The 143,196-nt window shown below is 44.2% G+C and overlaps 3 protein-coding genes across 4 annotated transcripts in view; 2 read left to right on the top strand and 1 right to left on the bottom strand.

Moving 5' to 3' along the window:
- The first annotated feature begins 24,977 nt into the window (after window positions 1-24,977).
- On the top strand, window positions 24,978-54,049 carry Slc25a30 (solute carrier family 25 member 30). Of its 2 annotated transcripts, none has more exons than XM_036199201.1 (10): window positions 24,978-25,094; window positions 34,609-34,739; window positions 36,513-36,660; window positions 41,072-41,166; window positions 42,700-42,785; window positions 45,262-45,357; window positions 45,959-46,083; window positions 48,502-48,640; window positions 51,313-51,393; window positions 52,293-54,049. In XM_036199201.1, exons 2-10 carry the CDS (start codon window positions 34,676-34,678, stop codon window positions 52,332-52,334), a joined length of 876 nt encoding a protein of 291 aa, XP_036055094.1. In that variant the 5' UTR covers window positions 24,978-25,094; window positions 34,609-34,675; the 3' UTR covers window positions 52,335-54,049. The 2 variants fall into 2 exon arrangements, with proteins under 2 accessions (XP_036055094.1, XP_036055095.1); XM_036199202.1 differs by having other exon boundaries at window positions 24,978-25,168.
- Window positions 54,050-58,689: 4,640 nt separating this feature from the next.
- Window positions 58,690-117,937, top strand: Cog3 (component of oligomeric golgi complex 3). The gene is made up of 23 exons (XM_036199069.1): window positions 58,690-58,977; window positions 65,137-65,283; window positions 70,103-70,164; window positions 71,248-71,413; window positions 72,088-72,162; window positions 73,181-73,273; window positions 74,179-74,304; window positions 75,277-75,357; window positions 79,402-79,445; window positions 80,395-80,521; window positions 81,903-81,994; window positions 83,711-83,850; window positions 85,200-85,360; window positions 87,315-87,420; window positions 91,176-91,300; window positions 94,047-94,136; window positions 96,650-96,770; window positions 99,162-99,250; window positions 99,359-99,493; window positions 106,913-106,988; window positions 111,143-111,270; window positions 112,012-112,110; window positions 116,200-117,937. Exons 1-23 carry the CDS (start codon window positions 58,804-58,806, stop codon window positions 116,227-116,229), a joined length of 2,487 nt encoding a protein of 828 aa, XP_036054962.1. The 5' UTR covers window positions 58,690-58,803; the 3' UTR covers window positions 116,230-117,937.
- Window positions 117,938-123,934: 5,997 nt separating this feature from the next.
- Window positions 123,935-143,196, bottom strand: part of Erich6b (glutamate rich 6B) — a 50,994-nt gene continuing 31,732 nt past the window's right edge. The window contains exons 7-14 of the mRNA XM_036198528.1: window positions 140,787-140,869; window positions 133,870-134,006; window positions 132,895-132,956; window positions 129,744-129,898; window positions 128,136-128,221; window positions 127,820-127,972; window positions 125,655-125,883; window positions 123,935-124,144 (exon numbers count right to left, since the gene is read on the bottom strand). Of these exons, the coding sequence (XP_036054421.1) occupies window positions 123,935-124,144; window positions 125,655-125,883; window positions 127,820-127,972; window positions 128,136-128,221; window positions 129,744-129,898; window positions 132,895-132,956; window positions 133,870-134,006; window positions 140,787-140,869 (1,115 nt within the window). The remainder of the gene's footprint in view (window positions 124,145-125,654; window positions 125,884-127,819; window positions 127,973-128,135; window positions 128,222-129,743; window positions 129,899-132,894; window positions 132,957-133,869; window positions 134,007-140,786; window positions 140,870-143,196) is intronic.

The following is a 143,196-nucleotide window of genomic DNA, read 5'->3' as shown; positions in this document are numbered from 1 at the left end:
TCTAAATTGTCCATGTGGAAGGTATATAATATTTTGTTGTTATGAGACAGAATCTCACTATATTACCCAGTCTTGAATTCACTATCATCCTGGCTCAGCCTCCCAAATGTTAGGATCATAGGTGTGTGTCACCACACAGCCTGGGTACAAGGTGTAATGATACCGTGCTCGAGAGGCCTTGGCGGGTTTGGGCCAAGGTGCCCTGCAGGGGGTGAGGCATGCCATGCAGATGAGGCGAGCGCCCCTGCCATGCAGATGAGGCGAGCGCTGGAGTGGCACGGTGGAAAGTCACTCATACCATGCAGACACACATCCGTGTGGAAAGTCTTATTGGGGGGAGGGGAGAGAGAATAGAGGGATGGAGAGAGAAAAGGAGAGAAAGGAAAGCAGAGGTGAGGTGCACACAGCCTCGTGAAGAGAGGGAAAGGGGAAGAACAAGGAGGGGAGGTTTTTTTTTTTTTTCCTTTTAAAGGGGGCTTTGTGTTAGGATGCAGGGTGTGTCCCCAAGGGGCAGGCCAGAATGCCAACACAAGGTACATGGATGTGTTTGGACAAAATGCATGTACCTAATGGATACATCATTGCTGCAGTGAAGGTAACAGGCCAGCTTCCCCACTGCTTCTCGGTCTTTTCGCTATAATTATTTTGTGTGTCTCCTGTTGTGTGTGAGTTAAGAACTCGGCTTCTGTGGGTTCTATCTTCTTAGCAAGATCTTTTCTCTTTTTCTTTTTTGTTTGTTGTTTTTTGAGACAGGCTCTTTGTGTAGCCCTGGCTGTCCTGGAACTCACTTTGTAGAACAGGCTGGCTTCGAACTCGGAGATCTGCCTGCCTCTGCCTCCCAAGTGCAGCAGGGATCAAAGGCATGCACCACCCCACCTGGCCTTAGCAAAATCTCAAGTGGACAACTGTAAACGGAGGCTTTTCTCTGTCTGGCCCCGTCCCATAGCCATTTCCAAATAATCCCTTAGGCAGAAAGTCCACAGATAGCTGATAAAGGAATTATTTATTAAGGAATTATGTGGAGGAGAACAACTCACTAGCACAGGATAAGGCAAATCGGTTGCTGAGTCCTGGAAGGCTGAGTGCGGGTCCCACGCTGCTTTCTGCTACCTGAGTCGGTCTCCACCGTCCAAGAACGTGAGAAAGCAAAGGGGTCCCCAGTACGTGCTCCTTAGGTTTTAAGCTAGCCAAGAGGCCACACCCTAGGGACTGGTATCCCAAGGTCATAGATGGAACAAGTGCCCACTTACAGACAACAGACTGTTTTGTTTTTGTTTGAGTCCGGGCCTCAGTAGTTCAGGCTAGCCTTGGACTCTGCAGCCCAGGCTGACCTGGACACCCAGTGCCGACCCAAGGGCTAGGATTTTAGGCAGACACCACCAGGCTGGATTTATGCAGTTCCAGACAGGGAACACAGGCCTGGTGCCCGCTAGCCAGGAACGCACTCTGCCCACTGAGCTAAATTTGCGGCTTCAGCCTTTGTTTGTTTTTGTTTTTGTTTATTTGAGATAAACTCTCAACATAACAGCCCAAGTTGGCTTAGGCTTTACTTTTTAGCCCTGGCTGGCCCTAGATTCATGGTAATCCCCGTTTCAGCTCCCCAAGCACTGAGAGGAGAGGCATTGTTATACAGCAGCACTCTAACTTTACATCTGATGAGCAGGCCCTCTCTGCCAGCCTCTGTCCTTGCTTTTGCAAGTTTGGTTAGTTTTGATGCCCCATGCAAGGCCTCATCCACTATTGGTCTTTGTGTACCTGATCATTTCATGTAGCATCGTGTCTCTCCCCGATCCACCTCTATGGCTGTAAACCATCCCTAACAATTCCATGTGGAATGTGTTGATTCTGTGACTGTTCATGCTCACACGAGCCGTGTTAAAGTATGAGTCACTGTGTGTGTGACTCAGGTCCTCACATTCTTACTGCGTGAGGTAGTGTACACCAGGCCATTTGAGTAGGAGAGGAGGTTCATTCCCATAGAAATCACTCCCTTTCAGCCCTGTCTCCCTAACTTGGGCGTTGACATGTGCAAAGGCAGGCCCACCTGGAGCTCCTTATCAAACTGAAAGTGATTTTCTAAAATGCAATTGTAGTCATTTATTTTTCTTTTTTGTTTATTTTTAGGATTGTAATTTAACTATAACATTTCTCCTTTTCCTTCCTCTAAGCCCTCCCATATGCCCCTCCCCACCCTCCTTCAAATTCACAGTTTTTTAAATTAATTGTTATTGCATGCATGTATGTATTTGAACAGACATATATATTCCTAAACATAACTTGATGAGTCTGTAGGTTACTTGTACGTATTCAGGGCTGAATGCTTGGCACTGGACCACCAATTGGTGTGTCCTTCCCCGGGGAAGAGGACTTCAGGTCCCCGTTTTCCTCAGTTGCCTGTAGCTCTTGGTGTAGGGCAGAGGCCTCATGGGCTTTTCTTCATCCAGTTTGGTGCGTCCATTGGTGCCATCTTTGTTCAGCTCACATTTGGGCAGTCATGTTGGTGAGACTTTGTGGCTGTAGCTTCTGGTGTTACTAGGAGACATAGTTTCCCTGATCCTCTGGCTCTCAAGGTCTTTCTGCCCCCCCTTCCTCAATGTTCCCTGAGCCTTAGGTGCAGGAGCGTTTTGTAGATGGATCCCGAGGGACTGGGCTCCACAACTCTGCATTTTGATTGGTTGTGGTGTTCTGTAGTGCTCTCTGAAGTCACATGACCCACTTCTGAAGTCATATGACCATGCTTGCACTATCAGCAGTCAGGCAAAATGCTTAGTCACTCCAGGGCCTTGTGTCCTACGTAATCCTGTGCAGCGTGGTGATGTGATCTATACGTAGGAGTGGCATAGCTATGTAAGACCATATATGCATGCACAAGGTGACCTATAAAGGCAGACTCCACCTGCTCCTTCTCTCCGCACGTTTCCCTCGGGTAGACCTACTCACGCCCATCTTTTCCCTTTTGTAATAAAACTCTTATGTGTGTGTGTGGGGGGGGGCAAAACACCTGGACCACACAGCTGCCGTGACAGGCTTAGAGGCCCAGACATAGCTTCTGGCAGACAACACCTGGACCCAGGAAGAACCATAAGCTGACCCTACCCAGTGGGGCCAGTATCGAAGAGGAAATACCTGACATTCCAAATATTCCCTATACCCCTAGCCAAATGTCAGCTAGTCAGGATCCTGAAACCTGGAAATCCCTTCACCCCAATCTCTGCTGTGATAAAAACCCTACCCTGCCTGGGTTCGGGATTCTCTGTTCTCACTGCTGCATTGGGCAGATAGAAAGACCAAGCCCAGAACTTGAAATTAAAGGATCTTTGCTTTTACATACAGGATTCGGTCTCCCTGGTGGTCTTTTGAGGGTCCCCTAGATCTGAGCATAACAGTACCTCATGTTTTCTCGAGCCCAGTAAATAACCTTGGTTAAATAAATAACACTCTGTCTGTTGCAAAGAGAAGTTTCCTTGATGAGGGATGAGGACTACACTTTATCTATGGGTATAAGGACATAAGTTTATAGACTGTTGTTAGGGATTATGCTGGTTTAGGAAATTAATGGTTATAGGTACTCATCCAATAACTATGACTTCACTAGCACTGAGCAGTTATCTAGGTTTCCAGTACCAGGCATGGTTTCTCTCTTATTGAGGGGAAAATTAAAAAAAAAAAAAAATTCAAGTGTGTAAGAAGTAGATGGAGTGGGCAGTGACTCCTGGGATGGAATAAATAGCATGAGCTTTGCTGCTGGTTATTCTTAGGGAAGTGATAAATTTGTGAGACTGTTTTATTAGCTTTACATCGATAGCATTATCAGTAGGGAAAGAGATACATTTACAAAGCCGGGTAGTAGAGGAGGCAACAGAGATATGCGCGTCCCTCCATTTGCTTTAGCATAGCGCTCAGCACACAGCAAATGAAGTTTTTCTGTAGCTTTTGAGAATCTTATTCCAGACTGTTTTGATCCATGGGTAGCTGACTCTGTGGAAATGGAAGCCAAGGTCATTGAAACCACAAATATTGAAGGCCGATTGTTGATGTAAACCCTTTCCCACACCCCCTCTTATGTCCCCAGTAGTATACTTTTGTATCACTTTGCAGAACGTCAGTCACACTCGGCAGCAGAGGGGCAGGGAGAGAGTTGGTTGTTGGTTCTCTAATGGAGACTGGCAGAGCAGAGGAAGGTTAGGAATAAACTGGTTTACCCATACATTTGAGGAGTCACCTCCAGTCAGGCCCAGGAAAGGAGCAAACAGCTAGTTAGTTATTTCCTGCTGTGGCATTTAAATGTAAAGTAGATGCTTCTGGCTAGGTAGTGGCAGCGGGCGGCAGCAGCACACACCTGTAATCCCATTACTCAGGATGCAGAGGCAGGTAGATCTCTGTGAGTTCGAGGCCAGCCTGGTCTACAAAGGGAGTTCTAGGAAAGGCGCAAAACTACACAGAGAAACCCTGTCTCGAAAAACAAACAACAACAACAAAAAGTAGATTCTTCTGGGTCTCCGGGGTTCCCCCTCAAATTATATCCACACACTAGGAAAGGCCAGTTTTTAAGGCTACAAAGTGAACCACAGGAGACAGTGCATTGTCTGGTCATCAGCCCTGCCGTACAAGATAGATGTTGGGCTGTTCCCTGGCACCATGCCATGACTCCAGTTACAGCTGAGGTGATTTTGTCCTGTTGCTGTTGACCAGCCCTTCTGGATCAGTCAACCACAGACCCCTGCTCTGGGGCCCCCACCATGGTGGTGACTCCGTGTTTGGCCTCCTGATCATTACTGCTTTTAGCAGAAATCTTTCTCTCCATGTCTTATATCAAATACCTAGAATTGTCTCTCGAGAGGTACTTCTCCCTGGCAGGGCCATCCTCAGCTCCCTATTAGTGGCTTCCTTGGTCACTTTAAGTGACTGCTCTGGTGGATCATGTCTGAACATTCTTGGTCACTAGTAGAGAGGACTTAGGATGACATAGGTTTTCCGAGGCTTTCCAGAGGAGGAAATGAAGCGCAGGTGAGTGAGCCTGGATGCCTGACTCTCAGCCATCTGTTGATCAGTGAGTTTTAGTTTAGCTGCTTCACTATTTACAAAGAATTATTCGGGGCTGGAAAGACCACTCAGCAGTTAAGAGCACTGGCTGCTCTTCTAGAGGACCGGGGTTCAATTCCCAGCACCCACATGGCAGCTCTCAACTGTCCATCAGTCCAGTTTCAGAGGATCCAATGCCCTCACACAGATATACATGCAGGCAAAACACCATAAAAGAAATAAAAATTAAAACACTGATTTAAAAAGGAGCTGTTCATCTTTCTAACTTTATGCCTTTGTATTAAAGTCCTCAGCTTTCCAGAGTGCCAGAAACCAGAACAAATGAAACCACCCAAATCCTCCACATTTTCATTGCTCTGACTGTATTCTAATGATTTTTGTTGATGTTAGCATTGTTTTTAAAAACTGAGCAGATTCCAAGCATGGTGGCACATGCCTGTAACCCCAGCCTTCAGAAAGCTGAGGTAGGAGCGTTGCCATAAGTTTGAGGTCTGCCTACACTACAGAATGAGACTATGCCACAATAAATAAATATTAATTTAAAAATAAAAATTGAAGTGAAATTTGTATTCAATAAAATTAACTGAGATTTTTACTTATTGTGTGTTTTTCCTGCATGTGCGTCTGTACACCATGTGCACGCTTGATGTCTGCAGAGGTCAGAAGGGGGTGTTGGACCCCCCTGTGGCTGGAGTTACAGATGGTTATGAGCTGTCATGTGGGTGCTGGAAATCAAACCCAGGTCCTCTGGAAGAGTAGCTAGTGTTCTTAACTGCTGAGGCATCTCTCCAGCCCCTTAAAAGTAACTTTTTTTTTCTTGTGAGATAAGATCTTGATTTTTAGCTGAGATTGGCCTCAGTTACTGTACCCAGAGTCCCCCAAAGATCTCCAAGAGACGGAATCCAACGCAAAAGCAAAGAGTCTTTTTACTATTACGAGTTAACTCGGGACTCTCCATCCGTCTGATGCAGCAGCAGAGCAGGAGAGACCCCAGTAGCAATGGGGCAGGGTTTTTAAAGCAAGCGGGGCTTGGGGTCTACAGACTACACAGGAACAGACTCAGGATTGTTTATGCGAGTGGAAATCGCGTTAGTTGATTGGCTAGGGTTAGTTGGGGGTTACAGTTACCATTTTTGGGCAGGCCTAGGCAAGTCCCAGGCTTTGACCTTGAGCTGCCACGGAGGCTGGCTGGCCTAGCACATATTGACTGTGGGGGCTGACTCATTGGCCCAGGCTCTGTCCTTGACCCATGCATATAGCTCTAAGTTGGTGAGGGGTCCCAGACAGTGAACAATTAACTGAACCTTGAGTGGTCAGAGTATGTGCAGAAAGGGAGCTACTGCAAGGACTAGGTCTTTGGTTCACGGCCCTCCTGGAAACTGCTCACTCAAGTCTCAGGACACTGAAACTGAGGCCTGATCTCCGAGAGAAGACTGAGCAGCCTGTCATCGTGTCTGCTTGGTCCTTTCATAAACCTTCTGCCTCAGGTCCCCAGTGCTCAGACTACAGATTTCTACACCATGCCTGGCTAAAACTTTAGCCATTTGGAAACACACACTTTGGTGGCATTGAGTGCATTCCTACAGTGCAGCCAGCATCTCTCACTGGGCAAATGCCAGAGAACCATGGGGATTACCTTGTTTCCCAGTGGAAAAGAGTATGTGCCAGACTGATTCCTGGAGCCAGGGGTTTGTCGAACTGACCTTCTTTATGGATTTAAGAGAAGCATACCTTTCTGAGTAACTGGGCCTCTCCCCAGGTCTCAGAACCTTCTCACACCCCTGAGCTTGCAGTGGGACAGTTGGAGTCTTTTGTTTTGTTTTGTTTTTGTTTTCCATTCTTCCTCCTCTATTATCCTGGATCTATGTAGCCCAGACTGGATTCATCCAGAGTGCTGGAGCCAAGCTGTAGCTTTCATTGTTTAACCATTTTATGGGTGCTCAGACAACAGTTACACTCACCAAAAAGCAAACCAGAGTCAGCCCAGGTCACGGATGATTGGGACCGTCATGACCATAGATACACTCTGGTCACCAATTGGCGAAGGAATTTTCCAGTTACAGCTCTTGGATCACTGTGATTCAACTGTGATAACATGTTCTCTCTTTCTGTTTTCTCCTTTTTAAAACTTTTGAGATTATAATATTACAATATTTCTCCTTTCCCTCCCCTCCCTCCAAACCCTCCCCAAAACCTCTCCCTACCCTCCTTCAAATTCATGGCTTTTTCCTCCAACAATTGTTATTGCATGCATATATATATATATATATTCCTAAATGTAACCTGTTGAGTCTGTATACTGCTACTTGTATGCATGTTTTTAGGACTGACCATTTGGCTCTGGACAACCATTTGGTGTGCTCTTCCTTGGGGAAGACCACTTCTCCGGCTCCCAGTTTTCCTCAGCTGCCTATAACTTTTGGTGTAGGGTATAGGCCTCGTGGGTTTTTCTTCATTCAGTTTGGCATGTCCTTGTTCAGCTCACATTTGGGCAGTCATGTTGGTGAGACTTTGTGGCTGTAGCTTCTGGTGTTACTAGGAGACATAGTCTCTCAGCAAACTCCCTGATCCTCTGGCTCTCACAGTCTTTCTGCCCCCTCTTCCTCAATGTTCCCTGAGCCTTAGATGTAGGAGCGTTTTGTAGATGGATCTCAAGGGACTGGGCTCCACAACTCTGCAATTTGATTGGTTGTGGTGTTCTGTGGTGGTCTCTATCTGTTGCAAAGAGAAATTTCTTTGATGAGGGTTAAAGACTACACTTAGCAGGCTAAAGACTCTGAAGGAAGATGTGGGAAGTCTATGTGAAGTGGGGTGGTGGAGGCTTTGCAAAACTTTTTTTTTAAAGACAGGCTATAGCCAAGTGTAGTGTCACATATATTTAATCTGAATATTTGGAGAAGCAGAGGCAGACAGACTTCTGTGAGTTTGAGGCCAGTCTAGTCTACATAGAGAGTTCTAGGACAGCCAGAACTACATAGAGATACCCTGTCTCAAACAAAACAAAACAAAACAAAACAAAAACAACAACAAAAAACAAACAAACAAAAAACCGCAGAAACCAAACCAACCAACCAAAAACAAGACAGGATATACCTAGCTCAGGTTGGCTTGGAGTTCACAACCCTACCTCAGCTCTCTCAGTGCCATGGTTACAGGTATGCACTGCCATACCCCGCTTCTTAGCAACTTTTATTTGCAAAGTTCTGTACTTTTCCTTGGTACCTTTGTGGAGTCATCCCAGTGGGTACCAACAGCAGTCTCATGAAGCAGGCAGGCAGGTATTGCTATTTTATGAGAAACAGGCTCTGGAAGCCTTGGCCTGACAGCTGCCACTCCCCCCCCCTTGCCCCCCACCCTGTAACCCCCCCCCCCCCAGACAGGGTTTCTCTGTGTAGTTTTGATGCCTGTCCTGAAGCTCGCTCTGTAGACCAGGCTGGCCTCGAACTCACAGATCCGCCAGGCTCTGCCTCCTGAGTGCTGGGATTAAAGGCGTGTGGCACCAACTCCTGGCTTCCCTTCGGTAACTCTTTAGAGATGAGAAGGAGGGCTGCATTTCCTTCAGGAGAGCTGAGAAGAACTGTGCCTTTTCCTTTTTTCTTCAAAATTTAGGTGCTAGAGATTCCTCATAGAGCTTCAAACATCTTAAGCATAACACTCCCTACCACAGAGACATACACACACCCAGCCTAAGTACACTCCCTATCCCCCCAACACACAGCCTAAGCCCCCCCCCCCATGTGGCCTAATCACACTCCCTACCTCCCCTACACAGTCTAAACTCAACACCCCGCCCATATATATCACCTAAGCACACTCCCTACCACTGAGATACACACACCCTGCCACAAAAAAAGTATGGTTAAGTGGAACTTTTTTTTTTTTTTTGAGACAGGGTTTCTTTGTGTAGCTTTGCACCTTTCCTGGAACTCACTCTGTAGCCCGGGCTGGCCTCGAACTCACAGATAGGCCTGGCTCTGCCTCCCGAGTGCGAGTGCTGCGATTAAAGGCGTGCGCCACCACCACCTGGCTAAGTGGAACTTTTATAAACAAAAGTTTTCAAACTGGATTTTCATTTCATTGAGCTGTGAACAGTATGAACAGAAAAAATGAAACAAGATAATAAATGCAGTCACAATAAGAAACTCATCTGAAATTCTTGCCACTGTGTGTGTGTGTGTGTGTGTGTGTGTGTGTGTGTGTTTACAGTTTAACCAGCTTAAAACCAGGGACATAAATGGCTGATGCCCTATCCAAACAGCCTGCCTGCTGCCTCAGATAGCTCCCCCAAACCCTCACACAGTTCAGAATAGGAAAGCTATGGATGTGATGAACGTCCTCGGGCTAAGCTCATGCTCTTGTCTTTGGTTATCTTGTGGATTTTGTTACTAAATTTTTTCTAAATTTATTTTTATTTTTGTATTTTGTAATGATTATCATTTTTTTTCAGACAAGCCTCACTATGTAGCCAAGGCTGGCCTTGAACTCTCAATCTTCCCCTCTCATCCCTTCAAGGGCTGGGAGTACAAGCACTTATCACTACATTGGCTCCCTGATCACCACCAGAGGCAAAAACTGAAAATGCCTGTACTTCTTGTTTCGGGATATTTGTTTAACTATGTAAAGATGGGTTGCATTTGTTTAACTATGTAAAGTTGTGTTGCATTTATCTATGTAAAGATGTGTTGTGTTTGTTTAACTATGTAAAGATTGAGGAAAAAAAAATTAGAGATACATTTTACAATTGCAAATTGCTGACTTTGCTTCTGTAAACTTGCTTGCGTTAGACACTGACCCATCCTCTCCCTGGAAATAAATAAAAAGTTTCAGAGCCCAGCCGTCGGCCTTGGGACAAGGTCTGCAATTATAGATTAAAATAATAATAAGTCTCTGTTTAAAAATTCCTCAAAGGGGACCCAAGATAAGGACCATCTGGTGAGTCCAGCAAACTAGGTCAAATGTCAGCCAATCACAAGCCAATAACTATGCGAACTCCCCTCCAGAGTAACTGCTCCCCCTAGACCTCCCCTGAGCCAACCAGTTTATGAGGAATGTTACAAAATTTCCTGCGTAACAAAATGATTGCTGAAATATATGATGATTTTTAAATTGGGCCAAACCCGGGGCACCTGGTATCTTATGCTAATTTTGTAGTTTCTGCCTTTAAAAATGCTTGTAACCACTGCTCAGGGATCTCTGACTGACCAGGACAGAGAGCCCACTTGTGCCAGTGCTGAATACATTCCTCTTGCGTGTTGCATCTGCTGGTTTGGAATCTTGGTTTCTGGGGGAGCCCTCTTGCAGACGAAAGTATCCCAGGGGTCTGGGGTCTTTCAAAGATGTGTTGCATTTGCTTAACTATGTAAAATGTGTTGCTGTTTTACCTTGACTGCCCAAGACATCTGATTGGTCTAATAAAAAGTTGAATGACCAGTAGTGAGGGAAGAGGTATAGGCGAGTCTTCCATGCATGGGAGAGTAAGTAAGAGGAGGAATTTTAGGCTTGAGGGAGAGAAAGAAAAAGAGACACCAGGGACCAGACTTGAACATTGCAGGGAGTTTCTTCGAAGCCACAGTCCAGGATGCTGACCTCCCTTACCCGAGGGACCTAGGCTGCAGAAAACACCTGAGATTACCACCCAGAGCCATGGGCTTAGTTCAGTTCATGCTCCTGTCTCTCAGCAGCACAGTCTCTGATCACTTAAAGTTCCCCAGTTCTTTTTCATGGAAAAAGCCCTTTATCCCATTGGCTGGAGGCTGCAATTTACCTTTAAACTTTGTTCCAGATTGACAGATCCGATGATTTTGCTGCTGGCAGTACTTACACAAAAGCAACCTAGAAAATAGAGAAGAACAAATTCAGCCAAGTAATAGGCTTTAAAAAAAATTATGTGTATGTGTGTCTTACCTGCGTGGATGCTTGAGTACCATGTGCATGCAGTGCCTGTGGAAGCCAGAAGAGGGCGTTGGGTCTCCTGGAGCCCAAACTGGACTACAGTCCACAAAGGTAGAGAGACTGGCTGAATCTTCATCTAAATCATTCCCTCTCACTGATACAGTGAGGCCCTGTCTTCCAGGATCATGTACTCAAGCGAGGCCTTGGGACTAGTTCTTGCCAACAGACTGTGACCAGAGGTGGAGAAATATGAAGCAGGCTTCCTCCATTCTTTCCTGCCCACCCCTGTGGAATTCTTGGATACCGTGTAGGAAGATGCGCTGCAGAAAGATGCATCTTGGTGCCTGAGTGCCACGAGGGACATGGGCGCAGTCAACACCTCAGTGCCCTTCTTGATGGCACCTGGGATGTGGTCTGGGTGGTTTATGAGGGATCAGACAGGCCTGGGCCCAGTGAACCTCCTGACTGCATTTGAAACAGGGACCTGGAGTTTCTCAGGCTTTGGGAGGACATGGAGCCTGAGCAGTTGCTACGGCCAGTCAAAAGGCCTTTGCTAGCATCAGGTATTTTTGTTTGGGGGCTTTTCCATCTCTCCCATGGTACACCTTAAAGACCATTGCTAAGACTTCTGCCTGTGGAGTTAGGGGTCCTTTCTCTAGATGCTTAAGTGTGGCCCTAACATCAGGGAAACTTAGGAAGAAGCAGGTCATAGGGAGTTGTTTTCTATCTGGGGTCTCTGGATCCAGATTGGTATATCGTAAGAGGGCCTTTGTGAGGCAGTCTAGGAATTGGGATGGATTATCATGTTTGTCCTGGATGACCTCTTGGATTTTTCAATAATTTCCCTCTTTAAGGGTGGCCAGTGAGAAGGCAAGTTACAAACTGATCCCAAGCAAGGATGCCCCCTGGGGTATTGCAATTTCATTCAGGGTCCTGGTCAGGGTTGGCAGCCTGTCTCAGGGAAGGGAGAAAAAGAGTCTGGAGAAGAAAAGAAGGGACTGTGGGTTGAGGTTCATTAGTGTGATAAAAAAAGACAGTGGAAGAATCATCTGTTTGGGCCTCACAGCTAGGAGTTGTTTTACCGTGGTTGGCTTGTGTCATGTGGTCACTTTATCAAGATGGGATTGAGGTCACATGGCCAAGTCCATCCTTTCCAACACTAGCAAAGATGGCTGTCAGCCCCGTGGCTACCTCCATCTCAGTGGGGGGTCAGCAGCTAAGGTGGCAGCAAGCCCCATGTTTCCTTTAAGTTTACCTATGTTATAGACTTATAACTATACTTCCTAGTGTTATGAGTTTTAAATTAACCCTTTTGTTACAGATTTTACAGGGCATTTACACAGTGTGTGTGTGGGGAGGGGGGACCAGATAAAAACAGGGCTTGGAGCAGAGAAATAGGGAATGGGGAAATCTATTTCTATTTCCCTGATTGCTCACAGTATTTGTAAAGGTCTCAAATAATATTAGGATCTAAGGTGCCATTAGGTGGCCCTTTGGGTTGATTATCTAAGGGGTATTGAAGCCAAATTTGATTGCAAAAGTGAATGAATTTAGTGCTCTTCAGGTTGGATGTCAGTCAGGTGGAGAGGCTGGAGGTTTTCTAAGAGGCATCCCAAGAGGGAATGAGAGGAAGTGGGAGACAGGTTCCCATGGATGAGAGAAAAGGAAAATGTTACTGCATCCTGTAGTCACGGCATCCCCAGGACTCAGGGAGGACAGAACAAGGACCAAGCTGTTCAGTGGGTCATTACCACACTCAACGGGGGTCAGGGGCTTAGCCAGCAGAGAGATCCGCGCCTGGAACCAGGGCTTCCATAGAGGTGAGAAGACAAGAGAAAACCTGAGCTCTAAGGGCAGGGTCTCATCATAGGGGAATGGGGTCACAAAAGACATGAGGGCCTAAAGCAGCTGTAAGATTATGGGCAGCTCCAGGGGGAAGATGAGAGAAGAGGGCAGGAAGGGGCACAATAGCCTGGTTTGAACTAAGGGAATTGCAGAATTGCAGCTCCAGGTGTCGGGGCATGGGGTCAGGTGAAGAGGGACAGCCTTAAAGACCTAAAGATCGTGGCTGGGGGTACCTCTGCCTCCAAGAGTATCAGAGGGGTGCCGACACTCAACCGTCACTTCCTCAGATATTTACACTGACCAAAGAGGAAACTCACCTAATTGCTGCTGGTGGATGGGGTGCTGAGCGATCGGTGAGCCAGAAGGTGAGTCTGGACTGGAGATGAGTGCAGCTTAGACCATGAGGGGAAATGCAGGCACTAGGAGAGTCTCTCTGAGTCGCGGCACCAAATGTTAGCATTGCAGCTTGGATGGAAAGGTATCCCGGCAGCTGGAAGTCAAGAAATACCACAAAGTCATACTGCACAACAAACCTCACACAGGAGATTTATTGGGAGGGCAAAAACCAGGAGGGTGGCTGCCTCTGCTCAAGCAAGAAACAGCAGCACACTGAACGGGATACAGGGCTTATATAGAGCTTCTTGGGAAGGGGGTGGAACTTTTTAGGGTGGAGTTTTCCAGGGTAGAGATTAGTGGGATTTCATGTCCAGAGACTGGGCTTTTTACTCAGTAGGATGGGGGCAGGGTCAGGCAGTTAGGGCAATTAGAGTGTTCTGTGGGTGGAAGCTGGCAGTTAGAGGTCCTGGGGGAGGGGCCTGGCCACATGTGGCTCCAGGGGCTTACATAAGGGGAGAAAGGATACCCAGGGATGAAGGCATTGGAATCATCCTCCAAGCTACAGGCTTAGACCCTAGGTTCTCCCCTGCTGCGTCAGGTCCAGCTCTGCTATAGAAAGGGCACACACCATTGTGTCTACCATGTCCTGTCCAATTGGCACATCTCTGGAGGGCAACCATCTCATCTATGTCCCATTTCCCCAACCATCCAATTACTCAGTTGATCTCAGCTGGCAACCCTGTTGTTAGTTATGTAATTGTATAATCCCAGAAAGGTTTAGAATTAAATATAGAGATGGTGAGCTAAGTTAAATTCATAACTAATATTTTTAGTATTAGCCATCCAATGTAAGCTAATCTGCATGGGCTTGTGATTCATGTGACATACAGTGGCAAAGACAGAAATTATGCTCTCTAAAGAATATAATTAAAGAAACTGATAAGTTAATATTTGAAATGTGTAATTGATTTTAGATGGAAATATACACAGAATTTAAATGTATTAACTGCACTGATGTTATGAAGAGAATCATGTTACTGGCCTATCCTGTAAGGCTGCCAGGAGCCTTCCTGGAGTCTCATGATACTTAGCTTGTCACCACTGGCTGTCACAAGACTGTGTTATTCCCTTAATTTATTGTGCCTCAATGGGCTAAGAAGGCCACAGCCAATGAGGAGCAGAGAGCAGACAGGAACTCTTGAGAGGGAAGTTTGTTGAAGGCTGAGTCAGAGACCTGCAAATGTTTGCAGTGAAGGAACACATTGCAAATACTGTATTCTTTGAGGCCAGGAGGCAAATGCAGACTATTACGTAGACACTTCCAATCTAAAAACTATTCTTAGTTGTGGGGATAGACAATAACAAGTAGCTGCATTTGGCCCGTGAATTGTGGTGTGCTAACCCCTGGCATAAAATTAAGATTTTAAATTATAGCTTGGTGTGATGGCATACACCTTTAATCCCAACATTTGGGAGGCAGAGGCAGGTGGATCTCTGTGAGTTCAAGGGCAGCCTGGTCTACATAGTGAGTTCTAGGACAGCCAGAGCTACATAATAGAGAGACCCTATCTCAAACAAACAAACAAACAAACAAACAAATTATAAGCTGGGCAGTCTGGCACATGTCTTTAATCCCAGCACTCAGGAGGCAGAGAGAGGCAGATGTGTGTGAGTTGGAGGACAGCCTGGTCTACAAAAATGAGTTCAAGGGCAGGCTCCAAAGCTACCCAGAGAAACCCTGTCTCAAAAAACCAAGCCAAACAAGATTATAATAATGGTTTGGGTCAGGCTTGAGTGTATTAAAGCATAATCCTCATCCTGAGGAGAGGATGGGAACTGACTATGAGATTTAGTAGTGGGTATTTTGAATATGATTAAAAATATTGATAAAAATGATTAAAAATGAATATTAGATTAAAAAAAGGACACATGAGATTGTTTACTTTGAAACAATGTGGCACTGGGCCGAGGACATGGGATATACTCTGCTTGTGTCCTTTTTCTATAGAGGAATTCTATCTGATACATCAGCAGGGACCTTATGTTCTAGATAAGGTCATGGGGATGAGCTAGACAATCAGATCCTGGTGGCATTATAAGACAAGGGAGGAAGAACAAAAGACTCCCCCACTCCCTGTCTCTTGTCACGTGGTAACCTGCACAGCCTCAAGGCTCTGTCAGCAAGGAGTCCATGGAAAGCACAGCTCACACTTCAAAGAGAAAGGGGCTAGTGTTTCTTTGGAGACAAATATAAGTAACCATTGTTAGTTATTTAAGCGGCGCTAGGAACACGTCCCGAACACGACAAAACCACAGAAGAGTTTTATTAAAGAGGATAGAGGTGACAGGCCTGCGTGAAACACACGTGGGTGAGGAGATAAGGGGGCTCATGCAAGATGGCACCGGCTTTTTAAAGGTTGGGCCGAGCATGCCTACAGGGACTCCTGTGCGTACTCCACGCATGTGCGTAGATTACATGGCTGCGCGCGCGCTTTACGCAACCACGTAAGGCCACAGAGTCCCGGTCCCGAGAGATGTCTGACCCGGAAATGGCTATTCTGAACCGGAAATAGTTAGGCGGTCCGCCAGGCAAGCCCAACTGTGTGGACATGTAATCTCTATCAACCATGGCCTGGGAACACAGATTCAGGTTATTCTAAATACAAAGTTCCAACAGGCTAACAGTTCCACTGTTCAGGGCTGGGAGGTATTTCGGACAAGTGTTTGTTGGCTTTGGAATCTTGAGAACTGAGTTCACTCTCCAGAACTCATGTTACAAATATCAGTCACAGTGGCACTTGCTTATAATGCCTGCAGCAAGGAGGCAGAGACTGGAGGGTCCACTTGACCTACTTTCATCAGTGAGCCTCAGCCAGTGAGAGACCTTGTCTCCAAGGACATGGGCAGCCTTCCCAAGAATGACATCCGAGGATGTCTCAAGCCTCCACACATGTTCACACACATAAGTTCATAAGCATGCATGAGTACGCACATGGACTCACATGCATAAAAAATTAAAACACATTGTTTGGTAGAAATATCAGGCAGGCACTTTTTACAGCAAAGTGTGGAGATCTGTGTTGTAGGCCTCAGGGGCTGAGGACAACTCTTGGGTTGGTGGAGGCTGGGGGTTCATTTGCACATTCCAGAAGGATTTACTTCTTAGTCACGAGGAGGAATGTTAGGTCAAACACAGAGGTGGGTGGGTACTGAATGGCTATTTAAAGGTATCTCAAGATAATTAAACTTTGGATCTGCAACATTCCAGTCCTCACAGAAATTCCAACCGGTCCACCAGCTGTGTGGAATCTGTAACACGGGTGCAGCTTTTGTTTTCTGGGAACTTCACTGAGGCCATCACAAGGTGTGGCCCTTCAAGCTTACATCTCCAGAACCATACACCGAAAGAAACTTCTTCCTTTCTGGTAACTTCCTCGGTCTGTGGCATTGTGTTACTGGCAACGATAAGCAACAAATACATGCAGATAGTAACAAACATTAAGTAGACTAGATTTCCAGGTTCAGCTCATGAGACTTCGCACGAGAACCCCTGGTGCTATGGCGCTACACTTCTGCTCTATTAGAATATGCTGGAGCGAGCAGGTGTACTTTGAACAGGACTCACATGACATGTGGTGATGTCACTGGGGAAAGAATGGATCGCTTGAAAAAGCCTGCATCCAGGCCTTCTCTTTTCCTGGGATGGACCTTTCCAGAATGATTATGTTTACTAGGTGCAGACCACAACAGATGCTCCACTGAGTCCTTACCCCATGGAGCTTACTGTGTAGTAGGAAGATGAAACTATTCCCTCTGCTGAGATGCAGTGTCTGATGGCAGCTTGGATCCAGTCTTCTGCCTCACCCTGTTTCAGGGATTAGGAGAGTCTTCCTAGAGGAGGAAAGCCCAAACTGAGGCCTGAAGACTGAGAAGGAATTAGCAAGAGGGAGAGAACTCACAAGTCCAGCGACAGTTTACAGAGCAGGCAAATAACGTTGGAATGTTCTAGGAGCTGTGTAGTGGGATAGCCATCCCAGCATTGGCCTGGAAGTTCCAACCCTCCTCTTGATCCTCGGTCTTCCGCTCCCTCCTCTGCCCCGCCTTGTGGGCGTGATCATTACTGAAGCCTCAATGGGGGTTGGAACTTCCAGGCCAATGCTGGGATGGCTATCCACTACAGAGCTGCAAATGTTTTGTACAACCTGCATTAGTCAGCTTTGTAGTTCTGTGATAAACTCCACAACCAAAAGCAACATGGGGAAGTGTTAGTACTTAAGAGGTGCTAGGAACACGTCCCGAACACAACAAGACCACAGAAGAGTTTTATTAAAGAGGATAGAGGTGACAGGCCTGCGTGAAACACACGTGGGTGAGGAGATAAGGGGGCTCATGCAAGATGGCACCGGCTTTTTAAAGGTTGGGCCGCACATGCGTACAGGGACTCCTGTGGGTACTCCACACATACGTGCCCGCTTTACGCAACCACGTAAAGCCACAGAGTCCCAGTCCCACGAGATGTCTGACCTGGAGATGGCTATTCTGAACCGGAAATAGTTAGGCAGTCCGCCTGGCAAGCCCAACCGGGTGGACATGTAATTATCTATCAGGAAGAGAGGGGTTATTTCAGCTGACAGTTTACAGACCATCACAAAGGGAAGGCAGGGCAGGAGCTTGGAGGCAGGAACCGAAGCAGAGACTGTGGAGGAATGCTGCTTACTAGCTTTCTTCTCCATGGCTCGCTTGCTTTATTATACAACCCAGGATCATTTACCAACAGTGGCACTGCCCACAATGGCCTGGGACCTCCGCTTCAATCATTAATCAAGAAAATGCCCTGCATACAAGCCCACGACAAATCCAAAGGAGGCATTTTCTCAATGGGGATCCCCTCTTCCAGGTGACTCTAGTTTGTGCCCAGTTAACAAAAAACGAACCAGCACACAGCCACACACTGGCTCTCACAAAAGCTGTGTTCTCAACAGAGCACCCGAAATCCAGAAACTCATGTCGAAAGCAATGTTCCTACACTTGGGATTTCTTGTACCTCTGCCCTGTTGCCATTTTGGGCATTATTTGTTGTAGGAGGCCATTCTGGGCATCATGGGATGTTTAGCAGCAACTCTAGAGGCCTGTAACAAGCAGTCAGCTGTAACAAAGTGTCCAGACATTACCAAATGACTCTTGGGGAGCTGAATCTCCTGATGGAGAGCTACTGCTATGGGATGTGATGACAAAGAGTCCTTCCTAGGGCACAGCTGGCGATACTTGGCTATGTAGGTGTTCTTAGATATAGCTGCTTATTACTCCATTTTGCTGTTGCAGTAGCGCCCGCACTACCTGATAGAGATTACATGTCCACACGGTTGGGCTTGCCCGGCGGACCGCCTAACTATTTCCGGTTCAGAATAGTCATCTCCAGGTCAGACATCTCTCGGGACCGGGACTCTGTGGCTTTACGTGGTTGCGTAAAGCGCGCGCGCGTGCGTGCGCGCAGCCATGTAATCTACGCGCATGCGTGTAGTACCCACAGGAGTCCCTGTAGGCATGCTCGGCCCAACCTTTAAAATGCCGGTGCCATCTTGCATGAGCCCCCTTATCTCCTCACCCATGTGTGTGTTTCACGCAGGCCTGTCACCTCTGTCCTCTTTAATAAAACTCTCCCGTGGTCTTGTCGTGTTCGGTACGTGTTCCTAGCGCCGCTTAACTACTAACACTACCACCACCCGTTTACCATGTCTGAGCGAGGGGCTGTGGATCGAAAAACAGAGACAAGACAGCTGGTCATTCGTGCCAGGGGATGCTGAATGCTGTTTATTGAAGAAGGGAGGGAACCTTAAATACAGTCTTACAGCACAATGGAGGAACCCCCGGAGGGCAGAAGTTCCTTGCATCTAAGCTGTTTACACTAAATGCAGGAAACACAAACAAGGACCTTCCCTTAAGCATTCTGGAGGGTGGAGACCGGCAGGGAATCAGCATAGGGAGGACATCAAGGTCAAGGTCAGGCAAGCAGGGCTGCAGTCACCCAAATTGGGAGTTCCAGGGCCCTACACTTTGCCTAGCAAAGAAGGTGACCAGATGTTTCAGGAGGATACAACCTCCTCCCTCTAACAGTCACTTGAGGCTGTCCTTAAATGTGGCTTTATAAGAGTGTCTGTCCCTCTGTGTGACAGCAAACATCCAGAGAAGCCCAAGATAATTTTTTGATGTAGGAACATCAGTTTCATATCAGCTTCATTCCTGTAGTCCAATGTGGTGAATACACATTTTAGTAAATTCTTATTCTAAAGCATTTCTTATCTACCAGTATTCCACAGCACTAACGCAATTGCCAACCGCTAAGTAGGTGAGGAAGAGTTCTTTTGCTCAATTCTTCAAGAGTATGGCCATTGTCTACCTCGGGGTCATACATTTATCCCAAAGATTCAAGGAGAAAAACCACTGACCCAAATCCTCATGACCAAATTAATAAAAGCAAGCCATTCATTAAAGCAAGCCTTTTTATTTATGTACAAGGGCTGCCTCCCCCTAAGGCAGGGTTCAAGAGGCCACCATTGGATGTGAGGAAGACAAAGTTTTTATAGCTCAGGAGTAGGAGATTTCCAAATGGGGAATTTGATGGGCCAAGTAGGCAAGGTTATAAGAGCAGAGCATAAGCATGACAATTTAGTCATAACAACCTCCTGAAATAAAGACATGATTGCAAGGTGGTCATAACAAGGTACTCATAAAAACCTTTTGAAACCAAGGTATGGTTGCAAGATGATCATAATAGCTTTCTGAAACAAAGACATGGTTGCCATTTCCTGGCACGGCAGTACAGAACCATTTGGTAGCTAAGGTTACAGGTGGGGCATAGCCCAGTCCTTGAGAAACAGGAATAAGCTTAGTTTGTCTTTACTATAAAGTAGCTTTTAAGCCTAAGAGGAAGGCAGTCTGGCTCATCACATAGTGCTGGCTTGCAATCCTATGGACCTTACCATACCAAACAGTGGCCTGGACAGCATGCTAATACAAGGCCTAAGTGCAAATGAGTTACCTGAGAAAATGGGTCTCTGAATGGAGGGCTGAGAGGCAGGTGAGTGGGGAGGAGGATGAGCAACTGAGTCTCTGTGGCTGGACCCATAGGGTCAGGGCTCTTCTTAGCCACCTTAACCTTAACCCTGAGCACTGTAGGCAAAGAGTGAAGGACTTGAAGCTGGCAAAGGATGTAGCCAGATGAACTCAGAATGTCTTTCTGCAGCACTCACGTTTGCACAACATGCTTTTGTTCACTTGTTTTGTTGGGATCTGGAATGCCCCTCAAAGGCCCATGTGTTAGAGCCTTGGTCCCCAGGTTTGTGTTATTAGGAAGTGGAAGAAGGTTTAAGAGGTGAATCTTACATGGGGTTTTTAGGTCATTGGGAGGGGGTCTGGCCTTTTTTTCTTCTTCTTCTCTTTCCCTTCCCTGTCAGGAATGGAGCTCTTTCATTCCACAACGTGTTCCTGCTTCAATATTTCACTCCACCACTGGAGACCTGAAAGCAACACATTTGCTTCATCAGGACCAGAACTGCCAAAATGGTAATCCCAAATCACCCTCTCTCTTTACAAGCTGATTCCCCATGGTATTTGTAATAGAGATGGAAAACCTGGGCACACATCAATCACCTCATTTGACATCCTGTAGGGTAAATATTGTTTCCATTGTGCAACTGAAGACTTTCATTAATGGAGACAGTTAGCCAAGGACAGAGAGCTGTGGACAGGATTGGGTAGAAACAAAGTCTTTGTTTTGCCACCTGGATATGTTTACTATAGTTACACACACACACACACACACACACACACACACACACACACACACGAATTAGCAGAGGGAGAACTCAGAAGGTGCAATGCAGCACATGCCACATTGCAGAGCTCAGTGGGAGACTGGCATATCTGGGGAGCTGCAGGCATGAATACAATCGCTCCATGGTTCACACCATCAAAGGTGTGTCAGATCCTTCTCATGACTGGGATTTCTGATTCCCCTTTTGTGATTACCCAGAGAAAATTCTTGACTTTCCTAAGGCTTCCATGACAAGGTAAGGCCCTCCTGTGGTTCTATCTGCTTTTCTCCAAATATTCAGTCCTGAAAGCATGGGCTGAGCTCAGTGTGATGATCTAAGGTGGTAGAAACTTCCTGATGGGGCCTAACGGAGGGCAGTTAGGTCCCAGGAGCTCCATGCCCATGAAGGGATTCTATCTCAGGAATGACAAGTTCAGGAGACTGTGATAAAGTTTTCCTTCCTCCCAGACATATGAGCTCTCATGAGTTGCAGCTTATTCTTCCCAATATGCTGTGACATCTGAAGACCAATGTGAAGATCTGGGGGCCTCACCAGATGATATGAAGTTTGGACTTTCCAGCTACCAGAAATGAATGAAGTGAGTCTCTTTTCTTTATAAATTAACTTAGTATCTGGTATTATAGTATAGCAATGAAAAAAATTGTTCTGATTGATAATGCATTATCAGCTTGACAAAACCCAGACATGTGGAAAGAGTGAATCTCAAGAGGAGTGACTCAAACAGACTGAACTTCAACCATGTCTTTGAGGAATTATCTTGATTGATGATGAATGTGGGGCTCTGCCCACTGTGGGTGACACTATCCCTAGGAAGGTAGGCCTAGGCTGTATAGCAAAGCTAGCAGAATGCAAGACACAGAGAGATGTAGCCAATAAGCTGCACTCCTCTATAGTTTCTGCTTTAGTTCCTGAATGAGCTCTTGCCCGATTTCCCTCAATGACAGACGTGTGACCGAAGTGGAATAAAGTGTGTTACCTCTCACATACTAAGAGGAAGCACACAGTATGCGTGTTGTGGTATGCCTTCCTGAAGATGGCACCTGAGAAGGCTTCCTCACTGGTGTTTGAGCTTGTGTTCAGCCCTTCCCCCTGGAATGAGGGGTAGATTTATCATTTGCTTCTGCAAAACAATGCAGCAGCAGAGAGAATGGGATGTCACTTTTGTTGTTGTTGTTTTGTTTTGTTTTGTTTTGTTTTTTTCGAGACACGGTTTCTCTGTGTAGTTTTGTGCCTTTCCTGGAACTCACTTGGTAGCCCAAGCTGGCCTCGAACTCACAGAGATCCGCCTGGCTCTGCCTTCCAGTGCTGGGATTAAAGGTGTGTACCACCACCACCTGGCTGGGATGTCACTTTTGTATTAGCACACAAAAGACTGAGGCTTCTGCCCTGGACCCTCCCCTCTCAAGTGGAGCAGGGTGCAATGTCACAAACAGTTTTACAGGGAGGTCTGTGATGCAAGAAACTGGCATCTTCAGCTGTTGTGGGTTAGACTAAGCTTCCAACACATGGGCCTTGGGCGGGCATCCTACACATTCTAAAGCACAACACTAGGTTAGAGTGAGTCCTAACCTTGTGACTGTTATATTTTTATTTATTTATTTTATTTTTTATTTTTGTGTATCTGAGGATCGAACCCAGAGCCTTGTGCTTGCTAGGCAATCGCTCTACTGCTGAGCTAAATCCCAACCCTGACTGTTACATTTTTAAGAGAGAAATTTAGGAGCAGAGACACAAAGGAGGAATATCATTCAAAGGCCCCAGCAGAGGTCAAAATGAGGAAGCTACCTGAGAAAGGCCTGAGATCACCAGGCTGTGCCCTAGAGCATCATCAGGCTGTGCCTAGAGCCTCCATAGAGATTATCACTCTATTTCTGTCTTGTTTTTGAACCAGGAGAAAACTAATCCTCTCCATGGTACTTTGTTAGGAAGCCCCGGGAAATGACTCCATCAGTCAGTGGCCAGCCTGGATATGAAGTCTGCCAACAGGCAAGAGTGAACCTGAAAGAGGGTCTTCTAGGGTCTGCCAGCAGCCAGCTGTGTGAACTTGTAAGTATTCCATCTTTGCCCTGGGGACAAGCCTTGAGATGACCATATCTCTAAGTGACCCCTAACTGCAGACTTGTCTTGTAAGCCATCTGGAGCTGAGGTATCAATCTAAGTGATCCTGTCTCTTCTGATTCCCAGCATCATCAAGTGTGGTTAGAAGGCATAGTGTTTGTGAGGTTAACACTGATTGTCAGTTTGACAGACCTAGAATCCAGCCTCCTGGGACACCTGTGAGGAAATCTTTAGGCTAACCGCTAGGCGCACCTGTGAGGGATGTTTTTGGGCTGGGAAACCGAAGTGGGAAGACGTCCCCTGAATGTGGGCAACACCTTTCAGCAGCAGCTAGATACAAGGAGCCCCAAGGGAAAAGCATTTTGCCTGCTTGCCTTAGCCTTTTGCAGGTGAGTGCTTCTGCTACTGCTTCTAAACTCCTTTGCTGGCACCAGAACCTGGACTGAAGACCAATGGCTCTACATGCATCTTCCAGGCCCTTGGTGTTAGACTGCTGAGGCAATCAGGCTGGTCCCAGCCTTCCTGTAGTTCAGACAACCTTCTTTGGACTACCCAGACCCTATCATGTAAGGTGGTTGGATAGATTCTCTTCTTAATATATATTCATTATGTTGGTTCTATTCCTAAAGAGAACCCAACAGTGTTCTGTTTTATGTTACGTGATACACCATAAAAGGAAAAGTGCAAAAGGACTTTATAACATTACACTCTCCACGTGCAATAGGAAGAAAGATGTTTTGAGAACTGTACTAGGGAGCAGGAAGTCCTGGAAAATAAAACATCCCCAGGATACAGGAGCAATGTAGGGGCTCCCGTGGCCAGAGCCGGGCAATCCGAGTACCAGAATTGTACTGGTATCAGGTTTTAGCAGTTGAATTCAGAACAAACCCAGACCACACACAGCATTACTCAAAGCACAGAGGAGGACAATTGAGAAAGGAAGGATATGAAGAGGCAGAGCCAGATACTCTTTCTAGACATGATTACCAGTTGGAAAATACAAAAAAAAGCGGTATTGATAGACTTGTAAGTAATATAATTACTACTATTGTAATAAATGATCATCAATGTGTGCTCTATTCAGTAGGTAAGGTATTACTGGGGACAAAATATCCACCAGGTTTCAGTTTATCCTGGGAGATATTTATCTTCACTGGCTTTGTTGAGGAGACAGGTGCCTTGAGCAAGTGATGGCTCTTTGCATCTTGGCCTGGTGGATAATGATGTCAAGCTGGCAGTGCGCATGTCCAGAAGTGCAAGATGTGATGTGAGTACCCGCCATTGTTCTAAATGTTTCTGATTCTAATTATGCGAAAAACAATCCCGTGAATCCTGAACATGACAACTGGTATGGGCTGCAAATATGCCAAAACTAAGAAGAATTTAGAAAAGTTAGAATACAGCTCTAGATTAAGAAGTTTACTAGAGGTGAATCAAATGCACTGGGTTAATTTCCAGTAGCTCCTGAACTTAATGTGTGCATGTGTCTACGACCTTTTGAGACAGCAAAGGAGATATAATTATGACAGTGTAGGGGAAATGATTGAAAATGTGTTCAATTTCATATATGTGATGAGTGGTAGTTTTTCAAGAGTTTGGTGTGGGAGCAATATACAGCCAGAAAGAACGCAAGTGTTGCGAAATGCTAGCGTTTGGTGACTGGTTAGAGGATTCTCAGTTCTCAGTTCACGCCTCAAATCGGAGGCTCCAGGACACACAGAGAAGACCCTCTGGAGAAGAATCTTTGGCTCTCTGGCTTCCCAACTTCCCCTTCACAGACCGAAAGCCGCGAGGTAGGAGCCGCGGTCCCGAGTAGCCAGAGCCTGGGACCCTGTCTAGCTGCTACCGAGGCTGGCTCCTCCTGGGAGAAACCGGCCGTGGACGGGGGCGGGGCTTGGAAGGGCCGGTGCCGGCAGTGACCAATGAGAACGAGCTGTGGGCGTGCCTTCCCGAGATGTGGGCGGAGCCGTAGCCGGGCTGGGGCCGCGCCCGCAGCTCGGCGGCCTTTTCTTCCGCTCCCACCCAGTGGTGCTCCCAGGCGGCTGCACCGGCTCGGAGGAGGAGGAGGAGGAGCTCCGCCGCTGGGTGAGTTCCCGTCCGCGTTGCCGCCTTGAGGACACGGCCAGAGGACCCCTGCAGCGGCTTTGCTCGGAGCTGAAGTGCGTTGGGGTTCGCGGTCTGCGCTCGGTGGGCATGAGGCTCCCGGGCCCGGGCTCGCTCCCGGGTTCGGATGGCTCCGGGGGAGCCGCGTGGGATGGCCGAGGGGGGCGTCCGGGAGGCTCAGCGGTTGCACCCTTTGCTGCGGCACTTCTTCCTCCTACTGGTGTGCGCCCCTCCCATCCGTGGGCTGAGACCGTGCAGCCTCAGCACCCGCGAGTTCAGTACCGGGAAAAGGCTCACTAGCCATTGAATTGCTGCTGGAGGGCTAGGGATGGAACCCAGTGGTCGAGCTCTTTCGCAGATACAGGGTGTCGGGTGCAAGCTTCGGCGTTGTTAAATAGACGGGATAATGAACAGTTCCATCTCCTTTAAGGCGCGCACACACAATTGCTTGTGGAACAAAACAGGGTTGCTTCTCGCGTTCGTGTTGAACCTGTCAAATGAATTGCTCGAGAAGTTAATGAGTTTTAAAGTCTTTTTGGGTGTAATTTCAGGCAAAACGCTCGCAGTCAGCATTGTTCTTGCCTAAGAATAGCAAAAACAATGCTGGAACGTCCTTGCAGATTCTACATTCGGAGATGCGTAGTGTAAAAGTTGAAAGGCATGAGTTTTGATCTTGGCATTGGCGCTGCCAACTTTTGTAACATGGGACCGACCAGTGAACTCAAGTGAAATGGTACCGATTTCTGGAATGTCCTTAAAACCCCATATTTCATAAGTCTGTGATGAATTTATTTTTCTCTGTGCGCTTTTTTTTTTTGTTAAAAAGACTTATTCATTTTTATTTATGTGTCTGTGAGTGAGTTTATGTGCACCACATGTGTGCAGGAAGCCAGAGGGCACCAGGTGCGAGCCGCTTGATGTGGATGCTGGGTATCAATCCCTAGTCCTCTGGAAGAGCATCCAGTATTCTTAACTGCTGAGCCATCTCTCAGCCCCTCACTATGTGCTTTAAGAAAGAATAGGGAATAGGAAACGTTTATGAAAAGACAGTGTAACAGGGGAGAGATTTATGAGAACACGAAAGGGAGAGTATGTGATTACATTTTAAGACTGTAGACTGAAAGAACACACTAAAATGAAAATGATTCATTAATTATGTAAGAGAAACTTGGAAAGCTCTTAGACGTACTTGCAGCAAATACCAATTTTTTAAAAATGAGCATATAAAGCAATGAGTTTCTCGATGACGTCATTGCCCTCATTCATTACCCTACCCAACGGCCCCCAGCTCCCTCCATCTGACTCCCCTTTTTCCCCAGCTAGAGCCCTTCTGCTTTCTTATTTCCCACACTCCCATCACCATTTCCTCTCTCCCTAAGGTCTCTTCCTCCCCTCTCATGATCATCTTTCTAGTACCATGATCTGTGTGTACACACACACACACACACACACACACACACACACACACACACACGGCCTTACATGCATGAGAGAGCCTACAGCGCAGGCGCAGAATCAGAACAACTTTTAGATTCAGGTTTTCTGTAGGTCTCCAGGACAGGGCTCTTACCTGCCGAGCCCTCCTGCTGCTCTCATGATGGCAGCCATTCTGTCTGGAGCTGGAACCTCTGAGATGAAACCTCAAAGCAGTCCTGGAACTATGTAGCCCAGGCTGGCCTCGAACTCACAGAGATCCACCTGCCTCTGCCTCTAGAGTGCTGGGATTAAAGAGACCCCAGCTCAGAGCAGTGTTAATTTGCATCTACGTGGTGAGTAAGGACGTTGAATGCTTGTTCAAGTGTTTCTTGGCCAGTTGTCTTTTGAACCCTCTATCCAGTTTAGTAGCTCATTTATTGATTGGATTTAATTTTTGCAGTTCCTCCTGCATTCTGCATATCAGTCCCTTGTCTCATATGTAGTTGGCAAAGATTTTCCCCTCTGCTTCTGTAGGTTCTTCCCACTCTGATAATCTTCTCTGTGAAAAGAAGTCTGGTATGGTCCTGTTTGTTTTATTTCCCATGCTGCTTCAGTCCTTTCCCAAGGACTGCCTTCTGGTGGCCTCTCTTACAGTTACGCAAAGAAAGTCAGGTGGAAATAAATGTTAATTAACATATAAAAGATGATATAGTAGAATGGGTAACAGTGTATATCTTAAGTGTAGGGAGAATCTTTGAGGTTCTTTGTAGACATATTTTCATTCAGAGAATACATTTTAAAATAAGGGATTTTTACCTCTTGTCCCCCATAAATTGTATAGCTATCACTCTGCTCATCTGTCTGTCTCTGTTTGTCTGTTTGTTTGGTGTTGCTAGAGATTGGACCCTGAACCTTCGACATGTTAGACAAGTGCTCTGTCACCAAGATACACCCCTCAGTCTTCATAAATACACACACAACATATATGCACATGTATTTAACAGCCCTGGAAGATACTGTTTGACTGCAAAGTAGTATGAAGAGGAAAGGGCAGACAGTCCTTCAGAGAGACACTAGCCTGGTGCCCCATTGCGAATGAAGAGTTGCTTTGCCTTTCTGAGCCTTGTTGCTTTAGTTGTGAATTTTTTTTTCACAGTTGTGAGGATTGAATTGAGTCCTTTGTGTGGAAAGCGTATAGCAATGCCTGACATCAGATATTCCGTAATAATAGCTGATAACGGTGTTGTGTTTGTGATACAGCAAAGAGAACTGCTGTAGTTCTGACTTGGAGAGTACGACCAAACACAAGGGCATGATGGGAGGTGTTCTACAGCCACCACTTGACTCTGGCTGTCTGCCAAGTTGTAATCTCTTTGCTAGTTCCTAAGTTGAGGCGCTCACCAGATACATCCATCTCCATCTTGGCCTTCACCATAGAGAATTGGGGTTCTCTGAAGAATCACTCCTCACAGGAAGGTAAAGAATGTGCAGGCTGGAGAGATGGCTCAGAGGTTAAGAGCACTGGCTGCTCTTCCAGAGGTCCTGAGTTCAATTCTCAGCACCCACATGGTGGCTCCCAACCCCTTGTAATGAGATCTGGCGCCCTCTTCTGGCCTGCAGGCATACATGCAGGCAGAACACTGTATGTGTAATAAATAAACAAGCATGTGCCTGGGGAGAGCCCTTCCAAGAGAGCTCAGACAAAGCGGTTAGTTTACTGAACATAGGTTACAGCCCAAGATAACCGAACCTCTGGCCGTGAGCCATGGTCAGCACAGCCTGGAACACACCTGTTGGCAGATACCAGCCTCCAGCTGGGCCTATTTTATTTGAATGCTTGTCCATCTTCCTGAGGCTTTCTGGTTCTTTGTGAATTCTTTGTAAGCCAGCTTATTCTTTAAAGTACTACGGTCTTTAAAAAAAGAAAAAAAAATCGTTAACACTTTTTAAAAGTTCATTATCTCTTTAAAAGTTCAAAGTCTCCTAACTGTAAGCACCTGTAAAACCAAAACTAAGTTATTTACTTTCTTATTCTGAGAGAACTGGGGCCTAGTTACAGTCAGATCAAGGCAAACCCAAAATCCAGATTCTTTAGCTCAGTGTCCAGTATCTGGCGTTCATGCGTGATCCTCTGTTCCCAAAAGCTTGGGCAGCCCCCCTTCTCCAGCTCTGCCTTCTGCAGCACGCATAGCTTGCCTTGGAGGCTCAGGCTGGCTTAACTCCACATCTGCCATTGCCCTTGGCAGACATCCCACAGGTCTGACATCTCCAGGATCCCAGAGTTTCCACTGAGATTGAGACTAGACCTTCCTCAGTGGCCTTTCCTGAATGTTGCTTAGCCTCAGCTGCTCTCTATGACCCCTTCAATCTCGCCTCTCATGCTTTCAAAACCAATACCCGTGTGGGTGACCCTTAGATATTACCAGATTCCAACAAGCAGCTTGAGACACAGCCTTGGTTCTCTCGGACCGAAGCTTGTGTGTTGACCCTAAATAAGTAATTCCCAGAATATTCCTTATCAGTGAGGCTGATCTCTTATTAGGAACAGCTGATTCTTCAGCCCCAGATGACCAGCATCTGTTGTCCCAGAAAAGCACGAAAGGTTTCGCTTGAGTGGGGCTGGTCTCTTGTTAATCAAGCTGCTGCTTTAGGGTCAGCTAAAGGTCAGCAGCCAGATTCCTAATCCAGAATATCACATGAGTGACCCTAACAGAGTCTTTGCTTCCCTCTACAAATGTCCTGAGCCAGGCCTCCCTTGTCTGTGTTATCTTCAAAAGCTCCCACAACAACCACTCATTAAAATCTGAGTACTCGGGGCTGGAGAGAGGGCTCAGAGGTTAAGAGTACTGCTTGCTCTTAACCCAGTTCAATTCCCAGCAACCACATGGTGGCTCACTGCCATCTGTAATGAGATCTGGCGCCCCCTTTTGGCCTGCAGGGATATGTGCAGACATAGCACTGTATACATAATTATAAATAAATCAATCTTTAAAATCTGAGTACTCAACAGTCTGAGTTCCAAATACTTTTATAGTCTTCCCCTGCTCCCCTCTCCCCAACGAACCCCAAGAAACCATGGTAGGTTAATCACAGTGACACCCTCCTCCTGGTACCAATTTCTATGCTATTTTCTGTTGCTGTGAGAGAAACACTGCCCATAGCAGCTTGGGAAGGAAAGGGTTTATTTTATCTGATAGGTTACAGTCCATGCTCAAGGGAAGTAAAGGTAGACATCAGAGGAACACTGTTCCGGGCTCACACTCAGCTAGCTACCTGTCTTACACAGTTCAGGGTACTTCTCACAGTAGGCTGGGCCTTCCAGCATCTATTATTAATCAAGAAAGTGCTCCACAGACATACCCAAAGGCCAATTTTTTGATAGAGGTTACCTCTTCCTAGGTGGGTGAAGATGACAGCCAAGATTAGCCATCACACCTACCATGCACGAACCTGAGTTTGATCCTCAGCACTGTGTGAAACCAGGTGTAGTGATGCATGCTTTTACTTCCAGGAAGCAGGAAGAGCAGAAGTTCAGCGCCATCTTTGTCTACAGAGTAAGTTCCAGGTCTGCCTGGCATAGGAGACTGCCTCCAAAACAAAACAAGCCAAAGCTAAAACCAAGGGAAGAAAAGATACTTTACTATTGAAACTTATAGAACTAATGATCACTCAAAAATAGCAACAGAAAGCTAGAAAGTTAATTAGTGACATAGCGTGAGGGTATGATGGTAGTATAGTTAAAAAAAGTTAACGCAAACAATATTAGGTCCAGCTTATATTGTTTGCTCCCAGGGTCTGTGGAAGAGTAACAATCAGCTGAGGATTCTAATCTGAGGGATATCAAATGAATCGAAGCACACTGAGTTCTTTAGTCCATTCACTTTATTCTTCTATGGCGATTCTATCTACAGTTTCTTTTCTGCTCTCTTATCTCTTCCCGGTCCCCCCTGCTCCCGGTCCCCCCTGCTCCCGGCCCCCCCTGCTCCCGGTCCCCCCTGCTCCCGGCCCCCCCCTGCTCCCGGCCCCCCCTGCTCCCGGCCCCCCCTGCTCCCGGTCCCCCCTGCTCCCGGTCCCCCCTGCTCCCGGTCCCTCCTGTTCCCGGTCCCTCCTGTTCCCGGTCCCTCCTGCTGTTCTCTCATCATTCTACCTAGTTCTTTCCATCTCCGTCCTCGTCTTTGTTCTTCTCCATCAATCCTCTTCTCCCAGTGCTCTCAGAGAACCAGTCTATATACACATGCAGTAATTCTTTGGTAAAGCAATGCGAGGCTTGAAGTTTTCAGGGTCGCAGAGAGAGGTGATAAGGACCCACACTTAAAGCAGTAATTGTCAGCTTCCAATTACAACCCCAAAGGGGAGTGACTAAAGGGGAGTTCTCTGGTAGGGTCAACTAAAGGCTAAGATCAATTAGGAAATTTATATGCTCAAACAATGATCTAGAAATGCTAGGTGGAACGTTAGGGGTCAGTAAGTCACAAGAAAGTGAACTGTCCCGGCTGCAGCTGCTTTCTGATAGGGAGGAGACATGTTAGGTGGCTAAGCAACCTATGTCAGAGCGTGTAGATTTGGTTAGTAAGAGCACTTTCACTCAGAGTAATTGCTGAGGAGAAAATCTAGGAGTAGCACCTGGCTGTGGAGGAATAAAAACTTCATTTGCACAAGGAAGAAGCTTGGCACCTATTGCCTGTCTGGCCTTGTAGGCAATCTCCTTTGGTCAGTGGGAAGTAACTGCCTTAACTCAGTGTCTAGCAAGTGGCTAAAACATCATCCCAGGAATGTGAGCAGTAAATCTCTTAACTTAGGGTCTTGTGTAAATAACCCGGGGTGAAGGTAAGGGGTTGAGGATTTAATTGTTAGTGGTTCTTTTCTCTGTCTGTGGGTGAGATGAGCTAATGTTGATCTATGTGCAGTTTTGTCCTTGGAAAAAGGAATCTTTGCTGAAATACTTTTGTCTGGAGAATGGCCCTGGCCAGATAATATGTTAATGAAAAGTAAACACAGCTGGGGACAGTTGTCCATTTACCCCAAATGTATAGGGAAAGTTGTGCCCATAAGATTGAGATGCAGTCGTGAGATTACATGGACACATAATATGGAAATGCACGGTAAATGGGGAGAATCATAGCTGTTACTGCACAAGAAGTTTACAACAAGAGACAGCCAGTTCATTCAACAGGCAGTAATTCCATAACGCCTTGCATGATGGTTTCCTCTAACAGAACCCTTGGTTCTGATTAGGTTGACCTTCTGAACTCTAGTTGTCACTGCTGTATACTCTCACGGACTTTTGCTACTAGCGGCTCTCAATAAAAAGTCTTTTCTATAAACTTTTGCTGGCATTTTGGAGGCTATTGTGTATGCGTACGTGTTATATACAGATATGCCCATCTATATATATATCCATGTTTACATATTTAATTGTAGAAAAAGACTCTTAAATTAGATGCATGAAAAGAAGACACAACTGTAATGTCATATTGAAAAACAGCTGTTATAAGCAGAAATGTAAATCACAGGGTCCCCCGAGGCCATCTTTTCTTTCATTTACTAATTTACAGAAATGGCGGGCGCGGATGCTTGGTCTGCACCCAAGGCGGAACTGCTAAGGAAGCCCATGTTCCACACAGGTACCTGTGTAGCATCACACCCCTCAGAACCAGTCAGATAGGAGCTGAGCAGGGGTGGGAGCAGCCTTTTGGGATAATGCGAGTTTTGGAGGACTAGATAGAGTGGTGAATATAGAGCCTTCAGTTCATTTCAGAGATACTTGTTTGAGATACTTGTTTTATAGTGGGGGAGGGCTGGAGAGATAGCTGGTAAAATGCTTGCCAAGGATCTGAGTTTGATTCCCAGATCCATGTAAAAAGGCAGGTGTAGTGACAACATGCATGCAGTTCCAGTGCTGGGGAGTGGAGATAGGTGGATCCCTGGGACTTGATGGCCAGCCACCCTGGCTGAATCAGTAAGTTCTGGCCAGTGAGGAGGTGCGGAGGAATATCCCGTAACACTGCCATCCTGTAGCTGGAGACCTTCTCTCCAGCCCCCGCCAAGCCCTGTTAGTCCGACAGCCCACTTATAAAATAAACACACAGATGCTTATATTATTTAAACTGCTTGGCCATTAGCTCAGGCCTACCATTGTCTAGCTCTTACTCTTATATTCAGCCCATTTCTATTAATCTATACTTTGCCATGTGGCTTGTGGCTTACTGGTACCTTACATCTTCCTTGTCCTGGCGGCTGCTGCAGTGTCCCCTCCTGCCTTCCTGTTCTCCCAATTCTCCTCTCTCCTAGTCCTGCCTATACTTCCTGCCTGGCTACTGACCAATCAGTGTTTTATTTACCAATCAATCATCCATAGCACCATCCAGATATGATATTGCTGTTGCAACCATGAACTTCCAGCCTTTATGGATACCTGCATTAGATTGGGTTCTCAACTTCCCATCATGCATAGAGGAGGAGATATTGAAGCCCCATCCCTTCCTGGGGAACTCGTGACTGTTAATGGTTGCTGGAGGAGGGGGTGTCATTTTCTCTTAATGGGAAACCACTGGTATAGCCACTGGGAAACCAGGTGGGAAGAATGGGTTCAGAGGGAACGGGGAAACAGGATAATGGGGGTGAATATAATCACGTGTGTATGTATGAAATGGTCCAAAAGTAAATATAAGTAAGTCTGTGCTCTGCTATTGGTTGGGCTGGCTGATCTGGTGATGGTGGTGTTGGTGCAGAAAATACTTAGCATAGGGGTCAACAGGAACCAAGTGTGTACTTCTGACCAAGCTCTGCCTCTGCTTTCCTTCACGCCGAGCGTCCTCCACGCTTGTAACATGGTCTGGAGGGAGTGAGTGGGCATTTACCAAGTACACACCCAAAGAGGATTTTGTTCATGTTAATGAATTTTCATTTGATCTAGGCTTATAGCGGTTTCCAATTTTAGTATTCCTGAGGGATGTATGATGTGTCCCTTAGGGACTCATTAAGACAGTGGCAAATGAATAGCAAATCTTCATTGCATGAGGAAATAGAAATCTAAGATAAAATAAGACCATCTAGAAAGCAGCTTCCTCTGCACTGTGCTGAAAGTGTACACACATGTCAGGGTGTCAGCCTGGCAGAGTGTAGGCTAAGGCCCCTGGAGAAGGAAGATTAGAGATTGCTCATTTGGGGCTTGTCTAAGTTAGGGTTTTATTGCTGTGATGAGACACCATGACCGCAGCTGCTCTATGAAGGAAAGCATTTAACTGGGGCTGGCTTACCTTTCAGAGGTTTAGTCCATTATCAGCATGGCGCACACACATGGTGGTGGCATGCAGGCAGACATGGTGCCGGAGGAGCACAGATTCTACATCTGGATGGTCAGGCAGCGGGAAGAGGGAGCTCCTGGGCCTGGCTGAGCATTTGAAATCTAGTCCCCACCCCTAGTGACTCACTTCCTCCAACAAGGCCACACCCACGTCAAGGCCACACCCACTTCAAGGCCACACCTCCTAATTGTGTCCCTCCCTATGAGCCTGGGGGAGGGGAGTGCCGTTTCATTCAAACCACTACAGGGCCAAGGACACGGGCTGTGCGTCATCACCTCAGTTGTTGATGGGGTTGTTTGGGGCACTCTCTGAATAGAATCCGTGGGTAGAGTTTGAAGCAGAAGCTGCCTGTGTGGGAATGTGTGGTGGTTTGAGTAAGAATGGCTTTCATAGGCTCCCATATTTGAATGCTTGGTCACCAGGGAGTGGAACTGTTTGATAGGATTAGAAGGATTAGGAGGTGTGGCTAATAGAAGGGTTGGAGGAAGTGTGTCACTGGGGGCGGGCTTTGAGGTTTCCAAAGCTCATGCCAGGCCCGGTCTCTATCTTAGCCTGTGTATCAGGATGTAGCTCTCAGCTATTGCTCCAGCACCATGCATGCCGCCGTGCTCCCCGCCATGATGATAACGGACGAAACCCTCCAAAACTGAATCAAGCCTCCAGTTAAATGTTTTGCTTTGTAAGAGTTGCTGTGGTCATGGTGTCTCTTCACAGCCATAGAATAGTGACTGAGATGTCATGGTTTTGAATCTTTGCTTCCCTTTTGTTTTCAGGGCAAACCTGGAGGCAAACCTGTGGGAGGCAATGTTTGAGTAACTCCAAGGAGACCAGACAGTAGTAATGTCAGCCCTCAACTGGAAGCCCTTTGTGTATGGAGGGCTGGCCTCCATCACAGCGGAATGCGGTAAGGAGCCCTGGGCGCCAAAGCTTTGCCTGGTGGGTGTGATGGCTGTCAAGTTTTGTGTTTGGTGTGCATGGTGTTCAACTGCAGAATGCAAGCTTGTGAACTTCCATATTCAGACGTGTGTTCTTTGGGTACGTTTTTAGGCGGACTAGTCACTTTGGCTACTTACTAGCAATGCTGGGTTTAAAGTGCAGTAGTGAGAAAGTTGACCCAACAATTTTAAGATTCCCGTTTGGGTGATTTGACCCCATTACCCCGCCCTCTTCTCCCCTTTGCCACTATTAACCCATTTGGCTGCAAAGAAGTGTGGCAAGCTCCAGGGACTTCTGAACCCGAGTAGCCTGACTGTACTCCGTCACTTTCTGACTTTGTGCGTGGCCTGCATTCCGTTCTGACGGCATCCATTGGGTTCCGCATCTGACTGCCTTACTCCTGTGTTTATGCTCTCTTTTATCAAGCACTTGTTGACTGCTTGGCTTCTGAGTGTCTTGTGCTGGCTTGGACACTCCCCTGGCTCAGGTGACTTGTAAGGCTCATGATTACCCACTCTCTGTGAGCGAACTGAGGAGTTTGAAAGACTGGTTCCTCTCCCTGAATGAATTAGCCTGGACTTACTGAGCCAATGTTTGAGGATGGATTCTGTATGTTTGGGTAAATGGTCAGGTCTGATATTAAGGCTCCTTACCTGCCTCATCTAAGATTTCATTTTAGACTATAAACACTCCTTGCTCAGAGAAAATTCCTTAAACTTTTTAAAACCTCTGTTCAATTACTGAACCCAATCTTAGCCCTTTCTGACATAAAGAATATAGTTATTTGGGGTTTTAAGTGGGTTTCCTTTGTGTAAATGATTTTGTGTATCTGAGTTTTATAGTGATGTAGCCTCCTCAGCTTTATGTAAAAGATGGAGCATAAGTAAATGTTTAACTGAGTATGGTAAGCATGTACCTGTAACCCCAGCATTTTGGGAGGTAGGGGCAAACAGATCAGGAGTTCAAAGTCAACTTCAGCTACATAGCAAGTTTGAGGCCAGGATAGGCAACATGAGAACTTGTCTCACAGAACAAAAACAGCAAACAATGTTAATTCATTTTGGAGGGTTGTTAATTATTTGGTTCCCCCACTTTTTTTTTTAAATATAAAAGACTAAGTAGTTTGTCTTGTCATGTTTGTTTGAGACAAGATGCTGTTGTGTAGCCTCATACTGATCTTCTCTCTGCTTCCTTGAGTTAGAATTACAGGTGTGTACACCACCGTGCCTGGCTGGCAGTGTTGTGTGTGCAAGTGCGTGTGCGTGTGTGCGTGTGTGTGTGTGTGTGTGTGTGTGTGTGTACACGTACGCACGCACCAGCAGGCAACCTTGGGAGTCATTCCCTGTCTACCTTTCTTTCTTTGTTCGTTCCTTCCTTCCTTCCTTCCTTCCTTCCTTCCTTTTTTTGTAATTTCTTTTTGAGGCAGATCTCTCACTGCCCTGGAACTTGCTTGGCCAGTAAGCAAGCCCCTGACTTCCCAGAGTGTTCACCATGCTCAGCTTTTCATATGGCATCTGGGAATCATATTCAGATTTTTATGCTTATAAGGAAAACACTTTCCCAAGTGATCTATTTCCCCAGCCCTGACATTTCTTAATGTTTCTTCTTTTCAGGGAGATATTTTTTTCCTTTTCTTTAACATCTCCCCCCACCCCCCAGAATTGAGGACCGAACATAGGGCTTTGTGATTGCTAGGCAAGCACACTACTACCAAGTTAAATCCCCAACCTCTTTTCTTTAGGCACATTTCCAATTGATTTAACTAAGACACGGCTCCAGATTCAAGGCCAGACAACTGATGCCAACTTCCGAGAAATCAGGTACCGAGGGATGTTGCACGCACTGATGAGGATAGGTCGAGAAGAAGGGCTGAAGGCGCTGTATTCTGGGTGAGTGTACTTGTGTGTGTTTGTGTTTAACTGCGGGCCCTTCCAAGTGGATACTTAAAACGGCATCTTCCTGGAGTAAAGTTGAACATTAGAGTGTATTTGGAGAGAGAAATTAGCATGGTAATTTTTTCCTTTTAAATTTAACACTTATCTAAATACATGTGTTATATAGCCAAGGTTTTTGGTAAAATTATTTTTATTAAAAAACAGACAACAATGTAATGTACACATGTTTAAAATGTTTCATTAAACAGTTTTTCAACAAAAAAAAAAAAAAAAAAAAAAAAAGAGTAGCTCCATGGGCTGGAGTGATGGCTCAGAGGTTAAGAGCACTGACTGCTCTTCCAGAGGTCCTGAGTTCAATTCCCAACAACCACATGGTGGCTCACAACCATCTGTAATGAGATCTGACGCCCTCTTTTGACCTGCAGGCATACATACTGTATACATAATACATAAATCTTAAAAAAAGAATAGCTCCTTCCCTTAGTTATTTTGAAGTATCAAAGTTTTTGCCATGGTAAAAATTTTATATTGTAAAAATAGAGAACAAAAACGAAGCAGAATTAAATTTTAATTTCAAAAAATAAAATAAAATTTCCTAGGTGGGGAAGATGAATATTTGATGTTCTCCAAATACACAAGTGTATGGACATGAGTTGGACTTCATATAGTCTTCATGTCAGTGTGAAAAACATCACATCCTGTTTTGTTCCATAGACTGAAGGGAAATCATACTTGATATGATAGTTATGATATATATGAAAAATCATACTCAATCTCTTTTTGTTTTGTTTTTCGAGACAGGATTTCTCTGTGTAGCTTTGGAGCCTGTTCTGGACTAGCTCTGTAGACCAGGCTGGCCTCGAACTCACAGAGATCTGCCTGCATCTGCCTCCTGAGTGCTGGGATTACAGGTGTGTGCCACCACTGCCCGGCTCATACTCAATCTCATTTATGCTTCAAAATCTCTTAGAGCCGGGTGGTGGTGGTGGCGGCGGTGGTGCACGCCTGTAATCCCAGCACTTGGGAGGCAGAGCTAGGCGGATCTCTGAGTTCGAGGCCAGCCTGGGCTACCAAGGGCGTTCCAGGAAAGGCGCAAAGCTACACAGAGAAACCCGGTCTCAAACTACCAAAAAAAAAAAAAAAAAATCTCTTAAAGATGGCTCAAGCTAAAATCCTTCATATTATTTTCCATTCAATTAAAATACTGTTCTCTCCAAATATATAATATATAATTATAATATATAAATATATAATTATAAAAGCATAATATATTATCTTGTGGTTAAGGCTTGGAAGTGCTTTTAAATTCGTTGAGTGATCGACAGGAAAGTTAACAAGACAAGGCCTGGCCAATAGATCAGTGAGGTTTCTGCAGGGAACACAACACCCTTTGATGATTTAAATGGGACTAGTCAATCTTAAGGGACTAGTCAAGGCTTAAGTGAACACATGAAGGGTGGATACTGAGGTACCTAGAAACTGGCAAAGTGACCCTAGGCTAAACAGCCAGTCATGGTGAAGCTTTGTGGGAGAAGACTGTTATCAGTGGATGCTTAGGTACCGCCTGCCCCCAGGGGTCACTTGGGGGGTGCCTTGCTGCTCCCACTGGCTGTACTCCTGGAAGTCAGCGGGAAGGGTGTCTGTCTGTGAGATGTGGTCTGTAAGGATCAGCCTCTCAGAGCACAGAGAATGGTGAGCGTGGATGTGGAGGATAGCTGAGGATCGGAGCGTCACACAGTCCCCAGTGAACTGGCATTGGTGGGGGCTGCAGATGTGGAAATGGGATTACAGCGGTGTCTGGTGTGCATCCCACACTGTCGAGGGCAGAGAGTGGGGCTTTTCAGGAAAGACACTCCACTTACTGAGGAGGCACACAGTCAGACTTTGAAGGCTTCGGAGTTAGGTAGGCAGAGTGAGGGGAGGAGTATCCTGCAGAGCTGGGCAGCATCATAGTCCCGCAATAGCATGTATTTCAGAATACACATGTTGGGAGTTGGTGAATACAATAGATGAAGCTAGAGTGTTATTAGAGTGTCAGGACATCGACAGCCTTACACCATATCAAGTGTCTGCCCCACACTGGTTGCCCTAAGACCCTCCATGGACTAATCCCCAGAGGTCTTTGTTTTTAACTTTTTTTTTTTTTTGGGTTTTTTTGAGACAGGGTTTCTCTGTGTAGCTTTGGAGCCTTTCCTGGAACTCGCCTTGTAGACCAGGCTGGCCTTGAACTCATAGAGATCCACCTGCCTCTGCCTCCCGAGTGCTGGGATAAAAGGCGTGCGCCACCACCGCCTGGCTAGGTCTTTGTTTTTAAATGGAGCCAAGACATTTTATTTATATTCATTCATTCATCCATCTATTCATTCATAGAGAGGTCTTGTGTTGCCTAGGCTGCCTTGACCTTCTGGCTCAAATGATTCTCCTGCCTCAGCCTTCTGATTATAGGCATGTGCCACCATGCTCAGCGAAGTCGCTATTTAAAAATGAGAAATTGTAGGTAAAAACACGAGAAAGGAGAAGAGCAACACCAGGCTTGGATTCAATCACTACCACAGCCGTAGGTTCGATTGGGGGTGTTTTCTCTGACTTAATGTAATGTAAATGCCTGGTGCGCGCTTGTGTGTGTGTGTGTGTGTGTGTGTGTGTGTGTGTGCGCGCGCGTGTGTGTGTATGCGTGTGTGTGTGTGTGTGTGTGTGTGTGTGTATGTGTGTGCGTGTGTGCGTGTGTATGTGCACACACGTGGGACTGGGGCTGCTCTCTCTTCCCCAGCATCCTCCGCTTGCCTGTCAACACTTGGCGTTTGCTATGCCTGTGGTAGACAAGAGCTGCTGGGGACTTTTTGTAGAAAGACTGACGTGAGAGGGTCTCCATTATGAAAGTCACGTGGCTGCCAGAGGAGGAAGAATTTAAAGAAGACTCCTGAGAAACAGGTGTCATGGTGGGAGCCGAGACTGTGAGGATGTTAGCTGAGATTTCAGTCTTGAGGATGGAGGGAGAGGCAGGCCAGAAAAGTGTTTAGGCTGCAGGATCAGCAGCACTGTGGGACTTCCTCATGAGGGTCCCATGTAGGAAAGGTAGTGGCAAGGAGGAAGCAAAGGCTAAGGTCTGGACTTGTGGGTTTAACCAGGGCGTAGCCAAACTTCCCACCCCGAACCCATAGGAAACAGAAGAGAGGGGCTAGTGCTTAGAGAAGGAGGGAGTGAATTCAGTGCAGGACATCTGATAGGGACTTCCGTGGGGTGTCTAAATTGAGGAACTGGGAGCAGCTGGAAACTCTTCAGAACTGTGTTGGAAGGTAGATTTAGGAATCATCTGTAAGGATGAGCATGAAGCTGTGGGAATGAATGACGTCTCAGGGAGTGTGTGGAGGCAGAGGGGAGGATCTGGACAAGCTCCCAGAGGGTGTACGTGGAATCCTGTGGTGTGGAGAACCGTAGTGGGCGGAGTGATAGGAAAGATGGTCGGAGAGGTGACAGGGTGACCGGGAGCAAATGCTGCAAAGGTTCCATGAGCTGTGGAAACTGCTGTGTAATCCATCCGGCTGGTCACCTTGGGGAGAGGGGTCTCAGGTTGTAATTATAGGAGGAGATAGGACATGTAGGAAGAGCTGGGGAAAGGGGTGTGGACATAACACAGCTGGTTGCCCGGAGGATGGGAGGGTGAGATCTAGGATGGAGACATTTGGCTTGTGTTTGCTGATTCTGGCCTTGAACTTGATGTTGTGTCGGAAAAACTTTGAGGAAAAACCTGACCAAGTGGCCCAGGGGTTAGGTACCTGCCTTCCTGGGTTCTCTATACTCAGAAAGGAATGCCTGTGCATTTTAATGGGAATGGGCAAATTAACTCCATATTTGCATTTTCATCAAAGGTAAGTATGGGGTCTCAAGCTTCCATTCAGGGACCTAAAAATTTCCTCTGATTTCAAGGCCCATTTGTGTTTTTTGTTACATTTTTAATGTTAAATCCATTTTAAGGTGGATGTGGTGGCGCATAACTTTAATCCCAACACTAGGTAGGCAGAGGTAGGTGAGTTTGAAGCCAGCCTTGTCTACACATCGAGCTCTGGGACAGAAAGACTATATAGAGACACCTTGTTTCAAATATCCAAAAGAAAAAAAAATACATTTTAGCTGTAGATTGAGTATGTCTGTCTTTCTTTCTTTTTTTTTTTTTTAAGTTTTTTGAGACAGGGTTTCTCTGTGTAGCCCTGGCTGTCCTGGAACTCACCCTGTAGACCAGGTTGGCCCCGAACTCACAAAGATCCACCGACTCTGCCTTCTGAGTGCTGGAGTTAAAGGTGCGCGCCACCCACCGCCCAGTAGGAGTATGTCTTTGTACTTGAGCCTTTCTGAGATTTTCTGATGCGTAGGTTGGCTTTTGTCTGCCTGCCTTTCCATGTAACAGGATCGCCCCTGCGATGCTGCGCCAGGCTTCCTATGGAACCATCAAGATTGGCACTTACCAGAGCTTGAAGCGATTAGCTGTGGATCGCCCAGAAGGTGAGTGGCAACCTGTTTTCCTGGGGACAGTCAGTGGTTGCTCCATTCCAGACATTTTAGAATGGGTTTTTAATGACTTGGTTAATTTTCGACCACTAGGGAAAAGACTGGGTACAAAGAGTAAACAAACCGTGCTCACTACTGAGCTGAGAGAAAGAACCTTTGTACAGATATTTTGTTCATTTGTATTTTTAAATATACTCCTCTCAGACCCACCCCCACCTCCGCACCCACATCATGTTCATTTCTGTATGACCCAGAGACTCCTTTGTGCTGCCATGTACTCGTGGGGGTGGGACATCCACTGGAGTGTGTGGTTGACCTACCAAAGGCGGTATTCTCTCTCCCTTTTTTTTTTTTTTTGGTGTTTTTTGAGACAGGGTTTCTCTGTGTAGCTTTGTGCCTTTCCTGGAACTCACTCAGTAGACCAGGCTGGCCTTGAACTCACAGAGATCCACCTGGCTCTGCCTCCCGAGTGCTGTGATTAAAGGTGTGCGCCACCACTGCCCGGTTTTTTGTTTTTTGTTTTTTTTTAAACTAACTTTCTTTCTTTCTTTCTTTTTTTCTTTTTTCTTTTCTTTTCTTTTCTTTCTCTTCTTTCTTTCTCTTCTTTCTCTCTTTCTCTCTTTCTTTCTCTCTTCCTCCCTCCCTCCCTCCCTCCCTCCTTCCTCTCTCTCTTTCTCTTTCTCTCTCTTTCTTTCTTCTTTTAATTTTTTTTATTATTTATTATGTATACAGTATTCTGTCTGTATGTATGCTTGCAGGCCAGAAGAGGGCACCAGATCTCACTACAGATGGTTGTGAGCCACCATGTGGTTGCTGGGAATTGAACTCAGGATCTCTGGAAGAGCAGTCAGTGCTCTTAATTTCTGAGCCCGCCCTCTAGCCTGTATGTTCTCTCTCTCTCTCTCTCTCTTTTGGTTTTTCAAGACAGGGTTTCTCTGTGTAGTTTTGTGCCTTTTCTGGAACTCGCTTTGTAGACCAGGCTGGCCTCGAACTCACAGAGATCCACCTGGCTCTGCCTCCCGAGTGCTGGGATTTTAAAGGCATGTGCCACCGCCACCCAGCCCCGTATGTTCTCTTAAAGGACAGTAGCTCTCCCTACCCCAGAAGTCATTAGTTGTCAGTAGCTCCTCAGCTAGGGGTGGGAACAGTCACTTGTCTCTATGTTCAAAATGCTTAGCTACATGCTGTGCAGTTTCTGCCTGTCAACTGAAAGTTTTCTAAAAATTGAGTGAATTATCACCCATCTTTGGGAAGGTACTAAATGAATACGTGTCTTACTATTAAGCTCTGCTAGCAGCATGAATCTGTGGGATAAACATGAATATTCACAAGGTAGTTGGACTACATGTCCACTTGGAAAAACAAAGATGAGTAGTAGGTAATTATTTTAACATTAATTGCTTGATTCACAGAGCATACATTTATCTTCGGGTGAACAGGTAGAGTATATGATTGCATTATTTATATTGCAGTCATTTACAGGAAAAACTCTGTACAAAAAGCCAACCACTATGTCTTTGTTTATAGATGAAACCCTGCTGATCAATGTTGTGTGTGGAATTCTGTCTGGAGTCATATCCTCAGCTATTGCTAATCCAACCGATGTTTTGAAAGTAAGTGCTGGCTGCACCATAGAGACACATTCCCACTTTATTATTATTATTGTTGTTGTTGTTAAACTAGAGACAGCATTCAGAAAATGAGAATTTGCAAATGTAACAGGGTGTGTATCTTAGGTAGGGTTTCTATTTTTGTGAAGAGACACCATGACCATGGCAACACTTCCAAAGGAAAACATTTAATTGGGGCTGGCTTACAGTTTCAGAAGTTTAGTCCATTCATCATGACAGGAAGCATGGTGGCATGCAGGCAGCAGACATGGTGCTGGAGAAGGAGCTGAGAGTCCTACATCTGGATCCGCAGGCAGCAGGAAGAAACTGAGAGAGACACTAGGTCTGGTTTGAGCTTCTGAGAACTCAAAACCTGCCCCAGTGACACACTTCCTCCAGCAAAGCCACACCTCCTAATAGTGCCGCTCCTTGGGAGTCTATAGGGACCATTTTCTTTCTTCAGACCGCCACACTGCATCTGAATTTCAGACTTTTAAATAGTCACTAAGAGGATTTCCCACCAATAAAGGTGAGCTGGATATTGCATACAGTTCATTTGGAAGATAAAAATTTTAGTGATTAAGCAGTAAAAAACCTTTTGTTTATATATGTTGGATTTTATTTTTCATAGAAAATCTCCTCTATTTTGTTGGTTCATTAAAAATGCAGGGGCTACACAAAATGACATAAATCTAGGCTTCTTGTTAATTTTTTTTTTAAGTATTTTTTTATTTATTATTTTACTTGTATGGGTGTTTCCCTCGTGTATGACTGTGCACCATGTGTGTGCAGTGGCTGCAGAGGCCAGAAGAGGGCGTCAGATCCTCTAGAGTTTCAGATGGTTGTTAGCCATCATGTAGGTGTTGGGGACTGAACCCAGGTCCTCTGCAAAAGCAACAAGTGCTCTTAACCATTGAGCTGTCTCTCCAGCCCCCTCATTCATATGTCTGAACATGTTTTCTTTCCTACTACTTTTATGTCGGGAAATACAAATGAAAATATGTCACTTTTAACAGTTAGAAGCAACTCATTGATGAACTGTTGTGGACACAATAGATAGACACTAATCCATTTTGGATTAAGACAAAGGAATGATGAGTAATTAAAAAAAAATCTCATATGAATGCCTTCTGAAGCTTCCCTTTCCATTCCCATTACTTTACAAGATCCTATGCCTTGGACTGTGTGCTAGCATGCCGATGAGTACAGGGAGGAAGGACCCTGCCCTCTGAAAGCCTTCACTCTGACAAATATCAAGACTGTAACATCGGCAAGATATGACACATCTATCCATACTCATTAATTTCTTCCTTTCTTATTTTTGAGACAGGGTTTCTCTGTGTAACCCTGGCTGTAGGCCTGCCTCTGCCTCCTGAGTGCTGGGATTAAAGGCGTGCGCCACTACCACCCAGCTCTCCTATTAATGTCTTAAGTAGAGAAGGTGGTGTCTGTATTTTGGTTAGTTTCCCAAGTTAGTAAGGCGGTAACAGTTCCTTTTGAAGTTAGTGGCAATATATTTGCTCCCTCAACAAATGTAAGATACTGATTTTTTTTTTTTTTTAAGTGAAAAGTCCTTCATTCTGTTTTCCCCTCTGATTTGTTTAATGTGTATGGATGTTTTGTTTGCATACCACTTGCATGCCTGGGGTCCATCCCTGGGACTCTAGTTACAGACAGTTGAATTATCATATGAGTGCTGGGAATTGAACCTGGGTCCTCTGGAAGAGCAGTCAGTGCTCTTAACCTCTGAGCCACCTCCCCAGCCCACCTCTTCACTCTAAGACAAAGGGTTACATTAAACATTCCATTTAACTGTGGAGTCTCAGTCATGTGGCTCTCCTGGGCTTTGTGAACTGTGGAAGTTCAAGGGTAAGGAAGTGTAACAGCATCCTGGCAAAAGCTTATTTGCATACCTTTGACAAGTTGGAAATAATTATGGCTTGGAGCAATTTAAGAGCTAGGCTTGCCAACAAGCGCACTGGGTAACTCTCACTGGTTATAGTAAGCCTTTAATATTAGCATCACTTTCTCTAACTGGGTATGGTGGCACATGCCTTTAATCCCACCAGTGGATCTCTGAGTTCGAAGCCAGCCCCAGGACCACAGCCAGGACTCCACAGATTAACACTGTCTCGGAAAAAAAAAAAAATCCTCTCTCTTTTTCATTCTTATTAAATCATAGAGAGAAATAAGCTATACCTGACCTTCCCATGAGAACAAAAAAGAAAAAAAAAAACTCAAGACTTAACAACAACAAAAGACTCTGGGACGCTGCTTAGTCCTTTAAACTCTGGAGTTGCTAAGGGCCGCCCTGTGCTTTGGTCTGCCCAGGGTATTTGGAGGTAGCATCCCAGTCATTTTCTGCTGGTTTCCCCACGCACCATTAAGCACTTGCTGGGTGGTTTTCGTGCCTCTTTGGTGGTGAGGGGGTGGAGAGTAGGCCAGTTTCCTTCTCATGCTGTTCTTTGATGATCTGTAGATCCGAATGCAAGCACAGAACAGCGCTGTTCAAGGTGGAATGATCGGTAACTTCATCAACATATACCAGCAGGAAGGGACCAGAGGACTGTGGAAGGTGAGCCTGTGGAGCAGACTCCACACACGCTGGCTTTTCCCTACCCCCTCCTTCACACTGTCTCTTAATCCCACAGCACCTTCCTCCTTAATTTATCTTTCAAATGGAACATGAGGAATGTGCTGTGGGTTTCAGGTGCCTTTCAGATCATGAATGCACTTAAGGGACTTTGGGAAAGCTGAGCACTTTCATTTATTTGATGGTTGCTTTTTGTTGTTTCGGGTTCTTAGAATGTCCCTGGGTCCCCGTCCCACTGGGTGATTGACCTATACAGTTTCCTGGCTTAGGTGAGGTCTGTGGTCAGGCAAGAGCTGATGTAGATGACTCCTGACTCATTGGTTCACAGATTAGACCCTAACTATCACCTGGTGTCATCCCTCAGGGTGACAGAAACTGGCGGCTTTGAGGATGGTTTGTCCTAGCCACGATCTGGCCACAGTCAGAATTGACATCAGAGCTTTTGAGTTCTTTCGTGATGGTCCTTTTCTGCTCTGTTACTCCACACCTCTGACAGAGCTAGTCATGGGTGGGGTAGAGCTCTGTACCCTGGCGTTTTCTGGAGGGATGTGAAAATCATTTTCCCATTTATGTTTTTACCCAGGGCGTGTCCCTCACAGCTCAGAGGGCTGCCATTGTTGTCGGCGTGGAGCTGCCAGTGTATGACATCACCAAGAAGCACCTGATACTCTCGGGCCTGATGGGAGACACTGTCTTCACACATTTTCTGTATGTTTATGGATTTTTTTTTTTTTTTTTTTTTTGTGGTTTTTCGATACAGGGTTTCTCTGTAGCTTTGGAGCCTGTCCTGGAATTCGCTTTAAACCAGGCTGGCCTCGAACTCACAGAGATCCACCTGCCTCTGCCTCCTGAGTGCTGGGATTACAGGCGTGCGCCACCACTGCCCAGCATATGTTTATGGATTTTAAAAATTAATATTAGAGCTGGACGGTGGTGGTGCATGCCTTTAATCTCAGCACTAGGGAAGCAGAGGCAGGTGGATCTCTGAGTTCGAGGCTAGCCTGGTCTACAAAGTGAGCTCCAGGACAGCCAGGGCTACAAAGAGAAATTCTGTCTTGAAAAACAAACAAACAAATAAAATCTAATGTTTTAGGTATGCATTAAGTTAGGGTGAAATTTTTGTGTAAATTTATGTAAGTTTTAGAGAAAGTATTGTGATAGTATTATACTTTCTTATTTGAAAGATTATAATACAGAAGTCAAACAGGACAAGGTAAAAGTCTATACCTTTACATAGGTAGCTGTTGTTAACAGATATGTACCTGTATGCAGGTAAACAGTATGTTTACAAACAGACATCACATGTCATTTATAAACAAGTAAGGTAATGTTTGGATTATCGTGCTCTTAAAGAAGTGACATCAGGGCTGGAGAGATGCCTCAGAGGTTACGAGCACTGGCCTGCTCTTCCAGAGGTCCTGAGTTGAATTCCCAGCAACCACATGGTGGCTCACAACCATCTGTACTTAAGTTAGATCTGATGCCCTCTTCTGGCCTGCCTGCCTGCATGCAGGTATAACACTTGTATACATAATAAATAAATCTTAAACACACACACACACACACACACACACACACACACACACACACACACACACACACAGAGTTCCCTGGGTTGCGGGGAAGAAGTGACAACTTGGCTGGGCTGGTTTTCCATAGCGTGGTGGTAGTGCACTCCTTTAATCCTGGCACCCGGGAGGGAGGCAGAGGCAGGTTACACAGAGAAAAAGCAAAAAAGTGACACCACATCCCAGATATATTCCCATGTCTGTCTTACAACTCAAGTTCTTTTTGGTTATTTATGTATGTGTTTGTGTGTGTGCCCATGGTACAAATGCCTGCAGAGGTCAGAGGATGTCAGAGTCCCAGAGCTGGAGTTACAGGCAGTTGCGAACATCTGACATGAGTGCTGGGAATCTAACTTGGGTTCTATAAGGATGATATATCCTCTTAACTGCTGAGCCATCTCTCTGCCCTTCTCTGTTTTTATTAACCGGAGGTTATCACGTTTATATGAACACTCACAGCTCATTTAACCCATTCTGGACAAGTATGGCAAGTGTGCTGATTTTCACCACTAGGGGGAGCACTATACAACTAGTGGTCAGAGCTTGTATGCTGCAAATATGAACAAACCGCAGTGTGAACAAAACAACCTCCACAACAAAGAACGTTTAATTCAACATGTGAGGAATGTTGAGCTGGGGAAACCTCTGAGCTGATTGAAACTGATAAACACTGCAGTGAAGTCAAATTCAGCAGTGTTTAATTCGAAGAGAAGAAATGTTCAGAAGCCAGGCATGATGGCACACGCCTTTAATCCCAGCGCTTGGGAGGCAGAGGCAGGTGGATCTCTGTGAGTTCCAGGACAGCCAGGGCTGTTAGACAGAGAAACCCTGTCTCCAAAAGCCAAGAAGAAAAAGAAATGTTCAGGAACAGAGTAGTACTCACTGAACAGTGGTTCAGAGAGCTGCATCTGCAGTGTGTGCAGGAATTTATGGCCAGAGAAATGGAAATGACCTAAACAGGATCTCCATGAAGTGTTTGTTCAGCAAGGAAGTGAAAGTCTAACTGCTCCATTTTATGCAAGTTAAATAAATTAGGTTACAGTTACTTATGTACACAGGCAGCTTTAGGCTACATACAACTCAGGTTAGCAATGATTCTCAGTGTGGCCTATAGTAGTCTAGTGACAATCTACTAGAAGCCAAGACCCCGTTGGGAATACTCTGTGAGGCCATCTTGTGCTTTATTTATTTTTTACATGTATGAGTGTTTTACCTGTGTGTGTGTGTGTGTGTGTGTGTGTGTGTGTGTGTGTGTGTGTTTTCACTGTGTATATGCCTGGTCCCTACAGAGATCAGGGCATCAGATCCCCTGGAACTGAAGTTATGGATGGTTCTGAGCCACCATGTGGGTCCCGGGATGTGAACTCGGGTCCTCTGTTAGAACAAATGCTCTTAACTGCTGAGCCAGCTCTAGCCCCATGGGCCTCATTCTTGGTGCAGCTCAGGGAGCTCCACATTTACTTCCAGGTAATTTTGGGAGGGAGCTGTCTTGTCTCCCACCTTTGTAGTTGTAGCTGAGGGGGAGTTCTCGTCTTTTCCAATACTGTTTTCTCCATAGCTCAAGCTTCACCTGCGGTCTGGTGGGGGCTTTGGCCTCAAACCCTGTCGATGTTGTGAGAACCCGTATGATGAATCAGAGAGTCCTTCCAGACGGCAGGTGCTCTGGCTACAAGGGTACCTTGGATTGCCTATTGCAGGTGAGAATATGTGTCTGTGCAGGATTGTGAGTTTATCACACACACACACTCTCTCTCTCTCTGAAGTAACTAAGCTGTGACAAGTATTAAAACTAAGAGGAGTGAGGCTATAGAGCCTTTGGGGATACATATAACATATTATTATTATTATTTCAATTTTTAAGACAGTCTTAGTTATGCAGCTCTGGCTGGCATGGAATTTGTTGTGTAGAGAGAGTTCCACCTGCCTTTGCTGAGAAAAAATGGCATGACTACCATTTTTGCCACACTGAGGGGTTGAAAGTCCAAGATCTAGGTGAAATTTTATAAATTAAAGTTCATTTTCCACATACTTCTCCCTTGCTAGGAAGGTTGCTAAAATAATAATATTTTCTGTGGTCACAAAGCTGTCCCTTTCCAAAGTGGATCTTTTCCTTCTTGAGTCAAATTAGAATAAGTATCCCTGTCCAGATGTGCCTTGCAGGAGTACATCAATCCCACCATAGTTCCCAGTTTAGAGAACTGGTTTTAGCAAAGCGGTCAGCTTCCCTACTAGGTCGGTCACCAGCGGCCAGAGCTTAGGGGTACTTGCTCCAGGTCTCTGCATGATGCTAATGCTGCTTAGTCTTCAAAGATTCCTTTACATTTTTTTAAATAGCTTTTTTAGGATTTATTGTGTGTGTGTGTGTGTGTGTGTGTGTGTGTGTGTGTGTGTGTGTATGTATGTATAATATGTGTATATTATGTGCTCTATCTGCATGTATACCTGCCTGCCAGAAGAGGGCACCAGATCTCATTGTAGATGGTTGTGAGCCACCACATGGGAATTGAACTCAGGCCCTCTGGAAGAGCTGCCCTGCTAGTGCTCTTAACTGCTGAGCCATCTCTCCAGCCCCCTGCTTTACGTTTTGAAAATTACATTTGTTTATTTTGTATTGGCCGGGGCGTGAGTGGTGATGGCGCTAACCATGCATACATTCTGTACCATGGCATGAACTCAGGTCAGAATCAGTTTTCTCCTTCCAGCCTATGGATTCTGATGCTTGGACTCAGGTCACCATGTTTGACAGCAGGCAGCTTTACCTGATGAGCAATCCTGCCAGCTTTTTCTTCTTTTTTTGAGGCAGGATTTTAGATAATCTAACTGGTCCCAAACATGGTAGGTGGCTGGGTATGACCATGAACTTCTGACCTGCCTGCCTCTGCCTCCCAAGGGCTGAGGTTACAGGCCTGAGCCACTGTAGTGGGTTTTATGTGTGCTTGGAACTGAACCAGCTGTGTACTTGCTGGGCAAAGACTCCAGCACCCGAGCCCCACCCCACTCCTCTACTATTGCTTTTAATGAAGCAAAGATAGAAAACTTGGGAAGCAGAAGTGCTCTGAAAGGTATCTTTATCAAAAGTGTTTGTTTATTCCTGGCTTGTTTTTAAGAGCCCAAGTGGCATGGAAGCTAATGGCCGACCCCAACTTCGAAATTTGTCTAATTTCTTGCTGGGCCGTGGTAGCACACGCCTTTAATCCCAGCACTTGGGAGGCAGAGCCAGGCGGATCTCTGTGAGTTCGAGGCCAGCCTGGTCTATAGAGCGAGATCTAGGAAAGGCACAAAGCTACACAGAGAGACCCTGTCTCAAAAAACCAAAAACCAAAACAAAACAAAACAAAAAACCCTGACTTCTTACTCACTGAGTTCTTGTTTACCTGCTTTATGTGGGGTTCATCCTCCCTGCCTGCAGTGGTTTACATGCAGAAGCCTTTAAGGATCAAAGAGGCCATGCAAAGATCTCTAATCAGTCCTTTTAAACAGACTTTTATTTTGAGTAAACATATAAAATGCATTTATATCTGTCATTTATTTCTATTCTTTGATTAAAGCTGAAAATAATCAGCAGTTCTCTGTAATATTATACATTTGAGTAGAGTTAATGAACAGCAAGAGCTCAGCCTTGTGCATAGCCCTGATGGTTTTCATGGGAAGAATATTGTAGCAGGCTACGGTAGTGCACACCTTTAATCCCAGCACTCGGGAGGCAGAGGCAGATGGAGCTCTGTGAGTTCAAGGCCAGCCTGGTCTACAGAGTGAGTTCCAGGACAACAGGGCTACACAGAGAAACCCTGTCTCGAAAAACAAACAAACAAAAAATTCTAGTCAGGAAATGGCATCACCCAAAGCCTGTTGAGTCCACTCAAGCATTTGCTTCCTCTCTATCCTTTGCGTCCTGATTGGAATAGGTCTCAGGAAATTTCAAAGACCCGCAGCTACATTTCCCCATCTTTTGAATCCCCTCCCTCCAGCAGCCAGTAGGTATTTCCGCTAGGAACTGCAGCTCCCATGGGTTACACATTACGGGTATAACACACAGACTGGCTATACATCGGCACTACCAACCGTAAGCACAATGAGCTGTGGTGGGTCAGGGCGGGGAGGTGGCCTGAGCAGCAGGGTGGGGACACTCTTTGCCACAACTGAAGGCAGTTGGAAAGACCACTTGGTAAGCCTGGGTTTCCTCAGGCTCAGTCAGAGATAAGTTGTAGGATTCAGGTCTCTACCATTTATTTAGGTCAGGGTTGGTGTGGCATCTTCCACTCTGGGATTTAATTTTGACTAAAAAGTATATCAATTTGGCACATTATTAATGCATTGGACATAATTGGAAAATGGGAAGCTAATGCTTTTTTTGTTTCCCTTTTAATAGACATGGAAGAATGAAGGGTTTTTTGCTCTCTATAAAGGTTTTTGGCCAAATTGGTTGCGCCTTGGTCCTTGGAATATCATTGTATCCTTTTCTGCTGTGGTCGATCTAAAAAGGGCTGTTACTAAAGAATATTGTTGGGTTGGGGATTTAGCTCAGTGGTAGAGCTCTTGCCTAGCAAGTGCAAGGCCCTGGGTTCGATCCTCAGCTCAAAAAAAAAAAAAAAAAAAAAGATTATTGTTTGTCTTTGCTTATAAATTAAAATGAAGAAGCAAGTTCTTCTTTTGAGTTCCTCTGATGCTAAGAAATGGCTATTCCATTTCTACTTTAGGAAATGTGAGGTCTCTTCATTCGACACACCAAGACTCTTAGTTGATTTTGTTGCTATTGAAAGGTATCGATTTTCATTAGCATCTGCTGGGGAGTTCAGGGTGTTCGTGATTCCAGAGTGATGTGATTGATGTCTGTCCTGCTCTCTGGGGGAGGATGTGGATGCCGTCAGTGTGTGAGCTTGCTTGCTGTAGGTTGCTTACTGAACATGGGCAGAACTTAGCTCTGGAAGTGGTTGGCATCTGCCTGGCAGGTAAGGAGGGGCAGGTCAGCAGACGTGGAAAGAAGTTAGAGGTAAGGGTGCCGGGTTTGGCACCCCCTTTCTTTGGTGATGGGGACATGCTGGAGAAGAACTTCCTGAGTCTGTGTTGTACTCTGCCCAGTGAGGTCTTTGCTGATGAGAATGCATAGCATTCCTGAAGAGCCCAAGACTGAGGGGTTTGTGGGTCTCAGCTCCGACCACTCTATTCTGAGCTGACCTGGGGCAACATCTGGGGAGATAGCCTGAGACTCTGCATGGAACTCAAGTGGAATGGTGTCCTTTAAAGCTGCCTGCAGGTATTGGCTAGCAGAGAAGCTAAGTTGTCTGTCTGCTCTGTGTGCCAGGCTTGGTAACATGACATTTTCTTGGCAGCCTTAACCCATAACCATAGTTCTTTTTGACATATGAGCAACTGAAGAAACTGGACTTGTGACCAGTCCATGCTACACAAGATACTCTTCTGAGAAGCCAACATCTGCAATGGTAGAACCTCCTGTGCTTCCGGCTGCTTCTCATTGCACAGCTCATCACAGCTTCTAGGATGGGAGCGGCGGGTGAAGATTGGATTCTTCAGATTGTCGTGTTGGCACTGGATGCTTTTCATCCGTGTTCAGAGATTAAACTATAGCATGTACTCACTAGTTATTGCCATGGAAGTGTCCTTTGACACCCAAGATAATGTGCAGGATACATGTTTCTTGCTGTAGAAAACTTGCAGAGAAATCAGAACCGTGTGCAGTTTTCCTCTGGGAGAGCAGCCTTGCTGCCTCTGGGCTTCCAGCTGTGAACATCAGCAGCTTTGAGAAGGCTCCTGGAGTGATGGAGGCCCAGGAGGCTGGTATTATTCTTGTTCTGAGAAGGCTCCGGAATGATTGAGCCCCTCCCTCTTGGCTGGTATTATTCCTAAGCTGTTGTTGAGAGCTTTAATTTTCTGTCAGCTGAAGAGATTTTACATTTGGACTTTTAAGCTCTAGACCTCGACAGTGCAGGAAGTAGATTTTTTAGAATATTGCACTGCTTTATAGTTCCTTTTGGGCACAATCTTTCACTTACAGTAAGTGAAGTTAAGCCTTCGAAGACTCGACCTTTGTGAGGTAACATTAGCATTTGCCCTATGATTTTTAGCAAAGTTTATTATTTCCATTTTGATCAAATGGGAATAATCATGCTGAGTGTGAAGTTAGTGTCAAATGAAGGGAAAACAGGCTGCCACGTGCAAGGTGAGTGTGTTCACACTCACAGTAAACAGTTGGGGTACCTCTGTTAACTAACGCTGCAGGTGAAGTTCTTTAGTTGCTAATGAACTGAAGAGAGGATGCCTCCAGACTTCCAGCCTTTACTTTAGCTCAAGGTGGGTTTGTTTAAAAACCTTTATCTGAGATTTCCTAGTTAATTTCCTTGAAATTAAAAAAATATCTACTTTTTTTCCTTTCCCTTTGATTTTTGTGATGTTGGGGAGAAAACTTGTGCATTCTAGGTATCTGCCTCACACTGAGCCTCACCCCAACCCAAAGTGATTGCTTTAGCGCCTCTGTTTATCTCCTTTCTGATACGAGGTATATAATGCCTCTACCTATTTTGTTTCTTCTGAGACTCTTAACTTGTTATACCTTTCAAAGCAAAAGATGTCTCTAAGAGCCACAAGCTTTCTATTTATAGAAAGGCGTTCAATCCCTTCAGGTATACCCTGTGAAAGTATCAGTGGTAACTGGGACTCTGAGCAGGGCGCAATGCCGGGTATATTCCTTATGGGTCCCACAGGCCTCTTCCTCTTTGAGGCAGAATCGTGCAGGTTTTCCTTTCCTTGAGGGCTGAGCACTTTTTCCTCTGGTAATTTTCACCTTGGCTTCTTTATTAATGTTTTCTTTGGAAACAGTTTGCGAAGCAGGGTGCGATTTCTAAAAGTAAAAGCTAAGACAGAATCGGCACATGAGAACAGATGACTTAAAGATGAACAAAGTCCCTTGCAAGCCACTAGGTGGCAGTACAGGACCCACGCTGCTGCTGACCTGTCTCCTCCACTGAGATGTTTTTCTTCTGACCTGAACATTCCCTTAAGTGATAGATTCCACAGAGGCTTTCTCTTGCGTTGAAAGGATTGCATTTTTTATTTTTTATTTTTGAGACTGGGTTTCTCTGTGTAACAGCCCTAGCTGTCCTGGAACTCTTTTTTTTTTTTTTTTAAAGACAGGACTGGCCTCGAAGCCTCTGCCTCCTGAGTTCTGGAATTAAAGGTGTGTACCACCACCAACTGGCCAAAAAAAGAAAGAAAGAAAGAAAGAAAAAACACTTTATTTTTTTTTAAAGTATAAGGTAATGTCTAAAGTAGAAACAGGTCCATTTTGAAGATCACGTGCAGAGCAGATGTCAGACAGTATTATCAGTTTATTAAATTATGTATGTGTCTGTACCTGGATGAAAAGAAAGTTAAACTTCACTGTAAAAATTCAGCACGTTTTAAGGCAAAATTGTAGTATTTTAAGACAAGGGTGGTGTGAACTTCCTAAGTGCCTTAGAGGACAGGCTCTTCACTTGCCTTTCCTCTCCCCAGGAGTTAATACAGTCGTTGGTTGATGTTCCTAACCCAGAGACAACTTGAAACGCTTGGTGGTATGGATGTGGCCGCAACACTTCCACTTGGCATTTTGCTTAAGTATTGTGAAAACTATTTCGAGTTTTGTAACTAAGTTGAAGGAAATTGTGTTGTTACTGATGTTCTGTGTTGATGACCTGTAATGTAAAAACTGGCTCCTGTTCTCTGTATTTATTCATGTGCTATAAATAGTATGTATTATGTAAAGAATATACATTTTCCACAAGCTTTTCTATTTCAAGCTCTTTATACATGATTGGACTATGTGGCATACGCCTTGTTTCATTATTTAATAAACAGAAATAATATATGATGATACAATGGCTCAGTTATTTCAGATACATAGACACATTGAGACAAAGGCAAACTCCAGAAGGCAGGAGGAACCGTGTAGGTGAAAGTGGTCATGGGTACTTCTCTCTGCATGGAGAAGTTATTGGGATCAACTCACTCTTTGCCTTGCCCTTGTGAGATGCCCCCTACCTCCGACCCATCATTTTGTGAAGTACTCTGTAGGTTAGTAGAGAGGAGTGAACTTGATTCTGAGGCTGGCTTGGCAAGGAAGGCTCAATGTTCACAACACCAGTCACGACCCCTCCATCCCACACTCTAGGTGCTGCTAGAATCGAGAGCTGGGATCCTTGGTTGGCTGGACCAGACAGGGATACTTGTTTCACAGAAAACAACAAAACTCAGTTTGGACTTGGTTGATCAACTCTTTGGTTACTTTAAAGGATTTTGCACATGTCCATTTTCTTAACATTTGAGTTACATATAATGGTTTGTTAAGGACTGGGTAAGAAAGGGAGGGCTTTGCTTATCAATATCGATTGCTGAGAGCATTTGGTTTCACAGGAAAATTCAGTGAAGGTAACACACTTTTACATCATGCTTCATCTGCATCCTGTACCAGAGAGGTGAGCTTACTACAACTGAAGAACCCGCATGGATACACCATGTTACCGCACCCACAGCTTATCTTAGGGTCCACTTGTGTTGTACAATGTACATCATACACACACACACACACACACACACACACACACACACACACATATACACATACATATATATATATATATACTTTATATCCATCCTTGTCACATGACAGACTAGAGGCAAGATAGATGAGTGGAAATAAGTGGATCCGGGGAGAGAAAGAGCCCTTCATCTTCCGTCTGGTTAGTGTTTCCTGCCAGTCGAGACTTCGGCACAACAGATAAAATCCAGCTTGTCTAGAGTGTTTCTTTTCTTAACAGCATCTCAAGATGCTAAACAATGAGCCTTCCTTGCTTAGGGCCAGAATGGTTGAGGTCTTGAGTTTAATTGAATTAGTACTACTCTCAACCTAAACCCAAAGTGTTCCAGAAAACCCTTTATAATTGCATTTATAATTTTTTACATTCGTTTATGTGTGTTTGTGTGTGAGAGGTGCTTGTGTGCCACACCATACATGAGATCAGAAGACAACTTGTGAAGGTCAGTTCTTTCGGTGTGGACTCTGGGGATTGAGGTCATATATTATCATTTTATTCACTCTGTTTTGTCCTGAAATTCCTTTCACTGTATAGTCAAGAATCTGACTTTACCGGAGTGGAGGTCATTAAGTAGGGGTACCCCACCCTGTGTTTCTTCAACACTTCTGACAGTGTCACTGCTCCATAAAAAGGGGCAGGGGCGAGGACATGCTCTTACACCGCTGATTTCTTGTGAAGGTCAGGGAGACAGAGGAATTCTCGCCTGGATGGTAGCACCTGTTAGACTTGCTTTGGCCTCATTAAACTGTCAGCGGGGGAATGAGACATTGGCCAACGATTTAGATCCTCTGGTGGAGGCACGTGCCAGGATGCATTCTTTCGATGACTTTACATATCTGCTCTCTCCTTTACAGCCTGTGACAAGAGAGAAAGCAAGAACAGTGCCTGTGTCTCAGGCCCTTGAGAACCGCCCCCTTCCCTCCACAGCTGTAATAGCATTCCGTGCAAAAGCATTCAATGCTTTGGAGGGTTTCCTTTCGTCAATAGGGTCATATGCGGTTTCATTTTTTCTTACTATGTTATAATCATTTTATTCAAGTAGAACCATATTTTATTCTATAGTTTAACCATTATCCCCTTTTCTGTTCTAGGAATCAATCTAATCAATCTAAGACACCACGTTTCACTGAGATGTTTTGGCTCCTTAGTCTCTAATATATAAGAACTCCTCAGCCATTCCTCGCTTTTTTTGCTTTTTTTTTTTTTCCTTTGGAACTCTTTTCAGATTTTCTTTTTATCTCAAAATTTATGTGTGTGTTTGTGTGTGCTCCGTGTATGTGGATACCTAGAGAATCGAGAAGAGGGGGTTGGGTCCCCTGGAACTGGAGGTGGAGGTGGCTGTGAGCTGTATAATGTGGGGGCTGAGGACTGAACTGGAGTCTTCAGAAAGAGCAGCAAGCACTCCTAGCCCCTGAGCCATCTATCTCTCCAGCCCTGAACTTGACACTTTTGGAGAACACTGCTCAGTGTTTTGTAGGATGTCTGTCCATTTGTGATGTGTTTTTGTTTTTTCCATGACTAGAATTTGTAGCAGGCTTTCTTTTGGGCCACCAACCAGCTCCCAAATCATGACAGTATGAATGCTCAGCCTTGTCTCATGCTTGTTCCACTAGCTCTCAAAACTTAGATTAACCTGTTTCTCCTTATCTATGTTTTGCCTTGGGGCTTTTTACCTTTCTTTCATTCTTTACGTCCTGCTCCATGTCTGTCTGGCAGCTGCCTGCCTGGCTAGCCCTGGCTGTCTCCCTCGTTCTCTCTCTCCTCTTTAGAGCCTAGCTTCCTCCTCCTCCTTATTCTGCCTGCCAGCCCCACCTATCCCTCTACTGCCCAGCTATTGGCTGTTCAGCTTTTAACTAGACCAATCAGGTGCCTTAGGCAGGCAAAGCAACACATCTTACATCATTAAAACAAGTGCAACATAAACAAATGTATCGCATCTTTACATAGTTAAAGTAATATTCCACAACAAGAATTAGGTTTGTCGGTCGGGGATGTGGGTGTGGGTGGGTGTGGGTGTGGGGTGGGGTGGTGTGATGGTAGTGGTGGCGTGCCCTTAATCCCAGCACTCGGGAGGCAGAGGCAGGCAGATCTCTGTGAGTTCAAGGCCAGCCTGGGCTACAGAGTGAGTTCTAGAAAAGTTGCAAAGCTACACAGAAAAACCCTGTCACAAAAAAAAAAAAAAGTTTTGTAATTTTGGTAAGAAGGCCACAGAAGAAGTATCATGCCCTCAACCCATCCATCTAGGAATTTCATGACAATGATGTTCAGTTAGATCACGTGGTAAAGATGGTGTCTGCTGCTGTAGGTCATTATTCTGAATCCCGCCCCCCCTCTTTGAGACAAGCTCTTGCTATTAGCCCATTGGTCTTGAACATATTGCAATCCTTATCTGTCCGTTTTCCAAGTACTGGGCATCAGGTGTGTATCACCATGCCTGACTTCCTCTTCTTAATTGGTAACTATCTTGGAGAGATTATCTGGAACTACTTTGCCAGCCCCTCTCAGTATCCACCCTTTTATCTTGCCTGGTACAATTATTACTGTGATGTCCTAATGATAACTTTCTATTTCATTTTTCTATTCAATTATGTAGGTTTGATCCAATAATATTATTTGTCTAGCTGTCCAAATGTGTATTATGATTTAAACGGCAGAATTTCCCCAGTTTCATCTTTGGATCCTCAGATCCAGTTCTTTTCAATGTTGGCCTTTGAGGTGTTTTTTCTTTTCAGTTGTGTGATACTATTAATGAAGCCTGATATGTGTGTCTTTGAATCTGTGTCTCCACAAACTAGTTTTCTAAAAGGAAAGTTGCATAATTGAAACATTTGTGCTCTTGGCTGCTCTGTCAACATGGAACTCACTCACTACCTATCTGACAGCAAAGAAGCGGTAGATCTTTGGAGTTCACTTCTATCTGTTGGGTGACTCACCTTACTTGGCAAGAAACTTCAACAACACATTACAATAAAGTTAAGGATGTTGAGGAAGAGGCTTCCGGTAGGGGCAAACCTATTTCCGCCCACGCCGCCTGCCTTTTACTGTCTAGCTTCGGGTACATCCCAACCGGAAATGTTTACACTCCGTCGAAAGCCACGTCTCTTCTGGCCTCGGTCCCGCCCCCATGCCGGGGAAGCGTTTCCGGGGTCAGGGCGCTCGGGCCCGCCCCGCCGCCGCTGCGGCGCTGGAAACCTCGGTCCTCCCGGAAGTTCCCGGCTCTGCCCGTCCGGGTCCGCTTCTGCGCTGCTGAGAAGGGGCCCAGCGCGGCGGGGATGGCGGAGGCGGCGCTGCTGCTGCTGCCAGAGTCGGCGGCCGAGCGGGACGCCCGAGAGAGGCTGTCTCTCTGGGATCGGAGACCCGACTCGATGGCGCCGCTGACAGACAGGCAGACGGACTCGGTGCTGGAGCTGAAGGCGGCGGTGGAGGACCCGCCGGTGCCCGCCGAGGTGAGGCGAGGGCGTGGGCAGCGCCCGTCCGCCCGTCCGCCCGCCCGCCCGTCCTCCAGAGCCACCGTGGCGGATCCGGCGGGAGGGGCCCGCGTGCGCCCTGATGTCCGGCCACCTCGCTGGCCCTGCCGGGTTGCGTGGACGTCCACGCGAGGGCATCGCCTTTCCCCCAGCGGCGTGGGACGGTTGGCCTGAGCCTTGCCCGAGCGTCTTGTTCCAGCTGTCCCAGTGTCAGGGGAACCCCGCTCCCCGTGAGCCCGAGGCGCTGTGCTCTGGAGTCCTGCTAGTCTGTAGTGCTGCGTCCGGGAGTCCTCTGGCTTGCTGGTTCCCGGGGACGCAGGGGCATCAGGGGATCAGAATCGGTCCCGAGTGACAGTTTCATTCATCACACACCAGGCCGTGAACTTTTGGTGTAGGTTATGGGAGAGGAGATTAATTTAACCTGTAGTAAAGCAATAAAAAATAAATAATTATTTTTGCAAGTTGACTCAGTCATTAAGTAGTGCTTTTGGGTTTTAGTGTTAACATTTTAATCCAGTTACCACAGGGGCAGTATGCATGGTACTGTTTGTGTGGATAGTTTTATGTGGGTAGTACCGTTTCCGTATAGTTATAATAGTAAGAGAACTTTTTTACCAATTGTTTAGATGTTTGACAGGCTCTTCTAGTTTCGAGGCCCATATTTTGGGTTATTTTATTAGCAGCGGTGGTTGTTTCTGATGCTGGAGGCATGCATTTCTATTCAGTTCGGAATTCTGTCCAAATGCTGATTGAATTTGGCGTTTTCACCTTTGCCCACACGCTTTATAGAGGTGTGATTAGAAACGTTCACTGCACCTTTGTGTGCAGTGCCAGAAAAATCGGTGTTCACAGGTGTGTTTTCCTGCCCACCTCCAGGATGTCTTACAGGAAATAGATCTGAGTAACCGAGGGAGCAAGTGAAAAGGTTTTATATTATAGGCAGGTGTGGTGTGTGCGTTGCTGGGGATTAAACTGAGGGCCTCGCCATTGCCGGCTAAGCACTCTACCACAGACAGTCATCCTCAGCCCAGAAACTGGCTTATGTATTTCCCAGTCAAATTTTCAGAATTTGTGTGCCCCATTATTGAAGCTGAGACATACACTACAAGAAACTTTATCGTTATTGCCATGGGGTATGAACTAAGTTTTCACCCTTTTCTAATATGGAGAGGGTTGGAAGTAAGTGGGAATCTTATTATTTTACAGCATTCTTTCTTATTTATGCAACAGTACTTATCATTATCTTATGTTGTTACTTAACTCATTTTGCCACATGCCTCCGCTGTGGTAGCGATTATGGGTAGAGAATAATTATAGCAATAATAATAATAATAGGAACAAATAATAGGAAAGATGGAATTTCCAGTTTTAGGGAGTTGACATAATTATGGAGATCACGAGCCCATAATAAAAAAAAAAAAATCAAACTAACAAACCAAGAAGGTCAGATGGTGATCCATCTAGTATATCCGAAAACTGAAATAGGATGGTGGGACCAGAATGGATGAGGGATGCCTTTTTATGGGAGGCCTAAAAGTAAGAGCAGATGTAAAAGTGGAAGGGAGGCCTTTTAAAGAAAATGACAGCCTGGTGTGAGAACTGACATGGAAACATGAAACCAGCCTGGGAAAGGCTAAGTCAGTAACCCTGTGGCTGGAAGAAAAAGCATAAGGCATTGGGTGGAGGGTGTACTTAACAAGTCCAGGTACTAGGAGGATCTCAGGACTAGAAAGAGCTTATTTACACCATCTTTGGGATCTCGGAGGGGCGTGTCCTCACTGCTTTCATTTCCCTGTATTAAAGTGTTCTATGCCTGATGGGATAATGTCACTGTTAAAAAAATAGAATGCGTCCATTTAAATTTGTCTAACCAATGTATGTCCACATACTTCTCTGTAGCATTTCAATAAATTATTTCCTGATCTATTGGAACTGGGCTGATTTAGTGGTCTAGCTGGTGTTCAGCCAATGCTCAGTAAACATCATAAAGGTGTTAATATCTTTAGAAAGCGGCTTTCCCAATTATAAAAAAAGCACTCCTGGGCCTGGAGAGATGGCCCAGCAGTTAAAAGCACTTGCTGCTCTTGCAGAGGATCCAGGTTCAATTCCTAGCCTTGACATGGTGGCTCACAACACATCCATAGCTCCAGTTCTCTCTTCTGACCTCTGGCACTAAACATGCATGTACAAATACATGGAGGCAAACACACATATAAAATGAAAAAATGTAATAAAAATTCCTTATGTTGGGAAGTTGCACCTTTTTTTCTTTTAAAGGAGTTATATATTTATATAGCATTAGATAAAAGAATAAAAGCAGTAGAGTGGTTTCTTGTAGTTAGGCAAATTTTCCTGTAACAGTGAATCTTTTTCTGCTAAGCAGTTCTTGTTGAAGTGCTAAATTAATTTGCTTTGAAATCTGTCTGTAATTTACTGCCATAGCTGTTGTTTTCTTGTAGGTGGGTGACCTTGGTCATGATAGTTAACTTCTGTATGCTTCTGTTTTCTTTGTTATAAAATAGAAGCTTATCTCATGGGGAGTTGTGAGAATTAAAGGCAGTCATGTGCATAAATGGTGCATGGGAAGCTTCTTGCTAATATTACATTATTCATGTGATCTCTTTCAAACAATGAATGTTTTAAAAGACTAGATTAGAATCTGGAGCTAGTTTAGGTGTCACTGAGACTGAAGATAAGGAAGAAAGCAAGTGTTTTGGTCCTTGGAAGGTTCTGAGGCTCCACCCTCAATGATAGGCTCTAAACAGAGAAAGTGCTGCCGGTTCAGTCGGGGAACAGACTGAGCAGGTTGATTCTAAAAGTCCTTTTCTCCAGTCCTGGATTGTCCAAGAACTAGGGCTTGTGAGAGGAAGGGCATCTGTCCTTTCCTGGATTGGCTCCGCTGGTGAGGAAGTACTTACTATGTGACTTATTGTGGTTATTATTTAGTGTGCTCCTGTCCATTTGTGTAGGCTGTACAGTAGCCTTCCAACACGGCCAGCCACGTCTGTGCTCTCGTCTGTCTCTGGTGTGTCTGCTCTGTCCTGAAGCCAGGGCAGTGCAGCCAGGGAGGCTTTGATCGGGTCACCTCTTCTCTGAAGTCAGAAGCAGCATGCTGGGGACACTGCCACACCCCCTTTGACTTGCCACTCTAGTTCTGCTATTTTGTGAAAAGAATTTAGTGGGATGTAAGTACCCAAAGGGGTAATTTTCTCTAATGCTGTTAAAAGCAAGATGTTAAAATTATTATTTAAAATTGTTTGTCTTCAAAGATTTCCTTAAGTATTCTTTAAAGTATTTCTCTTTAAAATTATTATTTCTTTAAAGTGGTTGTATTGTGGTTTCTACTTTCCTACTTAGTTTGAGAGAAAAAGTTTCTTATTAGTAAGAGTAAGGGTACCCTCCTGCTTCTTGTATTTAAAGTTTTTTATTTTTTAGATATTATTATTATTATTTGTCCTGAGACAGGTTTCTCTGTGTAGCCCTGGCTGTCCTGGAACTCACTCTGTAGACCATGCTGGCACTGAACTCACAGAGAGCCATCTGCCTCTGACTCCCAAGTGCTGGGATTAAGGCAGTGACCACCGCCATCGCTTGGCTGTATATTATATTTTAAATTATATAAATGCATGTGTGTCTGTGTGTGGGTTTGTGCATGAGAGTGAATGCCCCCGGCGTCTAGCAGAGGGTGTTGGAGTCCCTGGAGCTGGAGTTAATTTATTGATCTGAATCTCTATGCTTCTGGGGTGTATACCACCTGGCCTGGGTGCTGGGAACTGTTTTCTCCAGCCCCATAGTTCTTATGATTGAAAATTAATTAGTATTTGTGCTTGAAGTAATCAAATTAAATGCTTTTGGGTAAATATGCTCTTAGACTATCATATTTACTCGTAATTAGATTATAGACTGTGTCTGGAATATCTTGAGCAGCTTCTCATGGATCCAGAGTCTTTTCTGGTAAAATAATTTAGATTATAACTTTTTTTTTTTTTTTTTTAATAACCTTGTGGGTACTGGGAATTGAACCCAGGTCTTCTGTAAGAACAAGTGCTTGTAACCACTGAGCCATCTCTTCAGCCTTTTCCCCTGGGTTTATTTTGCATGGTTATCCTGCAGCCTGAGCTATGATGTATTTAAGAATACTTAACACTTGCTGGCAAGATGGCTTAGTGAGTAAACATCTTTGTGGGCAAGCTGATTGAACCTGAGTTCAATCTCTGGACCCACATGGTGGAAGGAGAGAACTGACTTGTTAAGTTGTCCTCTGACCTCCACAAAAGGTCACACACAAACGCTAAATAAATATAGTAAAAACTTAAAAAGAACACTTAGGCTTCTGTAAATTATTTAGCGTTTGCATGTTTGTGTTCAAGCAGCGTGCTTTTCGGTCTCTTCATCCAGGTGTAGGCCCCATGTTTACTGGGATGTTTGTCAAATCCGAGTTCGAGCATCACGTCTTGTCTTTACGTCTAGTTACCTTCTGCTACTTCCATTACTGCTTCCCCTTTACACCTTACCTACTGTGTGATCTCTTGTTACAGGCGCCACTACACACAGTACTGCAGACAGCTTAGCTACTATGCTGTTCTCAAGAAGCACGGTGGATTCAGAGCAATACATTGATTCTGTTGCTGCCCCTAAACAGGAGTAGTAAAGAACTATGATTGCTATTAATAGGAATAATAGAAAGTACTTCTAATGCCAATAGTTCAATTTTATTGAGTATTTACTATGTGGCAGGTCTTCTCAGTGTGTGTGTGTGTGTGTGTGTGTGTGAGCTCCTTGTTGGTTAATTGGATGCTTCAACAGTGCGGGTGTAGGGCTGTTTATCTCAGTTACAGTCTGTCTTCAGAACCCCTAATGGCGGCACACAGTTGCTGGTGACACCTTAGACTCAAGGTGGGTTTCACTGGGTTTGAGAACTTTAATTCTTGCTGGGCCACAGCACTTTTATATCTGGTTTATATCCATTGTGATGTCTGGATAAGACACTTGCCTTTGGCTAGGACCCTCCTGGCTCTTGAGTCTGAGTCATTTGTGTGCAAGGATCTTCCTGATCATGTCTGCAGCTGTTGGCTAGCACTCGGAGAAGCCAGTGCTTCCTTCTTGGCTCCTCCCAGTAGTTCTGGCATGGCTGCTGGATCTGTAAGTGAGAAGAGGAGAAATTGGGGGCGAGAGTCGTGACTTTCCCAACACCACCCAGCCTACACATAAGCAAGAGATCTTCAACCAGGCTTCACTTTAGTGTGTTTACCATGAAGTGTAGCCCTGTGTGAACACAGATGCAACCTCCCCATATTAAAGATTCTTGTTTCTAGATTAGTAGTGGGATATTTGTGGATCTAGCTTATTTGAGCTTTAAAGAAAAAGCCCTGTGTTCGGATGGAATGTCTGCATTTAGAGAGAAAGCAGTTTCCTAAGACCTGAGTCATGACTTTAACTGCCGTGAGCTGAGGCTGAAAAGTAGAATCGAACCTAACAGTAGGCCTTGTCACTTTCCCTGTCCCCGTCTCCAGTTCCTTCTAGGTCTGCAAACAGCTTGTCTGGTATGTGACTTCAGGAAAATTAATACCCAGGCTGCAGTACTGTTGGTAGTGGGGAGTGAGAGAGAGCCGCGTGGGTGTTGCAGGGAGGCCTTGTCCCTGGGCTCCTCTGAGATTCTCCCTGGTCTCTTCTCTGTCGTTGGATCTCACAGTAGGTCAGTGTAGGTGAGGAGTACCCTGGGTGGAGGTGGTAGGAGGAGACAGTTTGTTGTTTAATGTTGTGATTTGTTACTTCTGTTGGTTGGTCAGGCCTCTATGTTAGATCCTGTAGGGAACACACCACCTGAAACAGCACACAGGTTTCTCTGTCTAATGCTAGTTTACAGAGGTGCAAGTGGTTCTACACAGACTCATCCCATTGTTAGAAAGCTGCCTCAACAATCAGACCTTGCTTCTGAGCGACACTCGTGTCCCATTTACATCTTGAGAGTGGCATCTGTCCCAAAGAGGGCAAGTGGGGATTGTTACTACTGTGTGACAGTCCCTGATCTCAGAGGATTTAAAGGGGACATTCCTTTCTCTTTGAACACAGATAGAAACAATTGAGTTGATTTAAGAGAATTTTCAAGTTAAGTGTCTTATGGCTTTCTTTTTCAAGCTCCCAATTGAAGATGTCTGCAGCTTGGCATCCCAGGCACTACCCATTGAGCTGACTGCTGTGGTGCCTGAATCTACAGAAGACATCCTTTTGAAAGGCTTTGCTTCCTTAGGAATGGAAGAAGAGAGAATCGAGACTGCACAGCAGGTAAATGGTACCATCTTTTCTAGGGACATTGGATTACTCTAGGTGTCTCGGCACAGGCTGAAAAAAAGGGCAGTGTAGGCATGTCTGATTTGTACCATGTTTTCTAGGGTAGCTGTGAACATGGTCCAACACTTGCAGATGGCAACATGAAATCACAGTGTCAAAGGTTAGACACCCAGAAGGGCACCAGCATCAGGTCTTTGCAGAACAGTCTTGGTTTTTGTTAGTTTTGGGTATTAACTGTTTTAAGATACTTTGTTACCTATCTTAGTTAGGGTTTCTATTGCTGTGAAGAGACACTATGACTTCAACTCTTATAAAGGAAGACATTTAATTGGGGCTGGCTTACCTTTCAGAGGTTTAGTCCTTTATTGTCATGGTGGGAAGCAAGGCAGAGTGCAGGCAGACAGGGTGCTGGAGAAGGAGCTGAGGGTTCTACATTTGGATCAGCAGACAGCAGGAAGAGAGAAGAAACACTAGGCCTGGCTTGAACATCTGAAACCTCAAAGCCCGCCCCCTAGTGACACACTTCCTCCAGCAAAGCCATATCTGCTCCAGTGAAGCCACACCTCCCAATAGTGCCCCTCCCTGGTGACCAAACATTCAAGTCTATAAATCTCTGCGGGCCATTCTTATTCAAACCTTGCCCAGTTGTATTGGCAATATAGATAAAAATATGATAAGATAATAGAATAACCTAACAGGGCTAGAGCAATGGCTGATTTGGTTAAAAGTACTGACGACTTTTCAGGGGATCTAGGTTTGATACCTAGCACCCACATTGGATTGCTAAGAGCTGTTGTTTGTTTGGTTTGAAGACAGGGTTTCTCTGTTTGTAGCCTTGGCTGTCCTGGAACTTGCTCTGGAGGCCAGGCTGACCTCAGACTCATAGAGCTCCGCCTGCCTCTGCCTCCCCAGTGCTGGGATTAAAGGTGTGTGCCACCACCACCCGGCTTCTCGCATTTTAACTCCAGATCCAGGGGAGCTGAAGCCCTCTTCTGACATTCGTGGGCACTAGGCATGCACGTGGTACGTAGACATACACAGGCAAAGCACTCACACAGATAAAATAATTTTTAAAAAGATAGTGAGAATCAATCTTTATAAAAATACACACATCTATATGCGCATACATACATCCTTCTCTACTTGTTGCTTGGTAATTCTCTTTTAAAATCCTAGATGTTTTCTTTAGATAAAAGTTTATAATTATTTTACAGTAATTTAGCATGTACTTTGGTATTTCCTTATTGCTAATTACGAACCTTAACGTGTAGCAGTTTCTATAGATGCTTCCCTGTTTATTCTTTCTGACTTGGTAAGAGAGTTAGAGCTCTCTATGCCTATATCACACTGGACACACTGATCTTATCTGATCTGGGGAGCTATGCAGGGTTGGGCCTGGTTAGTACTTGAAGGGGAGAGTTAGAGATGGCTGAGACAGGAGGGTCACCAGTTTGAGGCCAGATACATAGCAGGTTCAAAGGCATCCTGGGCTACATAGGCTGTCTCTAATTCAAAAGCAAAGACAAAAAGAGTTAAAGCTGAGGCATTTCCAAATGAAACATAAAGCAGATGTACTGAATTGCATGCATTCTAAGTCAAAAGAGGCGGTGAAGAAAGCAAAGGAGAGCTCTTGCTGTACTTAGGCTGGTCTATATGTTCCCCTGTTGTAGAGTTAGGTTGACTTACATCTACTCCTGTTGTAGAATCAGGCTGACCCACATCTGCTCCTGCTGTAGTCAGGCTGACCCACATCTGCTCCTGCTGTAGTCAGGCTGACCCACATCTGCTCCTGCTGTAGTCAGGCTGACCCACATCTGCTCCTGCTGTAGTCAGGCTGGCCCACATCTGCTCCTGCTGTAGAGTTAGGCTGACTTACATCTGCTCCTGTTGTAGAGTTAGGCTGACTTACATCACTCCTGTTGTAGAGTTAGGCTGACCTATACCTGTTCCTGGTATAGTTAGGCTGACCTATATCTGCTCCTGGTGTAGTTAAGCTGATCTATATCTGTTCCTGGTGTAGTTAGGCTGACCTATATCTGCTCCTGGTGTAGTTAAGCTGATCTATATCTGCTCCTGGTGTAGTTAGGCTGACCCACATCTGCTCCTGGTGTAGTTAAGCTGATCTATATCTGTTCCTGGTGTAGTTAGGCTGACCTATATCTGCTCCTGGTGTAGTTAGGCTGACCTATATCTGCTCCTGCTGTAGTTGGGCTGACCCACATCTGCTCCTGCTGTAGTTAGGCTGACCTACATCTTAAAGTCAGCTCCATAACTTACCATTATTTGTGAGTTTCAGCAAATTATTTACCTTTTGGGGTCTTTAGTTTCTGAGTCTGTAAAACAAGGATGATGATATACCTATCTCATATGATTTTTATGAGAATTAAATAACACATGCAGATATAGTGTGTAGGAAGCACACAATAAATGCTTAGAAAATGTTAGTCAAGTTAGATGACAAGCTTGTACTTCCACTTTGAGAGCTAGAGACGGTGATCTTGTACTATGTCTGTGAATGTTATTGGACTGTTTGAAACAATCATTTTCTCTGTCCACATTATCTTAGTATACAGACAGGCAGATTTCAGCATGGCGCTTTGATCTGACACAGTACTGTGCTCTCCCCTCCCTTTGCTGTCCTCTTTCCCCATCTTCCTCCACTCTTCTTGTTTTTATTAGGAATTCTTTTTATTCATTTTACATACCAACCACAGGTCCCCCTCTCATTCCCTGCTCCTGATCCCCAGCTTCCCCCAACCCCTTTCTCCACTCTTGCTGATCATTCTCTCTCACTAAATAGTTCCCCTTCTGTGAAAACACAGTCTTCTGTATTGAACTCACATTTGCATATCTCTCTAATAGTTTAAAGCATCCACTGTGTTGGGTTATGATTTATATATGATAAATTTACTCACTTATAGTGTCAGCCAGATAAGTTTTGGTGAGTTATATACTGGTATAGCTACCACTATCAAGATATGAACCTGATAGGAACCTGTTCAGGGTTTCTCTGTGTAACAGTCCTAGCTGTCCTAGAACCAGACTGGCCTGGAACTCATAGAGATCCGCCTGCCTCTGCCTCCCAAGTGCTGCGCTGTTGCTATTTTTATTTTTGTATTTTGAGACAGAGTCTTGTGTAGTATAGGCTGGCTGTCTTAGTTAGGGTTTCTACTGCTGTGAAGAGATACCATGACCACAGCAACTCTTATAAAAGGAAACATTTAAATGGGGCTGGCTTTCAGTTCAGAGGTTTAGTCAATTGTCATGGTGGCGCTCAGGCAAACATGGTGCTTGAGAGGTAGCTGAGATTTCTACATCTAGATAGGCAGGCAGCAGGAAGAGACAGTGAGCCACTAGGCCTGGCTTGAGCTGAGACCTCGAAGCTCATCCTCTGTGACACACTTCCTCTAACAAAGTCACGTCTACTCCAGCAAGGCCACACCTCCTAATAGTGCCCCTCCCTGTGAGCCTATAGGGCCATTTCCCTGCCTTGTGGCACCTTCAAATCAAACCCTAGTCCTCTTAAAGAGCACCAAAGTGGTAAAGGTTCTTTACCACTGAGCCTTTTCTCTAGCCCTTTACAGAGTGTTTCTACTGGAAGTTTGTTTCTGGTTGTCATCTTCTGGAGGAGTTGTGTTGATCCTAGATTGCTGGCCTTGCTGGCCTTACATTATGATGCAGCCCTAGCTGGTTTTTTCTCTAGCCCTTTACAGAGTGTTTCTACTGGAAGTTTGTTTCTGGTTGTCATCTTCTGGAGGAGTTGTGTTGATCCTAGATTGCTGGCCTTGCTGGCCTTATATTCACAATGCAGCCCTAGCTGGTCTTGCACTTATCTTCCAGCTTCTACTTCCCAAGTCCTGCGACTACAGGTGTGTGCCACCATACCTAGCTAAATAGAAACTCTTGTAAATGAACCCTCTTACCTGTTGTATGTGTTTGTTTTTCTTCTCTGTTCCCCCCTCCCCTCATATCCCTTCCCCAGTGTTTTACTGTGTAGCTCAGGCTGGCCTTGAACTTGTGATCCTCTTGCTTCAGCTTTCTAAGTGCTAGTATTGCAGACATTTATGACCATGCTAGATTTTCATCTATTTTAAATAATGGATGATTTCTATAACATTGATGTAGGGGCAGATACAGCCTCAAGTCCATATTCTCCTTCAGTTTTCATTTTTATTTCATGCGAGTGGATGTTTTGCTTGTATGTATGTATGTATGACTTATGTGCCTGGTGCCCTCAGAAGCCAGAAGGCGGCATTGGATCCCCTAGAACTAGAGTTACAGATAGTTGTGAACCATCATGAGGATGCTGGGAATTGAATCAGGTCCTCTGGAAGAACAGCCAGTTCTCTTGACTACTGAGCCATCTCTGCAGCCTCCCCAGAGTCCATATTCTTAATTCACTATGTGGTTTTCAAATTTATATTCTCACCGTTCTTATTAAGTAACATTAATATCTACCCCAAACCATGTAATTCTTCAAATAAGATATTAGTTTCTTAAGAAGAAATATTTATTTTTTTATGTATCTTTAATACTGCTCCTTCCTTGACTCTGGAAATGACCAATGCTTTTCATATCCTTTGCTTTTCCTGGCATATAGAGGGTATACACACACACACACACACACACACACACACACACACATATTATATGTATGAAGCTCAAAGCTCATTATTAGTGGCTGAGCCCTAGAAATAGGATTTAGTTAGGTAATACTGCCCTTTAACTCATACTCTCCCATACCATATCATGTGATCACTTTCCATTCATCTCTTTTAGTTTGATTGACAGAATAATCCTTTCTATTTTCCAGTTCTTCTCATGGTTTGCAAAGCTGCAAACTCAGATGGATCGGGATGAAGGAACTAAATATAGGTATGTGTGGGTCTTTTATTTGTTAGATATTCTGATTTTTACATCATAGTCATCTCAAGTCACCAGAAAACTCAACAGTCAGATTTTCCTTACTACTAGTCAGGGTGAGGATTGGGTTACAAATGATTTTAGAAAAGGAGCTGCAGAAAGGACTTGGGTCAAGAAGTTGTGTGGGATTTCTGTGAGGTGTCTGTGGTCTCAGGAGAAACATCATGAACGACCTTAGGGATGGCCGTCTGGATTGAGTAGGGCTAGCATATGCTGATAGGGAAGAATGACACACAGTTTCTCTCTCAGTTTAGATATGGGTTCTGCATTAATGTTCAGTTAGCATTTATTTACAGCCATTATTTTTTTGTTTTTGTTTTTTTGAGACGGGTCTCACTACATAGACCTGGCTATCCTACAATTCATTGTGTAGACCAAGCTGACTTTGAACTCACAGAGATTTGCCTGTCTTTGCCTCCCTAGTGGTGGGATTAAAGGTGTGCATCACTAAGCCTGGCATATTCATGGGCATTATTGCTAGGTAGTGTGCTGTGGATGTATTATCCTATTTTATCTAGAGCAGATCTTCAAGGAAGCATTCCCGTTCCCATTTTACAGATGGCCAGCCTGAGGCTTGGACACATTACCTACCAGTGTCATTTGGGCTTAGGTAGAGCTCCGGTTTGGACCACTGTCTTCTAGTCTCAAATCCAAAATTCTTTTCACATCACATGGTCTTTGGAGGTGGTAGTTATCTGAAGGAATAACCTTATTTGCTGCCTTGGGATGTCCTGGTGTCCCCATCTTTGAAGGTTGATGCCTGTGATTTATTGACTTACATGCAAGAAACCAGGTTGTGGCTCTCAGGCCAATTCCTTTTATTGGTTGTGGTGACAGTGATTCTTCTTCCTAAGCATCAGAGTAGTTTATAGGCTAGCTTTTGCTGTAAATCTGAGAGTTACACATTTTGGAAAAGTAGGTCAAGTTTTCCACCTGAAATTTATGATTTTGGAAAAGATGAGACTATAGTGTTTATTGACTCTGCTTATTGGGGGAAAATATTATTGCCAATCCCCTCTTGGTTCTGTTTTCTAGACAGATGAGGGATTACTTGTCTGGGTTTCAGGAACAGTGCGATGCTATACTGAGTGATGTGAACAGTGCTCTTCAGCATCTGGAGTCACTGCAGAAGCAGTACCTTTTTGTGTCCAATAAGACAGGAACTCTTCATGAAGCCTGTGAACAACTCCTAAAAGAACAGGTAATTGGGAATGAGGGGAAAGAGAGGGTCAGTGATTAATTTTAAATAGATGGAATGCTTTCCATTTTAATTTCCTTAATTTCTCTGAGTAGACACTGAAGATTGCTCTATATTAGACTATGCTAAACATGCAGATTGCTGTAAAGGGAGCAGAGTCAGAGGCAGACTTCCTTGTTTTGATCTGCTAGGTGTAGCTGCAGAGTGAACTGGTTGCTCTGCTCTGTCCACTATTACTGACATTTTCAGATAAGCAGAGTGATTGTGCTATTGGTGTTTGTTTGTTTTTTTAATTTTTTTGTTTTGTTTTCGAGACAGGGTTTCTCTGTGTAGCCCTGGCTATCTTGGAACTTGCTCAGGCCAAAAGTGTTTTTGTTTTTAATCAGCTGCCTAAGGAGATTGTACTTTAACTTGTGAGTTGCAGATAGAGCATTGAAGTTACTATATTTTAGAATTTTTTCTGTATTTTTGTGTGTTTTTAAAAGGCAGGCACTTCTTTTTATAAAAGATCACATAATACTAATTATTGTCTCCTTTTGTTCATGGGTACAGGAATACTTGAGCATGACCTGATTTAAACTTCAGTGTCAAATATAACTCTATTCAAAGTAATTTTGACAATTAGGGTACCAGTTGGTGTGCTTTTATAATAATTGGCTTTTTTCTTTAAATGTGAGTCGGAACTTGCTGATCTTGCTGAGCACATTCAACAGAAGCTGTCCTATTTTAATGAGTTGGAGACGATTAACACAGTAAGTGCGTGGTACTTTTCTGTAAAGTTAGTAATATTTTATATTTCCCTTTTGTAGTAATCTTCAAGAGGGTAAAGTGATGCTTGAACTGAATAGTTGTTTGCTGATGGAGTTTCTGATTTAAGCAAGATACCATTATCAGTTCAGAACTTTCCACATGTGATTTAAGTAGAATATCTTCAATTGTGTTATTGTTACCAGCTCTCTTTGTTGATTCTTGTTCTAGAATCTTCCCTCCAAGCTGTGAAAATTAGGATAGTAAAGTGTTCAGTTTTAAGTCTTGCTGTGTTGCGTTTCTATAATACCATTCACACACTTTTAAGCCACTTCTCATGTTCAGTTTGAAGAAGTATGTAGTCCTCATAAAGAAGATAATAAGGGCTTCTGAGTAAACTGTATTTCTGTATTCCAGACTTATTAGTCATAATTATTTATAAATCATGTTATTAAATTATTAAAATAATTGTAATTATTAGAGCTTAATATTAAAGACATAAAAGTAAAGCTGGCAGCCATTTAGACGTGAGCTGCTGTGGGAATTGGTTCTTGGGCAAACCACATCTGTATCAAGACAGAATAAATGGCTAGTGATAGTTGGCTTTGCTTTTCTGTGTTGGAAATCGAACCCAGAGCCCCGTGAGCATGCTCAGCAAGTGCTGTGCCTGCTAGTTAATCCTTTCACCATAAGAACGTGGCCAGTGTCCAGATGTAGACAGATTCTATGTTGTGAAGTGGTGGAAAGTGGGACACTTGGGTCGAGGTGTATTAATTCAGTTTATTGTTGCATAACAGCATAGTGAAAACACTTGTGGGTTCTTCTGCCTTGTTTTACTAGGTTGACACTTACTAGCTTGTTATACATGGACCACAGTTGAGGATATTTTAGTGATTGTTAAAGGCTGTTTCATTAGCCTAGAAGTACACTATTATATTTAAAAAGAAATATGTCAGTTCTAGTTAATTATTTTCAATGTTCACTTTTTTTGTTGTTAATTGTTTCTTTTCCTTCTACTTGAAGAAATTGAATTCTCCCACGTTGTCTGTGAATAGTGAAGGATTTATCCCTATGCTGGCCAAGTTAGATGATTGTATAACATACATTTCATCTCATGTAAGTCATACTTTTGTGCTTTAAAAATATTAACACTTCTGCTATATGACTTATACATTTATTTTTTCCCAGTGGAAAGAGTATAGTCAGCTTCTCTGGATGGCTTTCTTAGGAGGGTTCAGCAACTTGTGCATCACAAAGATTATAAAGAACCTTTGTTTTGTTTGTACCAAACATGTCCAGCCTGTTTTCCTTGTCATTGTTCCCTGACTGGTATAGAATCATAGCTGTCTCTATAGCTGTATTACATTAGTCTCATAAGTACCTCGGTGATGATGCTCATTTGGTTTGTCCTTTGGGTCCTGGAAGTAGTGCTGTCTGAATACCACGGGATGACTATGTATCTGTAACATGCTGAAGAAAAACTAGTGCTTTTTTTGGTTGCTGTTCTTAGTGTTCAAACTACTTCCAGCTTCTGAGTGTCTTCTGGAGTGGGAAGGACCCTCTGATCCGGCTTTATCCTACCTAAAAGGATGTGACATTTAAGGTGTTCACTGATGGATATGGGAGATGCTCTTTGGAAATCTAGTTACCCGTGTGAGGGATGGGGAGGCGGGGGCGGGGGCGGGACAAGCCCTTTCATCTTAGCCCTCTCCTGACCTCCCAAGGATGCACTGCTGTTCTTATTTCCCTAGCTCCATTCTGGTAGGGTCTTACCTCACACCAACCTCAGGGTTAGTGGGGCTCTGACATTGATTTTGTTTGCAGCTGTGAATGCTGACTGAGCCTGCTTTGTGCCAGGCACCGAGGATTTGGCTGCCACCAAGTCCTTCAAGCGTCTTCTTCACGGAGCTTATGATCTACAGAGCTCCATATATTGCTTTGCATAGAGGACACCTTGGTTCTCATTGGAAGTTTGCTTATTGTTAATATTTATTTCTTTTGTAAATTTCTTTGTTTTACAGCCTAATTTTAAAGATTATCCTGTATACTTACTGAAGTTTAAACAATGTCTTTCTAAAGCTTTGCACCTCATGAAGACATATACTGTGAACACACTGCAGACTCTCACAAATCAGTTACTAAAAAGGGTGAGTTAGCTGATCCTAGTGACAGCTTGATTTTGATTTATTTGCCTTCTACAACTTTTGTCTGGATTAATACTGTATAATTAAAATTTGTATCCTTACTAAGAATATATGTACAGTTTGTATAATAGAGAAATATGACTGTCCCATATAGCTGAATTAGTAGAGCCCTTGCCTAGTATTATAAAGTTCTGGTTTCAACCCCTGGCACCAGGGGAAATATTTAAAAAGTGGAAAATTATTTTTAATTGTCTACCATTTAAACTTACTCAATTTTGCTATTTTTGATTTATTTCCTGTCAATATTTTTATGAAAAAGCTAAAAAGAATTTTTCGGATAACAAATAGCTTATATCTCATTTTACAGTTTATCAAATAATACTGGGTTCTCCTCATACTTCTTGGATATTTTTCTGTGTATGTATGTGTCATGCAGATACCACCAGCCGGGTAGTGGTAGCACACGCCTTTAATCCCAGCACTCGGGAGGCAGACGCAGGAGGATCTCTGTGAGTTCGAGGCCAGCCTGGTCTACAGAGCGAGATCCGGGACAGGTACCAAAACTACAGAGAAACCCTGTCTCGAAAAACCATATATATATATATATATATATATATATATATATATATATATATATATATATATATATATATATATATATATATATATATATATATATATATATATATATATATATTCAACCCCAGAATCCATTGCTTTGGCCATGGATAACTATTACAGCGCTTTAATATATTTTGGTTTTTTTAGACAGGGTTTCTCTGTGGTTTTGGTGCCTGTCCTGGAACTCACTCTGTAGACCAGGTTGGACTCGAACTCACAGAGATCCTCCTGGCTCTGCCTCCTGAGTGCTGGGATTAAAGGTGTGCGCCATCATCGCCTGGCTTTAGTGTTCCTTTTCTGTGGAATTACGTGTTTGCTAATATCTTTCTTCTCTATTCCCCCATGTTTCTTCAGGATCCCTCATCAGTACCTAATGCAGACAATGCCTTCACACTATTCTATGTGAGATTCCGAGCTGCTGCCCCCAAAGTCAGAGTAAGTCTGTTGACACATATTGAATATTGCTGTGGAAAATTTCAGCCAGCCCTTTGGGAATCCTCTTGCGCCTTAGTCTCTGGCTTATTCCAGGAAATGAACTTGAGTGCAAGGAAGGCCTTGCCCCTTTCACATTACTTAGCAATTAAAGTCTACAGAGAGGAATCTGTTGACCCTTCCTGTGATGCTCAGGGTGGTTTGTAGATGAAACCTGGGATTTGGCCAGATGGCTCAGATGTAAAAGTGCTTGCTGCTGAGCCTGACGACCTGAGTGCGTGCGCGCCCACCCACACCCACACACCCACACCCACACCCACCCACACACACACCCACACCCACACACACACACACATACACACACACACACATACACACACACAATACACACACACACACACACACACACACACACACACACCCTTAGTTAAGGTTGCTATTACTATGAAGAAACACCATGACCAAAGCAATTAGGAGAGGAAAGGGTTTATTCGAGTTACACTTCTACATCACTGTTCATCATCCAAAGGAAGTCAGGGCAAGAACTCAAGCAGGGCAGGAACTGGAGGCCAGAGATGATGCAGAGGCCACAGAAGGGTGATGCTTACTGGCTTGCTCCCTATGGCTTGCTCAGCCTGCTTTCTTACAGGAACCAGGACCACCAGCCCAGGAATGGCATCACCCACTGAGCCCTCCCCCATCAATCACTAATTAAGAAAATGCCGGGTTGGGGATTTAGCTCAGTGGTAGAGCATTTGCCTAGCAAGCACAAGGCCCTGGGTTCGATCCTCAGCTCAAAAAAGAAAATGCCCTACAGCTTGCCTACAACCTGATCTTATGGGAGCATTTTCTCAGTTGAGGCTCTCAATCCTTTCAGATGACTTTAGCTTACGTCAGGTGGACATAAAACTACAGCACACACTAAATAAATGTAAAAGGAAATCATGCTTAGATTTCTAGTGGGCTTGAGGGGGTTATACAGAGACCAGTAGTCTCTGTTTTAACAGAAGGTTATGGAGACAAAACATGCCTTTGAGGGGATTCCCTGTAATTTATTGTAACTGGACAATAGGGTGTTACTGGAGTGTGCTGGAATAGAGGAGGGAAAAATGAGAAGGCATGCTGCATGACAGACTGATTCATGAGGAGTAGAAAACATGACTCATCCGAAATAGAACGCTTTGGTCAGATGGCCCTTCTATAGATTACGGGAGCAGTTAAGAGAGATGGGTTATAGTGAGGAGAGATCTGAAGTCGGGAGGAGGACCATTCACAAGCAAGGTGTGCAGCCATTCAGGAGAGGTGTAGGAGCTGGATGAGGCTCTGATAGTATATTGAATGAGGAAGCATGTGGATTTAAAGGAATGGTCAGTGTATTTATTCTGATTAAATTAGAAGTGGGGAGGGATGGTCAAACCAGTATTTGTATGTTATACCAGCTGAGATAGTTAACTGGAGCTTACACATGTATGTTCTTTTGTCACTAGAAGGAATATTACACTTTTGTTGACAGGTTTCATGCTCTTCCTTGAAAGTCAGCTAGTTAAAGGAGAATAATTGTGTTTTTCAGATGGAGGACACTTGGTTTTGTGTATAGAATACTGAGGAAGAGGGTGGTGAGATTTAGATTTTGCTTGATTGGTTCTGTTGTTTATTAGCTAAAGCCAATCTTGACTATTTGATTCGGAAAGAAATGGTGTGGATAAGAGGCCTTCGCATAGTGGGTGACTGTAAAACGATTGTCTATGCTTTGTGGCTTTGCCGTATGTTTTAGTAACTAATTAGTGTGAGTGATGGGGTTGCATTTAGTTTATTGATAGAAAGGATAAGATATTTAGGTGGCAGTAATCTCAGTGGGAATATGGGGATGAATAAAATGACAGAAGTACACAAAAATCCTGAAAAGATTGAAAAGACGATAAACCTGTCATGGTCTTGGTTGGAGAGAGTTAAATTTTGAAATGTCAGTTCTTTTCAGTGTAACTTATTGGTTAGAATGTACTGGCAGCTAAAGTTGAAAAAGATTTCTTCAGATCAGAAAGACAAAGCAAAGTTTTGGAAAGTGTAGTGTTGAATTAAGAATTTACTGACAGATCACTGATATGGAAAATTCTAAAACTTAGAATATTTCAAGTAAAAAGGAAGAGCTAGAGTTTTCTACATTTTATTTGGAAAATTTTCTAAGTATTTGGGTAAAACCCTTTTTACTTTATAACATTATCAGAATACATTATGTGATTAATAAATATTAAACTAGTAAATAGATCCCTCACAATACACTAGAATTATTTGGGGAAAAATGACCAAATTAAAAGATTAAGGACATAAAAATGAAAAATTCTGACTCTTAAATAGGAAAAACAAGGTAGAAACTGGAATATTTGTTAAGAAAGATGAGTATCTATTATAAAATGACTAGATAATTCACAAAGTGTGGAATGCATGTTAAGTTTTTTTTTTGTCTCAGAATTTTCAAAATTAAAGTATAATAGTGTGTTTGAGGATGTAGTGGGAGTAATACTGCTGATGGGGTGTAAATGGATTCTTTTCCAAAAAAACCTTTCAGCAGAGCAGACCAAAGACACACAAAGCACATCTCCCTTTTGAGTCAGTGTGTTAGAGTGCTCACACAGTGGTGCTTACAAAGGAGTTACTGAGTGGGCGTGGGGTGGAGAGATGGCTCAGTGGTTAAGGGCACTGACTGCTGTTCCAGAGTGTCCAGGTTCAATTCCCAGCCCCTTTGTGATGACTAACCAAGTCCGTAACTCCAGTCCCAGGGGATCTAATGCCCTCTTCTGGTCTCTTCAGGTACATGGTGCACAGATATACACCAGGGAAAACCCATACACATAAAAATAAAAAATAAAAATTTGGGAAGAAAATAGAGAAAGGTAGTTTATTCACACCAGTTTGCTCAGAGAAGTGGACCTTCCTGCCTGGGACCTGATGTAGCAGAACAGCTCTTTAACTCCAGACTGTGAACTGGTGGCTGTGACTCTTTGGAAAGAAATGCTGAACAGAATAGTTGATTTTGAGTGCGTCTATCCATAGGATAATATACAACCATTTCATATAATGCTCTGTTCGTTTGTTTAATTTTGTTGCTGCTGTTGTTTGAGATGGATTGCTGCTGTATGTGTGGTCCATGTTGGCTTCAGATTCACCACTGAGCTCAGGCTGGCCTGGAACTCCCCAGTGCTCTTCTTGCTCCACCTTCCCAAGTACTGGGATTATAGCATATGCTACCATACCCAGTTTTATGTAATATTTTAAATGCTGTTTGCAATAATTTATTGAATGTTTACTAGGTGGTGTGTAAGGCTTTCTATGTGTTTTCATCTATTATTGAGAAGTGTTTAATGTTAGAAAAATATTTATGAAATGTTTTTAAAATATAGATTATGGAGTTGAATAAATAGTACAATTCCAACTTTGATTAAAAAAAAATATGGGGCCTGGAGGGAATTCATTGGTTAAAAACACTGACTACTTTTCCAGAGGACCCAGGTTTGATTCCCAGCACCCACATGGCAGCTCACAACTGTCTGTAACTCCAGTCTCAGGGGATCTGATGCCCTCTGTTGACTTCCGTGAGCACCAGGCACTCACGTGCACAAACACACATGCAGGGAAAGCACCCATACTTATAAATAAAATAAATAAAAACAGAAAGAAAGAAAATGTGCTAATTGGACATAAAAAAAACTGAAAAATATATACTGTGGTATCATTGCCTATATGTTATTTTTATGATTTTTTTAATCTTTTAACTTTTTTTTTTTGTTTTGCTTTTGGTTTTGGTTTTTTCAAGACAGGGTTTCTCTGTGTAGCTCTGGTTGTCCTGGAACTTACTATGTAGACCAAGCTGGCCCCAAACTTACAGAGATCCACCTGCCTCTGTCCCCCGAGTGGGAGGACTAAAGGTATGTGCCACCACCACCTGACTTACATTGTTTCTTATATGAGGGATACCAATATAACCAGTAAGCAGGGAAAAGTATAGTTGAGACAGACAGGTGGACATATGTGTCTTTCTTTATCCTACAGGCTCTTATTGAACAAATAGAGCAACGATCTGAAAAGATACCCGAGTGAGTACTCAGTAGCTCCTGTCTTTTGCCATGCCCTTCCCTATTTATGCCCTTGGTGTTTGTTCTCAGACACACAGCCTGTTAGAGAGCAGTCTTGAGCTTCACTCAGCAAGTTTATTGTGGTTACAATGTGTTTCCCTCTACCTCAGTTAGGTAGATGCGAGGTCTCTAGTGAAGGTTTTTGTATCACTTCACATGGTTTTTGTTCTGTGTCTGTATTCCTGAGTGTTAAATGTGGGCACATGAGAGGCCACCATTTTGGCTTTAGAAGCCTGGCACCCAGTTCTGGAATTTAAGATCAGATTTCATTTGTGCATTTGAAATAAAAATATGTATACTCCAGTCTTTTCCTAGTTAAAAAATACTATATATTCACTGGCCATCGTGATGGGCTCATAAAGATGTTTACTTTTTTATTTTTATTTTTGTTTTGGTTTTTCGAGGCAGGGTTTCTCCCTATAGCCCTGGCTGTCCTGAAACCTGCTCTGTAAACCATGCTGGCCTCGAACTCAGAGATCCACCTGCTTCTGCCTCTCCTGTGCTGGGCTTGAAGGCGTGCTCCACCACCGCCCAGCTCATAAAGACATTTAATTGAAGCATCTCATGTAGTTTGAGCTTTTTCATTCCCTGTGCCCTTCCCCTCTCTAGTCCTCAGTAGTCCCCTCCTCTCCCCAGCTAGCCCCTCTCCTTTCAAGTCTTACGTGTGTGCGCGTGTGTGTGTATGTGTGTGTGTGTATGTGTGTATATGTGTGTATGTGTGTGTAGGTGTGTATGTGTGTTTGTGTGTGTGTGTGTGTCTGTGTGTGTGTGTCTGTGTGTGTGTGTCTGTGTGTCTGTGTGTATATGTGTGTGTGTGTGTGTGTATGTGTGTGTGTGTGTGTCTGTCTGTCCTTTGTGCAGGAGAGGAGTCATATAGTACTTGTCTTGTTTTCTACTTACCTTCCATCAGATACCAGCACCTGCTCAATGATATCCACCAGTGTTACCTTGACCAGCGGGAGCTCCTTCTGGGCCCCAGTATTGCCTGTACTGTCACGGAGCTAACGAGCCAGAATCATAGAGACCATTGTGCCTTGGTGAGTGCCTGCTGGTGGGCGAGTCCTGCCTGCTCTTTGCTGTTTGACACTTGCTTCTTCCCGACAGCACCTCTTCCAGTTTGGCAGTTGCCTCTAACCTAATTTTTATAGCACACAGCTTTGGGGAGCAAAAGAACTCAGACCTGCCTCAGCAAGTTGATTTCTTTCTGTTTCCCAAATCATCATTTTTTCTAGTTATGATAGTGGAAATTAGCTCAACTTTGTAAAATAGCCTCATGTTAATTTTTCTTGAGATAGGAAGATTTTCAAGTATGTGTTCTTTCTTGAAGGATGAAGTTTCAGAGTTAGTGGATTTGTGTTGAAAATGTAATTGTAGGTGTTTTTTTTTTTTTTTTTTGTTTTTTTTGGTTTAAGATAGAGTCTCACTATGTAGCCTGGGTTGGCCTTGTATTTGCTTATCCTGCTTTAGCCTTCTGAATGCTGGGATTCCATGTTTGTGCCACCATGCCTCAGCTTAGTTTTTGATGCAGAAATGGCCTTTATTTAATGTTTTAATTTATACCTTAGAAACATGCATAAAAGTTCTTTTTAAAAGTACTCCCTTTTAACTAGAAAATGTTTATTATCAAAAGTTTAGAAAATAATACAGTAAGAAATTAAAAATTGGATCCTATTTTGAAGTAATCCATTGAGAACTAGCCATTTCTTGTTTTCCAGAAAGTTGCTTATGGATATATGTAGCCGGAAATTTCTCTGGTCCCACCCGGCCCCGCGATCCCACAGATGCTTATAAAATAATCACTTTGAGTCTTATATTAATTAAGACTGTATGGCTTATGGCTTTGGCTTCTGACTAGCTAATTCTTTCATCTTTTTTTTTTTTTTTTAATATTTATTTATTCATTATTATGTATACAGTGTTCTGTACGCCTGCAGGCCAGAGGTGGGAACCAGATCTCATTGTAGATGGTTGTGAGCCACCATGTGGTTGCTGGGAATTGAACTCAGGACTTCTGGAAGAGCAGCCAGTGCTCTTAACCTCTGAGTCATCTCTCCAGCCCCTAACTCTTTCATCTTAAATTCACTCATTCTAATTAATCTGTATATTGCCACGTGGCCATGGCGTTACCAGTCTGCTGGCATCTTGTTGCTTCTTCGGTGGTGGCCTGACATCTCTCCCGACTCCACCCTTCTTCTCTCTGTATTTTTGCTTTGATTTCCCACCTGGCTGTAAGCTTTCTTGCCATAGGCCAAAACAGCTTTATTTTATTATCCAATGGGAGCCACACATATTTACATCATACAGAAAGATGTCCCACAGCAAATATATGTGTTTAATTTTTGCAAGCAAAGTGTAGGCTTTATTTCATAAGAGCCCAAATGTGCATCTTTGTAGGTGGGATGTGTTTGTTTATTGCAGGTTCGCAGTGGCTGTGCCTTTATGGTCCATGTATGCCAAGATGAGCACCAACTTTACAATGAATTTTTCACAAAGCCAACGTCAAAATTAGAGTAAGTAGTACATAGAGTCTAGCTCTTGTGGCTAAGATTTAGTTTGCTATTGACAGTAATGGACTACTATATTGTAGAAACATTTTACAGTTAACTGCAGTATCTGAACTTTTTTGGGTATGGAAACAGAATATTATTGATTGTGATTATTTTCGTAAGTCTGTAGTTGAAAGGCTTTTATATTTTTGTAGTAAAATTTTAGAGACATTATGGGATGATAACAAGAAGTCTACAAGAGAAACTAAGTCTTGGGATCTGGATCCCTTTATCCACACCAAGTATAATAGTCCCTTTTGGCTTAGAAATTCTGTGCCTCTAACTAATGAAGAACATTTAAAAATGTAGATGTTAGTTGATAATCTTCGTTTTTTCAAAGTGACTTTCAGGTCCACTAGTCACTTGATTCCCTCATGTTGGCTGTTTTTGACTCATAAAGATCCTAAGATTATGACTCATATTAGGAAGAGAAAAATGGACTTCCTGATTTTGGTTGGGGTGGTTACTTGATGAAGTACTGTATATAGAAGGGTACTCTTGACAATCTGCAAAACATATACACCTACCTTTTTCTTTTCAAATGTTTAAAATTTGTCAAAGTACTTGAGTGTCTTTTTTTTTTAAATTTTTTTCAGTTTTTTAAAAACTTGTTGTTTTTGTTGTTTTGTTTTGAGACAGTGTCTCTCTATGTAGACTAGGCTGTCTTTGTCTCTTAAGTGCTAGGATTAAAGGTGTTCACCACCATGCCCACCTAGTGTTTTTTTTTTAAAGTTTGAACATGTTTTTGGTGGTGGTGGTGGTGGGGGAATAACCGTTTGATCTGCAGTGAATATAAAAGGTAATATCATTTACTGAAATAATCTGTTTTATTTTATTTTTGCTGGGGTTAAAGGCTTTTGCCACCATACATGGCTCTAGCTCTCTTTTATTTATTTTTTATCTATCTATCTATCTATCTATTTTTTTCTATTATCAGCTTGATACAGTACAAGTTCTTATCCTAATAGTGAAATGTTTTACCGAGGCTTGCTCAGTGATTAAGTAATACCAAAACTTATTATAAGCCACAGTCATCCTAGGGTTCCCTCTGCTTTGTAGCCTCCCTGGTTCTGTGGGTTGCAGTCTGATTGTTCTTTGCTTTATATCTAATATCCACTTATGGGTGAGTACATACCATGTTTGTCCCTCTGGGTTTGGGTTACCTTACTCAGGGTGATATTCTCTAGTTCCATCCATTTGACTGCAAATTTCACCCTGTCATTGTTTTTCTCTGTTGAGTAAGTACTCCATTGTGTATATGTACCACCTTTTCTTAATCCATTCTTCAGTTGATGGGCATCTAGGTTGTTTCCAGGTTCTGGCTATTATGAATAGTGCTGCTGTGAACATAGTTGAGCATGTATCTTTTTGGTATGAATAATCTATATTTTTACGGAATATAAAACTATTGTTAAAATAAAAGTTGTAATCAATTGACTTGTGGTTGGGGACAGCTAATTTGAATTAACTGTTATAGATTAAGTACCGATTCTGAGCTTTTAAAAGCAAAAGCAGTTTACAGACTCATTCTTCCTCCTCCCTGTGTAATGTGCCCAGTTACCAGTTTCCAGTAGATATTTATTCTTTTCACTGGCTAAAAGAAATACATGGAACTTTGAACACGTTGGAAAACTCCTGAAAATTTTACTATTAACAAGTGTATTTTGTCCTTACTTTTAGTGAGCTTTTGGAGAAATTGTGCGTGTCCTTGTATGATGTGTTCCGGCCATTGATCATCCATGTCATTCATTTGGAGACTCTGTCAGAGCTCTGTGGGATCCTTAAAAATGAAGTGCTTGAGGACCATGTACAGAGCAATGGTAAATACACAGAAGTGTCACTTTAGAGGGCTTGTGTATGTGGCTCGGTGAATGTGGGGAAAAAAGACTTTCTCCTCCACAGCCTCAGTTCATAAATACTTTATGTTTTTTTAAGTTTTAAATTTTTAAGTAGAAGGCTAATGATTTGGAGCTTGGGTTGAGACCTCAATCCTTTCAAATCAAGGTATGCCTTCACCTGGAACCATTTAATGTTATAAATTAAACAGATAAGAAATTTAGAATCTGTGAAGTCCGTAATAAAAATAGTCACTTTTCATTTTGGCATTGGAGTTCAGAGAAAACTGAATTTTGGCACACCAGAGGCAACTCACTTCGTGCTTTTGATTGAAAACCTGGGATTATTTAGCATTCTCAGGAAGTAATGATCTGTCATCTTCCAATTGCAGTAAAGAGGAGCAGCATTCTCTGAGTATCACTTAGTCGTCTGACCAGTCACGGTCCATTTGATTAGATTGCAGTAGAGAACACGCTTTTGATAGGTCCTAAAATCCTTTGAAGTCGTCCTTTTGCTGGAGGACGTAATTGCTGCTGGTGCTTCCGCCCACAGGCGTCCTCTTGCTCTTCCAAGTTGTTCTTTGTGTGTTAGGTCTTTGTGTGTCTGCTTTCTCACTCCTCAGTGCTTCTGAATTTAGGTTGATTTTTAACGTGCCATGAATGTTTTCCATTTCTGTGTAGTCTCTTTAGTCCATGACCCTTGGAAAGATAGTGCTGATTCATGTTTTAACATCAGGAGAAATACTATATAAAGATAGCGCTGATTCATGTCTTTACATCAGGAGAAATACTATATAAAGATAGCTCTGATTCATGTTTTAACATCAGGAGAAATACTATATAAAGATAGTGCTGATTCATGTTTTAACCTCAGGGAGAAATACTTTATTAAGATAGCACTGATTCCTGTTTTAACATTAGGAGAAACACTTTTTTTCTTTGTAAAAATGTTAAGATATCAGTTTACTTGTTAAATGGGGGCATGTCAACCCAGCTAAACTACCTTGGCTATCTTTTAGTATTGGTCTGAAGCTATGTAGATTAACTTAGTGTAGTGCACTCTTAAAACCTAAATTCATTATATAAGTAATAGAAATAAATTTTCAGAGTCCTGGGAAGAAGGTGGAAGGGCCAATTTATTTCCTCAGGTTCATCCTGAAGAAATTGAAAGCTATCACAATTTCTAAGACCATTGAGACATACTGGAATAGAGTTCAGCTACAGTCTCTCAAACAGTGGTTCATGCTGTGTCAGAGCAATATAGAAATTCTCTGCTGAGTTAAAGGAAGCACTTTCCTAACTAAGGAGTGGATGATGGCCTTTTCTTCTTACAGCTGAACAGCTGGGGGCTTTTGCTGCTGGAGTAAAGCAGATGTTGGAAGATGTGCAAGAGAGGCTTGTGTACCGGACCCATATCTACATTCAGACGGACATCACCGGCTACAAACCTGCTCCTGGAGACTTGGCATATCCTGATAAGCTGGTCATGATGGAGGTGGGGTCTCTTCACCTGTACTTCTTCTCCCTGATCCCACAGGGCTTGGAAATACTTTGTTAAGATAGAATATTACTCTTTAAACTATCACTCACAATATAAGAATCAAAATGTACTTGCCATTAAAGTCAAAGGAAATGAAACTAAAGGATTGAACACAAATTGTTAATTTGTACTTACGTTTGGAAAGCATACTAGATAGCTTTCTCCCCTTTGCCACACTATGTGTGTCCTTAAATTTGAAACTGAATTAGTGCTTTCTGCATTTTCTCTTATTTCTTTGTGATTGGCATAAAAGGGGGTTGACAGTGTAGCAGCCACCACAGTTAATGATGGCGGCATAGCCCTTGTTGTACTCCTAAAATGATATTGTACCAATTTTGGTTTATGTCTTGACACTTTGGACTGTTGTACCTATAGTTCTGTGATCTTTGGATAGAGTTCAGAGACTGCCTAGAATATTGGTGCTGTTACAGGGTTATTAGAATTTAGAGTTGCTTTTTTTTTTCAAGACAGGGTTTAGGGTTTGTCTGTGTAACAGTCCCAGCTGTCCTGGAACTCGCTTTGTAGACCAGGCTGGCCTCAAACTCACTGAGATCCTCCTGCCTGTGGGATTAAGTGATGAGATTAAGAGTGTGGGACACCACTGCCCAGCCTGAATCTAGACCTTTTTAAGTGAAAACTTACAAATGAAAGTAAAACTATTGATAATAAGGCAGTGACGTCTCCATGATGGCAGCTCAGTGTCTCTTACCGCCTTGCTCCCATCAGTCACTTTAGGGTGAGTTTGTTTCAGGCATTGTTTCAATCTATAAATATTTTGGTAGGTAACTCTGAAAGGTAAGGGTAATTTAGTTTTTAACACAGTCAGGATAGAATTTCTCACCTAAACATCAGCGAGAATGTTCCTAACATTCTGGGCTTCAGAGTCAGCTGTGGTTAGTGCTTTTGTCACAGCGCCTTATATTTCTGTCATATGCTTCGTTGTTCAATCATTTGAAGGTACTTTGAATACTGAAAAAGATTTTTTTTTTCAGTTTTTGTGAACACACACACACACACACACACACACACACACACACGCGCGCGCACACACACAGCGCGCGCGCGCTGTGTGTGTGTGTGTCCTCAGAGGCCAGCAGAGGACGTAGGATCCCCTGGAGCTGGAGTAACAGGTGGTTGTGAGTCATTTGACGTGGGAGCTGGGAATCAAATGAGGGGCCTCTGGAAGAGAAGCATCTGTTTTAGCTTCTGAGTCATTGCTCCAGGCCAGACTCAGAACTCTGGATTGACTCCTGACTCCTAAACACATTAGTTTTTTTTATGAATTAAAAGCTTAGACATATAAAATAATAAATAAAAAAATCTAAAAAATGAAGTTAAGACTCCTCCACTTTGTTTTGTGTTTTATTTTTATAATTGACTGTTTTGAAGAGACCAGGATCTGTTTCATTGTTTCTTCTTGTCTTTTTGTTTGTTTTGTTCTGTTTTTTTTTTGTTTGTTTGTTTGTTTTTTAAAAATTGTCTGATGAGAATACTGAATAGCTGTTGTGTACTTCTTGATTATACCAGAGGGCTGTAATGTGAGGTTTTACCCTTAAGGGTTGAGGTGATTATGGAGGGGTTTTTCTTTTCTTTTCATTCTTTCTTTCTTTCTTTTTTTTTCTCTTTTTCTAAGACAGGGTTTCTGTGTAACCCTGGATGTCCTGGAACTCACTCTGTAGACCAGGCTGGCCTCAAACTCACAGGGATCCACTTGCCTCTCCCTCCCAAATGCTGGGATTTTAAGATGTGTTCGACCGCCACCTGGCATATTTCCTCTTTGTAATGAGTTGGTCCTTTTGGATGATACTTGAATTTTATAAGTCTTTCCAGAACATCTGTTCAGCTGATCCAGATTGCAAGACACTAAGAAGAACTATACTTGAATGTTCTTTCTTATTTCTTTATGTAGCAAATCGCTCAGAGTTTAAAAGATGAGCAAAAGAGGACGCCCTCAGAAGCTTCCTTTTCAGATGTTGGGTTGGAAGAAGGAGAGTCCAGCAGTTTAAGAAAATCTGGTATGTTACAATGTCTTAACTTCTGGCATTTACTCAGTCAGTTAATTAACCTTGTTGAGGACTGTGTCTCTGGCATGTAAAACAGCTTGTGCTTTTGTTCTTTCAGGGCAGAGCGATAGATCCCAAGTGTCGTTCAGGAGAGTGAAATGCTAGTGGAGTATGCTGGATGCCCCTAGACCATGAAGAGCTTGGGAAGGGCGCATGCTGAGTGTAGGGAGTAGGGTCAGAATGAGGTGTGGTGTCTGGAAGCTGGAGTGTGTTTTTATAGAGAGTGTGAGAGAGTTGGGTAAAGTTGGATGGTACCATCTCTGGGCAGGGGGTCCTGAGTTGTAGAAGAAAGCAGGCTGAGGAAACTATGGTGACCAAGCTGGTAAGCAGCACCCTTCCATGGCCTCTGCTTCAGCTCCTGCCTCTGGGTTCCTACCTCGAGCTCTTGCCCCAGTTTCCTTCGGTGATGGAGTGTGACACAGAAGTTATAAGGTCACTTACGCCCTTTTCTCCCCTAAGTTAGTTTTGGTCAGTGTATTCTCATAGGAACAGAGGAGCCACCCAATAGGGAAGGTATTTAGAGCTGTGTCCTCCAGTGTTCAGCTACCCTCCACTGAGCATGCGCAGTGTGGATAGTGTTTCCACATGTGGCGAGTGCATCCAGTGTGGCATAGACACGGTAAATGCATACCAGAACTAAAGATTTAGCATGAACTAAAGAATGGAAACGACTATGGTAGTCATTTTTACCAGTTTTAAAATGATCTCTGAGATTTATTGGATTAAATAAAACATTAAAATTCCATTTGTTTTTACTTTTTTATGGTGGCATTTTAATGTACCACATTTCTGACTTCTTTTATAATTTTGTCATAATAACATACCATCATGTTATGTCATAATTCTGAAAGCACTGTTCTTTAGCTATAGTAGGAGGCTGGTTTGTTGATAAAGACTGAGGCATGGTTGATCTTTGAGTTTATAGATTACCCCAGGACAGGGTCCAGCCATTGTATGGAAGGGGAGATGTTGACAGTGCCTATGTTATGGAGCTAGTGGGGGCAGAGGAGAGAACTGACTGACTGAGGAAGGGCAGGCGAGTGGACTCAAGGTGGAGGAGGTGCTAAAGAGTTGAGGATGATGAAGGGGCACTGCTGCAATACGGTGGACTGATGGGAGGAAGAGGAAAATCTGAGAAGAAGGGCATAGGAATACGGTTCCAAGGAAGTAAGGTGAAAGAGTCTGTGGGAAGTTGGTGAGGAGTAAGACCCTTGACACTAAGAAGGCCAGGAATACATGCCATCTGCATGGTGCTGCCGTTAGCATGGGAAGGGGAGGCTGGTAACATGAGGAGCAGAAGCCGTGAGTGTAATCATTGCCCCAGTTCCCATGTGTGGGAAGTAAGAGAATTAGCACCTCCCGAGAGGAAGGCTGACATGTGCGAGTTCATAAAACAGAATGGTGACCTGGCAGAGTGCTCCGGGGAGTTTCTGTGAAGACCCCGGTTATCAGTCTCTAAAAGAGCACAGGCTTTCTTTTTATGTATGGAAGGGAGGGGAGGGAGGGCGATGGCGGAGGACTTGCAGGAGGACCATAGAAGTTGCCCTACACTGGCAAGGTGGCTCTGCCAGGAGACACTCCACTGGTAAAGTTAAATACGATAATGAAAAGTGAGTGACAAGCTGGCTGTAGCTTCAGAGTACTCCACTCTTACTTGCTATTTTTTAGTTCTTTGTATGAAAGGAGGGGTCCTGCACATAGTAGCCTTCAAGAAAACTCTAGGGCCTCTCCTGCCTAAGTGTTCTTTGATATATGTGTGAGTACATATGTGTACACACACACACTTCTTTTCTCTTTATTTTGAGACAGAGTTTTATGTGGACCAGGCTGTCTTTGAACTTGTGATCCTCCTGCCTTCATTTCCTGAGTTGCTGGGATTACTGGCATGCTCCACTGTCCTCATAATTTGCAGTACTGAGGGATCACACCCAGGTCTTTGTTTGTTCTAGGCAAGCACTCCACTATCTTTAAGACATTAAAAGAAGATCTTAAAAAAGAAAAGAAAAGAAAAGATCTTAAATTGAAGAGTGGCCTTAGTGGGAGAGTTTAAAAATTATACAAGTTATATGACTTGGAAAAAAAATGCTTACCAAAGTACAAAATGAAAAAACTTTTTAAAATTTGGCTTTTCAAATGAAAATATTAAACTTCAACATTTTCATTTTTCTCCCTCCTGTGCCACAGGACCATCAGATCTTTTATTATTTATTTAAAAAAGTTTTCCCCTTTATTTTATGTGTCTGGGTGTTTTGCCTGCATGTATGTCTGTGTACCACATGCATGCAGTGCCTGTGGGGCCAGAACAGGGCATCGGAACCCCTGGAACTGGAATTCTCGAGGGTTATGAACTGCCATGTGGGTGCTGGGAATGGAACCCGGGTCCTCTGGAAGAGCAGCCTGTGCTCTTGACCACTGAGCCATCTCTCCAGTCCCTCCTTCAGAGTTTTGAACAATCCAGATTTAGATATTTTTAAGAAACAATATTTATTTTGCAACATTACTAATTCATCATAGACTTTCATTTTTTTATTATTGAAAAAATATGTAGAGAAGTTAAAAGAAAGATAAAATGAACACACATATGCACCACCTAGTTTTGAGATTTAGTGTTTATCAGAAGTGCACACAAACACACTTTTTTAGTAGGGCTTCGCTGTCTAGCCTAGGCTAGTTTGAAGGCTTCACAAAGGTGTGGCCATTACACCAGATAGCCAGCCACTTTACATTGTTGGTGTCCATCCTTGCTTGATACTTTCTTTGCCTTCAAGTAGTATTGCATCTCCTCAAAGGAGGACATCTCTACAAGTTATTACTGAGCTAAAAATGTAGTTTCTGAAGACGTCCTTGAATAGTTCATGTATGAGCGTCTCCTCTTGTCCCAGAGAAGTGTATGTGCTCTACCTGTGTAGTGTTTCCAATCTGGCTCTAGATACAAAAGGACTGTGATTCTGTCATGAAAGTGTCCTGTTTAGGCACCCCCACTGGCCAAAAACTGCCTTTTCTCACCTGAATGGTGGGGGGCAGTTCTTATCATCTGGGAGCTAATACAGCTTAGAACTGAAGGCAAGGCCAGGCATGCCAGCTTTGATCCATGTTCCTGTTTAAAATTGTCCTATTTACCACGCCTGCTATAGGCCTGTAATCTAGCTACTTGGGAGACTTGAGTCGGGGTCACAAGTTGAAAACCTGCCTGAACTAAAGTGGATTTAGGGCAGCTTGAACAACTTAGCAAGATCCTGTCTCAGAATGAAAAAGTTGAAGAGAAGGAGAGGAGGGGTGTGAATATTGCTCAGTGATGGAGTGCTTGCCCAGCTTTATTTTCTTGTCACCCTCTTACTTTATTGGTACCCACTGCATAGAGATCTGCCTTCTAGAATCTGGTTGTGTTCCATAAGTATGCTGTTGATGTATTACATAAAGATTATTGGGAAAAATAACTAATGTTGAGTGGTATAGAGCATATGTGTACAGCTGGAATGTGTATGTCCATGTGTACTCCAGTTTTTCTCAGTCTTAACCCTTACCTGTCACTGGTTTAGACTTCCTAGGGTATTTTTTTTTTAATTAAATATGAGGTAGGGAGGAAATCGATGTCTTCCAGCCATTGCTAGCCAATGAGAATAAATAGTTTATAGCTGCGATGTACGTTACTGTATGACAGATATCCACATGCCTGGAATATATGTTCTTTTCCATTTGGGTTTTAGGTTCAACAGATTCCCTCAATCCTAGACCACAGAGCACGATTTCTCCAGCAGATCTTCACGGGATGTGGTATCCCACAGTGCGAAGAACGCTTGTCTGTCTCTCCAAATTATATAGATGCATAGATGTATGTGTGTGAATTCTTTTATCTTTACTCTGAACTTTGCTTATTCTAGAATTTTCTTAGAATAAGTTCTAATCTACTTTAAGAGCTTGATGCAGTATTTTGTTGATATTCTTAGAGTCATGATTTTTAGATATGGTGGTAACTTGATCTAATTTAGGGGCTCGTCAAAACTGTGGGTAAGTTTTAATGTATTTTTAATCTTTGTATCTTTTTGAGGACCAAGGCTGTAGTTTCCATCAGAAGGAGTCCATGGTCACAACTAAGTTTAAACTACCGATGAATTTGTTTGCTTTAGTGTATGTGAAATAAAGATGAGCAGTAAAGATGTGGTTAAGAATTGAGAGCAATATATTGGAATGCCACATTGGCATAGTGTTTAGTATCAAATGTAGCCACTGTAATATGGTTTTGTTGTTGAGACAGAGTCTTGCTTAGTAGCTAGCTCTAGTTGACCTTGACCCTGCCGATCCATCTGCTGCAGCCTCCCTGTGCAGACATTTCAGGTGGGCACCGGTGTGCCCAGTCCCTGTAATCCAGTTTTGCACTTACCTCAGTCAGCATCCTTAACAAATAGTGCATGAGTGCCGATATGCCTAGTCATGAACTAAGTTTAGTTACTTGCTGAAGTTAGCAGATTTTTTTTAAAGCACCTTTGTAGACCATGCATTGCTTTGGGAAATAGTTGTTTTAAGCGTGCTGAGTTAGTGATAATGGTTGCCATTCCCTGCAGTGGCAGATTTAGCTACATATTTTCTGCCAGTGGTTTACACTTAAAGCAAAATAGTTTTATGAATTTGATGGTTTCAACTCTCTATTTCTTAACTGTAATCCTACTGCATGTGAAGAGAAGTGGTTGTATCTAGTAGTCACGTAATGAGTAGTCCAGACCCCACTACTTTTTAAGAGTGTAGCTTGACAGGCGGTGGTGGCGCACGCCTTTGATCCCAGCACTCGGGAGGCAGAGGTGGGCGGATCGCTGTGAGTTCGAGGCCAGCCTGGGCTACCAAGTGAGTTCCAGAACAGGCTCCAAAGCTACAGAGAAACCCTGTCTCGAAAAACCAAAAGAAGATTAAAAAAAAAAAATATGGCTCAAGGGGCGTAGGTGTGTACTCTCTGTATGTGTTCAGTACACACACACACACACACACACACACACACACACACACGTTTCATAGTTCAGATGAATAAGGTCTCACGTTTGTCTCAGGGCGTCAGCTACTCACACTACTGTAACACAAACTGCTTCACAGACCTCTTGTAGTGGGCTAGGAGGACATGTGGCATCTCTGCTTCTTGAGGTTCCCAGTAGGGAGTGATGCAGAGGTCAGAACCTGCTATTGTGGAATGTGCAGAGGTCATGTTCCACACATGCCCTTTGTTACCCCAGACTTCAGCCATAAAGCTTTGAGGGTGCTGACAGGGATGCTAGCAAGGCAGAGGTGGGTCCTGGGAGGTTAGTTACTCTGTCTACTTTGCCTTATGCCTCAGGGTTACCTTTTCTTTTTCCACTTACCTCACATCCAAATCTTGCGTTCTGTTTTTGAGGCTGAGTCTTACTCTGTAGCCAATATTGCACTAGAACTGTGTAGCCCAGGCTGGCCTCGAACTCTCAGCAGTCCCATTCCAGTCTTCTGAGTGCCAGGGTTGTAGGCATGAGCCACTGTGCCCAGCTCTGAAGTAGAAATCTTTAGTTTCTGTTTTTGTTTGTTTCTTCCCCATTCCCCAGACAGGGTCTCTTGTACTTCAGGCTGGCCTCCTCAATAATGTCACCAGTATTGTCCTGCGTTGGGATTCCAGGCAGGTGCCACCAAGCCTGGCTGCACTGAATTACACTTTATAATAAAACATTATCTTATGTGTGTAGGTGTTTGTCTGCATGTATTTCTGGGAATTGTGTGGGCTTGTTCTAGAGGAGGGCAGAGGAAGGCATCACAGGTGAACCTGGAGTGAGATGGTTATGAGCCCGTGTGGGTGCTGGGAATCAAACCTGGGTCCTCTGGAAGAACAGCCAGTGCTCTTAACCACTAAACCATCTCTTTAGCCCCCATTTATAAGAATTTGACCACAGTCCTCTGCATTCTCTGTATTTCCATACAGTACTCTCTAATTCACTGGTTGTTTGGGTCAGTGTTCTGTTGATTGTTTACAATGTTCTGTCTTCTTCCTGTTTAAAAGAACACTGCAGGGGAGAGCCTAGTATGCGAAGCTTAAAGCATCTCTAACCACCTGGGATACACTTTTAGACGATACACTGATGGTTTGTGTTATAGTTAATTTTGAGCTTAGAAACAGCCTCTAGCTGGGTGTGGTGATGCACATATCTATGTGAGCTCAGTACTCGGAGGCTGGGGAAAGAGGGTCTGGAGTTAGAGGCCAGCCTGCACTATATGGCAAATTCTAGCTCACTACATGAGATAGTTCTAGAGTGGACACCGTGGCTAACCCTACCTACATAACTGATCTCTGTACCGTCCAGGGACCCCCACAGTGCTAACTATGAATAGGTGCTAATGTGTAAAGGATACATGGGCATTTCAAGACATGAGTGCATATTATAGAGCCATGTGGCAGTCAAGAAAGATTGAATGGACATAAAAAATTTTGAGGGAAAATGGTTCAATGATGAAGGGATGTAAACATTGTTTTTTTGTTTGTTTGTTTTTTTGTTTTTCCTTTATGGCTTTACATTTTCCTTTTTTTGTTTTGTGAATGGCTGTGGGCTGACGTTTCTCTCTTCTTCCACCAGAGGGCGGTGTTCCAAGGATTATCACAAGAAGCATTGTCTGCCTGCATACAGTCCTTGCTAGGAGCATCAGAATCTATCAGCAAAAACAAGGTTTGATGAAGTGTTAGGTGAAATCTTATTATCTATAACAGAATTGTGCAGTATGCCATCTATTTAGAACCATAGGAATTTAAAGCCACTTGGCAGTAAGATCTGTTTGTTTAGGAGTGAATTTTGAAGGAAACTGGTATTTCATCCTAGTGCTCTCTTAAGACTGCACAAAGAAAGTAGTATACTTTCCTCATGTGCCAGAATGGTACTGAGGGTCTGATGCCGAAGGATGAGGATGAGGAAATGGCACTGCTATCTCCCCAGAATGCCAAGAAAGTGTGTTCAAGGAAACAGCATTGTCCCTCCAGGTTTCTTCGTTTTGTTTTGTTTTTGAAACAGAGTTTCTCTGTGTAACTGACTGTCCTGGAACTCACTTTGTAGACCAGGCTGACCTCACACTCTTGAGTGCTGGGATTAAAGGTGTTCACCATTGTGCCCAGCCATCCCTACAGTGGTTTAAATAGTCTCATGGTCTCACCTCGAGGAAATCAGCCAGTTAGCTTTGAGGACAGGTAGTTATGGTCCTTGGGTTGTGTGACTTAAAGTAGTTGCCATGGCTATGGTTGGTAATCAGCATGGGCTGTGGGGCTGGAAACTTCTGGTTGTGCTTCTCCTCAGCCTTTTCAGAAAATAGAGCGTGGGCAGTAGTGTTGCCCTACTAGGCTCTCCCTAGAGTGCCCGTTGCCTGCAGAGAGGTATCACTTATAGCCAGAATTTTACCATTGTTTACAGTGTTCAAGCCTATGAATTCCAGATTTACAAATTCGATTTCTAACTTCAAAACTTTAGATAATTGAGAAAACCTCCTGATAAAGGATCTGCTGTCTTGTTAGCAGAAAAGCGCTGCTTCTTTCTCCATTTGTGAATGGCATTTGAGAGAGCATGGAACAAGTTCTAGACAGGCAGAGTTACGGTTTAAATAATGTCTGCAAGTCTCTTCGCTCACATTTTTATGAGGACTCATGCCTGAGATCACTGGGGAGATGGTTAAGTAAACTGGGTCATATTCTGAATGATGGGGTATTACACAGCTACAGAATTTACAGACTGAAACAGTAAAGGTTTCCTGACTGCATTCAGACAGAAAAGGAGAACATAAGAAGAAGATGCAGACTGTGGCTTTATGCAGCAAAAACATCATGAAGGAAGTGGGGACGAGGCGATCCCTGCCCTTGTTCCTCCACATTTCTTTAGTATGCGCAGGGTCTGCACAGTGAGCATGTGTCTCAGCTTAGTAGGGAGACTGACTTAATTGAAGAGGCAGTCACGTGCTGTGGCCTCTCCACATTGTCTTCTCCTTGAAGCCCCTGAGCCTCTGTCCTCATTACCTGGAGGTCACTGTCCTTTATGTCGTTGCTCCTGCATGTCAGAAGGGTTTGGGTGTGTCTGGGAAACCCTCTGCTTGGTAAGCATGGTTAGCTTGCTTGTTTCTGTGGCTGAGACTGTATAGTTTTTGCCTTTCAACTTAGGAGATTTTTTTAGGTTTTTTTTTTTTTTTTTTTTTTTTTTTTAAGGTAAATTTCATTACAGATGAATTGAACACCTAGTCTGTACTAAATTAACATGATACTACTTTCTTGAGTTACAACAGCTTTAATAAAGTAAATGAAGTCTAAGTGACGCATTTTCTTGCTGTCAAACTTGTCCTTTTATAAGTAGAACAAGTATTTAAAATGTACAGCATTTCATATTTATCTGCCGCTGTGTTCTGCAGCTAAGTGAGTTTCCCTTGCACATGTTGCTCTGACAATGATTGTATCTACCAGAAGTTGGTGGAAAGAAAGATTGAGGAGCTGCCACTTTGCTTATGAATCCTTTTAGACTGCTTATGAAGGATAACTTTATTAGAAATGTTTTCAAAATAAAGTTGCACCTTGAAAAGCAGCCTTGCTTTATTAATATACAAAATTCTATTGTGAGGCCTGTAATTGTTGTTCTGGGCCTTCGTCAGAGCTCTTCAGAGCTCTGAGGGCTCCACTTATGTCACAGGGCTGTCGCAGACAGTCCTGAGACAGCAGAGTAGGGACAGCCAGTGCTCTGTGGGTGGCAGGTAATCCAGGGTGGGGATGCCAGTCCATTTTATACTCATGTTCTAGATATCAAAACCATGTGGGCAAATGGGGACAAACGTCCTCCTCAGAGAATCTAGAAGGCTGTGAGCAAGCGGATTCAGACTCATCTTTGAGTGATTCTGCTGCTCAGGGCAGCCCTTAGGTGGCAGCATCTTTTTACCTCTGCGCCACCTTACCAGGCTTGATTTCTCTTCCTAGCCTTTGTGGGTTTGCTCCCTTGGATTCCTTAAGTAGAGCAAGTGATAATGGTCAGAGTGTGAAGTAAGAAGTTTCTAGAGAACTTTGACATGGTGATCTAGAGAGAGTTTATTGTGCAGCAGAGTATTGGCCCCTCAACGCTGTAAATCTGCATGGAGTTAATGTTGAGTGATAATGTATTTTATATGCTCCAAGTTTGATTTAATCTGTGATAATATTCATTTCTTTTGTCTTATAATTTAGACTCAGATTGATGGACAACTTTTCTTAATTAAGCACCTTTTGATTCTTCGAGAACAAATTGCTCCATTTCACACTGAATTCACCATTAAGGAAATTTCCCTGGACCTCAAGAAAACTAGAGGTACTTTGTTGTCCTGGCTGGCACAGTTGGGTGTGTTTGACCTGTCCAGGTGTGTCAGCACAGGCTACAGGTTTATTTTATGTTCATCTGCAATTTCTTTTGCATGCTTTGCTTGCTAAATGTTACTTATTCATACTAAACTGAGCTGTTGGTATCCTAATTCCTTCTAATTTGTTGTATTTTCTTTATGAAAGGAGCTATATCTGAACATTGCCATGTATAATACAGTTTAAATCTCCTGGGCCCTTCCACATATTACCATAAGCTACTAAAAGATGAAAATCACTGTCATAAACACTTATAAGATAAATAGCATGTGTCAGCAAGTTGGGGTCTACCTAAGTGTCTGAGAGTCAGGTTTCATTCCTGATTCTTGCATAACCTTGAACTGAGGGGTGGTTAACTCCCATGGCCCATCTTCCTCCTGTGTAAAAGGAGCACAGTGGCGTTGTCATGGTACCTTCATTGGTTACCAAGATCATTAAGAATGGCGATGAATACAAAGATACGTGTCTGTGCTTAAGGTAACATCAAGATGGAGATGCTTATTGTTAAGCAAGGCGATGTGAAATATGTAGGATTTTGACTCATCTTGGAAAAGATGTTTCATTTCTCCTAATTATTTGTTTCCGAATTAACAGATTTTTTTTTTTTTTTAAATGTTCATTGGTGTTTTGCCATGGGTGTCAGGTCCCCTGGAATTGGAATTACAGACAGTTGTGAGCTGCCATGTGGGTACTGGGAATTGAACTAAGGTCCTCTGGAAGAACAGTCAGTGCTCTTAACCATTGAGCCATCTCTCCAGCCTCGAATTAATAGCTTTTTAAGAGATCAGAATACATACAGTCTGAGCTCTTGATTGTAAATAGTTAAGGACACACCATAAATATTATTTGTTTCTCTTGCAGATTTTTGTAAGCTGTTTTTTCCTTAATGATTTTCAGACATTTAAGCCCTTATTCCTTAAGCATTCATTTGTGTAATGAATTAACTTTCCTCTTAATCTTGAGGTAATTGAAGGAATAGTGACCCTAATTATTTTCTGTGTTCTGTGATTCAGAAATGCCTAATAACGAATCCCAAAGATAGCAGGCTTTTAGCTCCCTTATCCCCGTGGTTATCTGAAAGTGAGGACTTGATTTACCTCCGCTGAGTCCGTGTTGATCTCCTGATGAGTCCTGTGAAAGCAGGTGGCCCTGTGTTTCTCCTAACACTGTCATATGGTCATCACAGTAAATGCTGTTTGGATCTGTAAAGCTGTGGTATTATTCATGTAATTGGCTCTTTTTACTTTTAAATGGGATTCAGGTTTTCTGGGCTTTGCTTTTAAAGAATGCCCAGTGTCTTTAAAAGCATATTTGCACAAGGAGCTTCTTCCCCTGGCTCCCCGGTTGACTCTTTTCTCTTGGTGTGAGGTATGAGAATGGGGCTTTGAACTGCGTGGAGCTTGTGGCTGCTGATGGTCTTTATCTGGGTGATAGGATGCAGCATGGTTGTTCCCTTTCATTTCTTTCTAATCTGGATGTTGCTGCTACTTGGTTCTGCTCGAAGTCTGCTGAAATGTGAGAAAATGAAATAGACTAAGATTTTGGCAGGATTTCTTTCCCTACCGTATTATGAAGGTCATTTGAATCTACCATGTGGTTGGTGACTCGGCTGTGTTCACTGTGAACAGTCTCTCCTGAGTACTGAATCTGACAGAGGTTCCTTTTCATTAAGCCCCAGGTCCAGGCAGTACTTAGGACCGTGGCATATGCTTACAGAGCAGGGTTGGGAGCGGTGTGTGCTTTGCTTTTTTTAGCCTGGAAAAAGCAAAGCCATAGTCTTTTGAAAGCTGTCACTTAGTAATACTTCCTATCTTAACTTTTAAGCCTCTAACCTGTCATGACTAATGGTAAATCTTATTGCATTTGAACATCAATGAGACCTCAGTCAGTACTCTCAGAGATTCTAGTTAGTCTGGAGGTTAAGGTAAATATGTCCTCTTGGTGTTTTCCTCTTGACTGACACATTTGTTTATTAACTGTCATTCAAGTAAATAAATTTCTGTGCCAGCCAAGATCATAAAGGAGCTGGGTAAGTATGTGAATTTTTAAAAAATTCTACTTGACATCTAAAGGCAAAGCATTGCAATTCTATGTATTATCCTGTTCATCATTCTTTCTATAAATAGATCACTATGATTAATGGTAATTTTATAACTGTGACTTTTGGAAATGACTGTGTGGGCATATGTATAGTCATCATTGGTGTTCATCTCACTCAGCCCTTCCTGATGGGGACCTAGTGAAGATGAATACTTCCTGGCTTGCAGCAGTAGAGAGCTGCTGTTTCCCAGGGCTTCTCTTTGAACCTGTACCTGTTCATTGGATGAGTAATTTTGTTTCACAGATGCAGCATTTAAAATCCTGAACCCTATGACTGTTCCAAGATTTTTTAGGCTGAATAGCAACAATGCCTTGATAGAGTTCTTGTTGGAGGTGAGAAGGACTCTGTTTCATTGGTGGTGGGAGCTAAATAATATTCTTTACATGTCTGGTAATTTCTAGGCACTTGCAAACAGAAGGAAATTGTCTTTTCTTTTTCAGGGGACTCCTGAGATCAGAGAACATTACCTGGACTCTAAGAAGGATGTAGACCGTCACCTGAAGTCAGCCTGTGAGCAGTTCATTCAGCAGCAGACCAAGCTGTTTGTAGAGCAACTGGAGGAGTTTATGACAAAGGTGCAGACTTCCTAATCCTTTCTTTCTTTCCTAGCTTGCTTTTGAGTTGTGAGAGCATAGTGGAGGGAGAGTAAGTCTGGCTCTTACCATGTCTTTTCTAGGGAAGTTATCACAAAAGCTGGTTTGCAGCTCGGAATGTGAGCTTCACAGCATGTAATTTTGAAGAAGCTCTAATACTGCAGAGCTGGTTATAGCTGAGCCTTGCTTGGTGTGTTCTGTTCTCTGTGCTGGTTGGGACTCTCAGTTTGCTGCGATCTGTCCCTTTGCCTCCTGTTTGGGATCTGTGTGGCGGCAGTCACAGTTTCTTTCTATTTCTATTTTTTTGAGACAGGGTCTTAAGTTCAGGTTGGCCTTGAACTTCTGAAATAGCCAAGGATGACCTTGAATTTCTGCCTCTCCTGCCAGTATCTCCCAAGAGCTCAGCTTAGATTGCAGGCATGTGCTACCCCACAACTCAGGGCCTTGTGTATGCTAGGGCAAACACTCTACTAACTAACCAGTGTTTATAGTTCTGTTTGTTGATTTGAATATGTGCCATTTGAATATAGCCTCATTAACAATATGTCCTCAGCTTGCTTCTGTGTTCAGGCTCATTCGAAAAATGCAGATATAGGTTGGTACAACAAAACAAACCATGCTGTCCATAGAGGACATTTTTAGTATTCAGGAGGCTTGACTTTGAGTCTGACTGTGTAGATGTGAGTCCAGTCCCTTCATGAGCTGTAGATGGTCCCCTTCACCAGCTACAGACCAGCCTGTGCTTGTACACTCCTTTCCTGAGACCCTGATGAGTGCTTCATTTCTTGATGCACTCTCTCTCTCTCTCTCTCTCTCTTTCTTTTCTTTTCTCAAGACAGGGTTTCTCTGTGTAGCCTTGGCTGTCCTGGAACTCTATAGACCAGGCTGGCCCCAAACTCATGATTTTCTTGAGTCGTTATCATATCCCTGGACCCAGAATAACTTAGGGAAGTGGCTTTCACAGATTGAGAAATGAAGTTTTGAATCATCAGTTGTATGTGGGATAAACCTTTTTGTATTTTGTTCAACTGTGTTCCTTCTTGATTTTTGATCTGATAGTTTTTCCTGAGAAAAATAAAGTATAGGACAAGGAATGACTCCCAAGGTTGCCTGCTGGGGCATGTGCGCGCGCGCGCGCGCACACACACACACACACACACACACACACACACACACCATAAACACATACACATATATACATATATGTACACATACACATATTTATGTAAGATGTGTATGTATAATATAAATATATAAATGAAGCAGAAGAATATATATCATATATAACATATTCTCATCTATATAAGAATATATAAAGCAATATATATTATAACATATATGTTCTTCTGGTCCAATTTTCTGCCTGTCTTAACTGTTCTGTTGACTCGATAGAATACCCTCAAAAAAGCTAATGAAGGGAGGAGGTTCAAGGTTACAGTCCATCATGACAGAGAAGACATCGCACTGTATGCAGAGGCAGCTGGTCACATTGTGTCTGCAGTCAAGAAGCAGAGAGTGAAGATTACTTGTGCTCAGCTCTCACTTTCTTTTTCAGATAGTCTAGGATCCCAGCCCAGGGAATGGTACTATCCACAATGAGTAGGTCTTTCCACATCAGTTAACTCAGTTAAGGTAACTCCTCACAGGCATGTCCAGAGGCCAGTCTCTCAAGTGATTCTCAATTCCATCAAGTTGAAAAGTAAAAATAACCATCACATTGCCCCTGGAAAAACAACTTTTTCTCAAAAAATATAGCTGACCCAAGAGAATAAATACTGTGGTAAATGTTGAGATAGATATATGTATGAAAATACTTGGTTCAAATTATTTTCTTTAAGGCTTTAAGAACTGCAATACATTTTTCTTATTTTATACTACTATGGTATACATGTTGCTTGAAACTATTAAATAGGACTTTGAGTCCTTGTAGGTGTAGGAAAAGTATAGGACTGTTTTAGTTAGGGTTTCTATTGCTGTGAAGAGACACTGTGGCCATGACAACTCCTTATAAAGGAAAACATTTAATTGGGACTGGCTTAAAGTTTCAGAGGTTTAGTCCATTATCTTCATAGGTAGGAAGCATGGTGGCAGGCAGACATGGTGCTGGAGAAGGAGCTGAGGGTTCTTTATCTTGATCCTCCGAGAACAGGACGTGAACTGTGACAGTGGAAGTAGCTTGAGGATAGGAGACCTCAAAGACCACCACTACAGTGGTCTTTCCTCCAGCAAGGCCACACTTACTCCAACAAAGCCACACCTCCTAGTAATGCTGCTTCCTATGGGGGCCATTTCCTTCCAAACCACATTCCACTCCTGCCCCATAGGCTTGTAGCCCTATCATAATGCAGAGATGCATTTGCATTTAGTCCAACTTCAAAAGTCCCCATAGTCTCATATAACAATCCCAAACTTATTTAAAAGTCTAAAGTTCAAAGTCTCTTCTGAGAGTCATAACTGTAATCCCCTATAAAATCAAAATAAAAAAACAGATCACATATTTCCAATATGTACTGGCACAGGATATACTTTACCATTCCAAAACGTAGGGAATGAGGAAATACTGGACCCCAAAGCAAGACTGAAAATCAGCTGGGCAAATTCCAAACTCTGCATCTCCATGTCTGATGTCAAAACACTCCTTAGATCTCCAACTCCTTTCAGCTTTGTTGACTGCAACACACTTCTTTCTCTTGGGCTGGTTCCATCCCCTGTTAGCAACTTTCCTTGGCAGGTTTCCCATAGCTCTGGCATCTCTAATATCTTGGGGTCTCCAATGTAATCCACACTTCAACTTCACAGCTTCACCCAATGGCCTCTCTAGGCCTCCATTCAGAGACACTCCTGACACATGCCTGGCCTTAGCAGCTTACTTTAGTCATGGAGAAAGGTTCCATAACTTCTTATTTCTTTCCTTGACCCTAAAGCCGGAACCACATGGCTGAAGCTGCCAAGTTCTGCTTTTGCTGGGGCTGGAACATGGCCCCTCATTTAATTACATTGTTAAACAGCCTTCAGTTTTCCATCATTTCCTTTACTGCCTGAGCTTGGCTGTTCTGGAATTTGCTGGCTTCAAACTCAGAGATCCTGTCTCTGCTTCAGGAGTGCTGGGATTAAAGGTGTGGACCACACCCAGCTCTAAGATTTTCTTTAAACTTAGCTGGGTGGGATCTTGCCCTGAGGTCCCTTTATCTCACTTCTTAATCTGTTTATCTCCTTGAATATAGGACTTAGTTCCATTCCACTTCTTGGTGTTCCTTTTCTCTTCAAATTGTAGATTTCGTATTTTTTTCCTTGCTCAGTTTGCACTTTTTCTTTATACATCTTCATTACAGTCAACACCCATAACCACAGGACAGAGTCTATACTAGACTTTTCTGAGATTTCATCTTCCAAACTAAATTAATCCAAATCTCTTCACTTTAGCCTCAGGCATGCTCTTTGGACATGGGCAAAAAGAAAACCTCTTGAGCCAGGCACCCACAGTTCAAATCACACTCAGCACCACTGTCTTCCATGCTCCTACTAGTATGGCCCGTTAAGCAGCACTTAAAGCATTCAGCTGCTTTTCTAATCCACAGTCCCAAGGTCCATCCATAGTCCTTCAAACAAAAGCATGATCAAACCTATTACAATAATACCCAAGTCCCTGGTACCAATTTCCGTCTTAGTTAGGGTTTCTATTTCTGTGAAGAGACACCATGACCATGGCAACTCTTATAAAGGAAAGCATGTAATCGAGGCCTTGCTTACAGTTTCTAAGGGTTAATCCACTATCGTCATGGCAGGGCATGGTGGCATGCAGGCAGACATCTTGATCCCAGGCAATAGGAAGAGAACTGTCTCACCAGGCGTGGTTTGAGCATCTGAGACCTCAAAGCCCACCTCCATCCACAGTGACACAGTTCCTCCAGCAAGGCCATGCCTACTCCAACAAAGCCACACCTCCTAACAGGCCACTCCCTATGGGGGCCATTTCCTTTCAAACCACTACAGTGACTTGGAGTTGGGTGAGCTGTGTGGGCCTGGACCCTTGTCTGCCACCTCCCAACTGAAATTACCAGCAAGGCGGTGGCTTCCAGTCTCCCTCTCAAGCCTCTTGCTGAAAGCTGCAGCAACCATCCGCGCTATCTGAGGCTGTCATGAGGACTGCATAAGACAGTGTGTAAGGATTTTTGTGATTGTAAAGCTCCTCAGAAAAGCTATAGTAAAAGAAGATGGAACTGAACTGAAGTTTTTTTTTTTAATCAGGAAAGTATAAATCAGGGCATTCTGAAGGAGCTTTCTGTTTTCCATCATTTATATGCGCAATATATGAACATATATATATATATATATATATATATATGTATATATGACTGCACTGTAGTATTTCCTTCTGGTGGAGCTGTCCTTTGCTAAAACTCACAGGCAAAAGCTTTCCATTTTTTTGTTTGATAAAATTTTGTAAGTATATTTTTATCATTCCCTCTGAAATATTGTTAGTTTCCTTGGTATGTATAAGTTAAGATTTTTCTTTTCTTTCTTTTTTTTTTTTTTAGATTTATTTATTTATTATGTATACAGCATGTATGACTGCAGACCAGAAGAGGGTACCAGATCTCATTACAGGTGGTTGTGAGCCACCATGTAGTTGCTGGGAATTGAACTCAGGACCTCTGGAAGAGCAGTCAGTGCTCTTAACCTCTGAGCCATCTCTCCAGCCCAAGATTTTTCTTAATGTAGTACATATAGTAGAATTTGACCATATAAATTTAATTCTTGCAGTCAAGAAATTGTAACCTGGTAGGGAAATCCAGATATAAACTGCATCAACATTAAAGTGCGTATAGCAGTGAGGTAGGGGAGCGTGGTCTGCACTCATCTCCAGGCTCTGTAAGAGATGAGTTGGTTGAGGAAAGCTCTTCTTCCTTTCTGTCTCTGGCCTTCTTTGTTAGGAGGGATTGCTTCTGCAGAGCTAGGGGAACTTCTGAAGAAACGAGCCTTGATTTGACTTAACGAGAAGTGAATTATGCAGATAGTAAACAGGGTGAATGTAGAAGTCTCTGTGGTTTTAAACAAACAGCTGGCCAGGCATGGTGGCACACACTGAGGGAGGACATGGTGGTGTGAGTAAGAATGGCCCCCATAAGCTCATAAATTGGAATGTTTAGTCACCAGGAGTGGCACTATTGGAAAGGATTAGAAGGATTAGGAGTTGTGGCCTTATTGATGGGTGTGGCCTTGCTGGAGGAAGTGTGGCTCTGGGGGTGGGCTTTGAGGTCTCAAAAGCCCACACCAGATTCAGTGTCTTGCTCTCTCTGCTTGCTGTCTGTGGATCAGGATGTGGCTCACAGCTCCTTCTCTAGTGCCATGTCTGCCTGCCTGCCACCATGTCCCACAATGATGATCATGGACTAACCCTTTGAAACTGTAAGCAAGGCCCCAGGTAAATGCTTTCTTCATAAGAGTTGCTGAGGTCATGGTGTTGCTTCAGAGCAACAGAAACCCTAACTAAAAATGGAGGAAGACCGTGGATCCAGTCTCAGCCTGGGTTACAGAGTGCGCTTCAGGCCCACCTGATCTATATAGTATGATGCTGTTGTTTTTCTTTTTTAAAAAAGCCCAAGTTAAGTTATTAGAGAATTAGTGAGATCCTAGAGCAGTCAGTGGAGTAGTAGTCAGCAGTGGTTATTATTAAAACAAAACTTTCGGGGCTAGAAAAAGGTCTAGAGCATAGCTACTAGAAAAAGTTATGGACATTGTGTTCCCATTTTTATAAGTGAATACGCGAGTATATTTACACGGGAAAGTTCATTTTTCCATTAGCACTGTCTAATTTATAATAATGTATGTAATTTATTTTAATTAATTTATATGTACTTATTTGCGACAAGGTCTCATGTAGCCCTGGCTAGTCTAGGACTCACAATATAGACCAGTTTGGCCTGGAATTCACAGAAATGTGGGTTCCTCTGCCTCCTGAGTGCTGGGATTAAAGGTATGTGCCACCACATTTAGCCATTTATAATTTATTTTTAAAAGCTGCATTTCAACAATAGAAATAAAGCATGAAGAAATTGAGTGGAAGGGGGTAGAGATGAGGTGTGCAATGGGGCCATCAGAGCAAAGGTCTGGATTTTTCTAGAGTAGAAGTAGAGACAAGGCAGAACTAGAGAGAAGGTAAAGGAGACCTCAGTTAATGTTTGGATGCTGCTCTGCCTGCCCTTTGTCAGAATAGTTTGCCCTTATGGGAAAGTTGGAGTTAATGTTTCAGTCTTTCTAGTGGTTTGGACCTTTGCCCCATGTCTATCTATTAAAAAGTAGTTCATGTACTGGGCGGTGGTACATGCCTTTAATCCTAGCACTCAGGAGGCAGAGGCAGGCAGATCTCTGAGTTCGAGGCTAGCTGATCTACAGAGTGAGTTCTAGGACAGCTACACCGAGAAACCCTGTCTCAAGCCAACCCCCACCCCCCAAAAAAAGTAGTTTATGTTTATTCCTGTCGAGTTTCCTATCTAACACCTAGGTTGACATATTTGTATTTATTTCTTCTGCTGCTTCAGCAGAATGAAAAATATAAAAGTGGCTTCTAAGTCTGTATCTTCAGCATATATTGGCCAAGTATGCCTTGCAATGGTACTTGAAAACCTTGGGTTTTTTGTTGTGTGTTGAGATAGGGTCTCACTATGTAGCCCAGGCTGGCTTCAAACTCTTGTACTTTATTCCTTAGCTTCCCAGATGCTGACTCTGCAGGTGCATCTACCATGCCCAACTGAAATTCTTGTGTGTGTGTGTGTGTATGTGTGTGTGTGTGTGTGTGTGTGTGTGTGTGTGTGTGTCTTTGTGTCTATGTGCCTGTGTCTGTGAGAATGAATGCCATTTGTGTGCATTCCTAGAAGAGAACATCCTGCCCCAGAAGCTGGAATTACAGGTGTAAACTCCAGGTCTCGTCTAGCCTGGTTGCTGTTTGTTTTAATGACATTTTCTATGCCTATGAAGGGGGAAAGTCCTTGTGAGGAGCTTCTCATGCAGTTATGGGTGACCCTTTCCCAATGATAATGACTCAGTATTAGCACAGTGGTCTTTCTAGGAGGGATTGGGTTTTTTTGGTGAAATTCTTTCAGAGATTCCTGTCCTGAAAGGTCTTAGGCAGAATGCTTGATAGGTTATTGTTGTTTTGTTTTTGTTTGTTTTTCTTCCCAGAATAACACATGCTTTAAAATCACAAGAGTTTTATTTAAAAAAAAAAAAAAAAAGTCCAGCTATAAAAGTTTGTGAGGGTCTATGCAGTTTTGCTAGGATTGTGTATGGGATTACCAGTATGCTGTATTTAATAGGTTTAAATAGTGCTGTGTATTGAGAGCAGTTCTTGTTTATTTGCCATTGATGAAATGAAACCTCTGCTTTTATTTCCTCTACTAGGTGTCAGCATTAAAAACCATGGCCAGTCAGGGAGGCCCCAAATACACCCTCTCACAGCAGCCTTGGGCTCAACCAGGTATCCGGATTTTACTTTCTTGGAATTCTTCTTTTAGGATGTTCCTAATTTGGGTATGTGTAGCCCTCTCTGTGACATCTGGGACATGGGTTCCTGCTTGCTTTGGGTTACTAGATGTGGGGTAAAGCCAGATTCAGCTTGGGGATGACAGGGCTGACTTGGCCAGCACTGCTTGCATCTGACAAACGTTCATTTCCAGAGGGGAGGAGGTTTGGAAGTTTGCTCAGTTAAAAACAAAGCATGACTTCTTCCGTGGTGCTTTGAGTCCGCGGACTTGGTGCACTCTCTGTTGCTGGGTTTGAGCTTCCGCAGGAACATGGTGCCATGCCACACAGGAGTGATGAAGGGAATGCACTCATTTTCAGCACTCGAAGAAATGTTGGGCCACTAGTTTCTTCCTTATTTTTCTCCAAGTTACATCCTCTGTTGACAGTTTAGAGTGTTTGGGGAAAATGTGTAAAAATGAAGGAGTCAGCTGGATTTGGCAGTAGTTCACTGCCTTACTTGCCATTCACTTGAGATATTTCCAGTCACTCTCTTCCATGAATGTAAATTTTTTATGCTAAAGGCTTTTCCTTTTTGACAGGTGGAGGGGGTCTCCAGTGTTAGGCACTACACATTTAGAGTCACACCCCTTTGGGTTATTTTTAGCACATTTTTAAATGACATTTTCAGTTACCATTAGCCAGAATAAATTTTGTTACATTATATTTCTGGCCATCCCATGACCCATATTTTGAAATTGAGATGGTGGTGAAGATGTACACATCTTCCTAAGAGACAGTGCTAGCTACTTCTTACTCCAACTTCAGATTAACCCAAAGCATTTATGACTAAAAACCCTGAGATGGGACAGATCCAATCAGAATGTTTAGATGACATTAAAATTTGACCTGTGAGAAGTGTGAAGTGAAAAGTACCTCTTATTCTCTACTGCAAACCAGGCCTTCTCCCACAGGTAACCACCATTATAACCCTCCCCAAACTGTATGGACTTTAAACATCACCTGCATGCAACTGTACCATCCCTATTCAAAGGAAAGGCAGACCTAACAGACGTGGCACTCTTACTCCACAGAAAAGCAATGGTATTATAAAGGTGATTCCAGTTAGGTACCTGCAGCTGCCAGTCCCTACGGACAGGAAGCCAGAGGCAGTCTTTGGATCTCTCAAGAAGCAGACCTCCAACTTAGAAAGACGCTGTTCCTTCACCACTGTCTCAATTTCAAAATATGGGTCATGGGATGGCCAGAAATATAATGTAACAAAATTTATTCTGGCTAATGGTAACTGAAAATGTCATTTAAAAATGTGCTAAAATTAACCCAAAGGGATGTGTCTCTAAATGTCTAGTGCCTAACACTGGAGACCTCCTCTACCTGCCAAAAAGAAAAAGCCTTTAGCATAAAAAAATTAGATAGCTTACTTGGGTGGTGGTGCACACCTTTAATTCCAGCACTCAGGAGGCAAAGCCAGGCAGATCTCTGTGAGTTTGAGGCCAACCTGGTCTACAGAGTGAGATCCAGGGTAGGCACCAAAACTACACAGAGAAACCCTGTCTGGAAAAACCCAAAACAACTCCCCTCTCACCCCCAATTAGAATGTAGCCAGCTCTCAGTTGTTTTTGGAGGGAGACAGTTTTGTCTCAAGGTCCTTTGTGTGTGCAATGAAGATGTGCTTCTGCGCATGTGGTGACCATGGCGGAGACAGTGCATCTATCTTTCCATTGTGTCAAACACTTGTCTCGTATCTGAGAGTGACAGTGTTTACAAACAAAACATGGCCAGTGGGGTGGGGGACACCTTTAATCCCAGTACTTGGAGTTTGAGGCCAGCCTCAGCCTGGTCCACAGAGCAAGTTTCAGGCCAGCCAGGGCTACACAGAGAAACCCTGTGTTGAAAAACAGAAACAAACAGACAGGCAGACAACAACAGAAACGGAAGCGTATTTGATAGAGTAGCCTATTGTCCAAAGGCAGTCAATCTTCCACTGCCAATGTTGGAATTCTAATTGCTGGCTGCCGACCCCTCACAGTTAGGGCACACAGCAGTCCCTAGGCAGCGTGGTCTTGGGGTCGTTCTCTTGAATTCATTTTAGCCTTTGGCTTAAGGTCTTAGTCTCTTACAGTGCTTATTTAGAAGTAGGAGCTGGATTGTATTTGGAGTGTTCATGTAAATGGAACTCTGAGGGACAATACATCTTTCTTAAAATAGAGAACATTGGCAAGCAGGCATAGCATGTTAATGCAGCCAAGCCCAGGCACCCAGTGCATCGATGACTGTAGCTCTTTCCTTTCTGGAAAGGTCCTTTCTCTTGAAGTAGGGCCTGTAATTTTTCTCAAAAGGTATTCTAACAGTTCCATGTTGGGGGTATCGTGGCTTCATTTGTACCCAAATTACCATTAGTAAAGCATTAGATAACAAGATAGATTGGAACAGGGCTTTCTGTTTTGTTATTTAGTGTATTATTCTTCCCTGATGGGATTGGTCACTATCTTGTAAATATGTCTTTTGCCCCTTCAGCCACCTTGGAAGTATGGGGTTGGTTTTCATGGTCTGTAGTGAGTAACACCCTCACTTCAATGTTAGAGAGATTTATGAGCCTCTTGAGGTGGATAAGGGAGAGCAGTCTAGAAACTGTTGGGCCTTCTGCCCTAAGCTCAGGTTCTGGGGAGGTTATGTCATGTGTTATAAATTAAATGTCAATTTGTTAACTGAAGCCAGGAGATCATCTGTTTGGTGGGTAGTGGGTTCACTAGCCTCTGCACCTACTTTGTGGTTACTGAGAGCTTTGAGGTCTGATTTAGTGACCCCGAAAGTATTTCAGTGATGATGGAGCCAGAACCCAGGGAGGAAGGACCTTGAAGGAGACTTCCTTTATTTAACGAAAAATGAGCAATTCCTGAGAGCATTGACATTCCTACCATGTTTTTGCCTAAACTTCCGTCAATTAAACGTTTTTTACATGATATAAAAATTGCCCCGATTCTCTGTGTATGTAAACTAGTCCTCTTGAAGATAACGGTGGCTGTAGCATCTTTCCCCGAGTTGTTTGTATATATACACCAGCACACACAGCTGCAGTAGTCCCCATGAGATTGTATCATTGTCCTCCTTACCATCTTTCCCCGAGTTTTTTGTATATATACACCAGCACACACAGGCTGCAGTAGTCCCCATGAGATTGTATCATCCTCCTTATCTTTCACTAAGATGGAACACAAGGCTCTTGTTCTGCAGCTCTTTGATCCCGGGGTGTCCTACTGTGGGTACATAGAACACCTAACCACCCCGTGATCCTTCAGTCATTTTGCTAATGACTGTAGTTAATGTTTCAGTTAGGGTCCCATGTGCTCTGTAGTAAATTATATATATATGTGTGCTCTCTGGATTGCAAGCGTGCACCATCGAGTCTGGCTTGGAGTTTTTTCTTTCACTTGTTTTCCTTTGAATATTTTTTATGTTAACCAAAGGATGTTGGAGTTTGTTTACTTATTTTTCTATGCTTTGTCAACATGGAAATCTAAATCCTTTTACCAGTATTTCATTGGTTTAATTTGTATTGAATTTTGAGTGAGGTTGAGCATTTTAGAAATTGTGAATCATCTTTTCCTCTTAAATATTTCATGCAGATGGCTGACTACACTTATTTCCACATAGCCCTTCCAGATGCTACACTTGGGGTGCATAGATCTTTACTTAAAAACATGTGGAATTTATTTTCTGTCTGGCCCAGAAGTTTAAGAATGTAATAAGTGGGTACATAGTCATCTTCACCATGTGTAGATAAGCATCTTCTGAATGGGCCTGGGTCAGCTCTGCACATGGAGAGGCTTGTTTCTTACTAACTCACGCCTACTGTTTCTCTACAAATAATGTAACGTTCTAAACCTCATCTTTTACCTCCACATTCCAAAGGCACAAATTTCAGAGCCTGCGAACGTCCTGAATGATGCTGGGGGATCTTCTGGCTGCATTAGTTCTTGGGTTTTGAGTTTGTATGTAGCATCAATAACAAGATGTAGGGAACAGATTCTTTGGGAAAATAAAGATTTTGGGGAAAAAAATCTTTGATAATTTTTTCTATTTCCCTCTAAATTAAAATGGAAATTTTTCTTTTTCTTTGTAACACTAACAAGGGTAATTTCTTTTCAGCAAAGATCAATGACCTTGTGGCCACTGCTTACAAGACAATAAAAACGAAGCTGCCTCTGACATTGAGAAGCATGTCACTGTACTTGTCCAATAAGGACACCGAGTTCATCTTGTTTAAGCCTGTTAGGGTGAGTGGTGTGGTAGCTTGTTGGTTGGTGACTAAAATGTGCTTTCTTCTTGTCATTTTCTCTTCCTACAGACATGTCAGAATGTTATTGATGTTAATGCTTTCTGTGATCTTAGAGGCTCCAAAGCCTACGTCTGTCTGCTTCTATCTTATTCCTTGCTCACTTCCTCTTAAGTTTTTTATTAATTTTGAAAGTAGAAATGAATAAATAAGCAAAAAAAACCCAATCAGATCTGCACTTTGCACTGTGACCCAATACTTGGGAGAGCAGCATTTCAGGATTTATGCCCCATTTTACTGGGGAGTAGAGGAAATAAATGACTTGTAACAGCCACCAAGGGATTAAGTGTCAGAGTAGATTTAAGACTCATAACTTCCAGTTCGTGTTGAGTTCACAGCTTTACCCAAGGCATTGGTTGATTTTTTTTTAAGTGTATTTTATGTGTCTTGAAACTTTATTATCTTTTGTGTAAGAAATTGCCAAAGACTTATTATGCTCTGGGGGGATAAGATATATGAGAATTTAATGTTTCCAGAAATTATCTGATAAGTCTTCATCAGGTTGTGCTAGCATGTAAAATATTAAAGTACAAATTATATGTCTTTGGTAATCTCATAAAAATATATTTCCTCTACTCATTTTGGTGAGAACTGGGATGATTTAATACTGGTAGCGTTTCTTGTTTATGACGTGTGCATATATCCCCTGGGCTGCCTAACACGGTCTCTCCTTCTTTCTAAGAATAACATTCAGCAAGTCTACCAGAAGTTCCATGCCCTGCTAAAGGAAGAGTTCAGCCCTGAAGACATCCAGATCATTGCTTGCCCCTCCATGGAACAGGTATCCACAGACTGCAGGCCTCTGAGTCTTTAGGCCCCTTATTTATTTCCCTTGAGCAGATAACATTTGAGCACTTCTACATTGTTTTGTTTTGGTGAGTAAGAACTCAGACTTTGAATTGTGTCTAACTCTGGGGAACGGTTTTAGAGTTTGAGTTTCTTGTTTAATCCATTCTGATAATGGATGACCTGTTTGTGAAAGACTCGGTGCATCAGCTTGCCAAATCACTCTGTTCCAAACACAGGCCAGCACACAAGTGCTTGAAATGGAACTTATTTTAGCAATTAGAATCGATGTTGGACCTGTCTTGTGTGGTTTTTCTTCATTCTAAATTTCAAAATCTAAATTAGAGCTCAGTTTGTGTCAGCATTCATTTCATTATTCAATTCAGCCAGGAAATTTTGACCAGACTCCTGTTATGCAGTAGGGGTAGATTGGCGTTTGGAGAATAACTCATTTCTTGCCTTCAGGACTAGAGAGTCTCAGGAATGGTCAGGTTAGTGGTCAGGAGAGCTCAGAGAAGTGTGAGGAGAGGTTGGGGAGGATGTGAGACCACCAGTGTAGATACTTCTAGGAATATTATTACTGTAACAGGGAAAAAAGCTGTGGGGAGAATTGTATTCTTCTTTAGTGACATGCAGTTCATACACCACAAAATTCTCCTGCTAAAATGTAGAGCGCAGTAGTTTTCAGTATGTTTACAAGACAGCCGTCACTAGCATCTGACTCTGGAACGTTTTCAGTACAGTTCCCTTAGAGCCCTCACAGCTCACAGTCACCAGCCTCCCTCTCCCCGGGGCTCTCCCTTCATCTCTCTGGATTTGCTTGTTCTGGCCATTTCATCGTGTGGCGTCGTGCACTGGCTTTCCTAACTGGGGTCTGTCACTCAGCGCACCTTCAAGGCTCACACATTTTGCAGCATGTGGTTTTCAATTTTTTTTTTTAGATTTACTTTTTAAATTTTTAAAATTATTTGTGTATGTCTGGGTCTCTGTGTGGGTGTGCAGGTGTCTGTGGAGGCCAGAAGAGGGTGATTGGGTCGCCTCAAGTTGAAGTGGTGTTTGTGAGCTACAGAATGTGGGTGCTGGGAACTAAACTTGGATCCTCCACAAGAGCAGCAAGTGCTCTTAACCACTGAACCATCTCTCCCAGCCTTCTTTTCCCTTCCTCCCTCCCTCCCTCCCTCCCTCCCTCCCTCCCTTCCTTCCTTCCTTCCTTCCTTCCTTCCTTCCTTCCTTCCTCACTTCCTGCTTCCCTCCTTCCTTTCTTCCTTCCCTCCTTCATTCCTCCCAGCTGTGTATGTGAATAGTTGGGGTCATATTGGGAAAAGTTACTGGTGTTACTAGTGTCCTACAGTCAAAACTTTAATTTTTTTTCCCTTTCTTTTGACACAAGGTTTCCTCTGTGTAGCTCTGGCTTTCCTGGAAATGGCTCTGTAGACCAGGATGGCCTCAAACTCAGAGATCCACATGCCTCTGCCTCCCGAGTGCTGTGATTAAAGGCGAGCGAGTTCCACCACCACCTAGTTAAAATTTTAAACTTTTAAAAATTGTTTTTAAGTGTGTGTGTGTGTGTGTGTGTGTGTGTACGAGTGCCTATAGAGGCCATGGGTGTTGGATCCTCTGGGGTTACGAGTGGTTGTGAGCCATCTGATGTGGGTACTGGGAATAGAACTCAGGTCTTCTGGAAGAGCAGTCTGTGCTATTAGTCACTGAGTCTTCTCTCTAGCCTCTAAATTTAAAATAAGTCACTTGAAATGCCCATTTAGGCTTACTGTAATATTTAGAAAGTTTCCCCACTTTGATTTATTTTTCCTTATTTTTGTAGTATTTTTAAATTACCTTTTTTTGTGTGCGTGCGCACATCACAGCATGTATGTGGAGTGCAGAGGACAACTTAGGCAAGACAGTCCTTTTATTGTGTGGTCTTGGGGATCACACCTAGGTCCTCGGGTTTGGTGACAGGCACCTTTTACCCACTGAGCCACCTCGCTGGCCTTAATTTTGCCTTTGAATTATATAAAATATCTTGTCGTTCCCAAGTCAGAATTGTGGAACAGGGTGAATGTTCTGTTTTCTAGTGCTGTTCTGGGGGGTGTTGCGTAGAGAATGTGTCTCAGAAGCAATTAGTGTAGTGTAGTGTAGTATTAGTGTAGAAGTGTAGTGCAGTGCAGTGTGGTAGTGCAGTGTGGTAGTGTAGTGTAGTAGTGTAGTGTAGTAGTGTAGTGTAGTGTAGTAGTGCAGTGTAGTGTAGTAGTGTCATGTAGTAGTGTAGGTTAGTAGTGTAGTGTAGTAGTGCAGTGTAGTAGTATAGTGTAGTAGTGCAGTGTTGTGTAGTGCAGTGTAGCAGAGCAGAGCAGTAGACAGAGAAGGTCAGCGGTGTTAGAGGAAGTCTAAATGTGTGGCACGGATGTGGGGTGCTGGTCACAGTGCTTTCTGTCTGAGCGAAAGGAGTAATAGTGGAGGAGGATGAGAGGTTTGAGGATGAAGGCTTGGTCAACTGTAGTGGTTAGGAATCGGAATCTTAGCTGTCTAATTGTCTGTATTCTGTAGTCGTTGGGAATTGCTTGGGACTAGGTGTGGAGTAGCTGGATGATCAGAGTCAGTTGTATTACTCAGTCCTCCATCACTGTGACAGACAGAGCCTGTTTGGGGCATAGCTGGTGGGCTCCAGTCCATGCTTGGTTGACCTCATTGCTTCTGGGCCATTTGAGGCAGCTGTGGTAGAAGCATGTGGTAGAAGCAGTTGAGCTGCTCTCTGCTTGTGGCCAAGAAGCAAAAAGGAAGAGGAAGGAGCTGGTCTCCTCTCTCAGAGACTTGAGACTTCCTTGTGGGCCCCATTCCTTATAAGTTCAGCCACCTCTTTGGCACTAAGTGGCTTGGGACCAAGCTTTGGACAAATGGGCCTTTGGGGAGCATTCCAGAACCAAATGGCAGCTCCAGCAGGTAGCAGAAAAGACACAGGAATGATGGAAGAAGCTCCTTTGCATCCTTTACCCCATTCCTGACTTCTCTGATGGTTTTAACCTCTTACTTTTAGCTTCCCTCCAGCCCTTCCTTTGAGAGGAAGTGGGAATGTTGCTTGGTGCTCCTCAATACAAAAGGAAACCTCCTTAAGCTACTCTGCCTGGTGGTTAGGAGGGTCCCTTGAAGACTGATGATTGCATGTTTCTTTCACACAGCTGGTTTCAGGGTTTGCATTCCTAGCAGGAACCGCCCAGGGGATTTTGTCTCCTTTCTCCTACAAGTACACAGTTGTAGAGAAGATGAAGTGACTACTAATAACCAGAGCAGCTACCATGTAGAAGGGGAGTCAGCTGTTTACTGCAGGTCTCCATGGCCTGGGGGACCACAGAGGTCTGGCTGTGGAGTCTCCGGCCTCCATCACCTATTGGCACATTGCCTGAATGACAAGTCTCTTACCTGTAAGGAAAAGAGTTAGTGTGTAAGCCAGAACTCATCTAGCACTGAAAAAGTCACCTGAAGGCTGGAGGTGACGCTCAGTTGGTTGCTTTCCTCAAGTGCAGGAGGCCCTGGGGTCAGTCTCCAGCACCACAGGAACCCTGCAGCCCTGCAGAGTGCCTGCCCCTAACCTGAACACCTGGGAGGGGGGATCAGAGAGCGAAGCTCACCTTCAGCTAGCTAGTGAGTCTGAGGCTAGCCCAAACAACATGAGTCTCTGCCCTTTTTTAAAGATCATTTAAATTCCAGTACTAAGGAAGCTGAGACAGGGGGATGTTGAGTTTAGGGCTAGCCTGGGCTATCTATACCTTGCACAAATAAACAAAACTAATAAAATCATCATGTAAAGAATTCAGCTTACAGTGGTGCTTTCCAAATCACTGGGTAGAAAACAGTGGCAGTAGTGTGTGTCCTTGTCTTCCGTCTTCTGTGTTTGTGGAGTGCTTTGCCATTGCCTTTATTGTATACTGTCAGTGACGGGGGGATTTGGCAGTGGAGTGTAACTCCCTGCCGGGCCTCCCATGGCTGTCAAAATCTCAGGCTTTTTCTTTCCTCGTGCTTTTGGGACTGGAGACTGAGGGTGAAAGTCCATAGAGCAACTAACACAGGCCTCTCTGTTGCTTTTCAGCTGAACCTCCTGCTGTCAGTTTCTAAATAGTACCATTGGACCATGCGTGTCAACGGTCTGTCCCATGGGAGAGACCTGAGGAGTCCTGCAGCCGCAAAGATGCCCAAGACCCCTATGTGGGATGGCTCCTGAGAAACACGGGTGTGCTGCTCAATGCTGCCTGCAGGAGGAAACCCGAGTGAGGCAGAAGACTGAAATGCCAAAGATTGACAGCAGGGGTAGCTGCCTCATCGAGACCGTCTCCAGAAATGGAGAGGCCTAAGAGGTGGCCACGGGTTCACAGTGAAACGTTCCTTCACAGAGATCGTGCAATAAAAGTGGGTTACAATAAATAGTGTAAAGGACTTCATAGGAACTCAGCTAACTGGAAAGCTGCTGGTCACAATTGCTCCTGTGGACACTGCGAGGCATTAGCCACCAGGCAGTCCGCGGTGACTGCTACTTGGAAAATCTTACTTCTCTATCCTGATGCAGTGCTTCTCCCTGCCGTCTTGAGGTTGAGCTGGGAGTAGATTGGTTGCTTCCAAGAAGACCTCTTGCTTTTCCTAGACTCAGGCTATCCTCTTCCTGTGGTCTCGATGTGAGGCAGTGGCAATAAGGCAAGGCCTCATGTGAGGTCCTGAACTGCATTCTCCCCACTAGACAGGTGTGTCTCAGGTATCGGATCTTCCCAGTATGGGCACAGTGTGTGAGGAGGAGTCACCAGTGATGGGCTCTTAAGTCGGGCACATCCTGGAGAGAGGGAAGTCTCTGAGGAGTGGGTCTCAGGTGTGGAGCTTAGTTGCTGGCCTTCTGTTGGCCTTGGTTGCAGTCAGTCTTTATAAAGCGAATACTCTTTGGTTGCCTATGTTATACTAGACACCAGCTTTCTGGGATCCTCAGTCCTGCCACAGCCAAATACCTAAGTGTGGCAAACACTGCCCATACCTTAAATAGGACACCAGTCAAGGGTCAAAGGACTATAAGCATCCCTGAACTTTCCTACAGATTCCTCTTTGAATTCGAGATTGGATTGGCTTAGACCCTGGTGTTACAGTAGATGTAGCCTTGTAAATTGCTTCTTCGGTTACTCACATTGTAGACTTGAGGGTGCGACAGGCTGAGGGCTCTGAAGTAGGGAAGGTGGAGAGACAGGAGCAACTTCCTGCACAGTGTGCATGTCGGTGACCCGTCCTGATGCAACAGGCCACTTGTTTTCAACCCAGTTTAAATTGGTGGTGGACGTTGCTTGGTAGAGCATATTACTCTCTATTTTGGGAAACTCAAAGGTAAGAGGGTCCATATTTTTCTTTGCTATGAAATGAATGAGTTAGGGAGATTGTACTTACTATATTAGTACATGTCTAATGTGACAAACTGTAATATCCAGTTCTGTGTATTATATGTACATTTGGTGTTCAGATAGCCTTTCCAAAGAAGTGAGGGCGTAATTGTTGTACAGCACTGTGACTCAGTAGTCTGATGTACAGAGCAGGACGTGATCTCCTGGAGACACTTGTTCTTGGGATTTGATTTTTTATTTCTGAAAACACTCAATACCTTACCAAGTACTGGGAAGGTGGTACTGATCCAGTTTGTTTGCTGGATGAATATCTGTTTAAATCTGTACAGTTTCAAGCGTTTACTTATACAGAGTGTACATACTTTGAAATAATTAATTTAAATGCTTTATATTATTTAGCTAGAAATTGCTGTTTTTAATAAATAAATTTTTAAAAATAAAGATCTTTGCTTCCTACTTTGTTGTCATGTGTTTAGTATGCATGTGGACTCTTTAAGAATAGACGTGTCTATAAGAAATAGTACCTGCGTTCCCTTATCTAGTTCTGCCCAGGGCAACATCTCACAAGCTGTGGGTGAGTTCCCTTATCAAGTTCTGCTCAATGGTAACATCTCACAAGCTGTGGGTGAGTTCCCTTATCTAGTTCTGCTCAGGGTAACATCTCACAAGCTGTGGGTAAGTTCCCCTTATCAAATTCTGTTCATTGGTAACATCTCACAAGCTGTGGGGTTCACTATAACCAGTTTTTGACATCAGTGCCCTCTGCTAATCTTAGCTTTCCCTAGCTCTCCTGTGTAGTAACTATTGTGAAATGACATTTTAATCTCTCTTTTTAGTTTTCTTGAGACAGTGTTTCTCTGTGTAGCCCTGGCAGTCCTGGAACTTGCTTTGTAGACCAGGCTGGCCTCAAACTCAGGTCTGCTTGCCTTGGCTTCCCAGGTGCTGGGAGGTGTGCACCACACCCAGCGTCGGAGATATCTTAATGGTTTACTAGTTAGAAGTGGGGTTCATCTTCTGTTACTATAGCATACCTGAGATAAGTCAACTTACAAACACAGAAAGTTCATTTTGGCTCATGGTTTTGGTTCCAGGCATGATGAATTGGTCAGAGACTAGTCCTATTTTATAGTCTGGAGAATAATCTACTATAGCTACTCTTGGTTTCAAACGAGTGAGTTATTAATTATATAGCATGCACAAGTAGCAAGAGCAGATAGAAGCCTCTGATAATCAGCATCGTCAAATCAGGCACTCCTGATGTCCAGCACAAACTGGATCAGTCTGATGGAGAGCAGACAAAGGAAACCTCATCACAGTGGACTTCCAACAGCCAGTGGAAATCAAGTAGGGTCGCTAACCTGAGCTTTCTCTTCCTGGATGAGCATCCAGCTGCCCCGTCCCAGGCAGGCATTTTTATACACGGGATACAACAATAACCCCTGCTAGAAAGGCTTCACTTTTTGCTTTCTTCCCTGCCCCTGTCACAGATTGGGGGGGTGTGGTGGTGTCACCTCACTGGGCCATCAACTCACCCAGAACAGTTTGGGGGACTCTTGACATAAACATGCTGAGATGAGGGAGGGCTTGCACAGCGCATGACAGTATAATCACAGTACAATGTGTATTACAGTCCCCATTGCTTTGGGGCCTGTGGTGAGCTGCATGCCATGGCAGGGGGAGCATGGTACAGCGAAGATGCCCCTGTAAGGTTAGGAATCAAAAAAGGAAGTCAAGGATGTGTGTGTGTCTGGGTCCTCTAACCCCTTCAAAGGCCCACCTCCCACCAGTCCCGCTATGTTTGGTAGCACTAGGGGCTGAAGAATAAGTATTTGGGAGATACTCCAGATTGGAGTTAGAGAGAAGGTTTTTTTTTTTTTTTTTAAATTGTAAAACTGCCAATTTCCCAAGTACTGTCAGCACAGATGGTTGCATTGAAATTAAGTAGTGTTGTAATAACAATACACACAAATTTGTATTTTCTGCCTGGTTTAACAACCCCAGATCTTTAAGTTCTCCCCTGTTGATACCTTAAAATTATAGGATATAGGTCAATCTTTTAAAGGGGGCTGTTGGTTAAAGTAGAGGTTCTCAACTTGTGGGTTTCGACCCCTTTGGCAAACCACTGTCTCCAAAAATATTTACATTATGATTCATAACAGTAACAGAATTACAGTTATGAAGTAGCAACAAGAATAATTTTTTGGTTGGGGGTCACCACAACATGAGGGACTGTATTATTAAAGGGTCAAAGCATTAAGGTTGAGAACCGCTGGGTTAGAGGGACCTGGAGATGGTGGTGGACCCTATTCAGGACAGAGGGACTTGGATTTTCCCCTCTGGGGGTGCTTTCTGTTTTCTGGGTTGATTTTGATTGAGACAGGGTTTCACTATATAGCCGAGGCGGGCCTCCTCTTCAATAGTCATCATAGAGGGGTGGAACAGGTGCATGCTACCACACCTTGCTGCAGTGGGAACCTTTGTGGAAAGGGTGAGGCCGGTAGAAGCCAGCGCAGAGGCATCCGTTTATACAGTCACCCAACCAAGGCCTTATTTTCCCTTAAAAAAACAACAACTAAAGAGACATTTTCCATCTACACAAATAGAGCTCACGACTAGTCATCTGCAGTGTTTGAATTCAGATACAAAGCATGCCCGCCTCATAAGTGAGCTCCCTTTCCCAGAGCAAACCATGAAGTGTTCAGCATGTAGGGTCCAGAGTTTTCTATGTATACTTTAAGACAGATTTTCTTACCAGATTGGGCTCTTTTACACACTTAAGTTTTAGTTAGTGTGTAGAACCACACAGTAGTTGGCTGAAGTGTTTTCAAGTTGTACTTAAAACATTTTGCTCCGACATATTTTAGCATCAGTCTCTTAAAGAGTAAAAATGTCCCTTTGCAAGTCCCAGTATTATCACATCTACAAAACAAATTTGGTATCTAATATGTAGTCTATATGCCAATTTACTTACTGCCCCTCTACAATCTTACAGATTTTCCAAAGTCCGTATTTGCACATTTTACTTGGTTGTCATAGTTCTTCAGCACCGCCCCCCCCCCTTGTACGTGCCTGTGTGTGGTATACATGTGTGTGTATGCACATGCTTGCATTTGTGTGTGGAGACCCAAACTTACCTCAAGAGCCTTCCTTAATCACTCTCCATCTTAGGTGTTGAGGCAGGGTCTCCCACCTGAACCCAGAGCTCCCTGATTGGGTGGTCTAGCCATTCAGTTTGCCTGGGGCATCCTTTCCTGCTTCCCGAGTGCTGGGATTATAGTTGGGCCAGGACATCTGCTCGGTGTTTCTGTGAGTGCTGGAGATCTGAACTCAGTTCCTCAGGCTTGCCTGGTAACCACTTGACCTATTTCCCCTGCCCTTCTTCAGTTCCTTTTGATCTGATCACCTCAACTTCTTTGGTGACAACACCTTCCTCCCTCCCTCCCTCCCCTCCTCCCTCCCTCTCTCCCTCCCTCCCTCCCTCTCTCCCTCCCCCCTCTCCCTCTCATCCTCCCTCCTCTCTCCCTCCCTCCCTTCCTTCAACTTCTGTTTTAAAGAGGCTAGCTATCGTACATAATAATCCAAAGTCTGGGTTTTCCTGAGTTTTCCCATTAGTAAATTAGATACTCTAAAGTTATAGTATACATGGTCTTCCCAAATACACGAAATGTTAGCTAAGGCAGACATGCACTTGGCCATAACAGACTGAACAGTACCCCCTCTCCAGCACAACAGGTTGCCAGGATCTACAGCTGTGGTGACGGCTCCATACCCCACATCTTCATCGGAACAGAGGCAATGTCGGAAGACCCTGACAAGTGTGTGGGGTCCTGAGGCAAAAGGAGTGATTATTTTGGGTCATGGCTTCAGCCCATACTTGCTTGGTTCCGTCTCTTTGGGCCTATGGTGGGCTGAGTGTCATGGTGGGAAATGAATGATGTAGCAAAACTGCTTATTTCCTGCATCAAGGGAGGAAGGAGAGGAGGGCCAGAGTTCCAATCTCTCTTTAGAGGACACATCCCAGTTACCCAACTTCCTTGCACTGGGCCCCGCCTCTGAAAGGTGGCTCTACCTCCCAATAGTGCATCAGGCTGGGGACCAAGGCTTTGATGCAGTTAGGGTAGGACAAGGGGTTTAAGACCCAAAGCGCTGCAATAAGTAAAAGGCTTCTACATACATGGAGCACAGATGTAGTGCCAAGAAGTCCCTAAGACGCTGATAATGGTGTGGGGGGATGCCAACACCGTGCCATATTTACCTTGCGACCGTGTTGTGTTTCTGCAGTGGCACCACTCACCAATAAAGGGTGACAGTCCCACAGAAGTGATCATGTGGCTCCTCCGAGAGGCGTCTTTCTCTAGTTCCACTTCCGCTGCTCAGGGGATGGTCTAGGGTTTGTGACAGTGGTGAAGGTGGGTGGCACCCGGCGGGAAATCGTCGGGGCAGTAGGACACAGAGGTGGAACTTAGATGTCACTGCTCACACTAGAGAATGGCTGATTGCCAGGCTGGGCTGGGAGGTGTTTGGTTTTCTTGGTTGAGGCTGGGGTTAAGGTCATTCTGGGGAGAATGGGTACCCCATGTCTATATAAAAGGCACTTTGTGGGGGGCCACCAAGCTCAACTCCTACTTTTCTACAAACTACTCCACCCCATGCTTAGGTAGCATGGAGCTTTGTTTATAGACTTCCACCCTCCCTTGCCACACTGGATTGGACTGGAGGCATCTGAATCCAGCACCCAGGATAATAAAACGCAGGGTTATTTTGTGTTTTATTAACTGCCTTTTGCCTTCAGTTTGCGTGATTGTGAGCTGGATTGACAGGCTGTTCCTGGGTCACTCGCTGTTTTAATAGAAGGAGCCAAAGTCCCCCTCACCCCCACTCTTGCATGGTGGAGCAGCTCATCCAAAGCTGATGAAGATTTCCTTCACACTGGCTGCATCCAGCCATGACATTTTTTTTTCCAGATGGATACTCCATTGTAAGGCGATTTCTACCCAAGCTTGCCTCTGCCCCTCTCTTCTGAAGCAGGGAGAGCCAGGGGACAGAAGCCTGTGAACTGAGGTGTCCAGAAAGCCTCTCTAGGACAGGCTGGGTACCCCAGGACGGAAGGGCTCTGACCCAGAAGTCACTACCACTTCTTTGGTCAAGTGTTTTAGCTAGGAGATGACACACTTCCTGCTTCGGTCTAGCTACCGAGTTAATGACCTAGCTATCTGAGGAGTGAATTTGTGGGTTCTGTGGGCCTCAGTTCAGCCTCTAGTTTAGGGAACGAAGTGCAGACTGGTATTGGGTTTCTGTCTAGGCTTCCTTTTGCTGTGACGCAGCTGGGTGGACAAGTGGCCATCTGATGGGGTCAGTGTTAGTGACAGCCTTCAAGGCAGTGCGGAAACTGGGGTCCTAGAGTGAGGGTTGTCTACTGCATTCTCAGCCTGGCATAAGCAACAGAACTCTGCGCTGTTCCCCAAATGTGCCAAGGCCGGGAGTGGGGTGTGACTGGTACAATGTCAGCAGCAGCTTAACGGCGGGGACGGTCTTCCAGAGGGCCCCGGTTTGGACGGGGATGGGTGTGGGTCCTGCAACAAGGTGGAGGAAGGGTAGAAGTGTTCTGGGGTCACCTTGAGGTTTGGAGACACTCTGAGATGGGGAATCATACAAATAACCGTGTAGTTACAGGGCGACGTCACTTCCTAGGCAGGTAGCTCATAGGCTGTCAAGGGAGTCATTGTGCCACTCTGGGCCTCCGTGTCTTCAAGACCTACGACACAGAGCCAAGTGGCCCAACGTCATGACACGGGCTTGGCTAATGGTAGTTAGAATCATGACAAAAAGGGTTCAGGGCAGAGGATGGGGGGCTGACCCTGTCAACCAAGGGAAATGCAGACCCCCAACCTTAACTAAGAGACACACACTGATGGAGGGGGCCACACTGTGAGTAATTGCAGCAATGCTTGCTGTGAAGGGTCACTCCCTGGGACACGACCTGCACGAATGAGTTCAATGCTCTTGACTCTGTCACAGCAGGAACTATTTGTAGGCCCATTTTACAGATGGAGAAACTAAGGGAAAAAGCTGCTTGCCAAGAGACACACAGACACTGATGGACAGAGCCTGGTGGTCTGTGTCTTCAGTGACAGCAAGTACTGACAGCCAGGGAAGAATTTCTGCATGGCTGGGATGGGAACAAGGGGACAGATGGTAACCAATGTTACTTACTGAGATGATGTGTCAGGGCTGACCACTGAGCCTTCTCTGTGCTCAACCACAGATTCTATTTACCATCCCCCCCTACCTTTTTTTTTTTTTTTTTTTAACCCTCAACAAAGCTGGAACAGGTCCTGAATGACGAGCTGACTCTCAAAGACATAAACAGGTCTTTGTGGGGTCCCTGCAGCTCCCGAGGTCTCTCATTTCCCAAGACATGCAGTGGAGGCCCGGGACCCAGTGGTGGCTGCCCTAAACCCAGATTCGAGATTTCCTTGCACTGAGGTCATTGAGCGCCACCTGGATGACCTCCATGAAGTCTTCCAAGTCAGACAGGGTCAGGAAGTTCAGACTCCTACTTATTTTCCCCAGAAGAGCCTGTATCTTCCACGATGTTGGGCGGGGGTCTGTCTCCAGGATTGCCTTCTTCTTCATGACTTGAAGTAGTTTCAGGTTTAGAAACTGTGGGGTGTGTAAAAGGCTGGGTGAGGCTCGACGCTGCTCAGATGCCATGTCCCCACCCAGGGCTTGGCCACCCACTGTGGCCAAGATGAATGTCTCTGGAACTTTCACCCTTGAGGGCAGATCTCATCCCCTAGCCCCGCTACCTGTAGCCTTCTTGCTGTGACCCAAATGTCCACCTGGCCTTCTCCTATGGTTTCATGACCTGCGGATGATACCGCTTTCCAGCAGAACTGGGGAGGACCAAAGAGGCTAAATCTCTGTCTTGTATCTGGCCTTAATTTCCCACAGGGCTGCTGTGAATAAGTGGGGTAGTGTGTATTGACAGCAGGAGTCTGTTCCACAGGTGGCTCTTTGGTGTGTTGGTTTCTCTGGTGTGCAATCCTGAGGTGCTGGCATGTTACCTGAAAGCATGTGTATGGCTGAGTGTGAGGAAAAGGAAGGCAAGGTGGTGGTAGTTTGAATGTAGTTGGCCCCCCTAGACTCACAGGGACTGGCACTGTTAGGAGGTGTGGCCTTGTTGGAGTAGGTGTGGCCTTGTTGGAGTAGGTGTGGCCTTGTTGGAGTAGGTGTGGCCTTGTTGGAGGAAGTGTGTCACTAGGGGTGGGTTTTGAGGTTTAAGAAGCTCGGCTTGGTCCAGTGTGTCTCCCTCTTCCTGCTGCCCACCCATTGGCTCCTTCTGCCTTCACGCTGCCATGCTTCCTGCCATAATGACAATTGACTAAACCTCTGAACTGCAAGCCAGCCCCAGTTAAATGTTTTCCTTTATAAAAGTTGCTATCGTCATGGTGTCTCTTCCCTGAGACAACGGTTAACCTTGGTTATTGCACTGGGTGGTTTCCCTCCCCTCCCCCCTCGACTTGACACAGGGAAAAGTCATCTGAGAGGAGGGAGCCTCAACTGAGAAAATGCCTCCCTAAAATCGGGTTGTAGGTGAGCTTGTAGTGCATTTCTTCATTAGTGATTGATGGCGGGGAGAGCCCAGCCCATTGTGAGCGGTGCTACCCCTGGGTTCTATAAGAAAGCAAGGTGAGCAAGCCATGAGGAGCAAGCCAGTAAGCAGCACCCCTCCATGGCCTCCGCATCAGCTCCTGCCTCCAGGTTCCTGCCCTGTTTGAGTTCCTGTCCTGACTTTCTTCAATGAATAGTGCTGTGGAAGTGTAAGCCAAAGAAACCCTTTCCTCCCTAAGTTGCTTTGGTCATGGGGTTTTGTCACAGCAACAGAAACCCTAAGACAGGATTGTCCTCTTGTTTGGACTGAGAATCATCTTGGAGAGCACTAAAGCACACTTTTGTGAGTGTAACAGTGAGTTTTGATGTGGATCAACCCCTTGATGGATTCTGAATATGATGGCATTATTAGTGGGGGTGATGAGGAGCAGGAGGTGCAGCCTAGCTGGAGGAAGCAGGCCCTCAAGCGTGTGTTCCTGGAGGCTGTATATTTTCCCTCACCCTGACCCCTTCTCGTATTCTCTTTCACTGATTTCTGGTGGGGGAGTGAAGCCTTTACCTTGAACTTGGTGCCCATGTTTAAACAAATCTTCTTCTGTTTTGGGGGGAAGAAGCAGAAGAGGACCTTGTCCTGGCTCCTTATTTGTATGTGGACATACTTGTTGACTTGCAAAGTGATGCGCATGATGGGGGGCGCATGCACATGGACGCTCAGATTCCACCAGTTCCAAGCCTTCTGGCGCTTGCCTTTGGGAAAGTAGTAGCCCAGGAATTTGCTCAGGCTCAACCTGGGGGAAGGAGATGGGTCAGAAACCAGTCTGGTGCTGGGTCATGGGATACAGCTCTCCTGTGTCATGGCCCCTGCCACCACCACCGCCCCCCCTCCCCCGCCCCCACTCTCCCTTTTCTGCTTAGGCCCACAGGGTGAGTGTGCTGGATAGTTTTATTTCAACTTGACACAAGCTAAAGTCATCTAAGAGGCGGGAACCTCAACTGAGAAAAATGCCTCCATATGATCCGGTTGTGGGCAAGCCTATAGGGCATTTTCTTAATCAGCAGTTAATGGAGGAGAACCCAGTCTACTGTGGGTGGTGCCATCCCTGGGCTGGTGGTCCTGGGTTCTATAAGAAAGCAGGCTAAGTAAGCCCTAAAGAGCAAGCCAGTAAGCAGCTCCCCTCCATGGCCTCTGCATCAGCTCCTGCCTCTAGGTTCCCTGCCCTGTTTGAGTTCCTGCCCTGACTTCCTTTGATGATGATAAACACTTCCCAACTTGCTTTTTCCTATGGGGTTTCATTGCAGCCACAGTAACCCTAACTAAGACAGTGGGATAGAGAGATTCCAACAAGGAACGTGCACCCAAGTCCAGGTTCTGGCTTTAGGCTCAGTCATGGCTTCCCTTGGCCTCATGTAGCACGGCCTCTTCTCCTGTGCTCCCTTGAGAGCTTGACAGTACTCTTCCCTACCCTGTGGATCCCAAGCCCACAGAGCAGACTCTTGAGGATGGAGTCAGCTCTCACCCCTGCTCTGACCATCTCTCTACCCTCTGGGTGTTGACAGACCTCGGGGTTATTGCTGCTAGTTGAGACTTTCAGACTAACTTTTTATCAGAAAGAGTAAATGTCCTAAGATCTGGTGCCTCTAATTTTACATACAACTCAGGGCAAGTGGTGGTCATCCTTTGGGTCCAAGTCTCTTCACCTGCAGTGACCAGGTCCTTGATTTTTTCCAGTTCTCTTCTGGCCTTAAAACTTCAGAGAGAAGAGACCCCACTGCATGTCACCAGACAAGACTGACGACTATTCATGACGTTGTTTGCCTCAAGGCCCTGCGCTCCCTGTGCCCAGGAGCTGACTTTGCAGACAGCATGTTCTGCACATGGGGCCATCAGAGGAGAGCAGACATCTCTCAAGAGTAAAGAAGCCAACCAGGAGATGGCATTGAAAGCCAAGGCCAGGTGGACGAGGGTAGACTTTTAGAAATAACAGCACATTTGGTTTTGAGAAAAATAGGTTAACCCAGGATAATACGTTTCCTCCACACGGTCATCACTTCAGTTGGAACAGGAAGTACTGAGCACTTAGAACGGCTAAGAGACAATTTGAGGGGACCTAGCACCCTTGAACTGGAGAGAGAAAGCTTTACCATTACCAGAACTAGAGACTTAAGAAATAAGTTAGATCTTTTTTTTTTTTTTTTTTTTTGGTTTTTCGAGACAGGGTTTCTCTGTGTAGCTTTGCGCCTTTCCTGGAACTCGCTTTGTAGACCAGGCTGGCCTCAAACTCACAGAGATCTGCCTGCCTCTGCCTCCCAAGTGCTGGGATTAAAGGTGTGCATCACCAACGCCCGGTAACAAGTTAGATCTTAATGACATATTTAGAATATGCCTTTTGACTCTGGACTCTGCATATGATGTGTGTGTCCCTAAGCCTCACTCCTAGGCTCCTAAAATAGTGGGTCCCAGGGCCTTCTGGGGCCGTTCTCACAAGGGTGGGCTCTTGGGAAGTGTTTAGAGGTGAAGTCAGTGGCCTGTGGTCACAGAGGCCATGACTGCTCTTTTACTCTGGGGAATGCTATGATACCTTCTCTGAGGGCAGGGTCTGTTCCAGTCCTCCATGGAACCCCTTCTCATGTTTCTAACACGTACAAATTAGGAGACAGGGACCAGATGGCCACCATACAGCTTCCACATGGCCTCAGTGGTGGCGTCTGAAGACTCAAACTTACCAGAGCTCTCCATCCTCACTGTAGAAGGTGGCATGGCCAGAGTTGGTGACCAGGCCCCGGATCTTTTTATCTACACAGTCTTCCAGAACAATGTACGTGACCTTTGCAACTCCTTGGCGAGTGATAAGCAGAGCCAGGTTCCCTGATGGATAGCTGTGAGTTGGTTAAGGCACAAGCAGTTTCTTGGGACAGCCCCCTCTCCCAGAGAAAGATTAGACACCAAAGAGGACACAGTACTCAGTCAAAGCACATGCTAGGCTCGAAACATGAACATCTTAGGTGTCAACATGAGCATCCTTTCTTCCCTAGTGGATACTATATCTGGCCCGTGCAATTAGGAAAGAGAACACAGAAACTCCTCCCACTGTGGTAGGCAATTAATTTTCCATCACCTTGATGTGCCTGGGAAGAAGAGACAGGGAGTCACGTCACTAGCATGCTCGGTTCCTGCATCTACTTGCTCTGAGCACCCATACCCAAGATATGCTGCTACTTTGCCTGGAAGGTGGCTTAGCCATCAAGAGCACTAGCTGCTCCTGCAGAGGACCCAGTTCATTCCCAGAACCCATATGGTGGCTCACAACTAATTGCAACTCTGGTTCCGGGGCATCCAACACCATCTTTTAACCTTCACAGGTATCAGACAAGCACATGGTACACATACGTACATGCAGGCAAATCACTCACATATGTAAATAAATCTTTAAAAAAAGAAATATACTCTCACCATTGCAGAGGCAATGTATGTGAAATGAAGGTGTGGGTTAGGTCTCACAAACCTGTGAGAAAGGCTCCTCTTGTGTGCTTGGTGATTCTGCCATCTCTGGCACACATCACCCCAGTCTCTGCCTCTGTTTCTGTGAGGTAAGGGGTCCTTTCATGGCTCCTTGTAAGTGGTTAGGGACCTATCTATTCATTGCCTACTCCAGTACGCCTTCATCTTTATTTGACTAATTGCATCCCTAGGGATGCTCTTTCCAGATGAGGCCATACTCTATGGCCCTGGAGGTTAGGACAGTAACATGTCCTTTTAAGGAAACACAACTCAACCCATAACACTGTAAAGTTTAGGTTTTTTTTTTTTTTTTTTTTTTTTTTTTTTGAGACAGGGTTTCTCTATAGCTTTGGAGCCTGTCCTGGACTATCTCTGTAGACCAGGCTGGCCTTGAACTCACAGAGATCCACCTGCCTCTGCCTCCCAAGTGCTGGGATTACAGGCATGAACCACTACCGCCCGGCTAAGTTTAGTTTTTTTAAAAGCTTGTTCTTGAATTAGTTTTAGTAAATTAGATTTTTCTATAAAATTATCATTTTATGTAAAACTTTGCATTTATTGCCATACAAAGCTTGCACGTTAAAAAATCTCGACTTCCTCTGTCCTTATGTCTTCATTCTTTTTATACTTAAAAACTTTTTTTTCCCCTGATCAATCTTGCCAGAAAGCCTGCTTGCCTTACTAGTTTTTTTTTCTAAACACTGGTTTATGTTTTAATTATTCTAATTCTTTGTTTTTTCCTTGTAAATTTCTTTCCTGGATCTGAATGCTAACGGATTTTTCCCTTCTTCTTCATCACCCCCTTCTTCCTGCATTTTATGAACAGTGAAAATAATGAGGTCCAGATATTGTTTTAGCTGTTTTCCCAGGAATGAAGCCATTTCATTTTCTTCTTTATTTCATCTTAATGTTTTCAGGGGCCAATGTGATTTCTTCTTTGACGCCGAAGCTGTATAAGTGTGCTTACATTGAGCAATGGATATGTTACATTTGGCGACACCATTGTCGTCGTTACTAAATAAATGCCTTGGGGCAGGAGGACCTAGTTTATATATGATGTTTGCTGCTGATGTGTGTGCCTCACCGGACCCGAAAACAAAACCAAAAAGCCTGTTCACAGTGAACGCGCCAACACATTGCCAGTTTTACCTTCATCTTTGCCCGTGTCCATTCGGTGTCTAGTCTTAACCTCTTGAAAGTGGAATCACGTCTCATGATTTCTTTGTCCTCTGGCTCTTTGGGCTGTAGCAGAGTTGATATTATGTATGTAATGGTAGTGCACTTCTCCGGCATCTTCTGGCTTACTGTTCAACAAGAGTATGACAATGCTTTCAGCTGGGTGACTGCATCAGTCCATCTATTGAGGTGCTACATGGTTGGAGGGCTCAGGTAAGAGGCGGATGCTGGGGGAACAGGGGAAGCAAGGCCTTTGAAAATGGAAAGGAGGGAGCTGGAATCCCTGCGGCCTATTTCTCCATTTCTCCATTCAACAAGTATTGCTATGAGTGCGCTGTGTGACGGCCCACGGCTGGATGACAAGCAGAGGTGAAGCACAGCCTGCACAGCCTTGAGGGGCAGGGGTGCAGCTGCATGCTCACTATAGAACAATGGGTGCTGCACTTGGCCCAACTCAGAGCTGCTGAATGAAACAAAATGGGCTCACTCAAGGGTTAACTTTCCCGAAAAAGTCAATGTACCTTGGACGTACTATTTTAATGTAAGATATAAACGTCTGTTAACATGTTATTTAAGATATAGGAAAAAGCCTTTCTTTTAAGGTCTGGTGACTGGGGCTCTGTGATTATTTCTACTTAAATGGCATTTAGTTTTAAATTATTTATTTGTTTATTGAAATAGGATCTCTTGTAGCTCAGACTGACATTGATCCCCTGATCTCACTGACTACTTCTGGAGTGTTAGAATTACAGGCACATAATGCCTCACCTCCTAGTTAATGCAGTGCTAGGGTTTGAACCCAGGACCTAGTACATGTAAGGCAAGCACTCTGCCAACTGAGCCCCATGGTTTATTTCTTACTATTCAGTTTTGGCAGTTTCTAAAAGGTTGATCCTCTTTAAAAATATTCTACACAGTCTCCAGACATTTTGCATGTTTGGTTCCCATTGTACTGGAAGCAGGCTTTTAAGAAGTTATTTTCTTTTTGAGCATTTAAAAGAGCATTTAACTTAGTTTTCACGGAAACACATTTCTGTATTAATCTTTTTGTCCTTTTTAAACAGTAGAGTTGGAGGGGCAAGCTGCCTCCCCATACTCCTTGGTGAGTTGAACATGGTACAAAGAGTCACAGTGAGGATTTGCTGCCTCTGGCATCCCTCTTGGTGGGGATAAGGAGCCTGGCTTACTCGGCACCTGGGTCAGGGGAGATCAGCAAAGCAAGCCTGGGTGTCCACCATTTGGGGCCAGTACAGGCTGCCATGAGATCTCACAGGGGAAGGGAATGCGGGCCTTGAAGGCCAGGTGACTTCAGGACAGCATGTCTGTGACATGCAGTGTGTGAGGGGGTCCTGGCATAAGTATTGCGTGGCTGAAGGGTGCAGTGGGAATGGGTTGGCAGAGACAGGTGACTTGGTAGAGGCAGGCGCTGCTAGACCATCAGTTTGCTGCTGCCCTCAATGGACATCCAGAGTACAAAGAACCATCCTAAGCATGGCGGGGGTGGGGGTGGGAGGTGGGGGGTGGGAGGTGGGCTATGGTCCCTGCTGTGTCATGTGATATGTCAGCTGGTTACAGGTACTGTGAAGAGCTACTATGCAGAGAAGGACGCCTGTGCACGTACTGCTTTATAAAGGGAAGCCAAAGAGCAGATTTCTGAGAACGGAACATTTACTCTGAGTCCTGGTTGAATGAGGGAGTGAGAGACACAGGACACAAGAGTGTCCCAGGCAGAAGTAACAGAAACTACTGAGGCGCTACAGCGGGGGCCCTCTGACTCTGTAATGATGGGGCAAAAAGGCAGTGTGGCTGGAGAGGCAATGTTGAGAACCTCGTTTAAAAAGTTACGAAATTAATGTGTGGGAACAATGAAGAAAGGGAAGAGACCGTGGGAATCAGATCTCAAGGAAAAGGTGAGTGTCCAAATCCCAGATTCCTGAACATGGAGAAACTTAGACTCTAATGACCGTGGCGTTGCAACGAGGCAGTGTGTTCAGGGTGCCACCCAGCAGAAGGTCAGCTTTGCAGACTGACTGCGTGTGTAGCTCAGTGACAGATGCACAAGACCCTGGGGTTAAGCCCCGGGGCCACATGGGAACCCAGAGCTTTGCATTCTGGTGGTAAGTTGTATCATGTTCTCATGTGCCTCTTCTTTTTTTCTTCCTTCTCCTTTTTATTCCTCTTCCTCCTTCTCCTTTTTTGTTTTGTTTTGTTTTTTTGAGAAAGGATTTCTCTGTGTGGCTCTGACTGTCCTGGGACTCAGTTTGTAGACCAGGCTGGCCTCGAATTGCACCCGCCTCCTAAGTGCTGGGATTAAAGGTGTGCACCACCACCACTTGGCTACGGTGTGCCTTTTCATTGGAATAGATGGTTCTGGATAGGAGATGCTATCTCATTTAATGATACATAATAAAAACACAAGGACCCTTGTTCTGAATTACTAAAAACTTCAAGACGATGCCAGCAGGGCTTTATAAATAGCACAGAGCTGTTCTTGAAGTGACTCCCTATATGATGGCATATAAACTTAACCTTAGCTTGGAAATTAGAGTGCTCAGAAATGTGGGGAGATATATCAGGAATATGGAACAATAGGCCAGACACAAGAAGCAAGCATCTCAAAGGTGTCTAGAGGTTTCCTTGGAACTGGCTATACCAGGACCATGAAGGGGAAGCCACTCTTCAATTAAAACCATTGCTTTTCTGTACAGGCTACTCAAACATTTTAGGCTTCAGGTATCCAGAGAAACAGGGTGTAAACAGGCATGGTGGTGGTGCATTATGGTGAACCCAGCCTTATTATTATATTATTATTTCATTTTCAAATTAGAAGTTTAGTTTTAACTGGTTAGTTTTAACACACGAGAAGAGAGTTTTAATGAGGAATTGTCTAGATGAGCTTGGCCTGTGGGCATGTCTGTGGGTCAGTCTTGATTGTGGGAATTATGTTGTTAATTGATGTGGAAGGACACAGGCCATTGTGGGTGGAACTGTTCTCTAGGTGGGGGATGGGGTGGGGCAGTTGGGGGTGGTAGAGGTCTCGAATAGTATTTGAGAGGAGAAACCTAGCAAGCAAGTAGGCAAACAAAGATGAGGTGTGGGTGCAGACTAGTGGAATGGTGCTTACCTTCACGTTTTTTAATAATCCACATAATCGTTTCTCTGTATTTTTCAAAATTCTTCTTCAACCTGAAAGGAATGTAAATAATCTTCAAAAGTCAAGTTTAATCCATGTTTGTGTATCACAATACACGGTATGGTTGTTCTAGAGGCTGTGGAGTCTTAACATCAGGGAAAGCTAGGTGGAGGGCTCTGCTTCTGACTGAGGTTCCCTTCTGGTCAGTACTCTCAAGAATTAAGCGATGCCATGTAGCATCTACTCAGTTGTCCCCACATGGCCTGTAACTGATCAGCATGGGTGCTTGAATTATCTTTCAAAATGAATCCAGAGAGGGTCATCTTGGGGCCAGGGGCAGGCATGGAGGTCCAGGGGCCAGGGTAGCTGTACGAGTTAAATTCCTATAGCCTGCTTTTCTATGCTTTATCTGAATCACATGGGGGTTACATCTGGACATAGCTTGGAAAAATACCATTGTCCACGAACTGGCCAGAACCATTCGGAAACCCCTTGAAACTCAAACCAACATCAAATTGCTACATCCAACCAAATAGAAATGACACTAATATCTGTGGGAAACAGACAGCAAATCAGTCCTGGTAGGAAAACATCAAGTAGGCTCAGCCAATGTGACTTATCTTTAAAGACAGACAAGCAGCACCTTCCACAACTATCAAGGCCTTTTACCTGAGCTCATGTCAATGTACAAATCAAAGGCGTTGCTTGCCTTGGCTTCTGTTTTGTGCCCCATGTCCTTACGGTTCCTTCCGTGTGAACTCTGGGTCTGGTAACCGGATCTTGTGTGCACCGACTCCTGGGCGTTACCCATGCCCTCGTGTCTGGCTCCGGCTTGCTTCCTGACTCAGGGCTCGAGCCTGACCCTAGCACGGTTCTCTTCCCCAGGTTTGCAGTGCTTACACTTGCCCTGTTACCACATCTGCTTTCCTGGCACCCACTGACCAGCTACCCTCTCCAGTTACTTACAGGAGTCCCAGCTTCTTTCTGTTTTCACCCTCCATCAGCTTGCTCAAGGGCATGTCCAGTTCCTCTTCCAGCTGGTGGCGAGACGCCAGCTCGGTGATTATCTCCCTAAACACAGACTGATAGGAGCTGGGAAGAGACTGCAAAAGGATCACAGGATGAAAAAGCCTGGAAGTGGAGACTGAGGCTTTGTCAGCTAATAACTTCTCTGATCCCAGTCAGACCAGGTGACATTTTAATACAGTGCTAAGAAATACCAACTGTGTGTGTGAGGCTGCCGAAGGGCTAGGAGGATTCTCTTAAAGAAATCTTCCAGGGCCAGGATGATGGCCACCCAAGCCTGATGGCCCTGGTTTGATTCTTGAAACCCATGTAAAAATCCAGATGTGGTGGCCTGCATCTGTAATCCCAGCATTCCTATGATAGGAGAGGACAGTCACCCAGAGGCTTGGGACAAACTAGCATGGAGTTTGCAGAGTGGCAGCGGAAAGAGCAAGAGAGAGTCTGTTTCAATACCGGAGAGGCAAGAACCAGCTCCCGAGACTTGTCCTCTGACCTCTGCAAACGTGTTGTGGTACACACACACACACACACACACACACACACACACACACACACCCCAAATATACAAAAGGATAAAGAAATCTCCCATTACTATCAAACCTTCTTCTTGCCTGACCTCCCCCCCTCTCCCCCTATTCCCTGAAGAATTGTGTTTAGTATCTGTATGTTACGCAATCTTTTGGGAACACAAAATCATGTTTTGACTGTGGAGATGGTTGTAGACCACAAACACATCTCCATGTTTGAAGTATGTTGCAGGCTTTCTGTACTCTACACGTGACTGAACTCCCAGGGCTGGCTGGCTTGCTCAGGGTCAAGGCTTTGTAACATGTAGTGTATGGGGGTAGTTCTGCATTCAAAGGGGCTTATGTTGCGGTCTTCCTCTCTGTCTATGTGTTCATGAATGGGACTGTTCTGTCCCAGGGCTCTGCTGCTGACTATGACCGACCCACAGGTGAGTCCCCACCTTGTTTCTTTTTTACATTTTTTTGATAGAGATGAAGGTAGATTTCCTGGAGAGGAACTAGGGACTGAGCCTACCTGTTCCCAGCGAATCTCCAAGTTGAGGTTATTAGGGTCATTATTGTTCATATGTGATATCACATTGTTCAATATGTGATAATAGATTGTGTACCATTAACTTGTTAACCTCCTAGAGTGAATGACTGACCTTAACCTTCCAAAGTTACATATGATATGCGGTAGATACAGGAATATAGCTTGTGGTCCATGGTGTTTCTAGGTTAAGGGGACAGTTTAGGGCTGGCTTGCCCGGTCCTCATCTCTGAATATCTTTTTCTCTACTGCGCACACCGTTGCTTCAGGGAAGTTTGAGGTTAAGGCCCTTGATTCTGGCATTCCTGCCTCCATGTTCATGGTGACATCCCTTCCCTAGGGATGGGATGACTCTCTGCCTGGCCAATGACCTCTCACCATACTTTACATTCCATCTTCTATTTGCCAGAAAATACAGTGTCCACTGTAATCCCCCAGGCAGTCGGACCAAAGGAATGGGTTCTCTCAAGGTTCTTGTCTGTACCAAGGCTGTGCTTCTCTATTCCATTTAGCCTGCATGTGACATCGTGTGGGGGTCCTTCCATTTGCTTGTTCAGCCTGTTGGGTGAAGCTGTTTATTCTCTCCATGATGGTGAGTTTATTTGGCACCACAGAGGTGAGGTCTCCTATGTCCAGAGATCCTCCTAGGTAAATCTCTGGTTGTTAGATAAAAAAAAATATTTGCACAGAAAAACTTGTGGTGCATGCACATATCTTAGAAGTAAAAATAAGCAATAGTAATTAGAAATAACAAGTGGACTGAGGTGTCAGGGTACCACTAAGAGAACTCAAGCTCCTTCTGCCTAGTTGTACCCCAGTGGCTTCTGGGATCCCCTCAAAAGGTTCCTTCAGAGTATTAGCTGCTGCCTGTACCATGTGACATTCCTTCTTCTATGCTAGCTAAACTTGCCTGTACATGTTTCCTACCAGGTTGCTTGGAGAAGTTCTGTTTCGCCAGGTTATACCGCTGACAGCCACACTTTGGAGGTTGAATGAACCCAGAAAGGTCCATATGTTAAGGCTGTGTGCTCCATGATGGTAATGGAAACTTTAAGATATGGGACTTCTTAGTGAGAGGGCCTTAGGCTGCTGGAGGCACACCACCTGAAGGGGTTGCATGACCTCCCTCTCCCGCTCCCCTTTGCTTTTGGCTCAGGATATGACAGAGGCCTGAAATGGGTGGGGCTACCCCAGTCTTGGGTATGAACCTCCAGACCAGTGAGGCCAAAATGAGTTTAATTGTGAGTAGCCTGTGTCTGGTGTTCTGTTGCAGTGGCGCAGAGCTATCGAGTCTCCGTCTGTCAAGGGGGGTTGGTGTCTGTGCCCTGGCGCTGCTGTCCCTGAGTTGCAGGAAGCAACCCTTGAGCATCAGAGTGACCATGGCACAGCTGCCCACCTCCTCCTCTCCTTTCATGTCAGTCCAGGTTTGCAGCTCATGGAGTGGTGCCACTCACTGTTAGGGAGAGAGAATCCCTCACAGCCAGGCCCAGAGGTTTGTCTTCTTAGCTGATCCTAGATCCCGTCAAGTCGACAACCAACATGAACTACCATACACAACCTTCATCCAACATGACTTAGACCCTTACCTAACTGGAGAGAGGATACTAAAGGAAGACTAGGGAGAGGAGATGATGTGACCTGGGAGGAGATGCCATAAATAGCCTAGGAGAGAGGCCTGAGGCACAGTCTTCCCTCAGAGCTCGCAGGAGGGTCAAGACTGCCAACACCTAGACTTTGGGCTTCCGGCATCCAGGCCTGAAAGTCAACACACTTCTGCTGTTTAAGCCAACTGCTCCTCAGTACTTTGGTAAACTAATAAGGATCCCACACCAAACTCTGCAACCCCTTGGCTTTTAGCTGGACCTTATCTGGTTATCCCACAGGCACTTAGCACTCAGTGTGGACCAAGTGGAAGTTTCTGCTTTAACCTGTAAGCATGCCTTTCTCCTCTTGACTTTCCCAGTCTACTGAGTGTCACTGAATCTCATGTCATGTCCCTGAGCATATGATGTAGGGTAGTTACAGGAATATAGCTTGTGGTTCATGGTTTCTCTGTTGCAACCCACCATCTGCAAAACGACTGGAGTGATTTTTAGAAATGCAAAACTGATTCTCAATATCTCAGGGCACTCTGGCTGGATCTACTAAATTATATGTATATATGTATGTATATTTACACAGATATACATCTATACACACATAGACACATATATGTATGTAAATAATAGTATATAGTATATATTTCTAGTACATCTTAGTTATACTTTTTAAAATAGTCCTAACAGAAGTAGAAAAAAAAACCCCAAGTGATTTATAAAATCCTTTTTGAGCATGAAAAGACCTTTTAATAAACATAAAATAATACCTGAGAGCCATAAGAGGAAATATTGATCAACCAGACTACGTGAAAATGAAAAATGACCATGTTGTGGGGAAAACCATTAAGGATTTGAAATACAAAGACTGAAAAAAAAACCCTTCACAACACAGATGTCAGAAAAGGACTAGGTTTTCTCTTTATCAAAACGTGCCCATGGGGCTGGAGAGATGGCTCAGTGGTTAAGAGCACTGGCTGTTCTTCCAGAGGACCGAGGTTTGGTTCCCAACACCCAGATGGTGGCTCACAACTGTCTGTAACTCCAGTCCCAGGGAATCTGACTCCTTCTTCTGGCCTCTGTAGGCACCAAGCATCCTTGTGGTGCATAGACATACATGCAGACAAAACACCCGTACACATAAAATAAATTAAAAAGAAGTTCCACTGGGTGGTGGTGGTGCATGCCTGTAATCCCAGCTCTCGGGAGGCAGAGGCAAGTGGATCTACAGAGATAGTCCAGGACAGGCTCCAAAGCTATAGAGAAACCCTGTCTCGGAAAAAAAAAAAAGTTCCTATAAACCAGGTAGGAAAAGCTGTAAGCAGCAGACTGGAAGGACAGCCACCCCACACTGGGTGCTCACAGAGGAGACACGTGAGGCCTATGAGCAGGAAAAAAACACCCCTGTTATCATGCAGTCTGAGTGCAAAAGGCAACACATGGCCATTTCCACCCTGCCAGATGGTCCTGCTGCTGACCTTCACGGAGGGGCTCTCTCTCAGTCTCTTGGAAAAAGGAAAATGGCATGAATGATTTGGATGGAAACCTGCCAGTCTTGTTTTGTTTCTGTCACAGGGCTTTACAGTTCAGCCCAGGCTGACTCAAACTCTTTGTCTTACTTCAGCCTCTCCAGTGCTGGGGTTACAGGTGTCATCATCACATGCTAGTGAGAGCTGCTGGTAGCAATGGCTTCACCAGAGGCCACAAGAATACACAGCAGATGGCAACTGATAATCCAGGTGTCGATCCATCGGAGAAGTAACTCCCCGATGGAAGAACTCCATCAAGCAAGGTTTACAGGACCACAGACTCTGAAAACGCTTGCCTCTGACTGTAATTTCACATGTGCAAAAACAGCTGTGGGGAGACCCGATACCTGCGCTGCAATGTGTAATCTCATGTGATGTGTATGTGTAATGTAACCTCATGTGATGTGTATGTGTAATGTAGTCTCATGATTACATCTCAGTCTCACGGGCACAGATATCTGTGGATTGTCAGGGAGATGACTTCTCATTAATCTGTATAATTTTGATAAATAGAAAATATACTAGGATATACTTCATAACTAGATCTGTTATTCCACAAAGACTGTAAGACACTTAGGCCCTGTTTTTTTTTTTTATCACTAGCTCAGACTGGCATTAAAACAACAACCACAACAACAACTTCTTCTCAGTTCTAAGACAAGCCACATACAATTAATTGATTCAAAACCTCAAGAGCAAATTCAAACTAGACTGAACGTCTTTGTAAATGGATCGTAAGTTACAACTTTACAGATATTCACAACGACAAAGTTGCAGATGTCTAATCAAGGTTATAAGCACATAGCAACCTAAAATACTATACTAGTCTCTCTAGCCAGGCCTAGCTAATAACACAGACCAGTGACCACTCCTTACTTAATTCCTTAACAATTAACACTCTGCACAAACTTTTAATTTTAGTTTATGATATAAAACTTAAGGTTCAACTAACTAATTGTTTACTGTTTAGGTCCCAAATAACAATTAATCAATTAGTCAAGTCCAGTGAGAAATAGCTTTATGTCTAGCTAAACTGTGAAAAAAGTTTCACAATTAGCCATGGCTACAGAGGATGGTCTGGCCTCACAGCTTTAAATAAAGGGTTACAAGCTCCCTTCCTTGTGATCTAGTCTTACAAACAGGATAAGAGAATATATTTTTAGGTTTGGGGCACTTTCAATGCCAGTCCCTGGGAAAGTGCTGAGCACCATGGCCCTACCTGTGTGTTGTTATGGAAAATGGCTCTGCTCCTTATCATTTACTCAAGGAATGTGCTGTGACCCTGAGATGTAGCTTTTGTAACTTTTCTTTCTACTGCCTCAAGCCTCCTATAAAATGTGTATATAGCTGTGTAGAACAAAGAAAATTGGTAGAATTAGAGCTGAAAAAAAAAAGCTAGAGAATTAGAACTAAAGAGAATAAAGTGAAATTCCTTCAGTTCGTGTCTGAGTCTGATTCCCTCAGACAGATAAAACTTACTCCTAAAGACCCTCAGATAAAAGTTTCCTAAAGTCCCACTACTTTGAAAGGCATTCTTTCTGCAACCCTAGGTGCAGCCTTGAGAGCTGTTCTCTCAGGCTGCAGCAATACACAACTGTCATTATCTTCTGAGTCAAGGATGCAGATTCTCTCTCTCTCTCTCACACACACACACACACACACACACACACACACCACACACACACACACCACACACACACACACACACACACACACACACACACACACACACGTGTGCATGTATTATATACTGCATATACCAGTAAAGTACCCAATGATAGGGATAGGATACCAGTTAAGTAAAGGTTTAACGTATGTAATGAAGCCAGGTGGTGGTGGCACACGCCCTGTAATCCCAGCACTCAGGAGGCAGAGGCAGGCGGATCTCTGTGAATTCAAGGCCAGCCTGGTCTACAGAGTGAGTTCCAGGACAGCCAGGGCTACACAGAGAAACCCTGTCTTGAAAAGCCAAAACAATAACAAAGAATATATAATGAAATACAGATTTCCAAAATATATTACCAAGGGAAAAGTGAGAAATGGACAGAATGTATATTTTTGTCTCATGAGTGGCTACTTGTTCTGTTGTACTAAGTATAGTTAATATGTATTAAATTTTCCAGGCGTGTCCATAAAGTACATTATATAATAGCTAATTTTGGGAGGTAAAGAGGAGAGTTGAAAATTTTATTTTATAGCCTTTTTACCATTTCAATATTTAAAAATCATGTGCATAGCCGGGTGGTGGTGCATGCCTTTAATCCCAGCACTCGGAAGGCAGAGCCAGGCGGATCTCTGTGAGTTTGAGGCCAGCCTGGTCTACAGAACGAGATCCAGGAAAGGTGCAAAACTACACAAAGAAACCCTGTCTCGAAAAACAAAACAAAACAAAACAAAAAAAAAAATCATGTGTACAAGGTAACTTCAATATTCAAAAATCTAGGTTGAATCAGACTACTGAAGGCAATAAACAGTAAGTCTGGTTGTGTTTCATGTCCTCTAGTGGCAAAGCCCTGGGATGTTGAGGTACTTGTGATGAGAGCTCCCTGCTCAGCCTGCTTGCCCAAGAAATGCTCTGGAAGGCAGCAAAATGGGGCCTGTTATCCCTGAGTCCCATGTAGCTACATGAAAGCTGTGTCTCCTTCAGGTAGGGGATTGTAGCTCTTCACCCACTTACATCATAGACTTCATCTTCCTGCTTGTCAAAAGGCTCATTTAGTATAGTGTCCCAAAAGGACCCTTGAGAGAAGCTCTCCGAGGCTTTCAGTTTGGGGAGGAACGTCGAAAGGAAGTACATTTGGAGGGAAAACCAAAGCAGAGAGAAAAGAGAGAGAGAGAGAGAGAGAGAGAGAGAGAGAGAGAGAGAGAGAGAGAATAGATTTATTATTTTACCCTCATCACTTCAACAAGAAAACCATAGGCATCACCAAGGATGCAAATTCATCAAATTATGTAAGATTCAACATGGGGGTAATAATAAAATAGGCACATGGGGGTAATAATAAAATATACATCGAATAAATAATTTCAGTGGCTGACTTAAGGGAGCTGCTGTGGTCCTGATGTCTGGTGAACGACAGCTTGATAGAGTAATGCTTGAATGAAGTAGATGGAGAGCAGGCAGATGGCTAGATACTGGGTGGTACTACCACCTCCCCCCCCCCCCATGCCCCCCCCCCACCACTTCTGCCCAGTCATGAGACTGGAGAGACAGGTACACACATGTTGACAAACTGCAAAAGCAAGGGATACCTGGTGAGGAGCATTAAGAAGGTGACTGGGGAGCCAGCAGAGGAGATGGAAGATGGGCTAGCAGCAGAGGTCCTTGCGGATTGTCAAGGGGGACTTCATATTCTCGAGGGAGATTTAGTCTGAATGTGGCTTTATGTCAGAAGTTCTAAGAACTGCATCTATCTCTTACTAGTACTCTCAAATTTGCTGATGCCTAGACTTGCCTAGGGCTCCCCATTGCTAATCAAGTTAGGAGAGGGTTTCCCCAGGCCAGAAAGGTCAAGAGCATCTACCAGAAATAGTGCACACTTTTGCATTTCAGGGTCAGCCCTAACCTGGAGGCTTGGGAAATGGAGAAGAGGGTTTCAAGCCTTCAGGGTGACGGGGATGCAACCTGAATTGTGGAATTGATAATTATAACTCTGGTCTCTCTCTCCCCGACTCCTGGGAAGGTGTGGCCCCCAAGGAAGGGCTTGGAAGAAGTGGCTCTAGCTGGCTACTGGGTCCCTAGGGAAATGACAGTGACTTGTCGCCTCAGCTTCAGGATGATACAGGTCCTTTAAGCTAGGACATCCAGAGAGCCTGGGAAACCCAGTAGGGAGGCACAGGGATGGCTCAGTTCATTTAATTCTGTCCCCTTATTATGCATTTGGGGTCCAGAGCAGGGGTATTCCTTGTGGTCCCCACGTGTTAATTTTGGGTTCAGTAGAGAAAGCCTCTACTCCTTCATACTCCTGACAGGGTGCCTGACTAGGCTCCTTCTGTCTGCAAATCTCATCGACATATCCGTGCTTTGTTCTAGACAAGCTTGTGGTAGCTGAGAATTCACAGGCAGCCATTTCCCCCATTACTCTTACAGGGGCACACATGCCACCATCACCGGGGGTGCTAAAAACATGTATGTTCCTACAGCAGTTTTGAAAGGCCATTTGGGAACACCCAATAAAAACCCATCAGGGTTCAAGCAAGCACTCAGGAGTTCCTTGTGGCTAGCTTCAGAGAAGAGGAGTGAGTGGATGTGCACAACAGGAGCCCAAGAGACCGCAAGGCAGGTGGCAAGGGTAAGACGCTCCGTGTGATGATGCCACTGACTCCTGCGTCCACCAGACATGGAGTCCGAGCCCGGCTGGGGCCTGACAGCTCAGCAAAACCTCATCACCAGTGACTCCTTATTTTAACAGGCTTTACAGAATAATCCAGAGTTAACTGAAGGGAGAGAGTAAGTAGTGGTTCCTGCAAGAAGGAGGTGAGCTTGGCAGCCCTGAATGCTAAGCAGTGGTGCAGCCGGGCTGGGTTCAGTGTGATTATCAAGCTTATTAACATCACTGGGCTCCGTCCACGTGTCCCCGGAACACCGTCAACAGCAGTGGCGGAGCTGTGACTGGACTGAATAACAGAATCTTTATTTCTAGTTAATGGTTCCTTTGGGGGTTTCCTGTGGCCTCTGCTTCCACAGATTCTGATGAGAGTATTATCTGTTCCACGGAGGGTGGGGAGAGGGGTGTACCAGGCCAGGAGCAAGAGGTGGCCCTGTCTCATGAAACCTGTGCCATTTGCGATGTCACTCGCCCCTCAGACAGCCTAGCCCTTCGCCTGTACCCTGAGGACAAAAATGCTCCTCTTTAGGGTGGCTCGGAGACCAGGGCTGACGTAGCCCGATGCCCGATCACGCACAGTTCCCCATAGCTCGTTTTCCCTCTCATCTGATTAAGAACAAATTTTGATTCCACCTTGTCTTGGTGCCTCTCTGCCAAGGCTCTTCTTGATAGAACTGCACACTTGAACTTGTGATGTTTGCTCCATGTACATTTCCCACACAGAGTGGGAGCGATGATCCCCATATTCCAATGACAGGA

The sequence above is a fragment of the Onychomys torridus genome, chromosome 9 (assembly GCF_903995425.1).
Source record: "Onychomys torridus chromosome 9, mOncTor1.1, whole genome shotgun sequence".
NCBI classification, from domain to species: Eukaryota; Metazoa; Chordata; class Mammalia; order Rodentia; family Cricetidae; genus Onychomys; species Onychomys torridus.
Note: the sequence above shows the minus strand (reverse complement) of the source record. Positions and strands in the feature narration are given on the sequence as shown.

Coding starts and splice junctions, on each gene's coding strand:
- Slc25a30 (XM_036199201.1), top strand. CDS start 34,676: ATGTCAGCCCTCAACTGGAAGCCCTTTGTGTATGGAGGGCTGGCCTCC. Junction 41,167..42,699: donor AGCTGTGGATCGCCCAGAAG/GTGAGTGGCAAC, acceptor CTTTGTTTATAG/ATGAAACCCTGCTGATCAAT. Junction 45,358..45,958: donor GGACCAGAGGACTGTGGAAG/GTGAGCCTGTGG, acceptor GTTTTTACCCAG/GGCGTGTCCCTCACAGCTCA.
- Cog3 (XM_036199069.1), top strand. CDS start 58,804: ATGGCGGAGGCGGCGCTGCTGCTGCTGCCAGAGTCGGCGGCCGAGCGG. Junction 71,414..72,087: donor AACAACTCCTAAAAGAACAG/GTAATTGGGAAT, acceptor TTTAAATGTGAG/TCGGAACTTGCTGATCTTGC. Junction 112,111..116,199: donor CTTGCCCCTCCATGGAACAG/GTATCCACAGAC, acceptor GTTGCTTTTCAG/CTGAACCTCCTGCTGTCAGT.